General features: G+C 45.3%; 1 protein-coding gene and 2 non-coding genes across 3 annotated transcripts; 1 reads left to right on the top strand and 2 right to left on the bottom strand.

Annotated features, from left to right (window-relative positions):
* Window positions 1–11,968: 11,968 nt before the first annotated feature.
* On the bottom strand, window positions 11,969–12,106 carry LOC119932711. Its single transcript, XR_005452451.1, has one exon. It is a non-coding gene; the product is annotated as a small nucleolar RNA SNORA7 (small nucleolar RNA).
* Window positions 12,107–15,535: 3,429 nt separating this feature from the next.
* Window positions 15,536–72,615, top strand: TNFRSF21 (TNF receptor superfamily member 21). Its single transcript, XM_038751450.1, has 6 exons — window positions 15,536–15,961; window positions 30,435–31,080; window positions 33,946–34,449; window positions 52,449–52,714; window positions 70,560–70,788; window positions 71,350–72,615. The coding sequence occupies exons 1-6, from the start codon at window positions 15,821–15,823 to the stop codon at window positions 71,577–71,579; spliced, it is 2,016 nt and encodes a 671-aa protein (XP_038607378.1). The 5' UTR covers window positions 15,536–15,820; the 3' UTR covers window positions 71,580–72,615.
* Window positions 59,831–59,968, bottom strand: LOC119932772. Its single transcript, XR_005452506.1, has one exon. It is a non-coding gene; the product is annotated as a small nucleolar RNA SNORA7 (small nucleolar RNA).
* Window positions 72,616–124,606: the final 51,991 nt, after the last annotated feature.

Raw genomic sequence — 124,606 nt, 5'->3', positions numbered from 1 at the left:
GCCCTGCTCTCATCTGCAATTGTTCTGGTAGTGTATCCATAGAGTTTTCTTGGCAAAAATATGGAAGTGGTTTACCATTGCCTCCTGCGCAGTAAACATGAGTCTCCACCCTCGACTCTCTCCCACGCTGCTGCTGCCCAGCATGAGTGAGTTTTCACTTGTAGCAGACTGCTTTCCACTTGCTAGCCACTGCCCAAACTAGGAATGGAGTGGGTATGCCTCTGCCTGACTCTCCCTCCTGTAGCCGAGACTGGTAAAGTACTGGAAACTCTCCAGGGAAAGAGTACATGGGTGGAAATTAAACACAGACACTGTCCCTTGAGGGCTGTATGATCTATGCATTCAAAGCTTCCCTAGTCTCTCTCCAGCTAAAGCTGACTAAAAGGGACTGAGAGAAAGAAAAGTTTTCCAACCACTTGGTATTTGTTAAGCAATTCCCGTGTGCCAGTCACTGTACTAAACGCTGGGGTAGCTATGAGTAATCAGGTTTGGTCACAGTACTTGTCCCACATAGGAGTCATAGTCTTAACCCCTGTTTTACAGATGAGGTAACTGAAGCACAGAGAAGTTGAGTAAATCACCCAAGATCACACAGCAGACAAGTGGTAGAGCCAGGATTAGAACCCAGGTGTTTCAGACTCCCATGCCAGTACTCTATCCCCGAGGCCACTTTTTCTCAACCAGTTGATAAAGAGCTTTGTCTAACACACCAAGTTCAGCAAACAGCAGCTGGAGGAAAATGCCATAAATACCATGATTGATTGACTTTCGCAGATGATTTTTAGACTGTGAGCCCACTGTTGGGTAGGGACTGTCTCTATATGTTGCCAATTTGTACTTCCCAAGCGCTTAGTACAGTGCTCTGCACGTAGTAAGCGCTCAATAAATACGATTGATGATGATGATGATGATTGACTTTCGAGACTGTAAGTAGTTGTGGGCAGGGAATGTGTCTGTTATCTTGTTATATTGTCCTCTGAGGAGTTCTTGATACAGTGCACCACACACAGTAAGTGCTCAATAAATACGACTGACTGTCTGATTCTTGGCCAGTCAGGATCCAAACAGAGGCTTTCCTTGCCTCTCCCCGCCACCCACCCCAGCAAGACATGAACACCGCCTTTTAAAGCTATCCAGAGTTGTCCATGGCCTAAAGCTTCTGAGTCAGTTACATTTTATTGCTTGTAGGACTATTGACTGAGGCTGTTAGTTTTCAGCTGCCAATTCCTTCTGCCTTTCCCCTTCTGACGTTATCCTGGGAGCCTGGTTTACTGTTCAGGACAGAGAGCAGGCAGACAAATAATAAACAAGGGATAGAACCTACTATTAACAGGGTAAATTACAGGGGCCCTTACAGAAACTCCAGTTTTGATGTGTGGCCAAATTACCCTCCTCCACTTTCCTATCTTTCCATTTCCCATCTAACTCATTGTCGGAGGTGGAGCAGGGGACAGACATGGTCTTTGGAAGATCTTCCGCTCTGCTCAGGAGTATTCCATGTGGGCCCCGAATGATAACGATAATAATAATAATAGTAATGGCAATAATAATAATACTTAGTAAAACCCAGTCGTATATTCAGCATCTAAATAACTTGCATGACCGCAGTACTGTTTTCATTTAGTTATCCCTCCCCACAGTACTGTGACGCAGGATCTCTTCATTTGAAAGATAAGAATAGCGAGGTTCAGAGAGACTAAGTGCCTTACCCAAAGTCACACAGCAAAAAAGACTGCAATGCAGAGGTATGAAAGGTTAAGTCCAAGGATTTAGGGAGTTGATCAAAATGCAACAGATCAATCAATCAATCAATCAATCAATCGTATTTATTGAGCGCTTACTGTGTACAGAGCACCGTACTAAGCGCTTGGTAGCTACCCTGTTGTATTGACATTTATTCACTTTTAAAATAAATCCACTGCAAGCTGAGCTACAGCTCTTAATAATTATTGCAGTATTTGATTAAGATTACTGTGTACCAAGCACTATATTAAGTGCAGGGGTAGGTACAAGATAGGTCAGAGAAGGACATGATCATAATTTATTAAGCACTTGCTATGTGACAAGCATGCTGTGGTAAACACTCTGGAACAAACAAGGTATTTAGGTCGCTCTCCATCCCACATGGGACTCACAATTTGAGGGAGTGAGAACACTTATTTAATCTTTAGTTTACAGATAAAGAAATTGAGGTGCAGAGAAGTTAAGTGACTTGCCTGAGGGCACACAGCAGGCAAGCAGCAGAGTCAGGATTAGAACCCAGTTCCCCTGACTTCCAGGCCCGTGCTCCTCAGTTTCTAGTAGCTCTTCCCTGTGAGCTTGTCAAAATGAGGAACAACAGGCAAGAAATGGAAAATAATTTATATTTCCAGTAGCAACAAGACAATAAATGTCAGACAAAATCACTGATCAATAGAGTGAGTTAGTGGTATGGTAGAAACACAAGTCAAATAGGAAAATATAACCAGTACCATTATAACGCCTTCTCAGGATGGGTCAGAAATGACTCAACAGCGTAAGACAAGACCATTGTAACACAGGCTCTCCTTGCATAATGTGGCTAAAATACAATGGAAAAACTAGGGAATGTTCTTCCTTTAACACAAATCTGTTCTGGTATAACACGATCCACAAGTTATTACAAAGAGATTTGGTGCAGGAAGAAAAAGCTATATGTATGAATATGCTGCCAGTCAAGAAGTGATGTTGAGAGGCTTCACAGACTCTGCCTTACCTTTATTCTACTAAACCGTAGAGTACTTTGTGTTTTTTGCAACCTTATATTATTTGATACAATAAAATGATAAGGGGTGAAAATGTAAAGCAATCAGTGAGTCTGGAGGGCACAGCAATAACAGAAAAAATTACAGCACAAAACGTCCTTGTCATATCCCAGCTTGACTATGGAATGAATCATCTTCCTCACCGGTCTCCCCTCTTCCATTCTCTCCCCTATCTAGTCTCCACCTTTCTTTGCTTCTTGGATCATTTTTCTAAAGTGTCATACTATGCACTGCTTTCTGGTTGTCAGAAACCTTCTATGCTTACGTATTTGCTTCTGTGCAGTCTCTAGACTCTGAGCTCCTTGTGGGCAGGGAGCATTTCTATCAATCAATCAATCAATCGTATTTATTGAGCGCTTACTGTGTGCAGAGCACTGTACTAAGCGCTTGGGATGTACAAGTTGGCAACATATAGAGACAGTCCCTACCCAACAGTGGGCTCACAGTCTAGAAACTAGACTACCAACTGTTACACTGTAATAATAATAATTATGGCATTTGTCAGGTAGTCAATCATATTTATTGAGTGCTGACTGTGTGCAGAGCACTGTACAAAGCACTTGGGAAAGTACAATATAACAATAAACACATTCCCTGACCACAGTGAGCTTACAGTCTATAGGGAGAGACAGACATGAATATAGATAAATTACAGTTATGTACTTAAGCGCTGTGGGGCTGGGAGGGGGAATGAATAAAGGGAGCAAAGTCAGGGTGATGCAGAGAGAGTGGCAGAGGAGGAGAGGAGGGCTTAGTAGAGAAGGCCTCTTGGAGGAGATGTGCCTTTGGTAAGGTTTTGAAGGGGGGAAAGTAATAGTAATAGTAGTAATAGTAATAGTAACAGAGAAGTAGCAGCAGTAGTAGTAGTAATAGTCGAAATAATAATATTCACTGAGCACCTAGTGAGGGCAATGCACTATACTAAGTGCTTGGGAAAATACAATAGAAGCATAAGAAACATTCCCTGCCCCCAGGAGTTTATACAATAATGGGAGACAAACAGGAAATATTTACAAGCTGTGGAATCTGGGAAGCCTGCAGGGAATAGTGAAGGGGCTAAGAATTTGGTCTTTTTAGGTTCATGTCTACCCCTCCAAGAAGTTTGCTAGACATCCTGTATCCCCCCCAGCACTTAGAACAGTGCTTCACACATAGTAAGCACTTAACAAATGCCATCATTATTATGAGAAACAGCGTGGCTCAGTGGAAAGAGCAAGGGCTTTGGAGTCAGAGATCATGAGTTCAAATTCTGGATCTGCCAATTGTCAGCCATGTGACTTTGGGCAAGTCATTTAATTTCTCTGTGCCTCAGTTACCTCATCTGTAAAATGGGGATTAAGACTGTGAGCCCCCCATGAGACAACCTGATCACCTCGTAACCTCCCCAGCGCTTTGAACAATGTTTTGTACATAGTAAGCACTTAATAAATGCCAGCCCTTGGTAGTTCCTGGTGATTTTTCTAGTCCCCTGCTCACCCAGTTAATCTACATAAGGGGTGTCATGGCCCCACTACTGAAAGCCACAGAAATGTCATTCCATTTCATTACCTGGTGTCTGCCTAACCCGAAACAGTCCACAGAGGAAGTGGAAAGTATTATTTGATGATCTCTCTGCCGAAAGGCCAGGCGCCTCTCACCTAACATTCAGGCACAGATTGATATCAAATGAGGAAAACCCACATGGGAAAAGAAGAAAACCAAGATGGCCACCAGTGGTGGTGAGTCACTCACTCACTGAATCTTCTTTTCTCTCTGTGGGGCAGGGCTACTCCGGGCCCCGATCCCAGAACTGTTGACTGGCCAGGGAATGGGGTGACCAATTGCCACTGGAGTTAGAACTGAACTTCCATGTTCCCTAACATGGAAGGCCTCCCTCAGGTATGCCATCAGGGAGAAGTCTCAGTTAACCTACTGAGCCTTTTGGAGCCTCCACATCATGGCCTAGGGAGTCAGAAATCAGTCAATCAGCCAGTCAGTCAATCATATTTATTGAGCACTTACTGTGTGCAGAGCATTGTGTTAAACTCTTGGGAGAGTACAATCTAACAATGAGCAGCTCATTCCCTGTTCACAGTGAGCTTACAGTCTAGAAGGGGAGCCAAACATTACTATAAATAAACCCAAAAGGACCTGGCTTCTAATCCCGGCTCCACCACTTGTCTACTGTGTGACCTTGGGCAAGTCACTTAGCTTCTCTGTGCCTCAGTTCCTTCATCTGTAAAATGGGGATTAAGACTGGGAGCGTCACATGGGACAGACTGTAAACTCCTTATGGGCAGGGATGTGTCTGTTTATTGTTGTATTGTACTCTCCCAAGTGCTTAGTACAGTGCTCTGCACACAGTAAGTGCTCAATAAATATGAATGAATGAATGAATGAATGACAGGGACTATGTCCAACCCAATTTGCTTGTATCTGCCCCAGCACTTGGTATAGTGCCTGGCACTTAGTAAGAGCTAAACAAATACAATTATCCTTATCATCTTTATAATAATAATAATAATGATAATGGCATTTTTAAAGCACTTACTATGTGCAAAGCACTGTTCAAAGCACTTTATCACAGAAATAGTCCAGAGGACTAAAGGGGAAAAAAATAGGGAATTTGCCCAACTCCAATTTCAGATGACTGTGTTCCTGGGTTCCTGTAAAACCAAAATAAAGTGTCAGCACATGTGCTTCTAGTCAAGATGATTCTGCTCTGGGTATAACATTTTCTTCCTTTTAATAGAAAATTTTCTTTCCAATTTATTCTCTATTGAATTTGGGTGCTTGTCTAATTTCTGTCAGAAGGGGCAGCTCTGAATCAGATACTGTTGTCTTGGCTGGAATTCACTGTATTTTCAATCAATCATATTTATCAAGCACTAACTGTATGCAGAGCATTGTAATAATAATAATAATGATGGTATTTGTTAAGCACTTATTATGTGCCAAGCACTGTTCTAAGCACTAGGGTAGATCAAGGTAATCAGGTTGCCCCACATGGGCTCACAGACTTAATCCTCATTTTACAGATGAGGTAATTTAGGCACAGAGAAGTTAAGTGGCTTACCCAAGGTCACAAAGTAGACAAGTGGCAGAGGTGGGATTATAACCCACATCGTCTGTACTAAGCGCTTTGGGAGAGAACAAATAACAGAGTTGGTAGTCACAGTCCCTGCTCATAACGAGCTTACAAGCTAGAGGTCCTTTGATTCCCAGTCCTGTGCTCTTCCCACTGGACCTATTTACCACTACTTTACCACTGGGGCATTCTGGGAGGAAAGTGGCTCCTCTGTTAGTCAATAATAGAAAAACCCCACTTCTTTGGGGACAGACCAAGTTTAAGGGAGAGGGTAGGGTTTAGATGGGGATATTGGGGACGGGTGGTTGTCACTGTGGGACTGCTGAGGGAATTGTTCCCTGTTCCAGTGGACATTGTGGGCTGAGAATCTAGGGAGATGGGCTCTTCTCCCCACCTTATTTCCTTCCTGCTATTGTAACACCTAGGCACGTAGGGCCTTACCCTCTAAGTGCCTCCACCCCTCATAACACCTAAGCATGCATTTGTAAACTCAGTTGCTTCCCCCTACCTGTAATTTATTTTTGCATCTATCTTCCTCCTTAGCTTGCAAAGTAGCATGTCCTAGTGGGAAGAGCTCAGGTGTGGGAGTCGGAGGAACTGGATTCTAATTCTAGCCCTGCCAATTACTTGCTACATGCCCTTAGGCAAGTCACTTAACTTCTCTGTGCCTCAATTTCCTCAACTCTAAAATGGGGATTAAATACCTGTTCAACTTTCTATGGAGATAGTTAGCCCCATGTGGGACAGGGACCGTATCTGACATGATTAATTTGGATCTACTCCAGTGCTTAGAATGGTGCTTAACACATACTAAATGCCTAACAAATTAATAATAATAATAATTGTAAGCACCTTGAGGGTAGGAATTGTGTCTCTAATTCTGTTGTACTCTTCCACACTCTAGGTACAGTGCTCTGCACAGGGTAAGTGTTCAATAAATGACAGTGATTCATAGATTGATTCTCTGCTCCAGGCTTGATGTGATCTTGAGCTGATCTATCCTTAGGGCTTCAGTTCTTTCATTACAACAAGCTAATGTTTGTCCCTCTCCCAACTGCTGGGTTATAACAATAGCAAGATAAATATTTGGAAAGCAATGAAAGGCTTCCAGAGGAGAGGAGCAAACTGAAAACCAAAGTAAAGTGGCCCCACAACGTCATTAAAAAAAGGTATGAAGTCCTCTTCTGGTGTGTGAGGACAGAGAGATCAGAGGGACAAAGGAAAAGTGATAGCTCAGTGAGGTGAGCACGCAAATTCATGAAGCCAATTTTCTTATGCATTGCATCCAGGAAAAAGAAATCAAACAACCAGAACATAGTCAATAGACTTTGAAAAGAAGCCAAACTGCTTTTATTGGAGGTTGTCAACCGGTTCTGAGGTTGTAAATATACAGTTTCAGAGCAAGGTTGAAAATCTCTGGTTTACATCATGGAGGGGAATAAAGGAGCTAGCTAATTCACATGCTGGGGTCTTCCAAGATCCTCGGGTCAGGAGCATTCGTCCCCTGAAAGCTGCTGAAAACCTCTCTTAGTTGTGCTGGATATACAGTGTTCTAAGCGGACTGATTTTCCAAGGCATATGTGGTCATCTCTCTTGCTCCACAACACCCAGAATGGAACATTACATGTGGTTAGGACAGATCCTGAAATCTCAGAATTAAAGACTTCTCCCCCAGCAACTTGCTCCCACTTCTCCTGGTGGCAACGGGCTTAGTAATGAGGAGTAAGAACAGGGTTGACTTTCAGAAGAACCTTATCCTTGTTCTCCTAGAAGGACCGAATACCCTAAGAACTCGAATTAGGTGTTGGGATCCAATAAATGCCAGCGGGAAAAGACCTGGCCATGAGTGGTATGAAAAACTCTTTCAGAAGGAAGTGGAATGGAAAGCAGGATGTAAGGACATGGGATGAATTGAGTGTTTGTGCTTGCTCAGGGATCCTCTCCAAAATTAATATTGCATGGAGAGCTAGGATATAAATCCGAGGGCTCTGAGTAAGATAGTGGTCTAGAAGAGTATTGTGATTCCTATATTCCTCTATCCCAGACAGAGACCCTGGAAAGTTCCCTGTGTCAAGGACGCCAGCCATTTCTGAAAATGAGACATAACCTTCATTTCCTGTGGCCAGGGACCGCATCAACCGCCACTGGGACCCAGGGCTAATTCATTTTGCGAAGCCTCTGGGACATCATCACATCACATGGAATATGACATTATGGGGCACAAAGCCAGAAAGAACAAGAGAGCTATGGAGAGAAAGAGAGAAAGAGAGAGAGAGAGATTGGACACAGGCCCTGTCCCACTTGATGCTCACAGTCTTGACTCCCATTTTACAGATGAGGTAACTGAGGCACAAAGAAATTAAGTGACTTCCCCAAGGTCACACAGCAGACATGTGGCAGAGCCTGGTTTAGAACCCATGACTTTCTGACTCCATGCTCTATCCACTACTCCATGCTGCTTGAGTCAAGGAAAAAGGAAACAGTTTCTTTCTCAACTTGCTCTTGTTTGCTTTTCCCCTAGTGAGGAATTTTGAGACCTTCCCTGAGAAAGAGGAGCTGAGTGAGCAGAAGCTGGTGCCTCAGATGTCAGATGGTCAGGATGACCCTGGCTGGATTTAGCCTCAAACGACCCTGTTTGGGGCCCTGGATTCCTCAGTTGCTCCTTCCATCAAAATGCTTCCCCCGTCTCCTCCCAAACCCATCGTTTCCCTCCCTTCCATCTTCCCTTCTGACCTCTAAGCTCCTTGTGGGCAATGTGTCTATCACATCTGTTACACTCTACTCTCCCAAGTGCTTAGAGAGCACTCAATAAATATGATTTATTGATTGATTCTCTCTCTCCTTCTCTTCCTCTCTCCTATATATTGCTTCCTGTCTCCTCTTAAATAAGCACTCAACAAATGATTGCCTCTCTCTCCCCTCTTTTTCCTTCTCTCTCTCTCTCTCCTATATCTCCTTCTCTCCTATCTCTCTCTTTCTCTTCTTAAAACCCTGGGGGGTTCAAATAGGAAGCCAATTGTGCCTGATTGGGCTCCCATACTCTCTTACTCACCCTGCATCATCAAAAATATTTTGTACATTAAGTACTTTGCAGTGAGCCAGCTAGCCCCATCCATTTAGCTGAGCTGCGTTGTTCAACTGCCCTTACATTAGAGACAAAGCAAATTAAAGATGGTTTCCCCTCCACAACCCTAGGGTTGAGTCCCAGACCCATGAGTTCACTTCCTTTTGCTGGCCAAACCTATGGCATTTTTCTTTTTGCTACCAGCAGTCACCCAGGTGGCTCTTGCCAATTTTCCCACCCTTTTCTCACCTCCTCTCACACCACTTCCACTCACCCCACCCTCTCTGTTTGTCCCCATGACTTCTGGAAACCCTCCCCAACACACTCCCCTTGCCCCCCACCATGCCAGCCTTGCCTGACAATACTGGCTTAGGTCAGGGGTCCACTAGTCTGTTCCCACAGGTGGCTATGGGACATTTGGAGGAAGTGGGGGGACAATAGGCTTCTTAATCACAGGCCGATGACCACTGTAATTGTTCCTCATGGGTTCTCCTTCTCCCCTCTCCACACTATTAATAATAATAATAATGATGGTATTTGTTAAGCTCTTACTCTGTGCCAAGCACTGTTCTAAGAGCTGGGATAGATGCAAGGTATTCAAGTTGTCCCATGTGGGGCTCACAGTCTTAATCCCCATTTTACAGATGATGTAACTGAGGCACAGAGAAGTGACTTGTCTCTGACTCCCAAGCCCATGCTCTTTCCATGCATCTTCTCTGCTATACACTATATATACTTTACACTACTATGCTACGATATATACTGTACACTATATACACTATATATACTTTGCTTCTAGACCTTTTTACTATGTTGTTCTGCACACATCTCCCTACTCCTCAAGAACCATCAGGGGTTACCTAGTTTTCTTCATATCAAGCAGAAACTCCTGATCACTGGTTTACCGCTGGACTGTAAACTCCTTATGGGTAAGGAATGTCTACTGTCTCTATTGTATTGTACTCTCCTAAGAGCTTAGTACAGTGCTCTGCACACAGTAAGCACAGATAAGTCAAGTCACTTGCCCAAGGTCACACAGCAGACAAGTGGTGGCACTGGGATTAGAACCCAGGGCTTTCTGACTTTCAGGATTGTGCTTTATCCACTAGACCACATGGCTTCTTTTTTCAAATCACTTCTCTCATTACCAAGGAGGGCAACAGAAAGGCCTGAAGTGGGGTTTTCTTGCAATCTGATCCCAGTTTGGTCTTATCTGAGACAGAGTTCCCTTATACACTGTCACCATAGAGACTCCATCAACTCATACTTCTGTGCTTAATCTTGCAATCTGGTGCTGCTATTACTGATCTTACATCCTAGATGTAGGGCAGCAAATTAAACTGCTTTTTCTTAAGGAAGCATTCAAGCTGGAGACAGATCCTTTAATCTAAGACAGAGGCAGGGAGAGTACTAAACATCTGACCAAGTGGGGTATTGATTACTTTTGCTGAATTTCTGGTGCGAGTGGAGAAGAGAAAAACTGGATGGATTTCAGAACTTTCAGGATCGCTGAAGGGAAACGTTATGGATGTTGGAAGGTTTGAAAGAGGTTTAAGTTAGCTCCATAGATATGGGTTTTGGAAGGCCGATAGGAGGGGTAGATGGTACATTCATCAATCAACCAAGACTGCAAGCTTGTTGTGGACAGGGAATGTGCTTATTGCTGCAATACGCTCTCTCTAGCGCTTAGTACAGTGCTCTGCACACAGTTAGCACTCGAGAATACGGTGGGGTGTAGAGAGGTTAGTTAAGGAAGCCTACCTAGAGTGGAAGAAAACAATGAAGGTGTAATGCAAGGAGGGCTGGGTGTCAGAAAACCTGGGTTCTATTCAGGCCTTGTCAATTGTCTGCCATGTGACCTTGTGCGAGTCACTCAACTATTCTGGGCCTCTGAGGACATCTGTAAAATAAGGATTCAATACCTGTTTTCCTTCCTATTTAGACTGTGAGCTCCATGTGGGACAGAAACTGAATCCTCCCTGATTAGCCTGTATTTTCTAAGGTGCTTGGCGCATAGTGAAAAGTTAATAATATCTTAATTATTATCAAGTTGGAGGCAAGCTAGAAGTGGAGGGGGCTAGCCTATCAGGCAGAAGAAAGGAACTGGTTCTGGAGTCAGAAGCTAGAGGCTGCTACTGGAAACTAGTTAGGTTGTGGCCTAAGTTCTATTGCATTCTTGGCTGCCGGGGTTCTCTAGGCATAATTGAGCCCTTAGTATCCAATAATAATAATAATTATTATTAAGAATTATGTCCCTTGTTAAGTGCTTACTATGTGTGATGCACTAAGCTCTGGGGTAAATACAAGCTAATTAGGCAGGACACACTCCTTTTCCCACATGGGGCTCACCCTCATCCCCATTTTACAGATGAAGTGACTGAGGCACAGAGAAGTTAAGTCCCGTGCCCAAGGTCACACCGCTATCTAGCTGTTCTAGACTTCAAAGGTGTTGTAACTGATGGTGACATTTTATCAATGTGGGTGGGTGTGGCTGATAAAACCAATGTACAACTGACAATTTCTTTTACACTGTGTACATGGCCTTTTGCTCAGCTGAAATGATAGTTGGAGGATGTGGCCTGAGGAGAAGAAAGATTAATTGGGGAAAGCTTCCTGGAGAAGGTGAGATTTCAGAAGGGCTTTGTTGAAGCAGCTTGGCCTAGTGGAAAGAGCACGTGCCTGGGGGTCAGAGGACCTGGGTTCTAATCCCAGTTCCTCCACTTGTCTGCTTTGTGACCTTAATTTATCTGTGCTTCAATTCCCTCATCTGTAAGATGGACATTCAATACCTGTTCTCCCTCCTGTGTAGACTGAGAGCCCCACGTCCTGTCTTGTCTTATGCTGTGGAATGATTTCTGACCCATAACGATGCCATGGACACATCTCTCCCAGAATGCTCCACCTCCACCTGCAATCGTTCTGGTAGTGTATCCATAGAGTTTTCTTGGTAAAAATATGGAAGTGGTTTACCATTGTCTCCTTCCACACAGTAAACTTGAATCTCCGCCCTTGACTCACTCTCACGCTGCTGCTGTCCAGCACAGATGAGTTTTGACTTGTAGCAGATTGCCTTCCACTTGCTAGCCACTGCACAAGCTAGGAATAGAATGGCTTTGCCTCTGCTTGCCTCTCCCTCCCATAGTTGAGACTGGTAGAGGACTGGAAACTCTCCAGGTGTGACCCTGAGAGGGGGAGCCCCATGTGGGATCTGATTATTTTGAATCTACCCCAGTGTTTAGTATTCATTCATTCATACGTGTTTACTGAGCGTTTACTGTGTGCAGAGCACTATATTAAGCACTTGGGAAAGTACAGTAAAACAATAAAAAGACACATTCCCTGGATGGAGAGGGAAAGGTGGATTTTAGCAGTGTTGTGAAGGTGGAACCAATAGGATTTAGTGATGGAATGAATATGTGAGTTGAGTGAGAGAGTGGAGTCAAGGATAACATCAATGTTATGGGCTTGTGAGACGGGAAGGATGGTGATGCCATCTACATTGATGGGGAAGTCATGGGGTGGACAGCATTTGGGAGGGAAGATAAGGAGCTCTGTTTGGGACACATTAAGCTTGAGGTGATGAGAGGACATTTAAGTAGGGACGTCTTGCAGTCAAAGAGGAAATGTGAAACTGCAGAGAGGGAGAGAGATTAGGGCTGGAGATATAGATTTGGGTATCATCCAGAGCTGGTAGTTGGAGCCATGGGAGTGAATGAGTTCTCCAAGGGAGTGGATGTAGACAGAGAATAGGAGGAGACCCAGAACGGAACCTTGAGGGACACCGGAGTGGGAGGCAGAGGAGAGCCTGCGAAGGAGACTGAGTGGCCAGAGAGATGAAGAGAACCAGGTGAGGGCAGTGTCAGTGAAGCCAAGGTTGGATAATGTTTCCAGGAGAAGCGGGTGGTGCCAGTGTCCAAAGCAGCTGAGAGGTTGAGGAGGATTAGGATGGAGTAGAGGCTGTTGGATATGGCAAGAAGGAGATCATTAGTTACCTTTGCGGGGGTCATTTCTGTGGTGTGTTTGATACATAGTAAGCACTTAAATGTCACAATTATCATTACTATGGAGAGAGCTGAGGTCTGATGGATTTGAAGGGAGAAGGAATTTCTACTGGATCAGAAATATATTCAGGTTCAATGAAGATGGCACTTCTGACAGTGAGATTTTATCTCTGTGTGTGTGTGTGTGTGTGTGTGTGTGTGTTTGTGCCTGCTTCAGAACAGTGCCTATCCCATCCTCACTTGAAAGTAAACATTGTCCTTTGCTGCAATGGTGCATTTGTTAACCAGTGCTTGGCATTGTTTTCAGTTTTCTGCTTCTTGTGGTAAGTGTTCCAAAGGTTCTGTGCCAAGGCATGTCTCCATTTCTGATTGCTGCATGCCAGACTGACTTATCTTGCGCCCCACACCCAATGCCTCTCTGTTATCTTCTATTTTATCCCAGCACTTAGTAAAGTGCTTAGCATATAGTAACTGCTTAAATACCCTTGCAGTCACCCTAGCACCTCATCACCTATGTTCCTGAAGGCTCATCTTTACTCTCCCTCCACTTCTCCCTTATAACACTTATGGATAAATAGGTGGCTTCCCCCCACCTGTAGTAGTCACAATAATATTTAAGTGTTTAGTTATGGTATTTGTTAAGCTCTTACTATGTGCCAAGCACTGCATTAAGCGCTGGGGTAGATACAAGGTAATCAGGTTGGATAGAGTCCCTGTCCCACATGGGGCTCACAGGTTTCATCCCCATTTGACAAATGAGGGAACTGAGGCCCAGAGAAGTGAAGTGATTTGTCCAAGGTCACACAGCAGACAAGTAGCAGACAAGCAGGATTAGAACCTATGACCTCTGACTACCAAGCCCGGGCTCTTGTCACTAGGCCATGCTGCTTTTTGTACTAAGCACAAGGAAAAATATAGTCGAACCAGTAATTTATCTTAGTGTCCATCTCCCACCTTAGATCGTAAAATCCTTCAGGATCCGGCTCCTACCATTATTGTATCCTTCCCAGCTTTTAGTACAGTGCTTTGCACACTCAATACATACTATCGATTGACCTCACATCTACCAGGGCTCTGCCATGTGGCTAGGACCAATTTGCTTCCTTATGTCTTCGGAGCTTCCATTTCTTCCTCCCTGTTCATCATTTGCGACTTGTCACAGCTTGACCAAGGAACATTTTGTGTAGAAAAAAATCTGCGAGGTGTGAGGTAGGATTGCAGGAAAGGGTGTCGAAAACAAATCTTTATAAAGTATATCCTATTGTAGTTCCCACAGAGGACACTGAGAGGCAACATTTCCCTCTCCCTCTGCTACTCCTAGCAAGAGAGGAGAGACAGAAGAGAGAAGAGAACAGGGGGAGAGAGAGGAAGAGAGAGGGGGGAAGGAGAAGGAAGAGAAAGAGGGGAAAGAAAAGGAAGAGAGAGAGGAAAGAGAAAAGCCTTCTAGACTGTGAGCTCGTTGCTGGGTAGGGATTGTCTGTATACGTTGCCGAATTGTAATTTCCAAGTGCTTAGTACAGTGCTCTGCACACAGTAAGCGCTCAATAAATATGATTGAATGAATGAATGAAGAGAGAGAGGGGAGAGAAAAGGAAGAGAGAGATAGGAGAGAAAGGAGAGATGGATGAAAGAGAAGAGAGAGAAGGAAGAGGGGGGAGAGAGGGGCAAGAGAGAGAAGGAAAAGAAGGGAGAGAGATAGGAGAGAAAGGAGAGAGGGATGATAGAGGATAGAGGGAGAAGAAAGAGGGGAGAGAGAAGCAAGAGAGAGAGAAGGAAGATAAGGGAGAGAGATAGGAGAGAAAGGAGAGGGGGATGAGAGAGGTGAGAGAGAAGGAAGAGAAAGAAAAGGGATAGAGAAGGAAAAGAGAGATAGGAGAGAAAGGAGAGGGGGATGAGAGAGAGAAGAAAGAGGGGGAAGAAAGGTGCAAGAGAGAGAAGGAAGAGAAAGAGAAGGGAGGGAGAAGGGAGGGAGAAGGAAGAGAGGGAGATAGGAGAGAAAGGAGAGAGGGATGAGGGAGAAGGAAAAGAAAGAAGGGAGAGAGAAGGAAGAGATAGGAGAGAGGGATGAGAGAGAAAGAAAAGAGGGAGAAGGAAGAGAAAGAGAAGGGAGGGAGAATGGGGAGAGATATAGGAAAGGACAGAGGGATGAGAGAGAGGAGAGAGAAGGAAGATCAAGAGAAGGGAGGGAGAAGGAAGAGAGAGAAGGGAGGGAGAAGGAAGAGAAAGAGAAGGGAGGGAGAATGAAGAGAGAGATAGGACAGAAAGGACAGAAGGATGAGAGGAGAGAGAGAAGGAAAGGGGGAGAGGGGAAAGGAAGAGAAACAGATGGGAGAGAGGGATGAAAGGGGGGGAGAGAGAGACGGTGAAGGAAGAGGGGGGAGAGAGGGGAAAGAAGGAGAGAGGGGGAGAGAAAGGAAGAGAGTCCTCCTCCTTTGTGGTTGCACAAAGGGATTTGTCCCCGCCTCTGTGTGTCATCAGAAAAGCCGGGGGGCGCCGCCCCTGCCCCTCGCGTGTATGTGAGCGGCCGAGGAGGAGGAGGAGGAGCAGAAGAAGGAGGGAGGAGGAGCGGGAGGAGGAGGAGGAGGAGGATCAGAGCGGGGTTGGGGTCCGCTATGGGAAGCCGGCGGCCCTGTGCGCCCCGGCCAGCCCCCGGCCGGCAGGGCAGGAGGCCGGCGCGGAGGAGGAGGCCGGCGCGGAGGCGGAGGCGGGTCCCGGGCGCCCCGGAGGGCTCCGCGCCGGGCAGGTGCTGACGGGCTCCGCAGGACCGACCGAGCGACCGGAGGACCGACCGAGCGACCGACCGGCGGACCCAAGCGTCCTCGGGCCCCCGGGCCCCGCAGGCCAAGGTGGATGCGGGGGCGGCCGGACCCGGGCCCGGGCCTCGCGGGGAGCCCCCGGAGCCGACATGGGGGCTTCTGCCGCCAGCGACCCCCGCCTCTCCTCCCCCACCTCCTCCTCCTCGTCCAGTACAGCCCCAGCAGCAGCAGAGTGCTGGCCGCCCCCCGCCCGGCCCAGACCCGCGGGGGTCGCCGTCGCCTTCCTCCTGGTGAGCGCGGGGAAGAAGGGGATGCCCGCATGAGGGGTGGGGGGCTCGGTGGGAGTCGGCCAGGGGGACCCTCTAGGCTGGGGAGGGGGTCTCCAGGCTAAAGAGCCCGGTAGGGGCTTTCTGCACCCCAGGAGCTAAGCCCGAGGGGAGGGCGGGGGGGGGGGGTGTCTCTGCAGAATGAGGGTGGGGGGCTTGGAGGGAGTCCAGGATGGGGAGGGGGTCTCCAAGATAAGGAGACCGGGAGGGGCTTTCTGCCCCCCAGGAGCAAAACCCAAGGTGAGGGCGGGGGTCTCTGCAGAATGAGGGGTGGGGGTTTGGAGGGTGTTGGTCAGGGAGGCCTGGGGGTCCTTCCAGGCTAGGGAGGGGGTCTCCAGGCTAAGGAGCTGGGAGTGAGGGCTTTCTGCACCCCAGGAGCTAAACAGAAGGGGAGGGCGGGGATCTCTGCAGAATAAGGGGTGGGGGGCTTGGAGGGAGTCGGCCAAGGAGGTCTAGGGGTTCCTCTGGGCTGGGGAGGGGGTCTCCAAGACAAGGAGCACGGGAGGGGCTTTCTGCCCCCCCCCAGGAGCTAAACAGAAGGGGGGGCGGGGATCTCTGCAGAATAAGGGGTGAGGGGCTCGGAGGGAGGTCTAGGGGTCCCTCCATGCTGGGGAGGGGATCTCCATGCTAAGGAACCCGGGAGGGGTTTTTTGGTGGGGGGCTCGGAGGGAGGTCTAGGGGTCCCTCCAGGCTGGGGAGGAGATCTCCATGCTAAGGAGCCCGGGAGGGGTTTTTTGGTGGGGGGCTCGGAGGGAGGTCTAGGGGTCCCTCCAGGCTGGGGAGGGGATCTCCATGCTAAGGAGCCCGGGAGGGGTTTTTTGGTGGGGGGCTCGGAGGGAGGTCTAGGGGTCCCTCCAGGCTGGGGAGGGGATCTCCATGCTAAGGAGCCCGGGAGGGGTTTTTTGCATGGCAGGAGCTAAAACCAAGGGGAGGGCGGGGGTCTCTGCGGGGAGGAAGGGAAGGCCGGTTACATCAAATCGACCCTCTCCCGCATCGCAGTGCAGTCCTGCCACCTAGTGCCAACCTCCCAGCCTCAGCCCCAGACCCCTTAGCCCACCGCCTGGGCTTCAGAACCAACGCACGCACTGGTCCCGGCCAGGAAAAGCCGCCCTCCTGAAAGATGCTCCTCCGGGAAGCGATTGTACGGGGGGGATTTTTCAGTTAATCGATCCCCTCCTCTCCATCTCTTTCCCTTGTATTCCCCGAAGGTGGGGGTGGCATCTTGCAGAGTCCCCTCCCCTTGTTGGCAAACTGGGGGCCGGCTGGCAGAGCTTCCCCCTGGGGATGAGAGAAGCAGCCTGGCTGTCTCCTATTTCCAGCAAGGCTTTGGTCCTGGAGGCTTGCGGTTGCCATGACACGGGGTATTCAGCCTTGCGCAGAGGAGGGGGGAAAAGAGAAGTTTGCTATCTATTAGCAGACCTAATCACCCATAACCTTCCTCTCCCCCTCCCCTCTCACAGCTGAGTGGTTGTGCCTTTAAACTGTTGCAATCCATCGATCGATCAACTGTCTCTAACGAGCACTTAATACATGCAGATCACTGTACCAAGCGCCTGGGAGCGTGCAATATAATCGAGTTGGTTCATTCATTCCACCGTGTTTATTGAGCGCTTACTGTGTGCAGCGTTCACTTGGTTCCCTGCGGTAAACGCTCGGAGGGGGTGAGCCTGAGAGGGTGGAGTTGCATTCACTTCCATCGAAGGGTCAGCTCCTTTGCGGTTGATAGGGGAACCCAGGCTCCCATCCTGATTTCCCAAAGATGTGGTAGGTGGAACTAACATCACCTGTTGGTGATTCCGAGGGTGTGGCTTTTAGTTGATCTGCGAAGAACATGAGAGGTGCAAATTAAGCCAGTCTTCAGAATAGTTCTCTGAATGAAGTGAGTCACCTGAGATAAGAGGCAGGAAAGTGAAGAAGGCTAAGTTTTTCCCAGGAAGTGCTTATCCACCCTGCATCCCAGACTTCTGAAGTGTCTCTCCCCGTGCCTCCACATTCTCTTCAAGAAAACAGCATTGGGATTTTTCCCCTTCCCTGAATCCGGGTTGGGAAAGGTGAGAAGCGATCTCAAGAGGTCGAGATGCGTAGAGTAGCGTTTCATCATTGCATGTTGAAGACCCTTTGTCGAATGTGGTTCAAGTATCATGTCTTTTTTCCTCTTCCATCTGATGTGTGACTAAGGCTGTAGCCTTAGTTGGGAAAATGGTTTTGAAATCCTGTTTTGTAGCTGAGCCAGAAGGTAGTGATGATCATGGTGGGGAAATCTCTTTTTCAGCCTTGCCTCCACAATTCCTGATTTTTTTTCCCCCAGAGTGCTTGGGTTTGGGGCAAGTCACTTTTTGTTAGCTGGTCTGTTATTTTACCATCTACATGCTTAACAAGGATGTTGTGTGGATTATCACATATTTAGGATTTAAATATTTAAACCCAGTGTCATGCTATTGAAAAATATAGCAATAACACATGAGAAGCTTTAAGTCAAATTGTTGCAAAATAGATCATTACACTCCTGTAAATGTGAAAGTTATCTGTTAATTTCGGGTATGCAGATTTGAGATTATCTACCCAGCTAAACTACATTATTTCAGCAATATACTGGTTTTGATCAGCAAGATTTTGCTGTTTCCCAACTATTAACTATTTAGAAAGGGAGGATACTTCAGGGTTTTTGTTTTTTACTCCTATTTTGGGTTTTGAGACGAGCTCACCTCTGGATTGAAGGGAGTGGTATTTTCGGGAAGGAAACTGAGACAGATTCAGTGTTGGACTTGCTGCTGAACGTAAGTGAGAATTACCTAAGTGTCTAAAAAGGAAACTCTTCAGTGTCTTTGCACCTGTTGTTTCTCTCTGTTGCAAAGATGTCTAACCAATACTGGAAATGCACAGCAAACAAGAAGGCAAAGAGCAGCTCTTTGTAGGTCCTGCCTTGGAGGTGCTGAATATGATTCAATGATTGATTCAAGGTCAGGCCTGTAATCGAGTATCAAAATAAAGGCTTTATGATATAATTGCCCACTTTGGGGCATCCAGCACTAGCTTCTATAGGGGAGCTGAGAGATCTGTTCTCCATTGTCCCTGAGCTGTGAATAGCTGCAGATTTTTATAAGGTGAAAACCAGGGATTTTTCCAGAAGACTTTCCTCAGAGCAGCAGTTCCTTGGAAAGAAACTTTAATGAAAAAAGCACTGGAAACCACTGCTTTGGAGCTGTTGTGTGTAATTTCAACTCTGCAAATTGACCTAGAAGGTCTTTAGGGGTCTGCCCGAAAGGAATTGGGCTGTGAGTAAGCTAGAGTTTTCTTTAAACTTTAAAAATGAAGTGCTTGGATCCATATCAGTATTCACTCTACCCTTTGGCCCCACAACACTTATGTAGAAATCCATAAATGATTTATTAATGTCTACCTTCCCCTCTCCACTGTAAACTCGCAGTGGGCAAGGACTGTCCCTACCAATTTTGTCACACTCTCCCAAGAGTGCTCTGCATGCAGTAAATGCTCAGTAAATACCAATAATTGATTAATTAATGTAACTTCTGCAGTGGGATTTACTAGTCTAAGCTTCTGCCTCTCCCTTTTTAGACTCATCGTGACCATGACATTTGTCAGCCAAACAATAGATTGCATTCATTCATTCATTCAATCATATTTATTGAGTGCTTACTGTGTGTAGAGCACTGTACTAAGCGCTTGGGAAGTATGAGTCAGCAACATATAGAGACGGTCCCTACCCAACAACGGGCTCACAGTCTAGAAGGGGGAGACAGACAACAAAACAAAACATGGAGACAGGTGTCAAAATAATCAGAACAAAAATAATTAGAGCTATATGTACATCATTAACAAAATAAATAGAATAGTAAATATGTACAAGTAAAATAAATAGAATAATAAATCTGTACAAATATATACAAGTGCTGTGGGGAGGGGAAAGCAGTAGGGCACAGGGGATGGGGAGGAGGAGGGGAAAAGGGGGGCTCAGTCTGGGAAGGTCTTCTGGAGGAGGTGAGCTCTCAGTAGGGCTTTGAAGGGAGGAAGAGAGCTAGCGTGGTGCATGTGTGGAGGGAGGGCATTCCAGGCCAGGGGAAGGCCCGGGTTCGACAACAGGACAGGCGAGAACGAGGTACAGGGAGGAGGTTAGCAGCGGAGGAGTGGAGGGTGCAGGTTGGGCTGTACAAGGAGAGAAGGGAAGTGAGGTAGGAGGGGGCGAGGTGATGGAAAGCCTTGAAGCCGAGATTCATGTATTGAACCCTGCCAAAAAGCTAAAGCTCTACCTGGGTTTAGGATTGGAAAGAAGAATTGGGTCATTGTTGGGAAGTGCTGGAGGGTGGCAGTTGCTAATAACCATTCGGTATCTTTACTGAAAAAAATTATTGTACAAATATGTATATGGTCACCTTCTGGGTCAACTGTGAGATTTATCCAAATACCTATAGATGACCAAGGAGAAAACATCCCCCTTCATGTTGTGTGTGGGTAAAGTTAGTCCCTTATTTTTTCAACTGGTCAGTTGTATTGAGCACTTAATGTGTGCAGAGCACTGTACCAAACACTTGGGAGAGCACAACATAACAGTTGGTAGATGAGTTCCCTGCCCACAATGAGCTTCCAATCTAGAGGAGACAGACAGTTACATAAATTATGGATATTAAATGGTATTTAAGTGCTTACTAGGTGCCAGACACTGTTCTAAGTGCTGGGACAAGGTAATTAGGTTGGACACAGTCCATGTCCCACATGGGGCTCACAGCCTTAATTCCCATTTTACAGATGAGGGAACTGAGGCACAGAAAAGAGAAGTTACTTGCCCAAGGTCATGCAGTAGACAGGTGGTGGGGCCGGGATTAGAACCCAGGTCCTTCTGGCTCCCAGGTCCGTGCTTTTTCCACTAGGCTAGGCTGCTTCCCCTGTGCAAAAGTTCAGTGGGGCTGAGTGAGGGGTGAATAAAACATGCAAATCCAAGTGCAAGTGTGACACAGAAGTGAGTGGGAGAAAAGGATATAAGGACCCAGTTGGGGAAAGCCACTTGGAGGAGGTATGCCTTCAATAAGGCCTTGAAGGTGGGGATCTGATCGTCAGTCAGATATGAAGAGGGAGGACATTCCAGGGCAGAGACAGGACATGGGCTGAACTGAACCGTATTGAACTGTAACATTCCTTGGGACCCGTCACCATCTGTATGGGTGTCTTTTGGACATGATCTTCACAAACAGTTATAGCGGGTGGTCTCACACTCATGAGGAATTGCATGCATACAGTGTGCGGGGGGCAGGGTAAGCACAAATCCCACCCAGGCTAGTCGGGGGAACTGGCCGGAACCAATTGGGCTGGGCAGTGACTAGCATTGTCATGACTGGCTTTTCTCAGTGTCAGCTGCCCTGCAGATACCTGCCCACAAGAATGAAGCTCAGCAAATGAGGACTGTGAAATGGAAAGGAAACATCTAGTATCCCACTAGCCTTTTGGAACAGCTAGGGACAATGGGTGCCAAAAGTGGCAGATACTTCCCTTTCTCATAAAAACAAAGTTTGCAAGATGCTCCATAGGTACTAAGCACAAAAAATATATCCTCTACCAACTTGCTAGCAGCAGCCAAGCTGTTTTAGGAGTGGTGGAGGAGTGAATACTCTCTTCTTATCAAGCCCATGGACCGACTCTGGCTTTTTGGCAGGGATTCCATTTGTGAATCAGACATATTGCAGTGTCAGAGTGCAGCTGCCTGTACACTCGTTGAGGGCAGGGAATAAGTCTGTTATATTAGAGTGTACTCTCCCAAGTGCTTAGTACAGTTCTCTGTACATAGTAAGCTCTCAGTAAATACCATTGAATGGCTGGCTCCTTCCCATCACCTTCCTTATCTGTCTGGACCTATTTCTGAGAGGAGAGTCCCGAGCTTGGTGGGAGGAGGAGATAGAGAAGGAATCAGGAGGGATGTGTGACCTGCTGATGAATGTGGGCTGGCGGTTCTTAAGCCAAAAGTATTCTTAAGCTGCTGTGCCCCAGGGGATGTATGCAACTGTCCTCCGGGATTGACTGGGAGATTTATCCACATGGATAAACGTGGCCAAGGAGAGAACATCCTCTTTCATGATATGTGTGTGGGTAAAAATTGTCCTTTCCTGAACTGTAGCATTGCATGGGACCCCTCTCCCACTATGTGGGTTTCTCTTTTGGACGTGATGGCCCAGTGGACAGAGCATCGGCCTCTGAGTCAGCAGGACCTGGGCTCTAATGCCCAGCTCTGCCCTGGTCTGGCGTGTGATATTGGGCAAGGCCTTTCACTTTTTTGAGCCTCAGTTACCTCATCTGGAAAATGGAGGTTAAGACTGTGAGCCCCATATGGGATAGGGACTGTGTGCTACCTGATTAGAGAAACAGCTTGGCTTAATGGAAAGAGCACGGGCTTGGGAGTCAGAGGTCATAGGTTCTAATCCCAGCCCTGCCATTTGTCAGCTGTGTGATTTTGGACAAGTCACTTAACTTCTCTGTGCCTCAGTTACCTCATCTGTAAAATGGGGATTAAGACCGTGAGCCCCACGTGGGACAACCTGATTACCTTGTATCTACCCCAGTACTTAGAACAGTGCTTGGCACATAGTAAGTGCTTAACAAATACCATCATTATTATTATTAGCTTGTATTTACCCCACTGCTTAGAACAGTGCTTAACATATTCTAAATGCTTAACAAATGCCATCATTATTATTATTAATGCCAACACGCTACAATCATGTGTCATCACTGTGACATAGGGAGCCCTGATTTGGCTCCATTTCTGACAAACCTTGGGAGTTGGGTCTCAGTCTGCTAGAGTAGGACAAGATAGACTCAATTGATCAATTCATGGTATTGAGTGCTTATCGTGTGCAGAGCAGACATGTTCCCTGCCCATAATGATAGTTACAGCCGCAGGAGTGGTGGAGGCAGTCTTGGCAGCTCTTCCTCCCGCAGATCACTGTGGCCTAGAGCAGAGAGCCTGGGTTCTAATCCTAATTTTCCCCACTTACCTGCTGTGTGATCTTGATCAAGTCTCTTCTTCCTTTATCTTATCTTTAAAATGGGGATTCAAAACCTACTTAGGCTGTGAGGCTCATGAAGGACCTGACTCTCTTGTATCTACCTCAACACTCAGAACAGTGCTTGGCATATAGTAAGTACTTAACAAATACCACAGTTGTTATTACTATTATTTTTATCAGAGTGGCGGGCCTGCCCCCAACAACCCTCCAGAGGAACACTGGGAGTCACATGCTGCTCCATCTGAGTGGGGTTGGGCAATGGGGCATGATGGGAAGGGCAAGGAGATCACTGGCAGTTAGGAAGCTGGGAGAGCTGGAGTTTTGGGGACTGTTAGGATCTGGATGGCCTAGCCAGGGTGGTGAAGAAAGAGTCTTCTTGAGCTGTGATGTACTCCAAATCTTGTTGTTTCTGCTATTGTCTTTGTCTTCCTACTGTTTATCCTGTATTTAGTGTTTTAGCCTTAACACATGTGTCGGTAATTTCTCTCACCAGCCTTTTAGATTGCCAGCCACTTGGGAATTCTCTTTTTTACTCCATTCCCCAGGCCTTGGCATGTTACTCCACCCTCATAATAATAATGGCATTTATTAAGCACTTACTATGTGCAAAGCACTGTTCTAAGCGCTGGGGAGGTTACAGAGTGATCAGGTTGTTCCATGGGGGGCTCACAGTCTTAATCCCCATTTTACAGATGAGGGAACTGAGGCACGGAGAAGTGAAGTGACTTGCCCAAAGTCACACAGCTGACTAGTGGAGGAGCTGGGATTTGAACCCATGACCTCTGACTCCAAAGCCCGGGCTCTTTCCACTGAGCCACGCTGCTTCTCTGGTGATCGTTATTCACCTCAATAAGTAAGATGGGAAAAAAAAGTTTAGCAATATTAGGATGACTGATTTTTTTCACTGGGGGCGTGAGGGGGGAGGTGAAAAATGGGAGGATTGGATGAATTATTATTTAGTGGTGATACTGGGTAGTTCTCATTAGCATATAGTCTAGTTAGAATTGTTCTGTCCTGAAGCTCTCAACATGCTCTTGAGTCCTTGCTATCTCAGATCGCTTTTTCCAATGGTCTTTTGCTCTATTGGGACTGTTTCCCCCTTTCTGTTTTTCTTACATGAAAAGCCAAATGAGAAGAAAACAATAATAATCCTGAAAAACTCTGGGCTTTGTTTCAGAGTTCTTGATGTTTCAAAATTCTAAAATGGGGCTTAAAGTTAGGAAATTCAGATGATTGCTAGGACTCTATTCTGCCTGTCATTTTATTTTATTTGTTGAGGTGGATGTTTGTGCTTTGGGAGGAAGCAAGGTGTATAATTGACCTTCTGCCCTTAACTTTTTTCCCTTTAATCTCAATTGTTAACTCTTCTTGTTTTGGGAAACAAAGGCATTGTAAATTTTCTAATCTAGTAACAACAAACAAAATTTATTTGTAGCCAGTAGAGAGAAACTTAACACTATCACTTCCTCTCCCTCTTGACCATTTAAAAAAAACAAACAAACCAGGTGTCTTTCATGTCTTTTTAATTAATCTAAACTTTATTTATTTGTAGCCAGTAGAGAAAAAGTTAACATTGTCTCCTCCTTTGCTTGAGCATTTAAAAAACCAAACTTTATGTCTTTCATGTTTTTTATTAATGGTTTTTATTGAGTGCTTAATGTATGCCGAGGGCTGTACTCAGTACTTGGGAAAGTACAATACAGTAGAGGTGGTAAACACAATCCCTACCTACAGGGAGTTTACAGAGAGGAGACACACATTAAAATAAATTACCAAAAGGGGAAATGGTAAACTGTAAGGTTATTTGCATAAGAGCTGTGGGGAAGTGGGGCAGGGGAAAGGGGACTGGCAAGCTCTTGGCATGAGAAGCAGCATGACCTAGTGGGTAGCGCATGGGCCTGGAAATCAGAAGGACCTGAATTCTAATCCTGACTCCACCACTAGTCTGCTATGACCTTGGGCCAGTAACAACTTCTCTGTGCCTCAGTTACCTGTAAAATGGGGATTAAGAGTGTGAGCCCCATATGGGGCATGGATTGTGTCCAACATGATTAGCTTGTGTCTACACCAGCGCTTAGTACAGGGCCTGGCACGAAGTAAGCGCATAACAAATGCCATAAAAAAAAAGTGCTCAAGCGGTACAGATCATAAAAACTGTCCCTCTCACCCGTTCTAAGTATCAGAGGGTCATCAACCCCATCACAGCCAAAATAAGCAGCCTCCAGATGGAGATGATGTAACCTGTGAATTTGAGAGCTCTGTGGGGTGGTAAACTCTAGGGGTGCAAAGTAAAATCAGATGGATAGGTTCAACCAAAGTTTATATTATATACTCCCACACCCAAAACCTCTGGGTTGTAAATTCGCTGTGAGTAGGGGACATGTCTACTAATGCTGTTGTATTGAACTCTTCAAAGTGCTTAGTACAGTGCTCTGCACAGAATGTTCAGTAAATACCATTCACTGATTGGTCAGAAGTATGGCCAGTCTTCAGATTGGTTCTGAGATCCTCAGGGAGCGATTGGTAGGCTTCTTGTGTTTTCCCCTAATGTTTCCAGCATAATTCAAGGAGAATCAGGACTGACTAAATTCCAGCTGACAAAGACTGTAAGCTCGTTGTTTGTTGTTGCGTTTTACTCTCCCAAGTGCTTAGTACAGTGATCTATGATTGAATGAATGAAAGTGACTTCCCCCTCTTCAAACCACCACCACCTATCCAGCCAGTGGTTGGATAAACCCTGGCAAGTTTCTTAACCTTGCTGTGCCTTAGGTTTCTCATCTCTAGAATGAGAATATCAATGCCTGTCTTTTAGGGATGTTGGAAGACTACAGTGTGATAATGGAGGATAAAGCATTTTGAGAAAAATAAAAGTTTTTAATATTCTAAGTGGAAGTGGTATTAGAAGCTGGGTCACTATCTACCCTGTTTCTCTTGAGTAAAAATTATTGTTGGCTATCTAGTAGTAAATGTGTACTTGTGTAGCGTTGTATGCTCTCAGTACATGTTTTTGATTGTTTATAAACACACAGAGCAAAAGCCATTTAAAAAAAAAACATAGCATTTAGACTCCATGCCCTCTTTAATGGAAAGCCTTAGTTGGGGTGGCAATTAGCCTGATTTTAGGTTAACAATTCGGAGTAGAGACAAGTGGAGCAATGTGGCCTAGCAGAAAGAGCATGGGCCTGGGAGTTAGAGGGGTGATCAAACAACCAATTAATGGGATGTATTGTGTGCTTACTGTATGCAGAGCACTGTGCTAACTACTGGAGATACAGGATAGGGAAGTAGCATGGCCTAACAGAAATAGCATGGACCTGGGTTCTAATCCCAGCTCTGCCCCTTACCTGCTGTGTGACCTTGGGCAAGTCACTTAACTCCTCCGTGCCTCAGTTTCCTCATCAATAAAATGATGATTCAATTCCTGTTCTCCCTTTTCCTTTGGGCCGTGAGCCCCACGTGGGACCTGATTGTCTTGCATCTGCCCCAGTGCTTAGTAAGTGCTTGGCATATAGTAAGCACTTCACAAATACCACAGTTATTATTTGTAGTACTAGTATTATTGAAACCTCTGGTCATGGAGTCAGGAGACCCGTATCTTCAGCTGACCTGCTTAGTTAAGGACAAATTCTGATCCTCTCTCCAGCCCCAGTAGTCAACCTCTGAAATGTTCAGATAAAGCACCCTCTGGCCCTCTTTCCTTCCTTCCACATACACTGGTGGGATAACTGAGAGAAGCGCTTATTAAGTGCCCTTGTGCTTCTTGGAACAAATGGACAGTAGAGTGTTAAATTATTCATATATTTTTCAAGCTCCAATCTAAAAGCCGCATTACTTTAAAGGGGAGATGCTGTAAACACATCCTGTGTACAATACAATAATAGTTAAAAGAAAACACCATAAAGCATTGGTCAGAAATCCAAATCAATCAATAGTAGTGATGGTATAATAATTAAGCACTTACTATGTGTCAAACACTGTTCTAAGAATTGGAATGGATACAAGATAATCAGGTTGGACTAAGACCCTATCCCACATGGGGCTCACAATCTTAATAGGAGGGAGTAGGATTTAATCCCCACTTTACAGATGAGGTAACCAAGGCACAGAGAAGTGAATAATAATAATAGTGATATTTAAGTGCTTATTATGTGCCAAGCACTGTTCTAAGCATGGGGGTAGATACAAGGTAATCAGGTCCCACATGGGCTTACAGTCTTAGTCCCTATTTTACAGATGAGGTAACCGAGACATTGAGAATTGAAGTGACTTGCCCAAGGTCATGAAGTGGAGCCGGGATTAGAAGCCGGTTCTCCTGACTGCCAGACTTGTGCCCTATCCATGAGGCCAGTCGGCTTCCCAGTATGTATGGAGAGTTGAGAGAGTGGAAAAGAGAGAAGGAAGGTGGATGTAGTGGGGCTTAGTCTCCTGTCAGAGCAGCCTTGTGAAATACAGTAGTCAGCAGTACTGCTGAAGCATCTCTTATCTTCTGGACCTCCTGAAACTGCCGCAACATGCGGGGCGTTCGAAAGGGGCTTGTGTTCTTTTATCTTTGATGACTTGGCGGAAATGTCAGAGAGCCGCAGACCAGTCTTGCCCAGGACCGGCGAGGACTGCGCCATGAACCCAGTGGTTCCCAGCCTCTGTTTCTGCATAGTCATGCTGTGGTGGAGGCTTTAATCTCTCCTGCCTGGCACTCTCCCAGCCTGGAGCTGTAACTGACGTTCCTTGGGGATCTGGAAGTGATGCATGACCATCCCACCCCCTCCTCCAACCTCCACATCCAAATACCCTGGGTCCGATCCTAGGCTACCATCTTGCCAATTACTCTATAGCAGTGTTAGAACATGGCTGGCTTAATTTAAAAACAAAATAAAAACAATTGCCGAGTCCCCTTAGGTATTTATACATCTTTCCGTCTTCGATTCTGCAGCAAACTAACCCAACCTTTTGGTCAAGAGAGCAGGCAGCAAATTATACCTTGGCAATTTATTCCTTCATTCTAAAGTATTTATTGAGTGCTTACTGTGTGCAGAGCATTGTACTAAGCGCTTGGGAGAGTACAGTACAGCAGTAAACATTCACATTCCCTCCCCACAGTGGGCTTACAGTCTAGAGTGGGGGAGGCAGACATCAAGATGAATAAATAAAATGATAGACATGTACGTAAGTGCTGTGAGGCTGGGGGGGCGGGGAATAGCAAAGGGAGCAAGTCAGGATGATGCAGAAGGGAGTGGAAGATGGAAAAAAAGTGGGGCTTAGTCTGAGAAGACCATTCCAGGTGGGCAGTGGAACATTTGTCCCCCTCCCATCAGTTCTTTTGCACCTGGCTAATTAGGACTAATAATAAAAATAATAATTATGGCATTTGTTAAGCACTTACTATATGCCAAGCACTGTTCCAAGAGCTTACCTGTTTTAAGGTAATCAGATTGTCCCAAGTGGGACTCAGTCTTAATCCCCATTTTCCAAATGAGGGAACTGAGGCCCAGAGAAGTGAAGTGACTTGCCCGAGGTCACACAGCAGACAAGTGGCAGACCCAGGTTAGAACCCTCCTCCTCTGACTCCCAAGCCTGGGCTCTTTCGACTAAGCCATGCTGTTTCTCCATCTTCCTATTGATGCCTCTGGCACTGGCAGCTCGCTTTCTGTAGGAGACAAAGCTGTGAGTCGGTGTCTTTGTATTCGGTGTGCACGACTGTGCTAGGAAGGAAGGGCAGGGCTGGCCCTGACAAGACAGATAGGAAATCCTAGCTGGCAGCAAGAAGGGAAGACCGCTCTCCCAATTAATATTGAAACCAAGTGTTACCACAATTCTTATTATTCCTCTACTGTTATTTCAGTGCTTACTGAAAGTACTGGGACAGACACTCTGAATCCAGTAAGTGCTCAGTAATAGTAATTGTGGCGTTTGTTAAGCGTATATTGTGTGCTAAGCATGGTACTGAGCACTGAGGTAGATACAAGTTCACCGGATTGGGGAATGTGCCTATTTATTGCAATATTGTACTCTCCCAAGCGCTTAGTGCAGTGCTTTGCACACAGTAAAAGCTCAATAAATACAATTGAGAGAATGAAGATCAGAAACAATCCCTGTTCTACGTGGGGCTCACAGTCTGAGAAGGAGGGAGGACATGCATTGAATCCCCATTTGACAGATGAGGAAACAGGCCCAGAGAAGTAAAATGATTTGCTTAGTCAGTCAATAGGATATATTGAACGCTTGGGAGACCACAATAAAACAATACAACAAACACATTCCGTGCCCATAGCAAACTTACAGTCTGGGAGGGAGACAGACATGAATATAAAAGTCACCAGGGTAACAAGTGACACAAGCTTCCATGGTGAGGTGTAATTTGGGTAGTACCTTCGTGGGAGGAACTCACCTGGGGTGGTTCTGGAGCATCTGCTGGGTCCCCTAGGCTCAGGGAGAAGGGTCATGGTTAAGCAGAGTCCAGGAGACCCCTTCCTCAGGAGACCGACCATTGGGCTGTGCCTCTGACCTGGAAAATGCATAGGAAGCAGCTTGGTTTAGTGGGAAGAGCCCGGGTCTGGGTGTCAGAAGACACACGTTTTAATCCCAGCCCTGCCAATTGTCTGCTGTGCAACCTTGGGCAAGTCACTTCACTTCTCTGTGCCTCAGTTATATTAAATGGGGATTCAGTACCTGTTCTCCCTGCTAATTTGGCTGTGAACTCCTTGTGGGAAGGAATCGTGTCCTATCTGATCATCTTGTATGTACCTCAGTGATTTAAAAAGTGCTTGACACAGAGTAAGCTTCTTGTGGGCAGGGAACGTGTCTACTGACTGTTGTATTTTACTTTCCTAAGAGCTTAGTGCTTTGCATACAGTGCTCCGAATACAGTAAGCCTTCAATAAATTCCATTGATTGATAGTGTTTAACCAATACCATAATTATTATTTTATTATATGGCCCTGGGAATGCCAGAACACTTCCTCTACTTCTGCCCTCTCTGAAAAGCAACATGGCCTAGTGAAAAGAACCTGGGCCTGAAAGTCATAAGGACCCAGGTTCTAATCCTGATTCTGCCACTTATCTGCTTTGTGACCCTAGGCAAGTCACTTCACTTCTCTCAGCCTCAGTTACCTCATCTGTAAAATGGGGATTAAGACTTTGAGCCCCACATGGGACAGGGACTGTGTCCAACCCAATTTGCTGTATCCACCCCAGTGCTTAGTACAGTGCCTAGCACATAGTAAGTTCTTAACATGTGAGCTCATTGTGGTCATGGAATGGGTCTGTTTACTGTACGGCACTCTCCCAAGCGCTTAGTGCAGTGCTTTGCACACAGAAAGATAAATACTATTGAATGAATAAATGAAATACCACAATTCGTATTATTATTTCCTAACCTGTCACTGGGTTTCTATTTCCCCATTTTTTTTCCATTCTGTTTCCTTCAGCTCTTCTTCCTTGGCACCACTAAGGCCCAGCTGGACCAGCAGACTCCCGAACTGGACAACATGAATCTCATCGGCACCTACCAGCACGTGGACCGTGCCACTGGCTATGTGCTGACCTGTGACAAGTGCCCCGCGGGCACCTTCGTGTCCGAGCACTGTACCAACTCCTCCCTGCGGGTCTGCAGCAGCTGCCCACCGGGGACCTTCACCCGGCATGAGAACGGCATAGAGAAGTGTCACGACTGCACTAAGCCCTGCGAGCCGCCCATGGCGGAGAAATCCTCCTGCACTGCCTTGAATGACCGTGTGTGCGCTTGCCCACCGGGCATGTTCCTGGCCAATGACACCTGTGTCCCCCACTCGGTGTGTCCCACCGGCTGGGGCGTCCGGAAGAAAGGGACGGAGACCGAGGACGTGAGGTGCAGGCCGTGCGGGCGAGGGACCTTTTCCGACGTGCCTTCCAGCGTGATGAGGTGCAGGGCCCACACGGACTGCCGGGGCCAGAACCTAACTGTGGTTGCTGCGGGGACAAAGGAGAAGGATAGCATCTGCGGCCCCCCTCTGGTCCTCCCCGGGGCAGCTGCCTCTGCCGGCTCCAAGCTGGTGGAAGATTGGAATGGCCCTTCTCCCACTTCCATTCCCCAAGGTAATGAATTAACCAGGGCTCGGGACCTGGTGACAGAGCAGTGGTTGGGTGGAGGACATTGTGAACAGGGAATGTGTCTGTATTGTCTCCCAAGCGCTTTGTACAGTACTCCACACACAGCGCTCGATAAATACCTCTGAATGAATGATGGTTGAGTCCTGATGTGTTTTCTGGGCCTCATTGGTTGGACTCGTGTGACCTGGGGGCTGCTCACCTTGAGGGGTGTTGGATTAAGCCTCCTCTCAATCGCTGATGAAGCTTGGGCAGCCAAGAAAGTTGGATTTTTTTTTTTCCTTCAAATGCCCTTCGGCTACATGTATTGTGAGCCCCGTAGTCATTCATTCATTCAGTTGTATTTATTGAGTGCTTACTGTGTGCATAGCACTGTACTAAGTGCTTGGAAAGTACAGTTCGGCAACAGATAGAGACAATCCCTACCCAACAACAGGCTCACAGTCTAGAAGGGGGAGACAGACAACAAAACAAGTAGACAGGCATCACTGGCATCAAAATGGTCAGTCAGAGATGGGAAGTTCGGCCTCTACTTTGCATTCTTCAAACAGAAAGGACCAGTGCAAACACCAACTCCGGCTCCTTTACTTGACCCCCATATGGGACAAGGACTGCATCCGACCTCATTAGTGCATATCTACTTCAGTGCTTAGAATGATGATGATGGTATTTGTTAAGCGCATACTATGTGCCAAGCACTGTTCTAAGCTCTGGGGTAGATACAAAGTAATCAGGTTGTTCCATGTGGGGTTCACAGTCTTAATCCCCATTTTACAGATAAGGGAACTGAGACACAGAGAAGTTAAGTGACTTGCCCAAAGTCACACAGCTGATAAGTGGTGGAGCTGGGATTAGAACCCATGACCTGTGATTCACAAGCCCGTGCTCTTTCCACTAAGCCATGCTACTCCCAGGACAGTGCTTGGCACCTAAATGCTTAAGAAATGTCATTTTTAAAAAGTCACAATCAGTCATCAGTGGTATTTATGTAGTGCTTACTATGTGCAGAGCACTGTACTAAGCACTTTGGGAGAGTACAGTGAAATTAGCAGACAGGTTCCCTACTCCTAATGAGCAATTTTTAGACTCAGAAACCTGGACATGTGAGTGCCACTGGATAGTGAGTTATCTAAATTGGTGTGGGGGTTGGAGTGTCACATATCATTTAGGGGCAGAGTGGGGTAAACTGAGGAAAGCAGGATCAGGGAGAGTGAAGGCACTGCAGGGCTGGAAGGGGAAGGCTTAGAAGGGAGGATGATAGATTTGCGAACAGAATTGCTAATGAGAGGGAGGACTAAACTCCAGGGAAGGGTTAGTGCAGATGGGCCAGTAGGAGGAGATATCTGGAAGATGGGTATCCCCCTCTTCCCCCTCCAGTGTGACCACTGACCTTGAAGCCAGGACAAATGGACATGTTTAATTTAGAGGGCGAGAGGGGCACAGGATTTTTAACGTTTGGGGAAGTGACCGCTCAGAATTGTCTTTTATTTCCCCGCCTTCAGAAATCCTACAGTCTCTTTACTCTGAAGCAATAGAGGTGATGGGCAAGACCTGCCTGGCCCATTTAGACTGGCCCACCATAGTTTTATGGTTAAAGGACTCCAATCATGCTCCTTCTGGGAGGGCATTGCTTAATGACTTCTTCAAGTCTCTGACCAGTTCAGCTCAGACATGATTTTGGAGTTCGTAGGGAACCTAGGGAAACATAATCCACGATCTTGTTTTGCCATTCATTCCCACACTCCTGGACTCTTTTGAAAGCTGTTAAAGAAGACAAAAATCAATTGAATTTTAATTTTCTTAGCCCTTTTTCCTTTGTCAGGTGCTAATGAAATGGTATAAAGATGTGGGAAGGAGAGTTGGTTATCAAAGTAGCCACTATTGCTTGAAGTTTCCTGGTGAAGCTTATAACTGTAATTGAGCATGTTAAGGGACACATTTATTTTAATGTCTGTTTCCCTTAGACTCTAAACTCCTTGAGGGCAGGAATTTTGTCTGCCAACTGTATTGGATGGTGTCTTCTCAAGGGCTTAGCACAGTGCTCTGCACACAGTAGCACTAAATAATTCCCTTGATTGTGGTTAAAAAAATACACCAACCCCGCCCCCCCCTCAAAACAAAGTACTGTTGGATACTACTCTTGCCTGGATTAAATTCTCTGTCAGTTCTCTTTCCAGAAGCTTGTGGAGTCCTAGCTTCCCTTTCATTGAACTCATAATTTAGAGAAGTGCCAACCTTCTCACTAACATGGTTGTTATATTGTACTCTTCCAGTCGCTGTGCTTTGCACAGAGTAAGCACTCAATAAATACGATCGATGGATTGATAGTGATTAGAGCATGATCCTCAGAGTCAGAATGATTTGGGTTCTAATCCCCGACTCCGCCACTTATCTGCTGTATGACCTTGGGCAAGTCACTTTACTTCTCTGTGCCTCAGTTTCCTCATCTATAAAATGGGGATTAAGACTGGGTCCCATGTGGTATGGGGACAGTGTACAACCCGATTTGCTTATATCCACCCCAGCGCTTAGTAGAGTGCCTGTCACATAGTGCTTAACAAATATTCCATTATTATTATTTTTATTATTAACTGGATCACTAATAGGCCATTTAAAGAGAATGAACCATAGTTCTGTGGCCCACAGGCTAGTGGTCTTAGTTCAATAACATTCTTGGTTGCTAAGCCCGTCAGCCTGTCTGAAAGTACCAAAGCGCTCGTTACGGGCAAGGACCGTGTTTGCTAACTCTGTTGTATTGTACTCTCCCAAGTGCTTAGTACAGTGGTCTGCACATAGGAAGCGCTCAATAAATACCACTGATTGGTAGATTGAAAGCATTGTCCCTTACTGCAGGTGTGAATAGGACAGAAGCCACACTTCCCGCCCCCACCAGACCAAAGGTGTTAAGCGCCGTCTCCCAGCCGCCAACCTCCCCCAACGTCACCTCAGGCCCCGCAACCAGGGAGGAGGACCGGACCATCACCGGCCCCGGGGCCAGTGGCCACCAGCAAAACCATCACCACAGCCACATCCAGACGGGCCCGAGGCCGCTGCCCCCGCAGGAGGCCATGGGCGGCGAGAGGTCCAACGTGCCAGCCAAAGTCCCCAAGAGAGGGTCCCCCCGGCAGACCGCGCACAGACATTTCGACATCAACGATCACCTGCCCTGGATGATCGTGCTTTTCCTCCTGCTGGTGCTCGTGGTGATCGTGGTGTGCAGTGTACGCAAGAGCTCCCGCGCGCTCAAGAAGGGGCCCCGGCAAGATCCCAGTGCCATTGTGGAGAAAGCTGGGCTCAAGAAGGCCACCGCCCCATCTCAGAATCGCGAGAAATGGGTCTATTACTGCAATGGACACGGTGAGTGCCCTCCCTTTGCCGCCGCCCCTTGTAGGCCTCATTACTCTCCTAATACATTTTGCTCCTCTAATAATAATAATAATAATGGCATTTATTAAGCACTTACTATGTGCAAAGCACTGTTCTAAGTGCGGGAGAAGTTACAAGGTGATTAGGTTGTCCCACGGGGGGCTCACAGTCTTAATCTCCATTTTACAGATGAGGTAACTGAGGCCCAGAGAAGTTAAGTGACTTGCCCAAAGTCACACAGCTGACAATTGGTGGTCGGGATTTGAACCCATGACCTCTGACTCCAAAGCCTGTGCTCTTTTCACTGAGCTAATGCCAACCTTCTCACTGTACCTCAATCCCATCTATCTTGCCACCGCCCCCTCTCCCAAGGCCTGTCTGTGGCCTGGAATGCCCTCCCTCCTCATATCTGACAGACAGTGATTCTCCCCCCACTTCAAAACCTTATTGAAGGTACATCTCCTCCAAGAGGCCTTCCCTGACTAAGCCCTCCGTTCCTCTTTTCCCAATCTGTTCTGCATTGCCCTGACTTGTTCCCTCTATTCATCCCCCCTCCTAGCCCTGCAACACTTATGTACATATCTGTAATTTATTTACATTAATGTCTGTCTCCTCCTCTAGACTGTAAGATCATTGTGGGCATAGAATGTTTCTGCTTATATTGTAGTCTCCCAAGCACTTAGTACAGTGCTCTGCATGCAGTAAGTGCTCAATAAATACGATGGAATGTATGTTCTGGGATCAGGGACTCAGAGGGTCCATAATCAGACTTAGAAGGGTTCAGTTTGGAGGAACTCCTGGCTGAGGAGGGCTCTGATGAGCATTCATCTGGGAAGGGAGATTTTGCAGCCTCCTTTGAACCCTCTGACATCCCCATGTGGCCAGAAGTTCCAGTTGGTCTGAGACAAGCTGCTTTCTGTCTTAGTCATGCCACATTTATTGTTGGCCACCTAGACAACAGATAAGGGTCCACTGAGAAATCCACCCTAAGGGACTATGGAATTGATTTCAGGTAGTCTGCATGAGTCTGAACTGCGCTTCAGATTCATGCCCCTTTCCACAGTTGCCCCCTCATTCCTCATCTTCAGAACATCCATTTAGGTGGGCCTTTGCCCATCAACAGTGGGTTAAAACACATTTTTTTAAAAATGGTATTTGTTAATTTCTTACTATGTTCCAGGCACTGTTCTATGCACTGGGGCAGATATAAGGTATTCAGGTTGGACACAGTCCATGTCCCACATGGGGTTCACAGTCTTCACCCCCAGTTTACAGATGAGGAAACTGAGGCACAGAGAAGTGCCTTGTCCAAAGTCATACAGCAGACATAGTGGAGCCAGGACTAGAACCCAGATCCTTCATACTCCCAGGCCTATGCTCCATTCATTAGGCCACACTGCTCTGTTGGATCAGTTGGGAGGGTCAGTCCATGGAGCCTGTGGTGCCCCCGTGGTGTGCTGAGCAGGTACTGGCTAGGCTGGGACAACATTCAATCAATAGTATTTATTGTACGGAAAGCACTGAACTAAGCGCTTGGGAGAGAATGGTATAACAAGAGTTTTTGCAGGAGACAGATGAGGTCATGGTCGTGAAATGGTGAAATCACTCTATGTCATTAGGTCATCAAGCATTTGCAGTCATCTCTTGTTGAACTGGCAATTTTTTTTCCAATTATTCCGCTAGTCTCTAAGCTAAACTGTGGCACAGAGAAGTGAAGTGACTTACCCAAGGTCACAGCAGGCAAGTGGCAGAGGCAGATGAGAATCCAGATCTCCTACCTCCCAGGCCTGGGCTGTTTCTACCAGGCTGGCTGGACCTTGTCTAATAAAGCTATTCAACTGTACTGGCCACCCAAGGCCAAGCAGGAGGGCATTTCATTCAGTCATTGAGTCGTATTTCTTGAGCTCTTACTGTGTGCAATGTATTAAGCACTTGGGAGAGTACAGTACGATAAACACATTCCCTGCCTACAGTGAATGGCATTTATCAATCAATCCTGTTTATTGAGTGCTTATTTTGTGCAGAGCACTGTTAAATGCTTGGGAGAAGACAGTGTAACAGAGTTGGTAGACACTTTTCCTGCCCATGGAGAGTTTACAGTCTAGAGGAGAATCAGATTTAAGTGCGTGAGTTCACAGTTTCAGGCTGCTGTAAGCTGAGACTGGGCCATTATACTGGTTCTGTATAATCCTCCTAATTCACCCAAGTTAATACGTTTAGCCTTTGGCTACGGCGGAGGCCTCTTTCACTTTAATGTATTCTTATTAAGGTTCATTAGAGGGAATATTACTCCCTTTATAGAGGGAAGGCTTTAGGACACAAAACGTTTTACGGATCACTTGCACCTAAATGACTCGTCGTCACATGTAGGATTTTCAAAACATGTAAAAAGTCATTTAAAGCACTTCTGTATCTCCTCTGGAGATTCTTGGTGGGGAGGTTGGGGGAAACTGAACTAGTGCTCTACAGATAGTTTATCTAGGTCTAGGAATTCATCCAAGTTTTATTACATTTAGATGGATGGCAAAGCAGTTTCTATATTTAGCAGTGAACAAGTGGAAGGCTCTGTGCTTCAAAGGGACATGAGAGAAGGAAAGAGGGGTGTTTTCTCAGGGCATATGGGACTATCTTGGGCCAAGCGACGGACAGCCACATCAGGTAAGACACTTCACTTCTCTGTGCCACAGTTTAGCTTAGAGACTAGCGGAATAAATTGGAAAAAAATTGCCAGATTCAACAAGAGACGACTGCAAATGCTTGCTGCCCTAATGAGGAAGAGTGACTTCACCATCTCACCATACCTACTCCTCGACAGGGTAAAGTGAGAAAGAGAAAGGGTCTCAAACACAGGCTGCCGGGATTCATTTGACTTGGACGTTTTCTTTCCTATTGCAAACCAGAATGTTACTCTCCCATCAAAGGGGGCAAGAGCCTTGAGGAGGGAGTTGTGCCCAGGAAATGATCAGAGTGTTAGTTTGTGCAGTACCTCTCCCATTCTCTCGGTTGTGCCAGCTTGTTCCCACTGGGCATGGAGTGTGCCCAGAAAGACTTGGGTTCTAAGCCCAGCTCTGCCACTGGTCTGCTGTGGGACCATGGGCAAGTCACTTCACTTTTTGAGTCTGTTACCTCAGGGATGCAGGGCAAAGTGCACTTTAAGGGTTTTTTTCCATGTGATTCCCAAAGGCAAGCCCTCTCTACTGACCAGATGGTGGACATTCACTACCTGAGCTGCACATATCCTGACCCAGAGTGAATGGTCAATCAACCCCTTCTAGACTGTAAGCTTGTTGTGGGCAGGGAATGTTTGTTATATCGTACTCTCCCCCCCCACCCCCCCGCAAAAAAAGATGGCATTTGTGAAGCGCTTACTATGTGCCAAGCATTGTTCTAAGCGCTGGGGTAGATACAGGGTAATCAGGTTGTCCCCATGGGGCTCACAGTCTTTATCCCCATTTTACAGATGAGATAACTGAGGCCCAGAGAAGTGAAGTGACTTGCTCAAAGTCATGCAGCAGACAAGTGGCGGAGCTGGGATTAGAACCCATGACATCTGACTTCCAAGCCCGGGCTCTTATCACTGAGCCATGCTGCTTCTAAGTGTTCTGCACACAATCAGTGCCCAGTGAATACTATCGAATCAATTAATGGCATTTATTGAGCACTGACTGTTTGCGGTCCACTGTAGTGAGCGCTTGGGAGAGTACAATAGAGCAGAGTTGGTAGACATGCTCCCTGCCCACAAGGAGTTTACAGTCTAGAGGAGCAGAGGCCTAAAGCTGGACGTGGAGCAGCAGGTGTGGTGAGGGCAGTTCTTTGGCTGGTGACTGATATGACTGAACTCCTTGTCTTCTCTCCCAAACCCTGCCCTCTCCCTGACTTTCCCATCTCTGTTGATGGCACTACCATCCTTCCCGTCTCACAAAGCCCGCAACCTTGGTGTCATCCTCGACTCCGCTCTCTCATTCACCCCTCACATCCAAGCCGTCACCAAAACCTGCCGGTCTCAGCTCCGCAACATTGCCAAGATCCGCCCTTTCCTCTCCATCCAAACCGCTACCCTGCTAATTCAAGCTCTCATCCTATCCCATCTGGACTACTGCACTAGCCTTCTCTCTGATCTCCCATCCTCGTGTCTCTCTCCACTTCAATCCATACTTCATGCTGCTGCCCGGATTATCTTTGTCCAGAAACGCTCTGGACATATCACTCCCCTCCTCAAAAACCTCCAATGGCTACCGATCAATCTGCGCATCAGGCAGAAACTCCTCACCCTGGGCTTCAAGGCTCTCCATCACCTCGCCCCCTCCTACCTCACCTCCCTTCTCTCCTTCTACTGCCCAGCCCGCACCCTCCGCTCCTCCACCACTACTCTCCTCACTGTACCTCGCTCTCGCCTGTCCCGCCATCGACCCCCCGGCCCACGTCATCCCCCGGGCCTGGAATGCCCTCCCTCTGCCCATCCGCCAAGCTAGCTCTCTTCCTCCCTTCAAGGCCCTCCTGAGAGCTCACCTCCTCCAGGAGGCCTTCCCAGATTGAGCCCCTTCTTTCCTCTCCCCCTCGTCCCCCTCTCCATCCCCCCGCCTTACCGCCTTCCCCTCCCCACAGCACCTGTATATATGTATATATGGTTGTACATATTTATTACTCTGTTTATTTATTTATTTATTTATTTTACTTGTACATTTCTATCCTACTTATTTTATTTTGTTGGTATGTTTGGTTCTGTTCTCTGTCTCCCCCTTTTAGACTGTGAGCCCACTGTCGGGTAGGGACTGTCTCTATGTGATGCCAATTTGTACTTCCCAAGCGCTTAGTACAGTGCTCTGCACATAGTAAGCGCTCAATAAATACGATTGATTGATTGATTGATTGATACAGCCCACCCTGCACCCTCCGCTCCTCTGCTGCTAATCTCCTCACCGTACCTCGTTCTTGCCTGTCCCGCCATCAACCCCCGGCCCACGTCATCCCCCGGTCCTGGAATGCCCTCCCTCTGCCCATCTGCCAAGCTAGCTCTCTTCCTCCCTTCAAGGCCCTACTAAGAGCTCACCTCCTCCAGGAGGCCTTTCCAGACTGAGCCCCTTCCTTCCTCTCCCCCTCATCCCCCTCTCCATCCCCCCCATCTTACCTCCTTCCCTTCCCCACAGCACCTGTATATATGTATATATGTTTGTACATATTCATTACTTTATTTATTTATTTATTTATTTATTATTTATTTATTTATTTATCTTGTATATATCTATTCTGTTTATTTTGTTTTGTTAGTATGTTTGGTTTTGTTCTCTGTCTCCCCCTTCTAGACTGTGAGCCCACTGTTGGGTAGGGACTGTCTCTATGTGTTGCCGACTTGTACTTCCCAAGTGCTTAGTACAGTGCTTTGCACACTGTAAGCGCTCAATAAATACGACTGATTGATTGATTGATATGGCCCCCTGTCCCACCCACCCACAATCCCCTTGGGGTTTAACCAGCCATCCCGCTCTTGCAGGAAGTGCCAATAGGCAGAGATCAGAGGGAAATGGAGGAGGAAGAGGAAGGCAAATGACCACTACTGGGATCCATTTCACCACAGCCCCGGCCCCCCCAGCAGGTGGGGGCTTCAGCAGGTGGGAGGAAGTAACCATTGGGAACGAGGGGACAACTCAGCCAATCACTGCTGGCTCCGAATATCCAGACTCAGAGGGCTCCATGGCTGTGAACTCGTTGGTGAGGAGTTCAGGTGAGAGTGCTTACCACCCCCACCTCGACGCCCGGGAGTTTAGCCTTAGTCATTGAAAATAGCAGCTGCATCTGGATAAGAGGGAAAGTGGCCACTGCCCTTCTTAGCCTGTGGCTTTGTCGAGTGTGACTGAGATTTGTCAGCTATCACTTGGCCATTATTTTGTTTTAATGGTATTTCTAAAGCACTTACTACGGGCCCAGCACTGTATTAGCACTCAGGTAGATACCAGGAAATCAAGTTGCACACAGTCCATGTCCCACGTAGAGCTCACGGTCTTAATCCTCATTTTACAGAGGAGAGCACTGAGGCCTAGAGAAGTGAAACGATTATGCCCAAGGCCGCATAACAGACAATTGGCAGAGCCTAGATTAGAACCCAGCTCCTTCGGACTCCCAGGCCCGTGCTCTTTCCATTAGGCCATGTTGTTTTGCCATTGACCGTCTCTATATGTTGCCAACTTGTACTTCTCAGGCGCTTAGTACAGTGCTCTGCACACAGTAAGCGCTCAGTAAATATGATTGAATTAATGAATGAATGAAAGAAAGAAAGAATAAACATCTCTTCCTAATTTGCTGGATTGCTGGATGTCAGTTTAGCCAAAAAGGGATACCTGAATTTGAGAAATAAGCATTTTCCTTCCACGTTAATGCCACTAGTAGCTAAGCGTTCTTTTCCGGGGCACAGATAAGCTACCCCCAACCCCCAGTGGGCTATTGAGAATGAGGGAAAGAGGACTGAGGTGCACAGCAGGGAAAGAACTTGAACTTAACACTGTTATTGGGTCAGATCAATAGTCCCCCTAGACCAATTTTCCGTCTCTGCCGGTGACCTGTAGACGAAATTCCTTTTCAGCAGGGATTGTGTCTACCAATTCTGTTGTATAGTACTTTCTCAATCACATAGTATAACGCTCTGTACCCAGTAAGAGCTCACTAAATACCATTGATTGGCAATAGGGAGCTTAGGGGAACTATGGAGTAGTTGCCCCCTTTTAGACTGTATGCTTCATGTGAGCTCAGAATGTGTCTACTAACTCTGTTGTACTCTCCCAAGTGCTTAGTACAGTGATCTGTACATAGTAAGCACTCAATAAATAGCACTGATTGATAGTTCTGCACCAAGTACTCAATAAGAAGCAGTGTGGCCTAGTGGAAAGAGCATGGGTTTGGGAGTCAGAGGACCTAGGTTCTAATCCCAGATCTTTCAATGGCTTACTTTGTGACCTTGGGCAAATCATGTAACTTCTCTGTACCTCACTTCTCCTGTACTCCTTCCTACTTAGACCATAAGCCCCATGAGGGACAGGGACAGGGCAAGTAGCAGAGCCTGGGATCAGAACCAAGGTCCTTGGCCTCAGAGATATTTGTTGTTAGCAGACTAGCAAGTGAGAGAGCAGGACAGGTCTGGGGAAGATGTTTTTTTCTTGCTCCATTAGTAACATGAAACCAGAGCAGTTGGGATCCACAAGGTAAAGAATGTGTAAAATAAGCAACCCAAAGATGTAATAACTCGCCTAGAGGTCTTAGTGATGACGCTTATTAAGTCCTCTGGGTACAAAGCCCTGTGCTGGTAATGGGGAGAGAGAGATCAGGTTGTTGATTCAGCAGTGTTCCTGGCCCAACGGGGCTTGTAATCTCTAGGGTGCAGCAAGAGGAGGACAGAAAGGTGAAAACTAACCATAAATTCAGCAAAAAACAATAATAATGATAGTGCATTATTGATCATCTTGTACTGTCCCCAGTCTTTTGTACAATGCTCTGCACTTAAATACTTAATACTGGTCACGGTAATAAGAATTTACTGCAGGATATCCACCAGCTCCTCACTAGCTTAAGCCTTTGAAGCAGTTCTTTTCATCTGGTAAGTTGTGGGCAGAGAATGTGTCTGTTAATTATTATATTGTACTGTACCAAGCACTTAGACCAATGATCTGCACATAGTAAGCACTAAATAAATGCTACTGATTTTTAAAAAATGGTATTTAAGCACTTACTATATGCCAGTCAGTGTACAAAGCACTGGTCCCACATGGGCCTCATAGTATTAATCCCCATTTTACAGATGAGTTAACTGAGGCATAGAGAAATGAAGTGTCTTGCCCAAGGTCACCCAGCAGATAAGAGGCAGAACTGAGGTTAGAACCCAGGTCCTTCTGACTCCCAGGATTGTGCTCTGTCCACTAGACTATATTGGTTCTCAGGAGTTCAGGCTGTTTCCAGCTGATCCAAACAAAACAACCTTTACATGACAGTTTACAGAGGTTCTGGGCACCTTAGAGTTGGGTCACTGCCTTGCATCTTTTTATGTGTTTGTTTTGATTCTAGAACCTCGCCATCATCTCCTCCTTCTCCCACACCCTCACAGTCTACCATACTGGTGGCCCATTTAAGAGGCAGCTGATGGGAGCAGACATCGAGGACCTGCAGAAGCCTCCTGCTTAGAGCCCTTTTCTTAATTTGAAAAATGAGTAGCTATTATATTTATTGCCCCCTGATTTTCATATTTTTAGTGTCAGGCACTGTGCCCATGGTTTAGGTTGGTATTTGCACAGCTCTGCTCCCTTGATGTTTCTTTATGAGTGGGTTCTTTTCCCCTCCCTTTCCTCCCCAACTCTGACTTTTCCTTGCCATCCTCCCTTGCCTAGCAAGTTTCTGTTCTTGCAGACTAATGGAAAGTAGAATTCTTGAGGGAATTCTCTTTCAGTTAAGGAGATTTTGTAGAGCAGGGTCTCTATTACAGAGCCTGATGCTCTGACCCAGGGTGGGAGAGCCCTGGCTTTGGCTGAAGGGAGCACAACACTTCTAGCAGAGGGTGGGGGCAAGGTGCTGCTTATCTGCCACTCCAGTATGTAAGCATCCCAAAAGGAACATGGTGGGAGGGGGATGGTGGTAGGCCTTAGGGATGTGGAATATTGTAGATCTGGGCTGCCCTCTTACTCATCATGCCAAGGGGTGAGCATGGCACTTCTTTAAAGCTCTCACCTTGCTCCCTCCTACTCACCTCATGAGTCTCCTACTACAACATAGCGCACGCACTTCACTCCAACACCAACCTTCTCACTGTACCTCAATCTCGCCCATATCTCCACTGGCCTTTCTTCATTGTCCTACCTCTGGCCCGGAATGCCCTCCCTCCTCATATCTGACAGACAATGACTCTCCCCACTTTCAAAGTCTTATTGAAGGTACATCTCCAAGAGGCCTTCTCTGACTAAGCCCTCCTTTCCTCTTCTCCCATTCCCTTTTGTCTCCCTGACTTGCTTCCTTTATTCACTCCCAGCCCCACAGCACTTATATTCATATCTGTAATTTAATTATTTATATTAATGTTGCCTCCCCCTGTATACTGTAAGCTCACTGTGTGTAGGGAATGTCTGTTTATTGTTATATTGTACTCTCCCAAGAACTTAGTACAGTTCTCTGCACACAGTAGGTACTCAATAAATATGATTAACTGACAATATCAATCAGTGCTATTTATGTGCTTACGCTTACTATGTGCAGAGCACTCTATTAATCCCTTGGGAGAGTAGAATAAAATAGTTGGTGGAAGTGTTCCCTCTCTGCAATGAGCTTACGGTCTAGAAGAGGAGACAAATATTAATATAAATAAATAATTTGTAATATAAAATTTAAAAATATGTATATAAATGCTATGGGGTTGAGGGTGGGGTGAATATCAAATGCCCAAAGGTCACAGATCCAAGTGCATAGCTGTGACTGTGAACCTGTTGTTGGATAGGGATTGCCTCATTTGTTGCTGAATTGCACTTTCCAAGAATTTAGTACGTTGTTCTGCACACAGTAAAGCGCTCAATAAATACTATTGAATTAATGTGGAAGGAAGAGGAAACAGCAGAGAAGAGGACTTAATAGGGGAAGGCCTCTTGGAAGAGATGCAACCTTAATAATGCTTTGAAGGTGCAGAGGGTCATAGTCTGCCATCTATGGAGGGGAAGGGAGTTTCAAGCTAGGGGGAGAATGTGGGAAAGGGGTCAGTAGTGAGATACATGTGTTCTGGCACAGTGAGTAAACTGGCACTAGAGGAGCAGAGTGGGTGGGCTGGGCTTTAATAGGAGATCAGCAAGGTGAGGTAGGAGGGGGCAAGCTGATTGAGGGTTTTAAAGCTGATGGTAAGGAATTTTTGTTTGTGGAAGTGGATGGGCAGCCATTAGAGGTTCTTGAAGAGTGGGAAGACATGGACTAAACTTTTTTTTTTAAATGATCCATGCTGCAGAGTGAAGTATGGACTGGGGTGGGGAGAGACAGGAATTAGATGTAATAGTCAAGGTGGGGTAGGATAAGGTTAGGATAGCGTGGTAGCAGTTTGGATGGAGAGGAAAGGGTGGATTTTAGCAAGGAGAGTGCATCTACCCAACGCTTAATACAGTGCTTGGCACATAATAAGTGCTTAACAAATACCGCAATAATTATTATTACAACATGCTCTGTCCTATTTTTGAGTCTTGTAGCCCTCTTATCCCACATATTTCCTGGAGTGCCAAACTTCTAGGATCCTGGGACTGAGTCAGTCGGTCCACAAAGAAAAGAAAAGTGTCAGCTCTGTTGGAGTGACAACAGGATTTTTCTTTGGTAGTAGAGTTCTCATTAAATTTTTCTTGGAGCATAACTGTTTCTTTCCAGTTACATCCACTTGTTGCTGGGCTCTAGGGGAAGCCAGTTCCCACAGCAGAGAGGCTGGAATCTCAGAGCGGTCTTTCTTTAGTAGGAGGCCGGTGGCTGTCCAGTAGCAAAGCGAGGGGATAGCAGGCGGGCTTCGTGTTTACTTACACTTCCCAGACTTTCAACAGGCGTGGCCTTAAGTGGTAATGGAAAGTGGAAATTCTTGACTGCATAGATTCCTTGACTTCTGCAGGTTCCAGAAGACTCCCTCAGTGAAACACACAGGAGGCTTCTTAGGCAGCTCAGATGTTTCGGAAAGGAAATAGGCTTGAAGTGTAAACAGAAGAGAAGGGCCACTTGGGGTGAGAAGTTGCCTTAGTGAACTTGACTAGTGTGCCACTGTTGTCTTGCAGGGTACTTTTGTACAAAGGAGCATGGTTTTAATAATAATAATATTAATAATTGTGTTATTCATTCAATCGTATTTATTGAGCGCTTACTGTGTGCAGAGCACTGTACTAAGTGCTTGGGAAGTACAAATCGGCAACATATAGAGATGGTCCCTACCCAGCAACGGGCTCACAGTCTAGAAGGGGGAAACAGACAACAAAATAAAACATATGTTATATGTTTAGTGCTTACTATGTGCCAGGCACTGTACTAAGCACTGGGAGGGTTACAAGCAAATTAAGTCAGACACAGTCCCTTGTTCCACATGGGGCTTGCAGCCTTAATCCTCATTTTACAGTTGGGGTAACTGAGGCACAGAGAAGTCAGTCAATCTTATTTATTGAATGTTTACTGTGTGCAGAGCACTGTACTAAGCGCTTGGGAGAGTACATTATAATAATATGACAGTCACATTCCCTGCCCACAACGAGCTTACAGCCTAGAGTGAAGTGAAGGTGACAACAGTGGACAAGTGGCGGATCCGGGATTAGAATCCAGGTTTTGAATTTTCAGTACCCTCTTCTCCACTGCTTACAGGACAACCGCGGGCTTGGTGGAGAGGACTTCAGCTCCTAATTAAGCTTTCAGAAGCACTTTGAGCTTTTAGGAAAGAGACACAGCATCTGTCATCTCCACCCAAATGCACTGAAGCTAAGTACAAACTGGTGGGTTTGAGGTTAACTTTGTTAATTATTGAAGGTGGCATTAATTATTGCAGTGGTGACTGGAAATCTGTGCACACCTCCCAATTAGTGTCTCCCAGGTGCTAGGTAGCCCAATGCTGAGAATTCATTGCCACCTGCCATAATTAAAGGGAAAGTGCGTTCATTCTTTCAACTAACCCTGGTTGTCTGTGAACACAAGGCAAATCCTTCTGCAATACAATTAAGAGAGATGAAAGATGACTTTCAAGAGTTGATGTCTTTGAATCCATGTGGGTGTTTTTTTTTTTTTTTTTCCCTGATGGGGCCAGAGTTCTGGAAACAGCACAGACTTTGGATTCAGGAGACCCAGGTTCTAATTCCGCCTCCGCCATCTGCTTGCTGTGTGGCCTTGAGCAAGCCATTTAATTTCTCTGGGCTTCAGTTTCTCCATCTGCAAAATGAGGATTCAGTACGTGTTCTCCCTCCCCTTTAGGCTATGAGCCCCATGTGGGACAGGGCTCAGGTCTGATCTGATTTACTGATTTACAGCGATTAGCACAGTGCTTGGCACATACTAAGAATGTAATAAATACTACTTCTTCTCTTTTACTTCTTTATTTTTTATGGTATTTAAGCCCTTACTATGTGGCAGGCATTGTAAAAGAACTGGGGTAGATACAAGTTAATCAGGTTGGACACAGTCCCTGTCCCACATCAGGCTCACGGCCTTAATCTCCATTTTAAGTTAAGCGATACCACAGTTCACTGCCCTGAATTGTTGCTTTGTGAGAACCAGAGAATGCTTGGATAATATTGGTTTGGAGATTTTTACGAGCTTGCAATGAGGCCCAATCCAACCGGGTCAAGTTTGGATGGGTTTTTCTCATGGGAGCTGACCTTGACATCGAGGCTTAAGCCCTGGGCCTGGTGTTTTAGCTGTCTTGTTGTGGCCCATTCCATCTCTTCCTGCTCTGTGACCTTGGGCAAATCACTTAACCTTTTTGAGCCTCAGGTTCCCCATCTGTAAAATGGGGATAAGATAGATTGTGAGCCCTGTGTGTGACTGGAACCTTGTCCAGATCCGATAGTCATGTACCTATGGCTATAGCTTGGTACAGAGGACACGATGAGTAAAAGCCATAATAATAAACCTCGGTGTTCTGCCTCAATGCTTGCCTTTCAGAAATACCAGTTGTGATGGGTGTAAAATGCAAATATATCCATGCAATGGACAGGAACAGAGGTACAGAGATTGATTTGCTCAAGGTGACATTGGAGGAAAATGGTGTCAAAACCAAAATTAGAATCCACAAACATTTTGTGAGCTGAAATGCAGATCTTGACTTTCTCCCTTTACCAAGTAAATGCTACCTCCTTAAGATAGATGCTCTAGAGACATTGTGTTGGGTTGTGGTGCTGTTTCCAGGCAAGACTTGTTCCTCTCTGATGGAATTGCCTTTTATAAGACTGAAGGTGTAATGTTTCTGAGGTGATAAACACATTTTTCACCCCTGCCAGTTGCCATTCAGCAGTGGCCTTATCAGATTTCTGTTACTTAACCAAAACTCTAACAATGGGATCAGAATTATCCTAGAAGAAGACAGGGAGGCTCTCTTTTTTTGAAAGTCCTGGTTTTTCTGCAGCGGGTGCTGATAACGGTGAGGGGGAAGAGACTAGGACCCCCGAATGGATGCAGGCCTCCGATAAGAACTGGATCTTGAACTTCCTTTAAATTGAATTGGTCCCTAGAATTGGGCTGTTTCCATATTCAGAGGTGGGTTGTGCCTTTAAGTGGTGGTTTCCTTGCTGAGGGGTTTCAGAGAAATGCTTGCTTTGTCCCTTCCTTCATTTAGTGATGCATATGTATACTAGCAGCCCTGCCTCACTTGGTGTCATGGCAACCCTAAGCTCATTTGTGAGCAGGGAATGTCACTGTTTATTTTCATATTGTACTTTCCCAAGCGCTTAGTACAGTGCTCTGCACACAGTAAGTGCTCAATAAATTGGATTGAATGAATGAATGGGTGAAGGGGAACCTCAGCCTCTGGAGAAAAGGCCGTTTTGCAGAATGGGTCAGGCATAACCACACCATCAAAGGGGCTTTATTTTACTTGGAGGAAAGGATGAGGTGGGGTAAATACAGAATGATCTTGCTGAAAAGAAGATAGTCACTTATTTGTGAATAAGATATTTGCAAGGCGACAGAGAGAAAATGTTCCACACCCCCACCTGGGTGGATTATATGTTTGAGTCTTTCTAGACAGTGTTGAGGGAGGACTTATCAAAGCAGAGAAAAATGAGAGCCAGGCCTTGGTCATCAGAATTGACAGAAAAGCTCTTCAGCCACCGGTATAGTATCAGTCATAGTCCTTCAAGGGACACCAGGTGGTTTTGGTAAAACCTGTTATAGTGTTTGCTGTTCTAGGTAAAGATGAGGGGGTCTGGCTAGGTGGTTTGTTTGCCCTAGAAAACTGTAAGCTCTCTTGAATGTTGTAGAGGAACTGTTCACTGCTCTATTTTGCGCTGTCCCTCTTAAAACTGTTTTACTTCTCCATTCTGAACCTACCATTTGTCAGTCAGTTGTATTTGAGTGCTTATGGTGCACAGAGCACTGTACTAAGCGCTTGGGAGAGTACAATATAACAGGTATATTCCTTGCCCTTAACGAGTTTACAAGATCGGGTTAGACACAGTCCATGTCCTACATGAGGCTCACAGTCTTAATCCCCATTTTACAGATGAGGTAACTGAGGTCCACAGAAGTGAAGTGACTTGCCCACGGTCGCTCAGCAGAAAAGTGGTAGAGCCAGAGTTAGAAACCACGACTTTCTGATTCCCAGACCCATGGTCTCCTTGGGCAAGTCACTTCACTTCTCTGTGCCTCAGCTACCTCATCCAGAAAATGGGGATTGAGCCAGAGCCCTGTGTGGGACAAGGACTGTGTCCAACCTGATTAGCTTGTGCTTACAGTTTCTGGCACCTAGTAAGCACTTAATAAATACCATTTAAAAAAAATGCAATTCTGGAAAGGAAGCTGAGCCTCCAAAGAAGTTTTAATCTTTAGTGTCTCCATGATGCGAGTCAGCACTTCCACGAATTACGTTGCCATTGCAGTCATTTGTGCGTACTTTCAGTTGACTTAATTTCAAGATGAGATTTGACTTTAGAATTCAAATTGAGCTCAGGAGCTGTATTGCCCGAGGGCTGTTTCATTGTATACATGTTTTTCAACATAGCTTTTGTAAGAAAGTAAGTTCCTTTCAAAGGAGGAACACATAGAGAACTGGGTACTTAAGAGAATTATTATTGCTGAACTTCAAGCTTTAAATTTCTGTAACTACTCTATGAAGTCTCTGTTTAAAATTCAGTGCTCATTACAATTTAGTGCTAAAAAGTAATCTGTGTGTGTGTGTGTGTGTGTGTGTGTGTGTGTAAATTGAGTGCCATTGGGTTATGTTTGTGGTGCAAATGAGGCAATGAACAATTTGATCAGTTTGCTTCTAGACATAAGGTAATTTGCCACTCTAGTTGAACTCCATAAGTAGCATGGCCTAGTGGAAAGATCATGGGCCTGGAAATCAGAGGACCTGGGTTCTAATCCTGCTTGGTCACTTGTCTGCTATGAGACCTTAAGCAAGTCACCTTAATTCTCTAGACATCGGCTCTTTGTGGGCAGTATACTAACAAGTATAATCAATCAATCAATCGTATTTATTGAGTGCTTACTGTGTGCAGAGCACTGTACTAAGCGCTTGGGAAGTACAAGTTGGCAACATATAGAGACAGTCCCTACCCAACAGTGGGCTCACAGTCTAGAAGGGGGAGACAGAGAACAAAACCAAACATATTAACAAAATAAAATAAGTAGAATAGATATGTACAAGTAAAATAAATAAATAAATTAATAGAGTAATAAATATGTACAAATATATATACATATATACAGGTGCTGTGGGGAAGGGAAGGAGGTAAGACAGAGGGATGAAGGGGGGACGAGGGGGAGAGGAAGGAGGGGGCTCAGTCTGGGAAGGCCTCCTGGAGGAGTTGAGCTCTCAGTAGGGCCTTGAAGGGAGGAAGAGAGCTAGCTTGGCAGATGGGCAGAGGGAGGGCATTCCAGGCCGGGGGGATGACGTGGGCTGGGGGTCGACAGCGATACAGGCAAGAAGGAGGCACGGTGAGGAGATTAGCGGCAGATGAGCAGAGGATGTGGGCTGGGCTGTAGAAGGAGAGAAGGGAGGTGAGGTAGGAGGGGGCGAGGTGATGGAGAGCCTTGAAGCCGAGGGTGAGGAGTATATGCCTGATGCGCAGATTGATTTGTAGCCACTGGAGATTTACAATATTATACTCTCCCACGCACTTTGTACAGTGCTCTGCATAGAGTAACTGCTCAATAAAAGCAACTTATTGATTCTCTGGGCCTCAGTTCTCACCCATAAAATGGGGATTAAATCCTACTCCCTCCTACTTAAACTGTGAATCCCATGTGAGACAGGGGACCTGATTATCTTGTATCTACCCCAGCTCCTAGTACAGTGCTTGGCTCATAGAAAGTAATTAACAAACACCATTATCATTATTCCTGCACTGGTCTATAAGAAAGCTCCAACTCAATATTTTAGGTTGGAAATCTTCTGGAACTTACTAAAATTGAACTTAAATTTTCATTCCAGCTAAATGACTCACCCAAACATACCCTAAACACCTGCTCAATTCCCAAAGTTGCCTGACTTGGGATAAGGCCCAAGACTTTGAGAAGTCAGTTTTCTGGAACTCCTACCTTCTTCAGAGGTGAAACTGTAGAGGACATAAAATTATGTACACGAAAACCAACGAGGAGCCAGTTTAGAAGTGATTTTATACAGGCAGTCAGTTTGTGGTGGTGAATTATTAATTGCTGCTTTCAACTCTACATTGCTGTAAGCGTCTGAGGTGCATCCCGACGTCACGTACAAAAGCTGGCCACGTTTCAACAGATTCCATTCAAAACTGCGAGCCTTTTTTATTTTCCTAATAGGCCGCCCTGTACTTCAGCAAAATACCAGTTTGAACATCAGCTTTTCCATCCTAGATCTCCCAGGCAGCTAATGTGCTTGTAAACCCTATTCATTCATTGATTCAATTGTATTTATTGAGCACTTACTGTGTGCAGAGCACATACTAAGTGCTTGGGAAAGTAAATACAGCAATAAACAGTAACATTCCTTGCCCACAATGAGCTTGCAGTCTAGGGGGGCAGACAAACATTGATATAAATAATAAAATTATAGATATGTACCTAAGTGCTGCCGGGCTGGGAGGGGGGAAGAGCAAAAAGAGCAAGTCAGGGGGATGCAGAAGGGAGTAAGAGAAGAGGAAAAGTGGGGTTTAGTTTGGGAAGGCCTCTTGGAGGAGATGTGCCTTCAATAAGGCTTTGAAAGTGGGGAGAGTAGTTGTCTGTCAGATTTGAGGAGGGAGGGCATTCCAGGCCAGAGGCAGGACCTAAGCTAGGGGTCAGAGGGAGAGACAGGCCAGATGGAGGCAAAGTGATAAGGTTAGCACTAGAGGAGCGAAGTATGCGGGCTGGGTCATAGAAGAGAAGCGAGGAGAGGTAGGAGGTGGCAAGGTGATGTAGTACTTTGAAGCCAATGGTGAAGAGTTGGGTTTTTTGTTTTTTTTTTGATACAGAGGTGGATGGGCAACCGCTGGAGTTTTTTGAGGAATGGGGGTGGCATGTCCTGAATGTTTTTGTAGAAAATGAGCCAGGCAGCAGGGTGAAGTATGGACTGGAATGTGGGGAGAGACAGGAGGCTGGGTCCTTGAGAAGCAGGGTGGCCCAGTGGAAAGAGTACGGGCCTGGGAGTTAGAAAGCCCTGACTCTACCACTTGTCTGCTGTGTGACCTTGGGAAAATCACTTCACTGTACGTCAGTTACCTCATCTGTAAAATGATGATTAAAATTGTTAGACCTATGTGGGACAGGGACTGTGTCCAACCCAATTACTTTTTATCTACCCCAGCACTTAGTACAGTGTGTGGCTCATAGTAAGTGCTTAATAAATACCACAATTATTATTATTATTATTATGGGCAGGGAGCATGTCTACCAACTCTGTTTTATTCTCCTAAGTGCTTAGTATGGTGCTCTGCACAGTAAGTGCTTGACAAGCTTGTGGGCAGGGACTGTTTATTGTGGTGTCATACTCTCCCAAGCATTTAGTACAGTGCTCTGCACAGAGTAAGTGCTCAATAAATGCAATTGAAAGAATGAACAAATACCACTGATTTTTTTTCAAAAGGCAGTAAATGTTAGGCTAAATCCCATTCTTCCTCCTATTTAGACTGTGAGACCTGATTATCTTATTATTGTTATTATTGTTACGAGGTTCAGCTCTTATCAAGATGAAGCCACCCCCAAAGAAACCCAGTCCTCAGAACCGTCCTAGGGAACGGCTTTCTTTCTGCAAGTCAATGAAGGGGACAGGAAGCATTCCTTCAGGAAATGGTTGATCCTCAGGAACTGTCTCCAAGGCCTCTTTTTGAAAAAAGTCATCTTCTTTGGTCTCTGATTAGGTATCGACATCCTGAAGCTCGTGGCAGCCCAGGTAGGGAGCCAGTGGCAGGATATCTATCAGTTCCTGTGCAATGCCAGTGAGCGGGAGGTGGCGGCTTTTTCCAACGGATACACGGCAGATCACGAGAGGGCCTACGCGGCCCTGAGGCACTGGACCATCCGGGGGCCAGAAGCCAGCCTCGCTCAGCTGATTAGCGCTCTTCGCCAGCACCGGCGCAACGATGTCGTGGAAAAGATCCGCGGGCTCATGGAAGACACAGCTCAGGTAAAGCAGCCCTCACTCCCACTCTTCCCCTCTCCCCACTTTCGTTTAGTTCATTAAATTGCATCCATTGACCAATTACTGTGTGCAGACGCTTATCGCTCAATCGGTTGTGTAAATTTATTTCAGTAATTTATTTCTGTTAATGTCTGCCTTGCCCTCTAAACTGCAAGCTCGTTGTGGGCAGGGAATGTCTGTTGTTATATTGTACTCTCCCAAGCGGTTAGTACAGGGTTGTACACACAGCAAGAGCTCAATAAATACCATTGAAGGAGTCAATGATATTTGAGTGCTCACTGTGTGGAGCGCACTTTACTAGGTGCTTGGGAGAGTACACTATAATAGAGTTGATGGACACATTTTCTGTCCAAATACAGTGGATTGATTCAAATTGACAAATTGACTGTTGCAGGATTTGGGAGTTTAGGATCATGTCTTGGAGACTTGAGCATGGTTGCTAGGTAACCCCGGCGGTAAGAACCACTCCAGGAATCGGATATCGTCTTGGTTGTTGCTCTAGGTTGTCTCTGGCATAGACAGCTGTACAGCACTCCTGGACTGTGGACTTTTATTTGAACCTGGTGCCACATTGCAGCCACCCTCTGACATTCTTCAACGAGACACCATGACCTATTTGATTTGATTTTTCTTCTTCCTTGTTTATCGTTGCATCATTAGACAGTGGGGTTGCTTATGAACCAAATTCAGTTGCATGTTATCAATGAAGATCTTTGTTTCCCAGAGTGAGCTGATGGATTGCCTCAGATTTCATCAGTCTTCTTGTCTGCTTATGGTGCTCGAGCCGACTCTACAGAGCAGCTTACAATTATTTGCATGATTTCTTGAGCATGGTCATCTCTGTAGAACAACTCTAGAACATTCTACGAGACTAGTAGGCTTTTGAGTCAGAAAAGCATCAGATCATACAATAAAGTAATACAATAGAGTTTGTAGGCCTGATCCCTGCCCCTGAGGAATTTACAAACTAGGGTGGGGAGAGCTCTCAGAGCGATTTCAGTTTCTTAGGACAAAGCCAGCGTAGATCAACAAGAAGTGAGGCCTAGTGGATAGAACACAGGCTTAGGACTTAAAAGGATGTGGGTTCTAATCCCGGCTCTGCCACTTGTCTGCTGTTTGACTGCGAGCAAGTCACTTCTCTGTGCTTCAGTTCCCTAATTTGCAAAAATGAAGATTCATTACTTGTGCTCCCTCTTGCTTAGAATGTAAGCCCATGTGGGACCTGATTACCTTGTATTCTCTAGCGCTTATTACAGTGCTTGGCACACAGTAAGCACTTAACAAATACAGTGGTTGTTATTACTATCATCCCAGCATTCAGCTTGTTAACATCCAGCTTGGGCAGTATATAATAAATCGAATGCTTCTGGATGTGCCACAAAACACGTTCTCATTGGCATTGGAAAATCAAGCAGATACAAGGCACTCCAACCCTGTCATGACAGACTACGATGTCAGTCAGTGGATCGATGGCATTTGAGAGCTTACTGTGTGTAGAGCACTGTACACGAAGGAGAGTGTAATAGAGTTTAAAGATAATAATAATAATAATAATTTTGGTATTTAAGCACTTACTACGTGCCAAGCACTGTTCTAAGCACTGTGGAGATACAAGGTAATCAGGTTGTCTCACATGGGGCTCACAGTCTTAATCCCTATTTTCCAGATGAGGTAACTGAGGCATAGAGACGTTAAGTGACTTGCCCAAAGTCACATGGCTGATAAGTGGCAGAGGTGGGATTAGAACCCGTGACCTCTGACTCCCAAGCCTGCACTCTTTCCACTGAACCACGCTGCTTCACAGCATGAAGATCTGATCCTTGCCCTCAGAGAGTTTATAAGTTAGTGTGGGGAGAGCTCTCAGAGCAATTTTAGTTCCTTATGTCATAACCAAGTCACTTCACTTCATTGAGCCTCAGATACCTCATCAGTAAAATGGGGATTAAGACTGTGAGCCCTGTTTGTCACAGGAATTGTGTCCAACCTGATTTGCTTGTATTTACCCCGGTGCCTGGCACATAGTAAATGCTTAAATACCATTATTATTATTATTATTGTCATCAATAACTGCTTGTCTGCATGGGACAGGGACTGAGTTCAACCTGATGATCTTGTACCTGGCACATAGTAAGTGCTGAACAAATACCATATTATTATTACTTTCATTTTCTCCTTACAGATAGGTAAAATGTGCACCAATCTGTAGAAGTAGCCATTCCAATCAGGGTTTACTGGGGGATGCAGCAGACTGAGCATTTCTAAAACTGTCCTAGTTGTCTTCACTGAGGAACTGTCAGGAGGAAAGAAGCACACCCTTTGACTTGCAGAGGAGCCAAAATCCAGGATGAAGGGATTCCACTGAGTGGACAAAGCATGCTATGTCTGTTTCCTTCTTATGGACCCATAATGCTTTTCACTTTTTAATTAAAGCTTTAGGATTCCTGGGTGTAAGTGATGAAGGGGGAAATGCAACAGACTTGGCTCTTTGTTTCTCACAGACAGTTGAAATGTCTTGCCAGCAGCAGTTTAAGGCTTACCAATTCCAAACAGGAGTGGGGCATTTGCTGTCTTAAATCTACCTGAGGTTGAAAGGACAGGAAAATCCCTCCTGAGAGTGGTAATAACCTTGACAAGAAGCAGCATGACCTAGTGGAAAGAGCATGGTCCTTGGAATCAGAGGACCCTGATTCTAATCCTGGCTCCACCACTTGTCTGCTGTGCGACCTTGGGCAAATCATTTTACTTCTCTGTGCCTCAGTTCCCTCATCTGTAAAATAGGGATTAAATCCTACTCTTTCCTATTTAGACTGTGAGCCCTATGAGGGATAGGGACTGTATCTAATCTGATAAACTTGTATCTACCACAGTGCATGACACATAGTAATCACTTAACAAATACAATAAAAAAAAATCCAGGGAGATGCAAGAATTCATTTACAGTCTCCCTGCATTAAATATCCCTGCATCATTCAAGAAGGAGTTCCATGAAAGATGTAAAGAAGGGTACTAGGGTGGAAATGGAATTGTTGGATGCTAATCTAGCCAAGAGGCATAGAAAATTAGCAGCTTGATTTTGGGTAACCATATCCACAAACGTCCAGTTTCAAAACCCTTTTCCAACAGAAATTTGAGAAATTTGTGGTATGTGCTAATCGTGGTAGTATTTATTAAGTGATTACTGTGTGTACAACACTGTACTAAGCCCTGGGAGAGAATACACAGGTGGGAATTAGACCCAGTCCCGATCACCTGGGAGGCTCGCTAGGCAAGAGACCTATTCATGTGGAAAAGGCCAGTGGATATTTGTACATCTTTCTTTGCCTTCTCTTCCTGAAGACACTTGGCCCTATTCTGGAATGATACTCCCAGGGGACACCCACCATGTTGCAGGGAGACATATTAAATCCGGAAGAAGCAGTGTGGCCTAGTGGAAAGAGCATTGGCCTGGAAGTCAGAGGCCCGTGGTTTCAATCCCAGCTTCACCACTGCCTCCTGTGTGACCTTGGGCAAGTCACGTCACTTCTTTCTGCCTCAGTTCCTTGATAATAATTATTGTATTTGTTAAACACATACTATGTGCCAGGCACTGTACTAAGTGCTGGGGTGGATACAAGTAAATTAGGTTGGACACAGTCCCTGTCCCATTTGGAGTTCACAATCTCAATCCCCATTTTCCAGATGAGGTAACTGAGGCTGAGAAGTGAAGTGATTCGCCCAGGGTCACAGAGCAGACAAGTGGCAGAGCCGGGATTAGAACCCATGACCTTCTGACTCTTAGGCCCGTGCTCTACCCACTACACCATGCTGCTACATCTGTAAAACGAAGAAGATGATGGTGAGCCCTATGTGGTACTGGGACTGTCCAACCTGATTAACTAGTTTCTACTCTAGCGCTTAGTTCAGTGCGTGACAAATAGGAAGCACTTAACAAATAGCATTTTAAGAAAAAAAAAGTCACAAGGTTCCTTGAGTTCTAGGTGAGCTAAATGAGGCCCAGTGAGGTGGAGAGGCTTTTTCTGGGCTCTTCAGCCAGCCAGTTGTTCCTCTAAGAAGTTGCTTAACCAGGACTTAATCTTAGAGCTGCCCCACTCATCATAATAATTGTGGTATGTTTTAAGTGCTTACTATGTACCAGGCACTGGACTGAGCACTGGGGTAGATACAAGCAAAGTGGGCTGGGGACAGTCCCTGTCCCATATGGGGATCACAGTCTTAATCCCCATTTTACAGATGAGGGAACGGAGGCACAGAGAAGTGATGTGCCTTGCCCAAGGTCACACCACAGACAAGTGGTGGAGCTGGGATTAGAACTCAGGTCCTTCTGTTGCCCAAGCTCATGCTCTGTCTATTAGGCCGTACTGCCATGTGCTCATGGCTAGTAGCCAATGGCAGTTACAGCCTCTGTACTCTCTGTCTCTGAACATGTTTCTCCTCAGCTATCTCACCACTGCATCCCTTGTAACAGAGCAAAATAAAACTCTCACTATTTCTTCACCTCTTCTGGAGATGTTCCAATTCCTTGATTCTTCTGTGTATGCAGCTTCATCAACTCCTCTTCTTTTACATCAAAAATGATTATTGAATACTGTTTTTTAGTAGTATTTGTTAAGTGCTTGTTCTGTGTCAAACACTGTTCTAAGCACTGGGGTAGGTACAAGCTAATTAGGTCAGACAGAGTCCCTCTCCCACACGGGGCTCACAGTCTCAGTAGGTGGGAGAACAGGCATTAATCCCCATTTTACAGTTGAGGAAACTGAGGCAAAAAGAAGTTAAGTGACTTGTCCAACGTCACAATTGCTGGGATTAGAATCCAGGTCCTCTGGCTCCCAGGCCCGTGCTGTTTCCGCTAGACGACGCTGGTTCCACTTTCGCTCTCTTTCAAAGCCAATTCTCATTTCTCAGTTAAAAATACTTCCTCCATGTTGTGACATCTCCCCTTTGAGAAAGGAGGAAGTAGACAGTCACAGACTGTCTAAGGGGAAATCTGTGAGAATCAGAACTGAAAGTCCATCTGTCATTTACAAGTACATTTCAAAGTCAGAAACTCAATTCCCTTAAAACTCAGTCTCCAAAAAAGACTGTATCTGAGTTAGGGTTTGCTTATTGATTTGGTCAACCCTTGGCCTTCCAGTTAATGTTCACTGATTGGAGTGTGGACCGTTCAACATCAGGATATCAGTGATTGGTTTTCTAGTCTGAGAAGTGGTTTGTTCTAATGTCATGGAGGATGAAGACTGAGAAGGAGCCGTGGTTAGAGCTGGCTATAGTGATGCTTTGGAAACACAGCCAACTGAGAGAAGTTTTCTTAGAGGGGAGAGTTGGGAGACCAAAGTAACCTGGAGTAGAGGTCAGAGAGATCAAGAAGCAGCATGGCCTAATGGAAAGAGCAAGGGCACGGGAGTCAAAGGACCTGGGTTCTAATCTTGTCTGCCAATTGCTTGGGTGACAGTGAGCAAGTCACTTAACTTCTCTATGCCTCCATTTTTCTCATCTGTGGAAAGGGGATTCCACCTATGTTCTGTGAGCCCCAGATGGGACAAGGACTGTGTCTGACCTGATTAAGTAGTATCTACCTCAGTGCTTAGAACAGGGCTTGCCACATAGTAAGCGCTTAACAGATACCATAATAATAAGGTCAAAGAGAGAATAGGTAGCACAGCACCTGGGCCTCATAAATGGTTTTAAGGATTTTATATTTTTACAATGATTAGAAGTCAAATGCAGCCACCCACTTAATCACACAGCCCCATTGGCAGGCCAATGAAAGCTCCTGGTATTTGGGCTCAGAAGCAGCTCACAACACTTTTCATCACAGCACCAATTGGGCCCAGACTTCTTGAGATTTAATAATTTGTTCATTTTGGATGGTTTTGTAGAAATGGGAACTGCGCCATATGGGATCTTTTGTGTGATTGCATCGATTTTATTCATCGTAATTTATTCTAAACAAGTGGCTCAGGTAGGTAGAAATTGTTGCCTGCCTCTGTGGAACTTTCTCCAGTTCTTTCTAAGGCAGTAGCCATGAAGCATCATTTTTTTTTTAAGTTAATTTTCTAAAAGAAAGATGGTATCCAGCTGTTCTCACTTTGGCAAAAACCCTCATGCATTACATTGTGAATATGATGGCAAGCCTCTTGTTCCATGCTTATATAACAAACAGCTTTTTCATTCTGGCCAAAAACTCTGACTGTAATTTAATTTAAATAGCCAAGCAACCTGCATTTTTCTCTGCCAGTTATTGCTAATTGCCCAGTATGCTGCAGTCTGCCTGTGGTCTAATCTCAGAGGTTTGCTAGGTCAGAGAAGAGAATCAGAAAACACGATATGTAATTACACCTAAACCAAATCCTGCAGGATGAGGTAGATTCTGGTCCCAATGCGGGCCTGGGCGCTCTCTAAATTGTGGGAGGTAAATGCATCCATTATATGAAAATGGCTTTCAAAAAATAGAAAAAAGACAATTCTGGGGTCATTAGTTAATGGTGGGTGTTTTCCTCTGCTGGACATTGTTGTTAAATTGAGTCAAAATGCTCCTATCTGCTCAGCCTCAGGACTGTTCCGCAGATGTCCTTAACAACTCGTAGCTGGTCCATTGTGGAGGATTTGTGGGGACACTGACTGTCCTACTAGGCATCAAGAGCCTGTCCTTTCTTACCTGGGACCTGATTATCTTGTCTCTACCACAACACTTAGTTCAGTGCTTGGCATATAGTAAGCCCTCAATGCCGCAGTTATTACTATCATCTATGTTCAATCATATTTGTTGTACTCTCTTAAGCACTTAGTATAGTGCTCTGCACACAGTAAGTGCTCAATTAAAACCACTGATTGATCGATTAACCCTAGCCTCAGCTTTAAGGAAGGAACTAGTCTTGTCTTATGCTTGTCTTAGTCTTGTCTAGTCATTTCCGAACCATAGCGACACCACAGACACATCTCTCCCAGAACGCCCCACTCTCCATCTGCAATGGTAGTGTATCCATAGAGTTTTCTTGGTAAAAATTCGGAATTGGTTTACCATTGCCATCTTCTGCACAGAAACTCAAGCCTCAGCCCTCGACTCTCTCCCATGACGCTGCTGCCCAGCATGGGTGAGTTTTGACTTGTAGCAGATTGCCTTCCACTCGCTAGCCACTGCCCAAGCTAGGAATAGAATGGGTAGACCTCTGTTTGACTCTCCCTCTCATAGCCGAGACTGGTTGAGTACTGGAAACTCTCCAGGTGCGACCCTGAGAGGCCTAAGGAAGTAACTACTAGAGTCAAGATCAGAATTGCCAACACGCTTTCCCCACTGTCAAATGAGAGAATGAGATTCCCAAGAACCAGGAAACTTGCTCTGCCTTATTTCCCTGCTCCAGTGTCGGGCCCGTGCTTCTGAGTAGTTTTTTCAATAAAGCTGCCCCCCTGCACCCCACAGGCTGACATCATCAAAAAAACGTTCCTTATTTACATTCTACCCTTATGGGGGTGCTCAGATGACATTTAACAGTGGTTTTTAGGTTGCCGTTCAGAACTTGGAATTAGACAAGGACTGCCCAGTAGAATCATGGGATGAATTCAAGCAAGATTCTCCCAGGGGAATAAAAGCAAAGAAATGGATTCACTTTGGTCTGGTTAATAGGAGGTTCAAGGGCCCCTTAGGGGAGGAACTAGATTTAGGGGACCCTCTCATTGCCAGTGAGAAATGGCAATTCTCTGTATATTCTTTCTCAGCATGTACCCAATTCTGTGCCAGGCATGGGGAATGCCAGGCCACGTTCACAAATGCCTTGTTGCCTCTGGATATACTGAAAGTCCCCTGGCACCATCCTCTACACCATCTGACTAATGGGAATTTGTCCAAGTAAGATATGGTAATTCTACCCAGAACCGCATTGTAAGCCCAACATCCAAAGAGACAAGAGCCGAATTTTCTTACAGTTCCCCTCGTCTCTCTGGTGCCAACTTCTCAACTTATTTCCTGGTGACATATTCGAGTAATCCCCTAGAGTGGAAGAAACAATATATCTTCTATTTTGACGAGTGTAGTTCCATGCAGTTTTGCTGCATAGCAAGCGGCTGCTCAGCAGCTGCCCGAAGCAGCGGTCCAGGTCTACCAGTCTCACTGACACTTGCTGTGTTAGCTGATTTCATCTAGTGTCTGGTGGCAAATGCCAGCTGTACATTTAGCTGCTCCGGCTTTTTGAGGCCTATTTTTTACCTCTCGGAATACACCGAATTACAGTAGGCTCTTTGTAAAGATTATCATTGCTTAAGTGTTGGATGTGTACTGTGAGGTAACTACTCAAGCTCAAGTTACCATTTCCCAGGATTCATTCATTCATTTAATCGTATTGAGCACTTAGTGCGTGCAGAGCACTGTACTGAGCACTTGGGAGTACAAATCGGCAACATATAGATATGGTCCCTACCCAACAACGGGCTCACAGTCTAGAAGTTGGGGTGAGGACCAGCATCATAGGATACAAGCAATGACTATAAGTTCTAATTCCGGCTCTGCCACTTGTCTGCTGTGTGACCTTGGGCAAGTCATTTCACTTATCTGAGCATTAGTTACCTCATCTGTAAAATGGGGACTGAGACTGTGAGCCCCATGTGGGACAGGGATTGTGTCCAACCTGATTACCTTGTATCTAACTCCAGAGCTTAGAACAGTACCTGGCACATAGTAAGCGCCTAACAAGTGCCATTAAAAAAAAAAGGCAACTGTGTCCAATCTGATTATCCCATGTCTGCCCCAGCCCTGTAAGTACACAGTAAGTGGCACGCAGTAAGTGGTTAATAACTGCTGTTATTATTAGATGCAATAATGCAAAGTGTGAGTATAATTTGTTTATATTCATCTTTAGGGAGATGAGTGACCTTGAAAAATCATTCTTTTGGGAGTCTAGCATTTTCTCTACATTGCCTGAAAAAAAGGAGAACTTTACATTGGAGAGAAACCTGTATCCTGTGCTTAGCTCCCTGAAATGTAGTCTGTTACTTCCTATGGCTCAGATCCTGGAAACAAGTTTTCCGTTAGTCTACTTGGGGCCAAATCTACCTCTGCATAAGCCTGCAAATATCTTACAGACATTGGACTGCGATGACTTGCCGGCTTCCTAAGAGGATAAAAAACAGTAATGGCTTTCTCTGTGCTCCTTAATGAACATGCTAAGACAAAAGCAAGTCGGGAAGAAATCAAAGGTCAGGAGGATCACTCCCCAATGGAAATTCAGCCACCTTCAGTTATGAAAGGAATATGTTCCTTTAATATCTTTTCTGTGCCAGGAGCCGCATAACTATTCATTCATTCAATCATATTTATTGAGCACTTACTGTGTGCAGAGCACTGTACTAAGCACTTGGGAAGTACAAGTTGGCAATATATAGAGACGGTCCCTACCCAACAACGGGCTCACAATCAATCAATCAATCGTATTGAGCGCTTACTGTGTGCAGAGCACTGTACTAAGCGCTTGGGAAGTACAAGTTGGCAACATAGAGAGACAGTTCCTACCCAACAGTGGGCTTACAGTCTAGAAGGGGGAGACAGAGAACAAAACCAAACATATTAACAAAATAAAATAAATAGAATAGATATGTACAAGTAAAATAAATAGAGTAATAAATATGTACAAACATATATATATACAGGTGCTGTGGGGAAGGGAAGGAGGTAAGACGGGGGATGGAGAGGGGGATGAGGGGGAGAGGAAGGAGGGGGCTCAGTCTGGGAAGGCTTCCTGGAGGAGGTGAGCTCTCAGTAGGGCCTTGAAGGGAGGAAGAGAGCTAGCTTGGCAGAAGGGCAGAGGGAGGGCATTCCAGGCCAGGGGGATGACGTGGGCCAGGGGTCGACTGCGGGACAGGCGAGAACAAGGCACGGTGAGGAGATTAGCGGCAGAGGAGCGGAGGGTGCGGGGTGGGCTGTAGAAGGAGAGAAGGGAGGTGAGGTAGGAGGGGTGAGGTGATGGACAGCCTTGAAGCCCAGGGTGAGGAGTTTCTGCCTGATGCAGAAACCCCTTTGCAACCCCTCAGAGGGGTCTGAGGTTTCTGAAATCAGAGAGATGGCTTTCTCTGCCACGGATCCTGAAATCAGAGAGCCGGCTTTCTCCGCCCTGGTCAGACTTCCCTGTTTTGAGTAAGCTATTTGGTGAGTCAGCACCACCCGGGCTCTGCCTTCGATGTAAGCAGTCTGAGCTGTCTGCTGACATATCAGCAGCCTTAGAGGTGTTCTCCTTGTACTGGAACCGGCTGGTTTGTGCCGGCTGAAGCTGCTTTAGCCAGAGTCCGGGGGGGGGGGGGGGCGGTGTGTGTGTGTTGGTGGGGGGTGGGGGTGTTTCCTGGGAATCCTATTGAAACAAGGCCTCCTGCCTTGGTGGCTATAGCTTTGGGCACCATAATTTGAAATCAGCAGCCTCTTCTGTTCAGCTGGCTTTCTCTTTAGCATCTTATGACATTTGGGGCCAAATAAGAAAGGACATATCTGATCGAGAATTGGAGCGGAGAGGAGAAGATGGCTGAGGCACTGAGCCTTTCTGGGTAATAAATGGGCAACCTTACTCTGGAGTCCTGAAAGTCGAACCCAAGAGACTTTTCCCCCATCATCATCAATCGTATTTATTGAGCGCTTACTATGTGCAGAGCAGTGTACTAAGCGCTTGGGAAGTGCAAACCCATGCTCTGACAAACAAATTGAAACCTCTTCTCCAGTTACTTTGTGCCTTGAGAAGCAGTGTGGCTCAGTGGAAAGAGCACGGGCTTTGGAGTCAGAGATCACGGGTTCAAATCCCAGCTCCGCCAATTGTCAGCTGTGTGACTTTGGGAAAGTCACTTAACTTCTCTGTGCCTCAGTTATCTCATCTGTAAAATGAGGATTAAGACTGTGAGCCCCCCATGAGACAATCTGATCACCTCGTAACCTCCCCAGCGCTTAGAACAATGCTTTGAACATAGTAAGCACTTAATAAATGCCATTATTATAATTAATAAACATTTTTGCAGGTTCCCTTATTGATCCACTGCCTGCAGTCAGTTCTTCTTCCCGCCTGTTCTCAGGAAGTACTTGAGTCCCCCAACTTGCCCCTGGCCACCCAGCCCTCAGTTTCCCCTCCTTCTCACTGCCCCTCCACTCCCTTCGATCTCCACCTCCTCTCTCTTGGCTCCAGGAGACCTTCTGTGGCCCCTCTCAGAAAAACCCAATAGCAACAGCATCTAGCAGCAAATCAGTCTATGCCCCTGCATTCAGCGGTGCTGTTTCAACTTAAATAGCTATTATCTCCTGCAGCTTCAGCACGACCTCTTCAGAGAAATTCTAGCTGAATGAAAAAGTTTGGAAAGATGTTTTAGGGTCCGTTTGGCCAGTAGCTTTATCTTTAAAGGTTTGGGAGGAACGGTCTCTTTCTCCACAACCTGGGAGATTCTCCCCTGGTGGAAAAGACCAATCTTATTCTTTTCAACTGAGGAAATGCCATTCTGGACAGAGGAGAGAGAGCCCGGCAGTTTCCCTCGTTCACTCCGAGTTCTGAAGGAGCTTTGTGGATGGTGGTGGGTGTGTTGAATCAAAACCGGCAACCAAGGGGTTAAGTCCAAGGCCAGAGCCCCCATTCCTGGCAGTCTGTCAGCTCCAGCAGACTGCCAAACTTCCCATTAGACAGACCCCGCCTGCTGCTGTAGAGGCAGGTTCAAAGTTCATTTTTAATAGCCCTTTGTGATGCACTTAATATTTGAAAAATTGCACGGGCAGCTCCAGATGAAATGGCTAAGAGATTTGTCTCCCTCGTATTGATCTGGGCTAGCCATGCCTGGCTACCCAGGGCTAACCTTGGGGATGAGGTGCTTTTGGGAGCCAGGGGGTCTTGGAGACAGCCCTGGGCTTTCCATTCAGAGATGGGACTCAGGCAGTTTTGCAGCATTATCGGCGTTCTTTATTACATTTGTTTTGGCTTTTGCTTGTGGTCCGGGGAAAGTTTCAGAGATATTGAATCTGGCACGATCCTGGCTCACTGGGGGCTCACAGGCTAAGGGCAGGGTTGGGGGACAACTAAGAGACACACATAAGGAAAGAACGTGACATAGCAAAACCTATCAAGTACCACAACTCTAACGAGAGCCGCAGAGGGCTACTGATAAAGGAGTGGCTCTAGACTCCCAGCTGCTCAGGCAGAGACCAAAAGTCATAAATTCCTCAGTTCCAGCAGTTTTTTTTCTAATTGCATTTAAGTGTTTACTATGGGCCAAGCACTGTACTAAGTGCTGGCATAGATACAGGGCAATGAGGATAATAATAATAATAATAATGATGGCATTTGTTAAGCACTTACTATGTGCGAAACAGGGTTCTAAGCGCAAGGTGATCGGGTTGTCCCATGTAGGGCTCACAGTCTTAATCCCCATTTTACAGATGAGGTAACTGAGGCTCAGAGAAGTTAAGTGACTTACCCAAAGTCACACAGCTGACAAGTGGCAGAGCCAGGATTTTGTTAATATGTTTTGTTTTGTTGTCTGTCTCCCCCTTCTAGACTGTGAGCCTGTTGTTGGGTAGGGACCGTCTCTATATGTTGCCAACTTGTACTTCCCAAGCGCTTAGTACAGTGCTCTGCACACAGTAAGTGCTCAATAAATATGATTGAATGAATGAATGAAGTGGCAGAGCCAGGATTAGAACCTGTGTGGCTCCGTGGAAAGAGCACAACTTGGGAGTCAGAGGTTATTGAGCGCCTTCTGTGCACAGAGCATGTATTAAGTGTTTGGGAAAGTGCAGTACAACAGAGCTGGTAGGCCTGATCCCTGCAGATGAGGGAGCTTAGGAGCTGATCAGACGCAGATGGAAGAGGAGTCACAAGCCTTGTGGCTGCAGCTTTAATGTCTCCCTATCTCCCTGGTACCTGGTACAAGATGGCATTTATCTTTACAGTTTCCAAGCCCTGCCAGTTGGGTGAGCGCTTCTGTCCTTAAAGCACCTCCTTCTGTTCTCAATTTCGTCTGAGTGACACATCAAGCCAGATGGGTAACCCACTGGCCTCATCTGAACCAGGAGTAGACTGAAAATAGTTCCGCAATTTCACTGTGGTTCGTCAAACGGCAAACAGCGCCACTCCTCTTCCCTATCCATCAGGCCTTCATATGTTTTGAGCGCTGTGTGTTGAGCACTGTACTAAACGCTTGGGAGAGTACAAGTTGATAGATGCATATTCCCTGTCCACACCGTGTTTACAGTCAGGAGGGGGAGGCAGACACTTGTCAGTTGTGTGACTTTGGGCAAGTCACTTAACTTCTCTGGGCCTCAGTTACCTCATCTGTAAAATGGGGATTAAGACAGTGAGCCCCATGTGGTACAAACTGATTACCTTGTGTCCACCCCAGCACTTAAAACTGTGCTTCGCACATAGCAAGTGCTTAACAAATGCCATCATTATTATTATTACCACTGTAAATAAATGATTTATAATATAATTTAAAGATAAGTACTGTATCTAAGTGCTGTGGAGTTGAGGGTGAGGTGGATATCAAATGTCCAAAGGTAATACATCCAAGTGCATAGATGATGCAGAAGGGAGAGGGGGCTGGGGAAAAGAGGGCTTATTCGGAGAGGGCCTCTTGGAGGGGATGTGACTTTAATAAGGCTTTGAAAATGAGTAGAGTGTTGGTCTGGTATATATATATATATATATATTCCCTAATAGTAATAATAGTCATGGCATTTGTTAAGCATCTACTATGGGCCAAGCACCAAGGTAGATACAAGAAAATTAGGTTTGACACAGTTCCCGTCCCACACGGGGCTCTCAGACTAACTGGGAGGGCGAACAGGTATTGAATTCCCATTTCTCAGATGAGAGGACTAGGGCACAGAGCAGTTAAGTGAAGTTAAGAAGCAGCATGGCTTAATGGGTAGAGCCCGGGCCTGGAAGTTAGGAGGACCTGGGTTCTAGTCCTGGCTCTGCCACTTGTCTGCTGGGTGGCCTAGGACAAGTCACTTCACTTCTCTGTGCCTGTTACGTCATCTGTAAAATGGGGACTAAGACTGTAAGCCCCATGTGGGACAGGGATTGTGTCCAACCCAATTAGCTTAGAACAGTGCCTGTCATATAGTAAATGCTTAACCAATGCCATAAAAAAAAAGAATGACTGACCCAAGGTCACAGAGCCAGGATTAGAACCTAGGACCTCTGAATGTCAGGTGTGTGCTCTTTCCACTAGGCCACAGCGAGGCTCCTTTGTAGGATCCAACAGCTGAGTCAAAGACTGAGTAGGGGATAGTTTTCCTTCTAGTACCCTCCGGTGAAGGGAGGCGATGCTGAGGCCTAGTGATTCACAGCTGGCCTGTTCCAGGGCCCGGGGCTAAGGAGAAGATTCTGAGGAAAATCTAGAGGAGAGCCTCTAGCATAGATGAGTCATGTCTGATGGTGAGGGGTCCCTGAGTCAGCCAAGCTAGAAACTGGCTTGTCTGAAAACAGATCGTGTGGCCTTGTGGAGAGGTAAGTAGGTAATGCTATAATTGGAAAAGCACTCTGGGGTAAACCTTAGTGGCAGAGTCTGGTTGGGGGGAGGTTGTGGTGGGAAGGAAGGAGGAGGAGGAGGTTCATCAGGATACCAACATCTCTTAGTGAAGCATCGAGGTCTAGGGGAAAGCATACGGGCCTGGGGGTCAGAGGATAGGGGTTTGAATGCTGGCTCTGCCACATGTCTGCTGCGTGACCTGGGTTAAGTCACTTTACTTCCCTGGGCCTCAGCTGCCTCATCTGGAAAATGGGGATTAAGACTGTGAACCCCGTGTGGGACAGGACTTTGTCCAACCTGATTACCTGTATCTACACCAGTGCTTAGAACAGTGCTTGGCACATAGTAAGCACTTAACAAATGCCATTATTATTATTATTACTTCTAGAAGTTGGTCAAAAGGCAGGTCCTGGGGCTAAAAGCACTGGGTGGGGAGGGAGGGGGCTGTACAGATAATCAATCAATCAGTGGTATTTATTGAGCACTTTGTGAGGAGCATTGTACTAAGCTCTTGGGAGAGTACAGCAGAGCTGGTAGACACATTCCCTGATGCTGCCTGTTTGCATAGCAGGGTCCAATTTCTCGCTCCTGCTGCTGCAATTACTGGTCTTGAGTTCCTGCTGCCGGCTGGGGCCAGATTAGTATCTTGCCTCCGTCACTGGGGATTTCCAGTAAAGCGCTTGAGACAGTGCCCTTGGCTTCCAGCTCCTGTTTCCCCACTGTTGATCTCCAGGCAGTAGGGACCTTGTCTTCCCCAAAGCTTGTCTTCACCGAGCAGTCAGAGAGGCTTCTGGGAGAGATTCCTCCCCAGTGAGCTGCTGTGCCGTAGCCCATGGAAACTACCTGTCCCCTTTAATCCTAGAGGTTCTCCATTGACAGCCAGTAGAGGTAGGAATGGGAGCTGGAGAAGCGGAAGAAGCAGCGTGGCCTAGTGGATAGAGCAAGGGTCCGGAGAGTCGGAAGGACCAGGGTTCTAATGCCGGCTCCGCTACTTATCTGCTCTGTGACCGTGGACAAGTCATTTTACTTCTAGGCCTCAGTTACCTCATCTGTAAAAGTGGAAATTAAGGCTGTGAGCTCTATGTGGGTCATGGATGACTGTGTCCAGCCTGATTAACTTGTATCTACCATAGCACTTAGTATGGTGCCTGGTACATAGTAAATACTTAACAAATAACATTATTTAAAAGCAAACAACAACAACAAAAATAATACAGATTTAGCCAGTCATGGAGGAAAGCAGAGAGAGGAGAGAGAATTATTAGTATTCTTATTAGTTGGCTTGGATCTAACCACTCTTCTAATAACTAATACTAGTTGTATTTGTTAAGCTCTTCATTCATTCAGTCATATATATTGAGTGCTTACTGTGTGCAGAACACTGTACTAAGTGCTAGGAAAGTACAATTCAGCAACAGAGACAATCTCTACCTGACAATGGGCTCACAAGCTCTTACTGTGTGCCAAGCATAGAAGTAGATTGCAATCAATCAGGCACAGTCTTCATCTCATTTGGGGATGTACAGCGGATTCTCTCAGCCATGGAGGAGAGGGGCTGCCGGGTTTAGGGTGAGGATAGGTGCAGAGAAGAGCCATGAGGGTCTCCGTGGGAAGAAAGGACACGCCATTCTTGTTGTTTGGAGAACAGCACAAATCAATACTGCTGGTAGCTGTGACTCTTAGGGTAAAAATGTGTCCTGACTTTGGAGCGGGAGGGTTGAAATCCGTAGTCTGGGAAATTGCTGATCCTCATTTCTTTCTAATGTGGAGGTTCTGGAGAACATTGTTAGAATCACATGGCTTTTTTAGTAGGATGCTTATTGCTCAGTAACAAGGGAGGTGCCGGCTGTGTCTATGACTTCTCCTTTTGGTCTACCACTTTTGGCCAAAGTTCCCTGCATTCACTGAGGCATCTCACTGTCACTTGGGCTCTTGTTGGTGGCTGGGGAACACTGACTGGTTGGGATACTGCTGAACGTTCTAATCCACCTGGAAAGAAAACAGACCCTTTCCTCCTGAAATGTGCTGTTTTTGGTTTCTGTGTGTCATAAAAAAAAAAAAAGAAATGGAGGAAGAGTAAAAGTTTGAATTCGTGAACCAACAGGGGAAAATAAGGTGGGTGTTTGTCAATTGGCACGTGATTTGTGAGTGGTAAATTTTCTGTTTTTGTTTATTAAAAGTACAAGAACAGTGTCCTGTATTGAAGGTCTGAACTGAGTCTTATAATGTAAAGTTTCTGAGAACCCAAGTGCAGACAAATGACCCTTTGTGAATTGGGTGAATAACAAATGGGTATTGGCATGAATGACCATGTGTGTGTTTTGTGGAGGAAGGGCAAGCGCCTAAGATTTGAAAAAATCTTGCTTCTGTGGGGAAGCATTGGACTGACTGCAAACACCTTTTATCGGAGTCTAAATCAAATTAGAACCACAGGGAAGCAAACACAGGACTCGGTTCAGTGTGGGTGGTGGCAATAATAATAATAATTGTGGTAGTTAAGTGCTTACTAGGTGCCGGGCACTGTACCTGGCACTATCCACTACACCGTACTAAAACGCTTGGAAGCATACAGTACAACAATAAACAGACACATTCCCTGCCCACAATAAGCTTACAGTCTAGAGGGCCTTGGAGAAATGTTTTGGTAAGTTTGGGCTGTTGCTTGCCTGGGCGTGCTTAATGGCAGTGGGTTTCTGGGAGAATTCCAAGATAGAACAATCCCAAAGCTCAAATTCAATCATTTTTGAGTGCTTACTGTGTGCAGAGCACTGTACTAAGCGCTTGGGATAATATAATAAAACAATAAACAGAAACATCCCCTGCTCACAAGGAGCTCACAGTCTAAAGGGGGGTGAGACAGACATTCAAGCGCTTAGTACGGTGCTATGTACACAGTAAGCACTCAGTAAATACTATTGAATGGACATAAGTATAAATGAATTATATGTTCGCAAGCATTCAATAAATACGATTGACATTGGGCCCAGCTGCTTCCTCTGAACACGTTTCACATTCACAAACCAACGTCTGAAATGTCCTGGGCCACCTGAACTTTTCAAAAACCCAAAAGCCCACGCCCCAATACCCGAGTCTATTTTGGGTGAAGCGGACATCTGGTACGGGCCCACGGGGAACCCACTGCATCTGTGATCTCCAGCAGTTCAGGTGTGTTTGCTTTCCTGAGCTCAGTCAATTTCATAAGTTAACCTCAAACAAAGTCCAGCCCTCTCAGAGTAGAGCAGGCCACAGAAACTTTCCTCTGTCCCGTTTGATATTTCCACCCAAGAGGAGGAGGGAGGCGCTTCCCAGCTCCGCACTGATGTTTTCCTTTTTCTCTTTTCCCGAACAGCTGGAAGGGGACAAGCTGGCTCTGCCGACGAGCCCTGCTCCACTCAGCCCCAGCCCCATTCTCAGCCCCGGCCCGAAGGCCGACAACGTGGCGGCCCTAGCTGTGGACCCATCCCCTCTGGACAAAAACAAGGGCTTCTTCGTCGATGAGTCGGAACCCCTGCTACGCTGCGACTCCACCTCCAGTGGGTCATCGGCTCTGAGTCGGAACGGGTCCTTTATTACCAAAGGTATCAGGGACAAATGGCCATGTCCAGGAGGGTGGAGCGTCTGGGTGCTGGGGACTCAACGCAGGCTAATAATAATTAATAACGATAGTGGTATTTGTTAAACCCTTTACTATGTGCCAAGCACTGTTAAGCACTGGGGTAGAGACAAGGTAATCTGGTTGGACACGGTCCCTGTCCCACATGGGGCTCACAGTCTCAATCCCCATTTTCCAGATGAGATAAATAAGGCAAAGAGAAGTGAAGTGGCTTGCCCAAAGTCACACAGCAAACCTGTGGCAGTGCCAACATCCTTCGACTCCCAGGCCTGCGTTCTATCCACCGGACCATGGTGCTTCCCGAGTAGCATCCTTCAGAGTCCCCTCTGGGGTCTCCGCTTCCAGTTCTTCCCTGTGGCACAACTGGCAGTGCACAGAACATGCCTGAAATCAATATTGGGGGCACCACAGCCCCTGGTGTGATGAAATAGAATAAGACAGATGGAGAGAAATTCCTTAAAGGGGTCCCCCCGCCCTCCCCCGACCCCTCTGGGTGTCTTAATAAGGTGCTCTTCTCTCGCCACAGAAAAGAAAGACACGGTTTTGCGTCAGGTGCGCCTGGACCCCTGCGACCTGCAGCCCATCTTCGACGACATGCTCCACATCCTGAACCAGGATGAACTCCACGTGATCGAAGAGATCCCACAGGCAGAGGACAAGCTGGACAGGCTCTTTGAGATTATCGGAGTCAAGAGCCAGGAAGCCAGCCAGGCCCTCCTGGACTCAGTCTACAGCCACCTTCCTGATCTCTTGTAAGACACCAAGGACTCCAGGGTCCCTCCGGGTCCCTTGGGGCTGATGGCCCACGTAGTGGAGGCAGGGTGGGGTTTTTGAGAGAATGCGGCCAGTATTTCCTGCAATATTGGTTTCCCCTTTTCCTTGGACTGATTTGTGAGGAAAGGGATAAGTGTGCAAAGCCTTTCCCAGGTTTCACTTTTCTTTCTTGCAAAAATCAGAAACCCTGTCTTTATTTCCCTGGGCCCACTTTTTGCATTTCCCAATGTCCCTTGCACTTTAAATTCTCATGAACTGACCATAAATTCAGTGTGATTTCCTGCACTGGATTGGGATGTTCTGAAAAGGTTTTTTGTTTTTTTTTCAATTTAACATCATATATGTCATTCCCATTTCAAGTCTGGGACTCTTTTGACTCCCTCTTGCCCTTTCTTCCCTATTCCCCTTAATTTTCCAACATAGTTCTATTGTTTTATTTTTTTTAATTTTCCTCCCAGTGGAGAGATGCAAGACTCCACATTGGGTTGTACCCCCTACCTGCTTTTTCTTGAGTTACCTTTCTACAGCATCCTATTTGCATAATTCTCCTCCATGGCCAAAATCCGTCTGGCCCTGTGGTTTATCGTACGGATTTCACCTGGACGGTAACATCTAGAACCTTCGACATCACCCCTCCAGGCTTCACGACCTGAAAACGCCATCTTGGTAGGGGGCAGAGGAGTAATCAGAGATCTTTTGACCTCACCAAGCTCCAGAAAGTCAAGGCACAGTCTTAATATTCCGAAATGTTCCAGCTATGCTTCTCAAAGCCATCTTGGTTTTTCTACCTGCAAAAGCCGAGGGGTCAGCCGTTCCTTCTGTCGCACCTCACTTTTATTCAGATGGATGCAGCTTTTTGAACTCTCGTCTCCAATATATTTGCAATGATGATGCTCCCATTATGAACGCAGTCTGTCATGTGCAAAGGGGCTGCCCTGGGAGGGAGTGGGACTGATATGGGAAAAAAAGCCTTCACGTATACTAATTTATTAATAAATATTAGGTGTTTGTTACTTGACTCTTTTTGTGGGTTAATCCTTCATTTTTTTACCTGATGAAATCTCCCCCTGTCCGGGAGGTCTATCTATATTTTAACCCCCTTCCCCTCTCCCCCTCCCATTCTTTCATTCAATCATATTTATTGAAGGCTTACTCTGTGCAAAGCACTATACTAAGAGCTTGGAAGAGTACAATGTAACAGACACATTCCCTGCCCACAACAAGCTTACAGTCTACAGGGGGAGACAGATAATTACCGCCATCACTTATAAGTATAAAGGCCCTGTTCCTGAGTTTAGAATGGTGCTCAGTGCTTAGAATAGTGTTTCATACACAGTCAGTATTTAACATTCACCAGAATCATTAGAATGAGTGTGTTACTTTTTTAGGCTGGGGAATGCATGTAGAAACTGGAATTAAAGGCAGGCCAGGGCTCCAAGATGCCTAAATCTGGAACAAGGGAAGGGACAGGAGGCATACACATATGTACTCACATGCAGACATACAAAGAAAAATCCATTGTGAGTGAGGATGGAAAGAAGCAAAGTGACAAGAGATGTTAGAGATTCAAATCTCTCCCAAGAATTCTGTGCTCAGCAAGCAGTCAACACTCATACAATTGATTGATTCTCCATATATCTGTTGATCGGAGAATGAACTGATCTCTCTGGCCTCCTGCCCTAACTAAAGGACATTTTCCGTTCCCTAATCCCTTTTGACTTGCCCACCTAGTCGATGGGCTTGGGAGCCTCAAAGGAAATTAGCCCCCGCACCTTTTCCAGAAACGATTACTGTTATTGTCGATGAAAAACATAGTGTCGCTTACCATCAGCTTTAAAACACTCAATCAGCTTGTCCCCTCCTACCTCACCTCATTACTGCAGCCCAGCCCACACGCTTCACTCCTCTAACGCAGGTTTGATCACTGTGTCCCGATCTCATCTATCTCACCGCCGGCCCCTTTCCTATGTTTTCCCTCTGGCTTCGAGCTCCCTCCCCCTCACTATATGCCAGACCACCACACTCTCCACCTTCAAAGCATTATTAAGGTCATATCTCCTCCAAGAGGCCTTCTCTGTTTAAAACCCTTTTTTTCCCTAGTTCCCTCTCTCTTCTGTGTCATCTATGGATTTGGATCTGTGACCTTTGGGTACTTGGTATCTGCCCCACCCTCACAGCAACTATGTACAAATATATAAATTATATTAGTATCTGTCTCCCTCTCTAGTCTGTAAGATTGTTGGGAGTAGAGAACAATGTCTACTAAATCCGTTGTACTCTCCCAAGTGCTTAGTATGACAGTGCTTATGCTCACAGTAAGCACTCCATAAATGTCATTGATTGCTAGTCTCAGAGAAGGAACCATTAAAAGGTAAGCCCAAGGCCTCATAAAACAGCATCTTCTCCGTGCCCCCCACCCCCCACATCTCCCTCAAAAATAGGAGTTTGGCCAGTGGGGCTGGCTATAGATAACGGACATTCCGTTATGAAAAGCAGCTTAGCCGAGTGGACAGAGCACAGGCCTTGGAGTCAGAGGGATCTGGGTTCTAATCCTACATCCACCACTTGCCTGCTGAGTCACCTTGGGCAAACCACCCCTCTGTGCTTCATTTAACTTATCTGTAAAATGGGGATAAAGACTGTGAGCCCCATGGGGGACAGGGACCGTGTCCAACCTGATTAGCTTGTATCTACCTGAGTGCTCAGTACAGTGCCTGGCCTGTAGTAAGCACTTAACAAATAACATTAAAAGAAATCAATTCAGAACCCACGAGCCTCAATACCAAAGTTGCAGGCTAGTAGCATGTGCTTTGAAGTATTCAGCAATGGGCTGTCCACTTCTGCTGTCCAGATGAAGAAGGAAGTGGAAAGTGCTGAGGCATTTGGCGGTGAAATTCTGTGTCCTAGAGAGTGAAGTAGATGACTGTTTTGACCTGTGAGAAGCAACAAGATGAGTCAGGTCTGCTTTCTGCTGCCCCATTGGAGCAGGAGACAGCCTTGACCGAATGGCTTACTTCCCTCCCACCAAGCACTCCTGCTGACGGGTTTAATTTGGGATTCCTCCCTTGCTTCTTCAACCTTGAGAATTCACAGGCTCATGGCTCTACTTCTTTCATGTGACTTCAGACTTGAACAGGAGTTTTAAAAGTCTCTGTCGGGAGAAGATCTTTTCAGCCTACAGAAATGGTCCGTGCCCTGCCCTACATTATGCACGTATGTATTGTCCTTCATCTTAGAAGATGATGCTGCTGATGGTGAAATCTATCCATGAGTGCATGTGTGGTTGAATAGATCAGTGTGGGACTCCCAGGTCTGGCCGATTGGTGTACGCATAAAGGCTGTCTGTTTAGTGTTTGTGGCACCCGAAGGCCTTTCCTAATTCAATTTCTCAATGGTATTTGTGCACTTACAGGGTTTGGGAGAGTGCAAGACTATAATAGAGTTGGCAGACATGTTCCCTGCCCTCAAGAAGCTTACATTCCAGTGGAGGAGTTGACAATCCAGTGAGTTTATTGGATGTAAGTCTTACCCTCTAGACCGTAAGCTTGTCGTGTGCAGGAAATGTTTCCCTTACATGAATTGCACCTCCCAAGTGTTTAGTACAGTGCTCTGCACACAGTAAGTGCTCAATAAATACGATTGAATGAATGAATGCTCTGCAAATAGTAAGTGCTCAAAAAATACGATTGACTCACTGAAATATTCAAAATCTGTGTTGAACTCAGGTCTGGTATAAGAAGATGACCCAGTATGGGAGTAGGAAGGCTAGAGCAGTGGGAACAGTCATAAGCCACCTCCCCACCCAAGTGCTGTTCCCTATTAAGATGGCAGGGGCCAGAATTGTTCCATTTGGAAATTTTGTTTTTATTTCCAGCACAGCCCACAACTCCCTGCTCGCTTTTCACAGAAGTTTATCCTTCCATTATCCCCAGAGAGCCCTCTAACCTATTAACCCTGAGGTACCACAGTTTGGGCTCTCTGACTTGGACTGTGAGTCCCATGTGGGACAGGGACTGTGTCCAACCTGGTTATCGTCTGTCTACCCCAGCGCTTAGTACAGTGCTTGGCACACAGTAAGTCCTGACATATACCACAGTTGTTATTTTTATTATAAAGGTTCAATAGATTGATCAATCAATCAATAGTATTTATTGAGTACCTACTGCCTGCAGCCTCTGGAGAGTAACTGGATACTGGAGAGTTTAATAATTATTATTAAATTATTAATTTAATACAACTGGAGAGTTTCCAGTAATCTACCAGTCTTGGCTACAGGAGGGAGAGTCAAGCAGAGGAATATCCCTTCCATTCCTACCTTGGGCAGTGGCTAGTGAGTGGAAGGCAATCTACTACAAGTCAAAACTCACTTGTGCTGGGCAGCAGTGGCATGGGAGAGATTTGAGGGTGGAGACTCAAGTTCACAGTGTGGAAGAAGGCAATGGTAAGTCACTTGTGTATTTTTATCATGAAAACTTTTTGGATACACTACCAAAGTGATTGCAGATGGAGAGTGGGGTGTTCTGGGAGAGATAATAATAATAATGATGATGGCATTTGTTAAGTGCTTACTATGTGCAAACTGTTCTAAGTGCTGGAGAGGTTACAAGGTGATCAGGTTGTCCCATGGTGGGGCTCACAGTTTTAATCCCCATTTTACAGATGCGGGAACTGAGGCACAGAGAAGTTAAGTGACTTGCCCAAAGTCACACAGCTGATAAGTGGCAGAGCTGGGATTTGAACCCATAATCTCCGACTCCAAAGCCCGGGCTCTTTCCATTGAGCCACGCTGCTTCTCGATGTACCCATAGAGTCGCTATGGGTTGGAGACGACTTGACAGCATAAGACAAGACCACTGTTTGGCCTTCCTGAAGCCAAAGGGCTCTGACTCTCCAGTGGGGAAGGAATATCTGTTGTGAAGCTGAGGCAAAGCCCCTGCAATTCAACAGCAGGAGAGGCCAAACCAGCAGTGTCTACGTTATCTAATGCATCTGCCCCCAACAAAACCAGGCCCCTCTCTCCCCTTTCCATGCTCCCCCTCTCCCGGGAGGCAGGAGAGTGCCAGGGTGTGTGGTTTCCCAGTCTGCTTTCTGACTCAAAGTGGCTCTGCCACCTCCTGTTCCCAGTATGGAATGCACATATCTGCTTTGGCCAGGTGCCGTTGAAGATCTAAGTTTATTCCTTCCTGCTCCTTCTCTTTGGTTCACCTCTCCTGCCCCCTTGCTGACTGTCCTGCCCCATCCCCTTGATCTGGGGAGACAGAGCAATTCAGGAGGTGGAACTGCTACAATGACTAGTCGTCTAGTGGCTCAGTGGGAAGAGTACAGGCTTGGGAGTCTGAGGTCATGGGTTTGAATCCCGGCTCTGCTACTTGTCTGCTATGTGACTTTGGGCAAGTCACTTCACCTCTCTGTGCCTCAGTTACCTCATCTAGAAAATGGGGATTAAGACTGTGAGCCCCACGTGGGACAACCTATTCACCTTGTATCCCCCCAGCGCTTAGAACAGTGCTTTGCACATAGTAAGTGCTTAACAAATACCATTATTATTATTATTATTATTATTGTTGTTGTTGTTGTTATTATTATTGTTATTATTATTATTAGTCTCTCGCTTTAAATCACCCCCTTCCTCCCTCTCCCCTCTTCTCCCCACTAACCAAGGCCAGGGTTCCCTTATCCCCAGTACACATGATGCTCTGGGCATCCAAAAATCCTCAGCAACTGACAGGGAAATGCCTAGACACTCAGCAGAAGATTAATTCATAGAATCACTGTCACAGGGAATAGTGGAGGCTGAAGATACCAATAAATTCATTCATTCAAGTGTATTTATTGAGCACTTACTGTGTGCAGAGCACTGTACTAAGTACTTGGTAAGTGCTAAGTAAGTGCTAAGTACAATAGAACAATCAACAGACACATTCCCTGCCCACAACTAGTAGATGCAGTAGCAGCTGGGACCAATTCATGGTTGACCAGTTTCCCAGAGGGCCAATAATAATAATAAGAATTGTGATATTTCTTAAGCATGTGTATGTGCTCAGCACTGTACTAGGTGCTGGAGTAAATGCAAGATAGTAAAGTTGGACACAGTCTCTGTCCCACAAAGAGCTTCGGGTCTAAGTAGGAAGGGGAATAGCCATTGAATCCATACCATTTGAGCTGGGTCTGTTCTCTTTAAGCACTTGTTTATTGTTTGTTTTGTGGTATTTGTTAAATGCTTACTATGTGCCAGGCACTGCTTTAAGCGCTGGGGTAAGTGCAAGGTTTTCAGGATGGATACAGTCCATGTCCTCCATGGAGCCCACAATCTTAATCCCCATTTGGCAGATCAGGTAACTGAGGCCCAGAGAAGTTAAGTGACTTGCCCAAGTTCACACAGCACAAATTCACCCTTCCCTGATCCTCACAGAACTTACGAAAATATCTATTATAATCTATCAGTATTATCTCTCTCCCCCTCTAGGCTGCAAAATCTGAGCAGGGAATCTATTTACCTCTGCTTTATTGTACTCTCCCAAACACTTAGTGCTCTGCACATAATAAGTGCTCAAAAAATACCAATGATTGTTGATTGATGGATGGAATCCCCATTTTTACAGATGAGGAAACCAATAAGTGACTTGCCCAAGCAGGTGGCAGAGCTGGGGTAAGAACCCAGGTTCTCCAACTCCCAGGCCCATGATCTTTCTACTAGGCCGTGCTGGTTCTCCATGGGGAAGAGAGGGCAACGGATGGATGTTTGTAGGGGAACTCTCAGAGGGCTTCCCAAGCATTTCGTTGCCACAGTTGGAGGCAGAAGTCTAGGAAAAATGCCCTCCACAGGGTGGTTGGGGAGGGGAGAGTAGAATGTGTTGACTGAGTATTAACTATGGCTCACTCGAAAGTACATTAAAACACGGTTTCACAGGTCTTGGCAAGATCCCAGCAGAACTAATTTCTCCACCCCAGGGTGGTGGAGGTTGTTTCTACTCTAAAAATAATATTATGACGCCTTCTGTCAGGAAACTCACTGTGCCTCACCTCTGCTGGCTCCACTTTGCCCTGAAGGAAGATTTCTGGGAGAAGCTCTGAGCTCCTTCTTTCGGGGTTACGGTATGCTGCCTAGTAAATGATTTATATGTGGTGTAATCTCGTGAGGCCCGAAGGTGATAATTCCCCTGACAAAGTTGAGCAAAGGATTCCCTCCAGCCCTGGGACCCAGACATAGTCAAGGATAATAAATCTGGAAGGGAACTCCAAAGGGCATCAAGATTAGAAGCTCTTCCTTTAAACTGTAACCTTCTTGTGGTCAGGGAAAATGTCTACCACATCTGTTGTGTTATACTCTCCCAAGTGTGGCTGTGAAGCAGCATGGCCTTGTGGATAGAGTGCAGATAGAGCACTGGCCTGGGAGTCAGAAGGACCTGGGTTCTAATTCCAGCTCTGCCACTTGTCAGCTGTGTGACCTTGGATAAGTCACTTAACTTTCCTGGGCCTCAGTTACCTCAACTGTAAAATGGGGATTAAGACTGAGCCCCATGTGGGACAGGGACTGTGTCCAACCTAATCAACTTCTATCTACTTCAGCACTTAGTACAGTGCCTGGCACATAGTAAACATTAAACAAATACCATAAAAAACCCAAAAAACCAAAAAAGCATTCAGATCAGTGCCCTGCTTGCAGTAGGTGCTTAATAAATGCCATTGATTGATTGATTGATTTTTTTAAATGGTATTTGTCAAGCACTTACCATGTGCCAGACAATGTTCTAAGCGTTGGGGTAGATACAAGGTAATCGAGTCGGACAAAGCCCATGTCCCACATGAACTCACAGTCTTAATTCCCATTTTACAGATGAGGTAACTGAGGCCCAGAGAAGTTAAGTGACTTGCTCAAGGTCGCACAGAAGGCAAATGGCAGAGCCAGGATTTTGTTGTTTGAATGGTATTTGTTAAGCACTTACAATGTGCTAAGCACTGTTCTAAGCGTTGGGATAGGTACAAGTTAATTGCCAGACACAGTCCCTGTTCTGAATGGGGCTCCCAATCTACATAGGAGGGAGAGAGAGCAGGGATTCAATCTCCATTTATAATTTAGGACCTTTCAATCATATTTATTGAGTGTTTACTGTGTGCAGAGAACTGTATTGGGTAAAATCTAACAATAAATGGACATATTCCCTGCCCACAACAAGCTTACAGTCCAGAGAATTAGAGTTTATAATTTAGGTTTAGAACACAGTTCCTTCTGACTCCCGGGCCCATGCTTTATCCACTAGGCCACACTGCTTCCTTGCTCAGGGTCCTCTCTCTGGGGACAACTAGTGGGTCTCTTGTGGGAGTCAACACCCAAGTTACTTGGAGGAACAGGTCATGGGTTGCCCTCCATGACCTCTACCTTCACTTTAATGGCTCTGGGAACTTATACAATGTTCCTTAATTTTCCTTAGGTCTTAAACCCCAATCTTTCTGTCAATCAATGCAATTGAGCGCTTCATTTGTGCAGAGCACTGAACTAAGCACTTGGGAGAGTACAACACAATAGAGTTGGCAGGCACAATTCCTGTGCTTAAGGAGCTTATAGTCTAGAGGGCAAAGTGGAAAATAAAATACAATACAGATGGACATGTTTCTTTGTAATCCCCCATAGCAACTGATATATTGTGCTGAAAATGATAGGAGCTTGAAAATAATCCAGTCAATCAATGGTATTTATTGAGCGATTAAGTCTGTAGACTTGTAGCCCCACAACGTGATTCTGAGAAGTCCCGCAGCATGGCTTACTGGACAGAGCACAGGCCTGGAAGTCAGAAGGACCTGGGTTCTAATCCCGTCCTGCCACTTGTCTGCTGTGTAACCTTAAGCAAGTCACTTCACTTCTCTGTGCCTCAGTTACCTCATCTGTGAAATGGGGATTGAGACGGCAAGCCTTGTGTGGGACAGGGAATGTGTTCACCCCAATTGTCTTGTATCCACCCCAGGGCTTAATAGAGTGCCTGGCACATAGGAAGCGCTTACCAAATGCCACAATTATTATTATTATTCCACCTGCAGTTCTGGGTCACATGGTCAAATTTTGACTCAGCTCAGGTTCAGCATCAAAAAATCTCCACCCACCGCAGGCGCAAATTCAGTTATGAAAAGATCCTCCCAGTCCTGTTTTTCCTCCCGTCCAACTATGACGTTCTTCTGCTGCAATAAAAGCCTAATGAATGAACCCGGTCTTGAGAGTTAGAGGACCTGGGTTCTAATCCCAGCTCTGCCACTTGTCTGGTAGGTGACCTTGAGCAAGTCATTTCATTTCTCTGTGCCTCAGCCTCAATACCAGTTCTCCCGCCAACTTAGACTGTGAGCCCCATGAGGGACAGGCACTGTGTCAGACCTGATTATCTTATATCTACCACAATGCTTAGTACATATAGTAAGCACTTGGTAAATGCCAAAAGTATTATTATTGCTTTTGAGTTTGACCCTCAAATGCGGAGAACCTGAGGTTGCAACTCTCCCTCTAGAGGTTCAATTGTCCTAATTAATTTCATTTTCCCCACCTCGTCCTATTTCTTCAGTCTTTAATCACATGCTCATTTTCCATTGGTCTCTCTCCAAATCCCTCAAGTTGTGGACAGCAGGCTGGAAGCAGATTCTATTTCTTCTGACCAGCATCAGGTGGAGAAGACAGATTCCCTAGTCTCTTTGCTGTGCTTGTTCATTTTCTCTTTTGGCCATTCACCCTTGTGAATTAGGTAAGGTACCATTTTGACACAGCACAAAGTGCTGATACAGTTGGCACAAATGCATCGTCATGGAAGAATACTATGATGTAGAAACTTTAAGAATCTTGAGAAGGTTAGAGTCATTGGCCTAAGAACTACCACGTCTGCTGTGTGACCTTGGGCAAGTTACTTAACTTCTCTGTGCCTCAGTTACCTCATCTGTAAAATGGGGATGACGACTGTGAGCCCCAAGCGGGACAACCTGATCACCTTGTATCCCCCCCAGCGCTTAGAACAGTGCTTTGCACGTAGTAAGCGCTTAACAAATGCCATTATTATTATTATTATTATTATTATTATTATTACCAAGTGGAGAAGCATGAGAAAAGTCCCACCAGCAGTAGAGGACTGGAGTTTTTGTGATCTATTGTTGATACTCTGAATTTTTGCCTCATCTAAATTTACCCGGTTATTTCTTTCCCTGCCTATCTGTTACAGTTATACTGTATTTCATTGTGAGCCGGGAATAGTGTCTGAATTATAATTATCTTCCTTGTACCTTTCCTCAGCACCTAGTTCAGTCTTCTGCATAAGGTAAGCACTTAGATGAACATTTTGTTGTGATTGTCATTATTGTTATTATTGGATTTGATAAACACTTACTATGTTATAAGCATCATTTTAAGCTCTAGGGAAGATACAGGTGGGACACAGTCTCTGTTCCACATGGGGCTCACAATTTAAGTAATTATTATGATTATCATTCTGTAATTTATCTTAATGCCTACCTGACTCCTGCTCTAGACTGTAAACTTGTTGTGGGCAGGAAATGTGTCTGTTTATTGCTTTATCGAACTCTCCCAAGAGCTTAGTATATTGCTCTGAACACTAATAAGTGCACAATAAATATGATTGAATGGATGAATATTATTATCATTAATAATAAGAATAATTATGATGAGGATGGAGACTTCTGGCATGAACAATGTATGAGCTTGACTTGGGACTTTATGACAGAGAACTTGCACAAAGGAATAGATTATAGTGCCAGGAGTTTACGCAATGCCCCTCACACTGTTTTGTTCCTGCCAGTCTAAGACTTGGAGTGCAACAGTCAATCAATCAGTGGTATTTATTGAGCATTTACCATGTGCAGAGCACTGCATTAAGAGTTTGGGAGAGTACAACTGAATTGGTAAACACATTTCCTCCCCACATGGAGCTTACAGTCTAAACGGGGAGACAGACGTGAATATAAATAAATTACAGCTATATAAATAAGAACTGTGGGACTGAGGGTGGGGTGAGAATCAAGTGCCACAAGCGATACCACAGTGAATCAATTTTGGGAAATAATAATAATAATGATGATGACATTTGTTAAGCGCTTACTATGTGCAAAGCACTGTTCTAAGTGCTGTGGTAGATACAAGGTAATCAGATTGTCCCACATTGTCTCCCTCTCTAAACTATAAGCTCTTTGTTGGCAGGGATCATATCTACCACCTCTGCTGTATACTTTCTCAAACGCTTAGTACAGTGCTCTGCACAAAGTAAGCACTCCGTACATGCCATTGACTGCAAGTGTTTAACAAATGCCATTAAAAAAAAAAAGGTGATGGGTTCCCAAGATTTGTACTGCTTTGGAGGTTAAGGAGGTTTTTCCAGAAGCGGGCAAACTGCCTCACAAAATTTACCGGTGTTTGCTTAGAAATGGGCAGGGTGGGTGAAAAAGTCAAAAGACAGATTAGGGGCCCATCCCCTGAAGTATGTGGTTTAATCTCTTCAGGAACACTTCCTCTGATTACATCTCTAAAGATCTTATCCTCTAGTTTCCCAGTGGAGCTTGCAGGTCTGCTCATTGTTAGAGATCAGAATCTGCAGGGAGGAGAGGGTGGGACTCAGCTCTAGGTAATCCTTGAAGGATTCCTACAAGGTGAAGGGTGGCCTCCATCTGATCCATTTTAGGCAAACTGGAGAATGGCCTGGAGTCAGACAAGTCTAGACGTCCTTGCCATCTCCCCCAGCCAAGGGTACCACTGAGATCTGGATTGGGAAATAGGATCTTAGGGCCATGATAAGATACAGCTTCTTTCCCCCTGTGCCTGTCTCCCCTTCTCGGAATAATCCAACACTTGGAGTCAAACCTGCTTTTGTGTTTCTCCAGACCGCCGCCTCCTCCCCAAGCTCCCCCTCCTCCCCCAACCTGGATGCAGATGATTTTCTCATTTGCAAATAAATAACTCACTCTGTTGAGCCAATGGGTCCAAGAATTAATGGTAAGGTCTCAGAAGAGAGAAAGGGAAAAACTGGCCCTTGGTGATTCTGTACATCTACTATACCCAATGCCCACCCTCAGCTGGCAAAGCTGAGCCATAAATAAGAGTCTCAGGTCTCTCACTCCACAAGCCATTCCTAAGCAAGATATGTGAGTAACCTTGGCTTAGTAGCCTTGGCTTGTGTTTGGGGTTTGGAAGACATTCATTTCTGCAAAGAGTCACGGACGGGTGACTTCTCCCAGAGTCAGCCCTCAATAGCCTCCACACATCACTCAGAAATGCCGGTATCTTTAGAGAGAGCAGGGGGCTTCTCCTTCTGCAATAGTGAGATGCTACAAAGAGGGTTTCCAATGGAACACAAACTCCCTCCCCTTCATTGGAAACTGGTCATCCATTTGCCTGTGGAGAGAAGTGTTAAGCAGTCTGGTGGTCCAGATGCCACCTGCAGAGGCAGAAGGCCAAATTTATATTTACTGCCTCCGTATCCGGTAGCCTCTGCAGAATTTGGCTGGAGGGAGACAGGCGGCAGATCCAGTAGCGATATTAAGATTGCATTCCTGTAGCCCGGCTGTGCCTGGGAGGTGCTGAGATCCGGTTTTATCCTTCGCTTCCTACTGCAAGGTGGTGGAATCTCAAGAATGGCAGAAGACACAAGAGACAGTCTGCTCCTGAAACAATTAGTTGAGACCATGCAACCGTACATTTCAACCAGTAGTGAAGAAGGAAGATCTTTCTCAAACAGTACACTAGAAAATATTTTGCAGACATAAAGGACTGGGAGGTATAAGCATTGCATCAGAGTCTTTCCCCCATCAGTGCTTAGAACAGTGCTTGGCACATAGTAAGCGCTTAACAAATACCATCATTATTATTATTATTATTATTAACAAATACCATCATCATCATCATCTATGCCATCCTTCGTTTAGCACTTTTACTCTGGTTGCTCAAATCTATGGTATGGCTTTAGTTCACTTAGGTCACTGTTCACTAGGTCTGATTAACCTTTAAAGAATTCACTCAGTATTTACAACCAGAGCACGGAGGGAGACTCATTAATGGTGCTGGGTGGATAATTGACAGGCTTTCTCTTCCCAAGGACCAGCCAAGGGGTCGACTGGAAAATCAAACCAAATTCCTAAAGGGATATTGAACATCTGGGCTTGTTGGGTCAAACTGAGAGAAAGTAGTCGCTTCTATCCTGGGGGCCCTGATTATCAGTCAGATAATAATAATGATAATAATAATAATTGTGGTATTTGTTAAGTACTTACTATGTGCCAGGCACTGTACTAAGCTCTGGGGTAGATACAAGCAAATTGGGCTGGATACAGTCCTTGTCTCATGTGGGGTATATGGTTTCAATCCCCATTTTACAGATGAGATAACTGAGGCACAGACAAGTAAAATGACTTGCTCAAGGTCACACAGCAGACAAGTGGCAGAGCTGGGATTCTGACTTCCAGGCCTGGGTTCTATCCACTCCCTCCAACTTAAACTGTAAACCCCATGTGGGACAGGGACTATGTCTGACCTGATTATCCTCTATCCCAGTGATTAATAATAATAATAATAATAATAATAATAATGGTATTTGTTAAGCACTTACTATGTGCCAAACACTGTTCTAAGTGCTGGGGTAGATACAAGGCAGTCAGGTTGTCCCATGTGGGGCTCACAGTCTTAATCCCCATTTTACAGATGAGGTAACTGAGGCACAGTGAAGTTAAGTGACTTGCCCAAAGTCACACAGCTGCTCAGTGGCAGAGCCTGGATTAGAACCCATGACCTCTGACTCCCAAGCCCGTGCCCTTGCCACTAAACCACGCTGCTTTGCTTGGCACATAGTAAGCACTTTACAAATACAATAATAATATTATTTATTGCTATGGTAAGAACAAATGAGAATAAAGGAAAGTCCAGCTAGAAAAGTTGGGCTGAATCAGAATTGGAGAGATGGAGGCAGAAGAAAGTTAGATTTAGAATTTTCTTTCACTGGTTCAAAGTGGCAGTCATGCCCTTCTCCCCTCTGAGTCAAGGTCATCCATGGCTAAATTCTACTGGTGCAGAATAATGCATAGGAGAAGCAGCATGGAAAGAGCAGAGGCTTAAGAGTCAGAGGACCTGGGTTTGAATTCCTGCTCAGCCACTTGTGTGCTGTGTGACCTCGGGCAACCTTATTATCTTGTATCTATGCCAGTGCTTATAACACTGCCTGGCACACACTAAGTGCTTAACAAATACTGATTAAAAAAAAAGAAAGGTCAGATTTCTATGCTCTCTGAAGCATGAGTCCCCCACAGGACTGTGTAGGGACTAATGAAAGAAAGGCCACTGTTGATCAGTCAATTAATCAATTATATTTATTGAGGGATTACTGTGGTACAGAACACTGTACTGAGCGCTTGGGAAAGTACAATATAACAGTTAGTAGACACGCTCCCTGTCCACAGTGAGCTTACAGACTAGAGGGAGGTGAATAGGATGTTCCTTCCGTCTTTAGGCATGTTATCTCTGTCTCCCCCTAATATTCCCTTTACTTTCCTGTCCAGCTTAACTGTGCAGAGCTCAGTGAGAGTGGGAGGTGGTGGGAGAAGGAAGTCTAATGTTAACCTTCTCAAAGTACTTCAATCTCATCTATCTCGTCACCGACCTCTCTCCTGGAACACCCTTCCTGCTCATATCCAACAGACATATCCTCTCCTCCTCCCCATCCCCCCGTCCTACCTCCTTCCCCTCCCCACAGCACCTGTATACATGTTTGTACAGATTTATCACTCTATTTATTTTACTTGTACATATTTACTATTCCATTTATTTTGTTAATGATGTGCATCTAGCTTTAATTCTATTTGTTCTGATTATTTGACACCTGTCCACATGTTTTGTTTTGTTGTCTGTCTCCCCCTTCTAGACTGTGAGCCCATTGTTGGGTAGGGACTGTCTCTATATGTTGCCAACTTGTACTTCCCAAGTGCTTAGTATAGTACTCTGCACACAGTAAGCACTCAATAAATACGATTGAATGAATAAATGAACAACGACTCTACCCCTTTCTAAGCCTTCAAAAAGTCTTCACATCTCCAACAGACCTTCCCTAACTAAAGCCCTCCTTTCCTCATCTCCTACTCCCTTCTGTATTGTCACGACTTGCTCTTTTATTCATCCCCCTTCACAGTCCCACAGCACTTACGTACAAATCTGTCATTTATTTATTTGTATTAATTTTTGTCTCCCCCTCTAGACTGTAAGCTCACTGTGGACGGGGAATGTGTCTGCATATTGTTTTATAACTATATAGTTAAATAGACTATAAGTTATATAGTTACATAGACTTTAAGCCCTATGTGGGACAGGGACAGTAACCAACTTGATTTTCATGCTTGGCTTCTGGTAAGTGCTTAACAAATGCCACAGTTGTTATTAAGTCAATATGATTCCTGCCCTCTGGGAGCTTCTGATCTAGAGGGAGAGATAGGCCATAAAATATATCACAGGTAGGGAAAGCAAACAAGTAGCAGCATGGTACAGTAGACAGAGGCACAGTGAGAAGGTTAGCACCAGAGGAGCAAAATACGCAGGCTGGGTTGTAGACAGAGAGAAATGAGATGAGGTAGGAGAGGCCAAGGTACTGGCCAGCTCCGTCACTTGCCTGTTGTGTGATCTTAGGCAAATCACTTCACTTCTCTGTTGGTCTCAGTTACATCATCTGTAAAATGGGGATTAAGAGTGTGAGCCTCCTCTGGGACATAGACTGTGTCCAACCTGATTAGCTTGTATCTGTCCCATTGCATAGTACAGTGCCTGGCACATAGTAAGGACTTAACATATATTGAAAAAAAAGCTCTCAATAGGAGAATCGGTGAGTCTCCACCCTGCGGAAAGATGTGTTTCAAGAGGGCATAGGTTTCAATGCTACCTCAGTAGTAGTAGTAGTAGTAGTAGTAGTAGTAGTAATGGTGGTGGTATTTGTACTTACTATGTGCCAGGCACTGTACTAAGTGCTGGAGTGGTTACAAGCAAAGTGGGCTGAACACAGTCCCTGCCCCACATGGGGCTCACAATTTTAATCCTCATTTAACAGATAAGGGAACTGAGGCACAGAGAAATGAAGTGACTTGCCCAAAGTCACCCAGCAGACACGTGGAAGAGCTGCAATTAGAACCCAGGTCCTTCTGACTCCCAGGTGCATGCTCTCCTTATCTGCTAGGTCCAGTAGCTTCTTTTGCCTCTCTGCTGCCATTATCAAGACAGAGGCAACAATTCCAGGAGAGATTACACATTCCCAATTCCAGGAGAGATTACAGGCGGGTGAACAGAAAGAGAAGGAGTCACGAGTGTGAAAGGAATCAACCTTTAGATTGCTGGGGCAAATCGGGGACAAGCATGACTAACTCTGAGCAGAACAATCAATCCATCAATCGATTGTATTTATTGAGTGCTTACGGTGTGCAGAGCACTGTACTAAGTGCTTGGGGGGAGTACAGTATAACAGGGCTGGTAGAAATATTCCCTGCCCACAAGCTTACAGTCTAGAGGACCAAGAGAGGATGAGAGAAACCAGGCTGGTCAGGTGGCTAGTGCAGCCAGGGACCACTGTAATCCTGCTCTGACCCATCCACCCTCCTGGTTCTTTCCATATTTTGTGGGATTTCACACTGTGAAAAGCAGGCGGCACTTGGTAGAAGGATGGAGCTTGAATGAAGGCCATCCTGTGATTTGGGAGAGCTTCCTTAGGGTTTTGAGGAGCTTTTGCATTTTGCTATGAGGGAACACAATGAACAAAATAATAGTAAGTTCTGGCTGACAGTTCTGGAGTCCCGGGCCTTGGATGAAAAGTGGTGGAAACCACAGTTGCTGACTAGAGATGGCATGTGGAAGGAAAATGAAATAGATTCAGCAGAAGGGGGCATATCTGGGATCCAGCTTCTGGAAGACTGAGAGGGGGAATCACACATACACGCACACACAAACAAAGCATTAGCTCATTCAAATGGCGGTTTCAAACTCCTTCACTGGCTGGAAACTTCTGTTTACACAAAGGGAGACAACACTTGGCTTACTAAAAGCAGATGCATTGAATGTCAACACTACAAACTGGTTGAACCAGGAAATATTGGGCATAAAAACATAGGAACCATCCGGAAAGTACGGAATGAACACTAGGGGTAGGAGGGTTGGGCAATATGTGGGAATGCCATTTTTGGGCAGCTGCCTAAGGCTAGGTCAGAGAAGGGTGAAACAAGCAACATTTTTGTGGTGTCTTTGCGTCCCCGTCAAGAGCTCAAAATTTGTCCCGGGCTGTAGGTGTTCTTTCCCACCTCTGGACTCTCCCTGGGACTTCGTAGGAGGCTGTGATTGGAATAGGTTCTACTTCACAGTCAACCGATCACTGATGTTTCTGGAGTGCTTACTGCATGCAGAGCAGTATACTGAGTGCTTGGGAGAGTAACAGTCAGATGGTGTTTGTAGCCACGATCCCTGTCCTCAAGGAATTTACAGACTAGATGGAGAGACAGACATTATTGAAGGCACATCTCCTCTAAGTTCTCTTTTCCTTTTCTTCAACTCCATTCTGCAGTTACCCTGATCTGCTCCCTTTATCCACCCCCCTGAGCCCCAAACAGCAGCTATATGCACATCTGTAATTCATTTGCTTATATTGATATCTTTTTCCCCCTCTAGACTGTAAGCTCATTGTGGTAGAGATTGTGTCTAACAATTCTGTTATACTGTTATATTGTTCTCTCCCAAGTACTTAGCATGGTGCTCTGAACACAGTAAGTGCTTAATAAATACAATTGATTGATTGATTGATTAAAATAAATTACAGATAAGGCTGCATGGATTTTCATGGCTGCAGCAATGTGAGCCCCAACTCACTGTGTCAGAGGTTGCCAGATCTCGGGGTGGAGGAAGAGTAGGAAATGGTTAATCCATGCCTGGTCAAGAAAGCCTGATAAGATCCAGAACTTCCCTTCTTTTGCAATCAGGATAATTGGAGGGAAGAAAGGGGATTTTGTCTTCTGAATCATCCCCTCCTGCTGCTGACCTGGATATCACAAGGATCTGGGCTAGAGGAAACTCTGTCGCCTCTTGACTGAACATGGTACCGGCATGTTTGGACATGAGGGAGCACAGAAAAGGGTCAGAGAGAATGTCACGATGTTCTGGCCTGGTTTCACATGTCCTCAGTCAGTCAGTCATGGGGCTCTGGTTATCTGGATCAGTCATCATCAATGGTATTTACCAAGTACTAACTGGGTGCAGAGCACTCTACTAAATCCTTGAGAGAGTAGAATACAACAGAGTTGGTAGACAGATTCCCTGCCCATAAGCAGTTTATAGTCTAGAGGGAGTTTATAGTCTGAAGATATTTGATTCATGATGTTTATTAAGCACTTAGTATGTCTCAAACAACACTGTTCGAAGCACAGGCGTAGATACAAGGTAATCAGGTTGTCCCATGTGGGGCTCACAGTCTTAATCCCCATTTTACAGATGAGGGAACTGAGGCACAGAGAAATTAAGCGACTTGCCCAAAGTCACACAGCTGACAAGCGACGGAGCTGGGATTAGAACCCATGATCTCTGACTCCCAAGTCCATGCTCTTTCCACTGACACACTGCTTCCCAAATACAAAATAAATACAAAATAAATTAGGCTGAACAGTCCCTGTCCTGCATGGGGTTCCCAGTCTAAGCAGGAGGGAAATCAGGAGAACTGAGGCACAGAGAAGTTGTGACTTGCCTAAAGTCACAAAGCAAGCAATTGACAGGTTAGGAATTAGAACTCAGGTCCTCTGACTCCCAAGCCTGTGCTCATTCCACAAAGGAGGAGATTTAGAGAGCAGCTGTGAGGTCTCCTTAGAGATACCTGGAAACAGGAGGTGAGGAGGAGGGGATTATAGAGCAGGGAGAACCTGAGAGAGTGTCTCCAGAAGGTTCACATCTGATGATTTCTTTCTTATTGGCAAAGTCATCAAGGTTTAAGGAGGGAGGTGGTTAACATAGTAGTATTAGTATTTATTAAGCATTTACTGTGAACAAAGCAATGAATTAAGGGCTGGGAGAGAATCCATTAGAGGGACTTAGACATGTCCCTTTCTCTGGAGGGAATCAGAAGCTAAGTAAAAGGCAAAGATTGGGGGAAAGGAGTCGATGAGGGAGGAGTAGAAGACTTTTTGAGGAGAAAGGAGAACTGAAGTACAGCAGGGTGGAGTGGATTCAGAGTGTCAGAAGCCAGCCTGGCGCCTGGATTTTCTCCAACAGTGCTCAGCTGCCCGTGCCCAGGAGCGGACAAAGCCAGTTTTGGTGGTGATCCAGGGCTGAGGGCTGGTGGGGTGACCTAGTAGAAACAAAGGTGGAGAAGGCGGAAGAGTGGGCTTCACATCCACCCTATTTTAACTGTCTAAGATCTCCGAATGAACTGAATATCAATCCTCTTGACAAACAGAAGTCCAACATTGTCTGCCTTTCTCTCCACCAGGGCCCACTTCAAAAATAAAGGATGACTAGTTGGTATCCATAGCAGGCCTGGCAGGAAATCTGTTCTGCCACTCCACAAGGAAGATTCAATGACTTCAACAAGATGTAGAAGGAAAAAGTGGTTTTAGTTCTCTCAGCTACTGAATTTAATGGCAGTTCAGTGCAAGAAAACACAGCTGGTTGTCTTTAGGCATTAGTGCAATCCGAGGGACAGCCGACTTATAACTTCATAACCCTCTTGAGAACAACAGCATATACAATTTTGAAAGCTCCTACCTTCATTCCTCTGAGTCTAAAGGAAGCCTCCAAAACTGGCATTAATGGTGCCTGCTGGGAGCAGGTAGGGAAACATCTGTGCTTTTTTAAAAAATGGTATTTGTTAGGCACTAACTGTGTGCCAGGCACTGTACTAAGCGCTGGGGTAGATACAAGCTAATCAGGTTGGACCCAATCCATGCCCCACATGGGGCTCACAGCCTTAAACCCCATTTTACAGATGAGGTAACTGAAGCACAGAGAAGTTAAGTGGCTTGCCTTAGGTCACACAGCAGACAAGAGGTGGAGCTGAGAGTGGAAGCCAGGTCTTCCTGACTCCCAGGTTTGTGTCCTTTCCACTAGGCCATGCTACTTCCCTACCCTCACTCCTCTCATCCACTTCCGCCAGGGCTGCCCAAGTTATATTTCCCCTAGTAGATCTTGGAAACACAGGATTAGATATAGGCATGTACCAAATTAAGCACTAAGATTAGAACTGAATAAATGCTTAATAAATATCATAACTAACTTTGGGGCCCCACAAGTCAGAATAGGTCAACTGCGAGTTTTGTAGGTCCCTATTAGCAGAAAGGATGCCCGCCATGTATCTTCCCTCTGTCTCTTCTGCCCTACTGTCTTCTCCTTGGCCAAATGGTGGCCAAGCTAACTCTGAAGAAGCAGTGTGGCTAGTGGAAAGAACTCTAACCTGGGAATCAGAGGACTTGGGTTCTAATCCCAGCTCTGCCACTTGCCTGCCCTCAGTTCCCTCATCTACAAAATGGGGATTCAATAACTCTTCTTCCTCTTATTTAAACTGTGAGCCCCACCTGGGACCTGATTATTTTGGGTCTGCCCCAGCACTCCATAAAATGCTTGGCGTATAGTAAGTGTTCAACAAATACCACTGTTGCTATCATTAAACCTGGGGAGCTTCGGAAGCAGTATGATCTAGTGGATAGCTCATGAGTCTGGGAGTCAGAAGGACCTGGGTTCTAATCTCAGCTCTGCCACGTGTCTTCTGAGTGACCTTGGGCAAGTCATTTAACTTTTCTGTGCCTCAGTTCCCTCTTCTGCAAAATGGAGATTAAAACCATGTTCCCCATGTGAGACACGGACTGCGTCCAACCCACCAAGTTGCTTTTATCTGCTCCAGTGCTTAGAATAGTACCAGGTACATAGTAAGCAATTAACAAATGTCACAATGATTATTATTATCATTATTATCATTATCATTATCAGAGCTCAGTGCCAGCCATGGTTTATCTTGGCCATCCTGATGACCACAGCAGCTTACTAGCCTCCACGGTGAAACCTATGTGTTTCTGACTCACATTAACCTCCTACCACTAACTACCCAATACCACCAGATCCTTGGTTTCAAGTGTCTCTGGATCATAAGCTCCTTGAGGGCAGGAATTTCATCTACCAACTCTATTAAACTGTACTTTTCCAAGTGCTTAGTACAGTGCTCTATGCACAATAGGTGTGCAAACAGAAAGCACTCAATAAATTCCATTTATTGACATATACTGCAGAGAGTGCTTCTGTCCAAAGACACATAACTCAACTGTCACTTTTACTTGTGTGCCTGGCTGGTGAACCATTTTGAACAATGAGAGCCATTTTGTCCTTAGGACTGACCAGCTGCCTTTCCCAGAAAAGACATCACCTGGGTAAATCTGGGCTCTATAGGAAACACGGAAAGCAATTTGCCTCAACTAATGACCTCTGCACCATCTCTCCCTCCCTCCTCAAAGTTCTCCTTATTAGGTACCCAGCTTCTTATTGGATGAGTTACCAGGATCTGACATTTCTAACAGGAACTGTGGCCTCACGTGGTGTTTATTCTACTCACACAGAAAGTTCTCAGTCTGATACTGAAGGGATGACAGAATTGGAGTATCAGCTTTCCCAGTGATTAATATGAGATATCTGCATGAAGGGTAAGTCAACAGTTTCTCCCAGATGCCATAACCCCCATAGGAAAAATTAGCCAATTAACTCAATGTCTCAGCCCTCAGCTCCTACCCTCATAGGGTTCACTGCCTCTCCTGTCTCTGTAAGCTAGGAAAATCATTTGCATTTTTGCAGATTCCACTCATTCCCCAAAACATCTCACTTTACCTTTTCAACAGGGAAATGATAGAGTCGGGGCAATTAGCAGACAAAAGCTATTCCTTTTTTTTCTTTTGTATTACATAAGAAAAAGGCATTGAGAAAAAGGCACATTGTTTGAAATCATCCATTCAAAAGTCACACAAACTGGTTCTTGTCATCTTATTCATTCGATCAATTATACATTTTTTTCATTTTTGACTTTCTTTCCTCTACATGAACCCCTCCGACTTTATTCTGGCTGAAAAACTAACTTTAAACTTTTCTGTTTCAAATCTGTACATAAATTAGCTCTTTTATTCCCTCTGGAAGCAACTAAAGAGTAGCAAGAATTTAATTCAGAAATTCAACATCTCTGCAGAGTGGCTTTTCCCAGACTAACCTAGTAGATTCTTGTGAAGAATAGGAACTCTCACATGGAATGGTGGTTGCTAAAATAGGCCAACCATGGTTGGGAAGTGACAGGTGAAATATTATAGGTAATTATACTTCTCTTTTCCTAGCTGGGAACTTACTGAGACAATCCTCTCTGAATATCAATCAATCACTTTTATTGAGCACTTACTGTATGCAGAGCACTATATTAACAGTTTTGGAAAGTACAGTATAACAGAGTTGGTAGGCACGTTCCCTGCCCACAGCGAGCTTACAGGCATCAAAAGCATGTATTGAGTACCTAAGCACTGTGCTTAGTGCTTGGGTGAGTACAACAGTAGCAAAACACATGGGTCCCTGACCTCAAGGAGCTTAACAATTTAATGTGGGACTAATTACAAACATTGTCTTACCAATGGTAAAAGCCAGAGGAGGAACAAGATTAAAGGAAGCAGTACAAACATACCAAGATGAAACAGGTGAACAAATCATTTAATATGTAGATAAAAATATAAATGATATATGAATATATGAAAGTACACATATTAGCATAAGGAATGTGGCTAAGAAGTTCACAAGTGCAAATGTTGTGGTTTGATGTACTATGACGGGTGCTTCTGTGAATTAATCAGGGAAGGCTTTCAGGAGGAGGTGGGATTTCATCATCATCTTCATCATTGGTATTTATTGAGCAGTTACTATGTGCAGAGCACTGTACTAAGAACTTGGGAGAGTATAGTATAACAGAGTTGGCAAACATATTCCCTGCCCACAATGAGATTACAGTCTAGTGAGGGAGGCACATACTACTAAAAATAATTGATACTATATAATTTAAAGATATGTACATAAAGTGCTAGGACAGGGCAAATATCAAATGCCCAAAGATTAGAGATTATTGGCTCAGTGGAAAAAGCACGGGTTCAGGAATCAGAGGTCATGGGTCCTAATCCTGGCTCCGCCACGTTTGCTGTGTGACCTTGGACAAGCCATTGAACTTCTCTGTGCCTCAACTGCCTCATCTGTAATGGGGATTAAGACTGTGAGCCCCAAGTGGGACAACCTGATTGCCTTGTATCTCCCCCAGCACTTAGAACAGTGCTTGTGCTTAACAAATACCATTGTTATTATCATTATTATTATTATATGTCAGGAACTATACTAAGTACTGGCATGGATACAAGCAAATAGAGTTGGACACAATCCCTGTCCAACATGGGTTTAAGAGTTTCAACCCCCGTTTCACAGATGAAGTAATTGAGGCCCAGGGAAGTGAAGTGACTTGCCCAAGGTCAGACAGCAGAAAAGCGGCAGAGTCAGAATTAGAATCCATGACCTTCTGAATCCCAGCCTTATGCTCTATCCACTACACCATGCTACTTCCCAAGATCCAAATGCATTGGCAAGGAAGATTCAAGAGGATTTGAAGATGGGGATAGCTGTGGTTTAAGGAGCTAGGTTCGGGGGAGAATTGGGAAGAAGAGGCAGGAGATGGGTATAGTAAGAAGGTGAGCTTGGGAGAGGCAAAGAGGTTCAGCTGGGGAGTAGTGGGTGAATCAACCAATCAATCGTATTTATTGAGTGCTTACTGTTTGCAGAGCACTGTACTAAGCACTTGGGAAGTACAAGTTGGCAACTTGTACTAAGTGCTTGGGAAGAGACCTAACAGGAACAACAGGGAAAGCTGATGGAGTTTTCTACTTGATACAGAGGGAAATGGGAAGCCAATGCTTTCTTTTCAAGAACAGAGATCCCAGGAGACTTTGGAGAAGATGACAGCAGTGTGCCAGATCGGCTGAAGCAAGGACAGGTTGGAGACAAGGAGACCAGAAAGGAGGTAGATAGGGTAGTCCGACATGTGGCTAGCTTCTGAGAGGGGCAGAGTACAGCTACTTGAACGTGCAAGAGTCTAGAAAGGGGGACTCATGAAGTAGAATGAAAAGGTGCAGCTTTGTTCAGCCAAAGGGAGAGAGAAAAGGCTAGTGGGGGAGGCAGGGAAGATTTGGAGAACAGTATCCAGGTGGAGTTGACAAGTGGGTAAAACGTTTTTAGGTAGATAATGGTCACATTTTCTCTGGTTCTGGAGGAAAGGACAAGGGAAATGTGCCAGAGCAGTCTAGGGTAAACATTAGGACAGAAATCTACAAGCAGGTCAATGGAAGTGCTGGAACAATGTATCTAGGTGCCTTGTGCAATCTTCCTTTGGGGCTGTTTGGACTTTTAGTTTGAAAGTAGACAGTCACCCAAAAGGGAAGTTGCAGATTGAGCCTCTAGTATAAAACCGTAAAATAAATCTTTCCTGGAACCAAATCTCCTTGTCTGACTGACTTTGTCTATCAGTGGCTGAAACTTGCTGGAAAGACATTGGGCTTTAGCTGGCTTCCTCTAGACTGTAAGCTTGTTGTGGGCAGGGAATGTGTGTGTTTATTGTTATATTTTAGTTTCCAAGAACTTAGTACAGTGCTTTACACACAGTAAGTGCTCAATAAATATGATACAATGAATGAATGAATATGGGAACAGATAGTGTGGGATGAGGCAAGTGGGAGGCAGCTGTAAGATCTCTGGGAATACAGTGGGGATCCAGTTTTGGAGAGGGGAAACAGAGACATTAAGTAAGAAAGTCATCAAAGCTTAGCACAGTGCTCTGCACCCAGTAAGCGCTCAATAAATATGATTGACTGATTGATCAAAGTGGCTCTCAAAATTGGCATATGACTGGCTGCAGCTGAGAATTGAAGTGGGTGGTAGAGATGGGCGATGTGGGCTTTAAAGAAAGAGAAAGTGAGGAATGGAAGGGGGGATTCAATGTGGCATTGTGGGGAGGGGCAGACAGATTCCTCTTCCTGACCCTGTGAGTTGGGGGAGTGGGAGAAAGTGAAGTCCCCATGGGAGAGAGTAGTTGGGGAGACGGCATCATCAAGGGGAAGCCAGGTCCCAGAGACAGTGAGGGGCGGCAGGGACTGGGGGAGGGATAGATTGAGGCTGAAGGAATGCTTTCCCATGATGGAGCAGGGGTTCCACATGGCTATATTTAGTGAGGAACATGGGGTTGTGGATTTTGGCAGGACAGCATGAGGGGTGGGGATGGGCTGGTTGAGGAACCTTGAGAAGTAGTTTGGTCTAGTGGATTCAGCACTGGTTTGGGAGTCAGAAGGACCTGGATTATAATCCCAGCTCTGCCACTTGTATGCTGTGTGACCATGGGTAAGTCACTTCACTTCTCTGTGCCTCAGTTACCTCATTTGTAAAATGGGGATTAAGACTCTGAGCCCTTCATGGTACAGGGACTGTTTGCCACCTGATTAACTTCTATCTACCCCAGAGCTTAGAACAGTGCTTGACACATAGTAAGTGCTGAAAAAATATCATCATTATTTATTATTATTCTGAAAGACCATCTCCTCTAGGAGGTCTTCCCTGATTAATTTCTCTGCCTTACCCTCTGCCCTACAACTGTCACTTCACCACTTTCACATCATCTAAGCACTTAGCTAGCTACTCATACCCTCATAGCACTTATGTACATATATTTAAATCTATCAATTCTTCCTACCTGTAAAATATTTCTGTGTCTGCCTTCCAGTCCAGGTTGTAAGCTTCTCCTTGAGACCAAGAACCATGAATACTAACTCTATTGTCCTCACCCAAGTGCTTAATAGAGTGTTCTGCTCACAGCAGTCACTCAATAAATGCTATTGATTAAATGATAGAAAGAGAAGTGAGCTTCTATGAGCAGCCCGTGGGGATAAGAGGTGGTTGGAAAAGAAGTTAGAAGGGAAGGTGTAAGAGTGCTAAGCCTGTCAGAATTGTGACTGTCACATCACTGAATTCTGTTAGCTGGGAAGCACATTGGCCAGTGATGCAACCATGGACCAGGAGAAAGAAAACCAAAACAGGAAGGTTAATGAGTTCCTTTTAAAAAAAAATTGTATTTGTTAAGTGCTTTCTATGTGTCAGGTACTGTACTAAGCGATGGGGTTGACGTGAGATAATCAGGTTGAACCTAGTCCAGGTCCCACATGGGGCTCACAGTCTTAATCCACATTTTACAGATCAGGTAACTGAGGAACAGAGAAGTTAAGAGGCTTGCCCAGAGTCACACAGCAGACAAGTGGCGGAGGCTGGTTTAGAACCCAGGTCCTTCTGACTCCCAGGCCTGTGCTCTAATCCACTAGGCCTTGTTGCTTCTCACTATTATGGCTTCCCCCATTTCAGAGAAGATGAGATACAATTCTGGAATAAGCAGCTGGAAAGATCCCCCTCTCTCCTAATCCCTGCAGGCCTCAGGAAATGCCCGTCCAAATGCAGAGTGTTGTAATTCTCAACACACAATAAATAAGTGGGGAGGTGGATTACATTGGAATGAAAGAGGGCTACTTAATAGGGGGAAGTTTATTTCCGATGATGAAACGTTATTGAATCTTCCTTGCGAAATGGACTCCATTGGGTTTAGCAGTGAGCACGCCCATCCCAACTGAAACCTGGCCATCCTGTGAAAAACCAAGGGCTGTAATTAAATAAACAAAAGAGCCAGGGGTGGGGAGGGGCTCTCAGAGGGGGCTGTTATGTCTCTTCTCACTTCACTCTTCATTCCACGTTGGGACAAGAGAGACAAGCCAGCAACTAGGGTTTGGCATTTCACAGGGAAGTGATGCAAGTATCGGTGATGCAGAGGCCAAACAAATGAACACAGAGAGAGATCCGAAAGGAGGAAAAGAAAAAAGAGTTGTGCTGTGGGAAAAGACTGGTGGGGGCAGGGAGGGCAGAGAAGGAGCTTGAGAAGAAAAATTAAGTCCATCGTCTTAGCCGTGCATACAAAGCCTCCTACAAAGCACCACTGAAGGCATATCTCCTCCAAGAGGCCTTCCCTGACTAAGCCCTCCTTTACTCTTCTCCCACTCCCATCACCCTGACTGGCTCCCTTTATTCATTCCCTCTCCCGGCCCCACTGCACTTATGGACATATCAGTAATTTTAGTGTTTTCTATTAATATCTGTCTCCCCATTCTAGATTGTAAGCTCACTGTTGGCAGGGAATGTGTCTGGTATATTGTTCTATTGTATTCTCCCAAGGGCTTAGTACAGTGTTCTGCACACAGTAAGCACTCAATAAATACAATTGACTGACTGATATGGGACAGAGACTATGTCCGAACTGATGATCTTGTACCTACCTCAGTGCATAGTATACTGCTTGCCACATTGTAAATGCTTAATGAATATCACAGTTGCTATTATGACTCTCTCCCCACCCTCCTGCCATCTAGCATGGGAGGACCTAGTTTAGCTAGACATTGGAGCATGCCGTAGTGGCTAGAGCATGGGCCTCGGAATCAGAAGATCACGGGTTCTAATCCTGGCTCTGCTACTTGTCTGTATCTGACCCTGTGCAAGTCACTTCTCTGTGCCTCATTTACCTCATCTGTTAAACGGGAATTAAGACTGTGAGCCCCATGTGGGCCAGGGACTGTGTCCAACCCAATTAGTTTGTATCTACCACAGCACTTAGAACAGTGCTTGACACGTAGTATGTGCATAACAAATACCATTTTTATTAATACTATGATTATATCCCTGACTTTCCCTGGTCTGGAAAGTTCAGTTCTTGTTCATGTCCGTGGCTCCTGTCCTCCACCTTGGCAGGGCTATGGGTTTCCCTGGATTGGGGAAGAAGACCAGAGAGTTGCTAGACACCATGGCTGCCCCCAAGGAGCTTACAATTTAGTGTAGTTTGTGAACAGAGACTCAAATGGCTGAAGCCTCCCTTGCCTGGCTTCTCCCTTAATTACTTCTGTCCTAAGTCATTCAATCATACTTATTGAGAGCTCACAGTGTGGAGAGCACTTTACTAAGTGCTTGGAGGAGTTTGTTGTCTTTTGCTGTAGAGTAGTGTCTGACATATAGTGACGCCATGGATACATCTCTCTCTTAATGCCCCACTTTCATCTGCAATCGTTCTGGTAGTGGATCCATAGAGGTTTCTTGGTAAAAAAATGTGGAAGTGGTTTACCACTGCCTCCTTCCACTTTGTAAACCTGAGTCTCTGCCCCTGACTTTCTCCTGTGCCACTGCTGCCCAGCACAGGTGAGTTTTGACTTAAGCAGATTGCCTTCCATTTGCTAGCCACTGGCCAAGCCAGGAATGGGATAGATACACCTCTGCTTGACTCTCCCTTCCATAGTTGAGACTGGTAGATTACTGGAAACTCTCCAGGAGCGACCCTGTGAGGTGGCTTGGGAGAATACATTACAACAAAATAATAGACACCTTTGAGGGAGGACAAGACTCCTCATGGGCAGGAGTTGGGTCTACTAATTCTGTTGTACTCTACCAAAAAGTTAGTACAGTGCTCTGCATACAGTAAATACCATTTATTGATTGATTTTTGGACATACATAATAATAATAATGATGGTATTTGTTAAGCGCTTACTATGTGCCAAGTACTGTTCTAAGCATTGGGGGGATCCCTCCTATTCAGACTGCATCCATTGTGGTACCTGATTATCTTGTATCCATCCCAGTATTGGCACATAGGAAGCGCTTAACAAATATTCTTCTTCTTATTATTATTATTACATGTATCTTTGCCTCTTTCTCCATCACCACCACCACAGTCATCACCTTGAGTGGCAGATAACTTCATTCAGCTGAGTCACATTAATTCATTCATTCAATCCTATTTATTGAGCGCTTACTGTATGCACAGTACTGTACTAGGTGTTTGGGAGAGTCCAATATAACAATAAACAGAAACATTCCCGAGCCACAACGGGCTTACAGACTAGAGGGGGAACGTGCATGACCCACATGTTTTCTTTTTCCTCTAGCAGTGAGATTCTCTCACTGCTGAAAGGTGAGATGGGTGAGTTTTGTGTTTTTGAATGAAGGATTTGACAAGTCATATGAATGTGTTTAATGACTACTCTGTGGGTGCTGGGTGGAGAGATGAATAATGGAGGCGAGGAGAGACCTGTCGGCAACAAGAATTAATTAGAGAGGCTTGGTTATTGAACAGCAATTCCCTGGTTTTACTAATCCTAGCCACACTGTGGTTACTACCCTTTCATTGCACGCACTGTTGACTCCTAAGTTACAATGCAGTCCAGAGACTGGAACTTGGGTTTGGATGGGGTATTTAAGGAGGGAAAGAGACCTCACATTCTTTAATGGTTAAACCCTCCCCTAACTAATCTCCATTTACTCCGCCTCAATCCCCTTATCCCACCTTTCCCCTTCTTCACCTATCTAGGATCTGAGCTCCCAAAGACATCCTTTCCAAAGACATAGTGATGAAAATTTGTAAAACAGTAAGACTTGGAAATAATAGGATTCTTGAATCCAAAGACCGGAAGAAACCTTGAAAGGTCATATCACTCATCCCCCTGTTTGCAGGAAGGACTATAACTAAGTCAATCCAGGCAGGAGAGGATCCAGATTGATTTTGGAGGCTTACATGGAAATTATTGCACAACCACCCTTATTGCCAAGTTCCTTCTTCTGTCAACTTTAAACCTCTTCTGCTGATAAAGTTTCAGTGGAGAAAGTGACCATCTTCTGCAAAATCACCCATTGTTTATTGGAAGATACTAAGCGTCTTTTCTCAACCTTCAGGGCAGTCTTTCCTTTTTCGATTTTAAGCCATTCTAATGTATTTATACCAGTACTTCCTGACCTTATTTGGCTTGGGGAAAACCCAGGGCAACCTGACACTTTTGCACTCAGAGCTTCTGGGGTGGTGGGCAGGGACCTTGACTGTGCTCTTTCTATGCTATTTGGAGAGCGCCCCCTCTTTAATTTTGTGGATGAGCTCTCCAGCCAGAGGGTGCACCTGTGCGTATGGAAATCAAATATAGTGGCACACCAAAATTATTGGATCACAGATCAGCCTGGAACATTGAAACAAACGGAGTGAACCTTACTTGCACATCATAGTACTTAGGACTTATTTGTTACTCTCTTCAGAAAAGCTACAAGGTCACCTTATCTTTCTAAAGTTCATAGAGTTGATGATGATCGTTTTTGGTAAGTGCTTACTATGTGCCAGGCACTTCACTAAGTGCTGGAGAGGATACAAACAAATTGAGTTGGGCACAATTCCTGTTTCATGTGGAGCTCACGGTCTCAATCCTCATTTTACAGATGAGGTAACTGAGGCACAGAGAATAATAATAATAATGATGGCATTTATTAAGCATTTACTATGTGCAAGACACTGTTCTAAGCACTGGGGAGGTTACAAGGTGATCAGGTTGTCCCTCAGGGGGTTCACAGTCTTAATTCCCATTTTACAGATGAGGTAACAGGCACAGAGAAGTTAAGTGACTTGCCCAAAGTCACACAGCTGACAAGTGGCAGAGATGGGATTTGAACCCATGACCTCTGACTCCAAAGCCTGTGTTCTTTTCACTGAGCCACGCTGCTTCTCAGAGAAGAGAAGTGACTTGCCCAAGGTCACTTGGCAGACATGTGGCAGAGCTGGAATTAGAATCCATGACCTTATGACTCCCAGGCCTGTGCTCTCTCCACTATGGCATGCTGCTTGGACATCTATTTGCCGAGAAATGATATTGGGAAATGGACAAACCATTGGCTTGCTGATGTCCTCCCTGTGTTGTAAGGTTCAGTGTAGTTCCCTCTCTTTCATAACCAGGCTGTGTTTGGAGTGGACTTGGGAAACCCTTGGAACTGAATCCTCTAGACTGTGAGCTCGTTGTGAGCAGGGAATGTGTCTGTTTGGTATTGTATTGTACTCTCTCAAGCGCTTAGTACAGTGCTTTGCACACAGTAAGCACTCAATAAATACCACTGAATTGAACTGAAGAGCTGAGAGGGGACTGTTCCCTGAAGTTTATCTTGTTTAGCTGCATCTTGCTACGTTGAGTTTTGTTTTAGTGGGGCTATTTTCCTAGGGCTTTGGAGACCTTTATTGATACGAACAGAACTTGTCTCTCCAAATCCCATCTGGGATTGAGAAACTGACTCTCTTCCACCCTCCTCCCTCTCCTTCCCCAGCAAATTGGGCATGGACAGAGCGAGGTTTAAGATTAGAGTTGCATGCATTTTTCTAGATGAAAATGCCTTACTAAAGGCCTTTATGGGTTATTCAAGGGATGGGAAAGAGAGGCTACTCCTGGTAAAGAAGAGAGAAAATACAGAGTAGCCAGATAAAATACTCATCACTGGGTCTGGCTTATTTGTTTGTGTTGCTCTTGAGCAAATATTGGGGAAATAAATATTGAGATTAGATTAAAAACTCCTTTAGGTCAAGGATGCTGTCTACTCTGTGCTCTCTATTGTTTTGGAAAAATGCCCAGTGGGTTCTCAATACAAACAGAAAATAATGGGAATTTTAACAATGCCAGTCCTGCAATTTCATTTTGGTTTTTAATTTTAGTTCAGCTTACTTAATTTTAGTTTTTAATGTTAGTTTTTAACAACAGCTAATGTAACATTGTTCCCACCTGTGTATTCTCTCCCTGCACTTAGTACAGTTCTCTGCATACAGCAAGCACTTAACAAATGCTACTACTGCTACTTCTACTAATACTATGCTATACTACAGAGAAGCAGCATGGTGTATTGGATAGAACATGGACCAGAAGGTCCTGGGTTCTAATCCCAGCTCTGCCACCTGTCTGTTGTGTGACCTTGGGTAAGACACTTCATTTCTCTAACCCTCAGTTGCCCAATCTGTAAAATGTGGATTGATGGTGTAAGCCCCACATGGGACTGGGACTGTGTCCATCCCCATTTGCTTGTATCCACCCCAGAGCTCAGTACAGTGCCTGGCACATAGTAAGTGCTTAAAAAATACCATAATTATTATTATTACCATTACTATTTTATGCTACTACTTTACCCCTTTCCTAAAACAATGTGGATCATGACATAAGCCTTGGGGACCAATCACTGAAGCCTGCAGCAAGGAAACACTTCTTCAAACTTTTCTTGGTTTGGAATTTGCAATCAAAGGAAATCGTGCATACTGAAAATATCAACAGTTTAGTAGGATTTGGATATTTTTTAAATGGATAAGATGGATCCTAAATGGAATGTTATAGGTATTAGGTGATGTTCTTTCAGCCATTCCATTTCCACCGCCAGGCCCAGGATTCTGCACTGAATGGGTGGTATATTATTCTGACCCACTGAGATGGTGTTGCTTATGTTCTTAGATCTTTTGAAGAAATTTGGATACCCACCTCTTTGTTGCTGTATTGGTGTGAAACCTTGACTTATAGATGATTTTAGCATTTTGAGATCAATTGATCCATTATATTTATTAAGCAACTAATGTGTGCTGAGCATTGTGCTAAGCTGTGGTGAGTGTTCAGTGGAATTAGAAGCCATGACACTGGTCCTCAAGGATTTAACAATTGAGTGGCCCAGAATGCATAAGAAATTAATACAGTATTGATGAAATGGAATATTATTAAATGAACACAATACCATACAGCATTCATAACACCAATACTACATGAAACTTCTCTTTTCAGGCCAAGTATAAGTGATAGTAAAGATACTGAAAACATCACTAAATTAAAACATTAATTTTCCCCAGGAAACACATCAGGAAAAAACTATAAACGATTTGCAGCTCTAAAATCACATTGTCTTTTGGAAGAAATAACTCCCTAATTCTGGAAGACTTTTCTATGGTTTCACTGGGAGAAGTTCACCTGATCAGATGATTGCTAAATTTCTTCATCAGGAAGAGTCTAAAGATTGAAGGGAAGGAGAAAAACATGTCTATTTTCATGGCATTGACCCAATATGTGAAAAATAAAAATGGAAGATCATTTCTAGCTTTTTCATGTAAAATCATTTCTGAATAGGGTTGTAATTCTGGATCCAGGGAAAATAATTTTCAGTCAGCAGCAGGAGTTGATTAGAATCATCTCAAGAATTCCATCAATCAATCAATCAATTGTATTTTTGAGCACTGCAGAGCACTGTACTAAGCGCTTGGGAGCATACAAAATGACAGTATAACAGAATTGATAGGCACAGTCCCAGCCCACAACAAGCTTACAGTCTAGAGGAGGAGAGGGACATTAATAAAAATCAGTAAATTCTGGTTATGTACATAAGTGCTGTGGGGCTGAAGGAGAGGTGAATAAAGTGAGAAAATCCAATGCCAAGGGTAACACAGAGGGAGTGGGAGGAGGGGAAATGAGGGTTTAGTCAGGGAAGGCCCCTTGGAGGAGATGTGTCTTCAATAAGACTTTGAAGGTGGGGAGAGTAATGAAGAGGAAGGGTGTTCCAGGCTAGAGGCAGGATGTGGGTGAGAGGTCGGTTGCGAGATAAACAAGACCGAGGTACAGTGAGTAGGTTAGTATTAGAGGAGCAAAGTGTGTGTGGGATGGATTGTAGTAGGAGAGCAGTGGAGTGAGGCAGGAGGGGATAAGGTGATTGAATGCTTTAAAGCTGATGGTAAGGAGTTTCTGTTTGATGCCGAGGTGGTTGAGCAACCCCTGGAAGTTCAGCATGGATGTTTACTACCTCAATTTTATTTTGAGAACAATTTTGGGCCTTCCACTGGTGGGATCGTCAGATGGTGGTCCACTCAGAATAAAAGCCCAGCCAAGGAGCCCAGTGCTGAAGGTTAGCAAAGGAACCTGGTCCAATAGAGGAAACCATTCACTGCCCCCACACAAGACAGCTTCAGAGCAGCAGCAATGGCCCAGGAGGAGGAGGACGATGGGTTGAGTGAGACTTAATAGGGCATGGGCCTGGGAGTCAGAAGGTCATGGATTTTAATTCCATCTCCACCACTTGCCTGCTCTGTGACCTTGGACAAGTCGCTTCACTTCTCTGGGCCTCAATTACCTCATCTGTAAAATGGGGACTGAAACTGTGAGCCCCATGTGGGACAGCCCAATTTGCTTGTATCCACCCCAGAGCTTAGTACAGTGCCTGGCACATAGTAAGTGCTTAACAAATAATAATAATAATAATAATAATAATAATAATAATGGCATTTATTAAGTGCTTACTATGTGCAAAGCACTGTTCTAAGCTCTGGGGAGGTTACAAGGTGATCAGGTTGTCCCACGTGGGGCTCACAGTCTTAATCCCCATTTTACAGATGAGGTAACTGAGGCACAGAGAAGTTAAGTGACTTGCTCAAAGTCAAACAGCTGACAAGTGGCGGAGCAGGGATTTGAACCCATGACCTCTGATTCCAAAGCCCAGGCTCTTTTCCATTGAGCCATGCTGCTTCTCTAAGTGCTTAACAAATACCATTATTATTATCATTATTATTATTAAGCCTTTTGTTTCCACTATCTAACCTCCCCTCTGCATCATTTATGCACTTGGCTTTGTGCCTCTTAAGCACTTTATACTCACCCCACCCCACAGCACTGAAGTACAAATCCTTAGACTCTACTATTTTCCCTGTTTGAAACTGATTTGAAAATCCCTCTCTTACAGTAGATTGTAAGCTGCTTGTGGGCAGGGATTGTTGTGGGTAGGAGGGCATCAGCACTTAAAACAGTACTTTACACACAGTAAGTGCTAAATAAATGTCATTATTATTATCTACCAACTCTATTCTATTGCACTTTCCCAAGAGTAGAGTGCTTTGCACACAATAAACACTCAATACATGCCATTGACTGTCTGATTGATTGAGATTCAAAAACAGCAGGCACAGTGTTTTGATGATGATGATGGTGCTTTTTAAGTGTTTACTATGTATCAAACACTGTTCTTGGAACTGGGGTAGATATAAGCTAATCAGGTTGGGCACAGTCCTTGTCCCACATGGGGTTCACAGTCTTAATCCCCATTTTACAGATGAGGTAACTGAGGCAAGGAGAAGTGGTGGAGCAGGGATTAGAACCAGGTCCTTCTGACACCCAGGCCCGTGTTCTATCCACGAGGCCATGTTGCTTGCCACTCTGCTACCTACCTAACCCCCTTTGTGAATGAATCAGGAATAAGCTTGTTTTCTCTCTCTCCCTCCCTCCATCTCTTTCCCTCCTTCCATTTCTTCCTCATTCCCTCTCTTCCTCTCTCTCTTTTCACTCCCCCTTTACTCTGTCATCTTCTCTCCCCCCAAGCCCCCACAATTCTTCTGTTTAAATTGAGTGACTGAATACCATCTGCTTGAAGCTTTCAGTTAATCTGGCTCTTCGGCCTGAAAAGACTTCTCACCCCTCTCGGGTGGCACCAAGCAAGCTCTGACCCTCCCTGATTTCGTCTAATGATTTTCAGTTGCCCCGGTGCTTCCTGTTCTGATTTTGGCTTAGACAACACCATGATTCGCAATCTTCCAAAGGGTGTGCAAATGATAAATGAGTTCACTGTGATCAGATGGCTCAGGGATCAATAGTCTAAATGGAGAACGCCCCTAATCCCTACTCCACTTTCGACTTCCTTAGCAACCAAACTTAAAGTTCATGCTTTGTTGTGCTTGCGAATTAGGACATAAAGATTCCTTAAATATGGGGCAATAAGGCATCCCATCAGACCTACCCAAGACAATGGGCTAAAGCAATGGAGCATGAGAAAATTCTATGTATATTGTTCTGTTGGCAACAACCCGAAGGAGAGCTGCCAAAGGCAAAATATTGTCACTGAGAACTTCCTAACCACAGACGTTTTGAATCTTGATCATGTTTACATTTATGAGTCAGTCAGCATTATTTATTTTTTGAGCATCTTCTGTGTGCTCTGTACTAAAGGGCACGGGAGAGTCCAAAACACCCCTCGGCAGCAAGAGAGAGTATCCTGAATTTCAGTGCCAGATCTGTGGAGTGAATTTTTAGTTTCCATTGAGATTATTATGCCAAATCATGGTTTCAGGGTGATCCTGTCAGATTCATTTCGGGGGCCAGGCTCGTGGGAAGAAGCATGGCAGAGAAGGAGCATGGCTTAGTGGACAGAGCATGAGTTTGGGAGTCAGAAGGACCTGGGTTCTAATCCTGGCTCTGCCATGTGTTGTTATATGACCTTGGGCAAGATACTTCACTTCTCTGTGCCTCAGTTGCCTCATCTGTAAAATGGGGATAAGACTGTGACCCTTATGAGGGGCAGGAATTGTGTCCAACCTGATTAACTTTAGCTACTCCAGCACTTAGAACAGTGCGTGGCACATAGTAAATGCTTAACCAGTACCATTATTATTATTAGTGGAGACTAAGGTACTTTAAAAAGAGCAACAAAGTAGGATAAGATGATACAATTTCTGTCATGTCAAGGGGAAAGAATGAGAATCCTTAGAGGCCTGGGCTGGTAATGGCCAACAGTGGTAAAAGCTCTCTGACCAAGTTTCTGGCTATTTGGCAAGCATTATTAGGGTTGATTCTCCTGGAGACAAGCACGCAGGAGTCCAGAATGTCAACACACCCCAACAACAGAGAACCAAGAGACTCACAGTCCACCTGCTTAAATAAGCTGCTCTGCCCTAAGCAGAAAAAGCAGCCAAATCACAATGTATAATTAGAACTGAGAACCAGAAGGGCCCCTGCATAAAACTCTCAGGCAGGAGACCATGATCCTGCTTGCTTTAGAAGTAATTACTCTTATTAGACACTTCCAGTGGAAGAGACACTTAACTAGACTGTGAGCCTGTTGTTGGGTAGGGACCATCTCTATATGTTGCCAACTTGTACTTCCCAAGTGCTTAGTACAGTGCTCTGCACACAGTAAGCGCTCAATAAATACGATTGAATGAATGAATGAATGAACTAAGCAATAGGGAGAGGGAATGTGGGGGGGAAGTGACTCAGGAATTGGAAGAAGGCAAGCACAGTAGGCTACCACAACAGGGAGAATAACTCTTTTTCCCTGTTTACATTGCTCCCAGGAAGGGCTGGACAAAGTCTAAATTGCGACAACTTTTCCGGGGAATTAGTAAATCAATCAATCGATCAATCTATCATATTTATTGAGTACTTACTGTGTGCAAAGCACTTACTAATCGCTTGGGTGAATACAATACAACAATAAACAGACACAGTCCCCACCCACAGTGAGCTTTTGGTCTAGAGGGGTGACAGACATTAATATAAGTAAAGAAATAAATAAATTACAGATATGCACATAAATGCTGCCAGGCTGTGATGGGGGATGAATGAAGGGAGCAAGTCAGGGTGATGCAAAAGGGAGTGGAAGAAGAGGAAAGGAGGGTTTAGTCAGGGAAGGACTTGGCGTAGATATAGGGGATCTATAGGGACTAGACTAAACCCTCCAGGCCTAGTGGATAGTGAACCGGCCTGAAAGTCGGAAGGATCTGTAATCTAATCCTAACTGTTAATCCTAACTGTGGCGCTTCTCTGCTGTGTGACCTGGGCCAAGTCACTTCACTTCTCTGTGCTTCAGTTGCCTCATCTGTAAAATGGGGATTAGGACTTTGAGCTCCATGTGGGACAGGGACTGTGTCCAACTTGATTTGCTTGTATCTCCCCCAGTGCTTAGTACAGTGCCTGACACTTATTAAGCACTCAGATACCATAAAAAAATTAAAATACCTCTTCTCCCTTCCACTTAGACTATGAACCCAGTGAAGGAGAGGGACTGTATTGAACTTGATTACCTCAGTGCCTAATTCAATGCTTGGCACATAGTAAGTGCTTAACAAATATTATTGTTATTAACAACAATGATAATAATAATCATAATTCATTTTTGCTGCCTCACCTTCCCTATCCCAAGGCCCCAGGCTGCAATTCCTTAGCCCTTCTTGTAATAATCTGGCCAAAGTCCTGTCTCATAAAGTTCCCAGACAGATTCAGTAAGGATAGTCTCCACCACCCTGTTTTATTGTGCTCAGTACAGTGCTTTGCACACAGTAAGTGATAAATAAATATGATTGAATGAATGACTGAATCTCCAAGGGGAAAGAAGTGATTGAAGTTAGGCCTGCTTTCGAACTTCCAGCACACTGGAGGGAGGAGGAAAAAGAAAATGGAAGCTGTTGATATTAAACTTCACTTTTCTTATAGCTGCTTGCATGTGATACCAACCCTACTGAGCCAACTTGCTGATAAGCCCATTGTGGGCAGGGAATGTGTCCTTTATATTATTATACTGTACTCTCCCTAGCTCTTAGAACAGAGCTTTGCACACAGAAAGGGTTCAATAAATACAATCAACTGACTGACCATTGCAGTTTGCACTGGGTAAACTTGGGATACGAGACAGGCTGGTGATGGGAAGGTAAGGACTGAAAAGTCTGCCCGAATAGCAGTGGATGTCCCTGGTGAGTTTTCACAGAAAGGGTGATTGATTGATTGATTCATTCATTCATTCAATTATATTTATTGAGCTCTTCTTGTTTGCAAAGCACTGTACTAAGCACTTGGGACAGTACAATATGAGAATAAACAAAAACATTCCCTGTCCACAAGGAGCTTACAGTCTAGAAGGGGGAAAACAGATATCAATACAAATAAATAAACTACAGATATGTACAAAAGTGCTTTGGGTGATGGGTTACTTCCATCCTGCAGGCTAAGCAAATACCCACAATGCCAGATCACTGGGAGAGGCTTCCAGAAGTGAGCTTTCTGAGGATACAATGTCATTCTAAGGTGAGTTATAGGCAGCCCCAAACTGCTGCCAATCTCCACTCTGAAAAGTGGGAAAATAGCCTTCTTCCACTAAAGGGGAAATCTCCAAATGCCCATTTGAGGTGTCCAAAATTCATGGGACAGGACCTGTAAGGGAGTAATTGGGGGTGATAGGAAAAGTATGTCTCCTATTATCTATCAATCAATGGTATTTATTGATGGTTTATTTTGTGCAGAATACTTTATTAAGTGCTTGAGAAAGTATGCTACAACAGAGTTGGTAGAAACATTCCTTGCCCACAACAAACTTACAGTCTAGATGGGAGATGAATGATATAAATTGTCTAGAATGTTATTTTTGTTTCCCTTCCTATAAATGATCTCTGTATTTCTTCCTTTGCCCATTCCTCCCCCTCTCCTTTCCCTCCTTCTCTCTTTCTCTCTCTCATTTTCTTAATATTATTATTGGCAATAATAGCAATAATGATAATAGTGGATTTAAGCACCTAGTATGTACCAAGAGCTGAGGTAGATGCCATTCTATCAAACACAGTTTCTTTCCCACTCTAGGCTCAAAGTCAAAGTCACTTAACTTCTCTATGCTTCATTTTCCTCATCTGTTCTCCCTCCTATTTAGACTGTGATCCTCACGCGGAGCAGGGAATGCATCCAACCTAATTCACTTGTACCTACCTCAGAGCTTAAAACAGTGTTTGACACATAGTGAGCGCTTAACAAATACCATAAAATAAGAACATCCTAATTTTACAGATGAGGAAACTGAGAAGTCAAATGACTTAAGCCATCACTCAGCAGGTAAGCGACATTGCTGGAATTAGAATTCGGGTCTTTTGACTCCCAGGCTGTGCACTTTCTGCTAGACCACACTGCCCTCTTTCCTTTTCCCCTTTTCTTCCTTCTCCCCTTTGTCTCCCTCTCCTCCCTTCTCCTTTGTCTTTCTTCTTTCTCAACATCCTTATCCCAGTCCCTGTCCACCTATAATGATTGGGTTTCAGGAAGCTTTATGTTTACCCGTCCTGGGCTAGGATGAAAAAACAGAGCTAATCCCTCCCACGGTCAGAATCATTGGCTACGAATTGTTTTTGGTCATTGTTATTCTTCCCCCGGAATGAACAATGACCTGGTGAAATCCTTCTTCTCAGTTGAGCTCCGGTGGGGTAAATAGCTGGCCTGGTGCAGGGTGGCCTAATTTTTGGAGATCATTGCCCTCTAGGGGCTAGAGCCACAAAAACCAGGGCAGCAGAATGAGTTCTATTTAAGAGCTCTGGGATGCTAAGTGCCATTCCCCCCAGTTATCAATCAGTCAATCGTGTTTATTGAGAGCCTGGGATGCTAAGTGCCATTCCCCCCAGTTATCAATCAGTCAATCGTGTTAATTGAGAGCTTACTAGGTGCAGAGCACTGGACTGAGCGCTTGATGGATCAAATATCCACTCAGGTGTGGAGGGATCACCCGGGGAAGATTTTTCTCTTCTGAGAAACAGGACCTAAATTGCAAGACACACTGAGGAGCCACATGGCCTAGTGGATAGAGCATGGGCCTGAGAGTCAGAGGACCTGAGTTCTACCCAGGATGTTTCCCTTCCTATAAATGATCTCTGTATTTCTTCCTTTGCCTATTCCTCCCCCTCTTCTTTCCCTTGCTCCGCCACTTGCCTTCTGTGTGGCCTTGAGCAAGTTACTTAACTTTTCTGGGCCTCGGTTCCCTCATCTGCAAAATGGGGCTTCAATAACTGTTCTCCCTCGTTCTTAGACTGTGAGCTCCACATGGGACCTGATAATCTTGTATCCATCCTAGTCCTTGGCAGAGAGTAAACGCTGAACAGATACCACAATTATTAGTGGAAAGAGCAAGAGCCTGGGAGTCAGAGGACCTGGGTTCTAAGCTCAGCTCTGCCACTTGTCCGCTGTGTGACCTTGGGCAAGTCACTCAATTTCCCTGAGCCTCAGTTTGCTCATTTGTAAAAAGGGGACTCAATCCCTGTTCTCCTTCCTATCTAGACTGTGAACCCCATGTGAGACCTGATTAAACTGTATCTATCCCAGCACTTAAGAACGATGCTTGAAAAACAGTAAATGCTTAACAAATGCCATGATTATTATTGTTAATATGAATAGTGATAATAATAATATATTGTAGATGCAGTAACCCCTCAGGGCCACACCTGCAGAGTTTCCAGTACTCTACCAGTCTCGACCACGGGAGGAAGCGTCAAGCAGAGGCATAACCATTCCATTCCTAGCTTGGGCAGTGGCTAGCAAGTGAAAGGCAATCTGCTACAAGTCAAAATTCCCCCATCCTGGGCAGCAGCGGCATGGGAGAGAGTAGAGGGTGGAGATTCAAATTACTGCACGGAAGGAGGCAATGGTAAACCGATTCCATAATGTTACCAAGGAAACTCTATGGATCCACTACCAGAATGATTGCAGATGGAGGTGGGGCATTCTGGGAGAGATGTATTCATGGTGTCCCTATGGGTTGGAGATGACTTGACAGCATAAGACAAGACAGTAGGGTTTGTGGTGGAGGAAACCAATTATGTGATTAATTAGGTGTTCTCCTGGGGCTACTACTGCTGCTGATGAGATTTACTAAGAGCATACTATATGAGAAGCACTATTCTAAGCGCTGGGGTAGATTCAAATTAATCAGATTGAATGCAGTTTCTAGCCTACATGGGGCTCACGGTCTCGGTAGATGGGAAAACAGGAATCGAATCTCCATTTTACAGTTGAGGGAACTGAGGCACAGAGAAGTGAAGTGACTTGCCCAAGGTCACACAACAGAAAGGTAGCTGATTCAGGATTAGAACCCAGATCCTCCAAGTCCCAAAACCTTTCTCTTCCACCCCTGACATGTGATGTCTTGGGTGCTTTGTTTGTCTGAAAGTTTCCAGAGAATGGTGGCTTCTGCCCTTCCACAGAAGAGAAGATCCGTTGTGCCAAGCGATGGAGAGTTTATTCAAGGGTAGAGGGAAAACTTTTCCAGGAATAGAGGAATTGCACAGCTACGGCAAAAAGCAGATTATCCACACTAATAAGGCCTGAGGCTAGGCCACAGAATATAAAGTTCAACTGCCCGAACAACATTCCTGCTATTTTCTGTTGTAGGCCCAAGAGACAAGTACTTAGGTAGCCCCAAAGGAGGCCTAAAAGAAATTCAAGCACACAGAGGGTGAGGGGGACAGAGGTTTAGAGGATTTAGAAAAAAAATACTGGAATTTATCAGATGAGAGGAGAGAGGTTGCATCATCTAGCGAGCAAGGAAGAATTCGTGAGAGCAGAAGCAAGAGAAGGGAATGAATTATGGATGCGTTTACTGTCCCGTCATTCATGGGAACACCCTCCCGGAAAGCACTCTGGCAAAACCCCAGAGAAACTTGGACTTCACTCTGAAACTTGGCCCATCGAAGAGTGGGTCAATCCTCCACTCAGACAATGGGGAGTCAGTTCTGGCATGGCTGGCCTGGCTCCAGAATGCTCTGACTCCCGGAGCCTTGAAATCCCTTTCTCTCTAGGGATTTGGGTTGGCATCTCGACTCCAGCAGGGCCGTCCCGGAGTCCGAGAGTCAAGTCCCGGCAGAGCTGTCCCTCTCTGGTCCCGGCATTCCACACAGAAGGAATTTCAGAACTCTGCAGGCTAAGCCCTGCATCTGTTCGAGCACTTTATTTTTATGGAATTTGTTAAGCACTTACTATGTGCCGGGTACTGTTCTAAGTGTTGGGGTAGATACAAGGTAATCAGGTCGGACACAGTTCCTGTCCACATGGGGTTCACAGTTGTAATCCTCATTTTACAGATTGTTTACATTTTTCTGAGGCACAGAGAAGTTAAGTGACTTGCTCAAGGTCACACATCTGACAAATGATGGATCTGGGTCCAGAACCCAGGTCCTTCCGACTCCCAGGCCCACACTCTATCGACTAGTCCATGCTGCTCCTTCAGGCAGGGAGTTCCCAGATTCAAGAACCCAGAAGTCCTGATGAGATCTCAATCCTGTGCAATAAATCAGTCAATCACATTTATTGAGCACTTACAGTGTGCAGAGCACTATACTAAGTGCCTGGGAGAGTACAATACAACATACAGAAGCCGCCAGGTCTTTCTTGAACAGTGCGTCCATGATTTTGGAACTGGAGATACTGCAGACATTTTTTTTAATGTTATTTGTTAAGCCCTTACTATGTGTCAGGCACTGTACTAAGTGCTGGGGTAGGTATATGATAATCAGATAAGACACAGTCCATGTTCCACATAGGTCTCACAGTCTTAATCCCCATTTTACAGATGAGGTAACTGAGATTCAGAGAAGTAAAATGACTTGTCCAAGGCCATATAGAATACAGGTGGTGGAGCTGGATTTGGAAACCAGGTTTTTCTGAATCCCAGGCCCATGGTCTATCCATTAGGCCATGCTGCTTCCCTTTATCAGTGGCAGGCACAGGCCAGTGCATTTAAGATGTTCCATTTATTAATTAGTTAAGCTCCAATTCCCAAATCCTGTGTTTCCACAGCAGAATCTAGAGGGAGCAGAATGGATCATGGTCAGTCAATCAATCAACCATTGTAAGATCTCTGTGGGCAGAGAACATGTCTACCTACTCTGTTATACTGTACTCTCCCAAACGCTTATTATGGTGCTCTGCACATCTTAAGCCCTCGATAAATACCATTGATTGAGAGATTTATTGAGCATCTTACTAAGAACTTTGGGAAAGGACAAAGCAAAAAACTTGGTAGACACAATCCTTTCCAATAAGGAGCTTACAGAGTGAAATTCCTGCTTAGTAGCCACGAGTACTGAAGGGGGAAGCTAAGGCAGAAAGAGAATAAAGAATGTGCTCCAGGGTTAGAAACTGCGTCTTCTGAACTCCATATGTTTGCTTTTCCCACCAAATCACACGGGCTATTTAAACCCTGTTAGTACACATTTTAGTCGGCTTTCACTAAGTAACCCTTGATCATTGTGGGCAGGGAATGTGTCTCTTATATTGCTGTATTGCACTCTTTCAAGTGCTTAGTACAGTGTTCTGCACACAGTAAGTGCTCAATAAATACAATTGATTTATTGGTTATTGAACTGGATCTAAGCATCTAGTATTACGTCCTCCTCCCTCAATTCAGTTTGAATGGGTCTATTGGCCATTTTGGGTTCAAATGCTTTAAAATCAAACTGGGGAGAGGGAGGAAAAGGAGCTTGCATGCAGAGTGAGGGTCGGACATCTGGTTTCAATCAATCAGTCTATCATATTTAATTAGTCAATCAATCATATTTATTGAGCACTTCCTGTGTGCAGAGAGCACCTTATAGAGTTTACAGTCTAAAGGGGGTTTAGCACAGAATGGTTGGTTGGAGGGAGTAAGTCTGAGAGTCAGAAGGATCTAGGAGTCAGAAGGTCATGGGTTCTAATCCCAGCTATGCAACTTGTCTGCTGTGTGGCCTTGGGCAAGTCACGTCACTTCTTCGGGCCTCAGTTACCTCATCTGTAAAATGGGGATTAAGACTGTGAGCCCTACATGGGACAGGGACTGTGTCCAACCCGATTAACTCCTATCTGTCCCACCACTTAGAAGAGTGCCTGGCACATAGTAAGTGCTTAATAAATGCCATTTGAAAAAAGGCTGGGGAAAGCTACCCAGTAAAATAGCATCCACACCTGCAAGGAAATCAGAACCCTGAGGGGATATTCATGAATGAGGGGTGTGAGCAATGCTAGGCAGGCTTCCTGGAAGTGTCAGAAGGAGCATTATGAAAGCAGCCTAACACGTGACCCATTGAAAGTGCTGACTCCAGTCTGCTGAATTCATTCACATTTACTGAGTACTCACTGTGGGGAGAGCACTGTACTAAGCACACCCACCGCTGGGGTGTAATGAAGCTGGGTATGCCTGAGAGCCAACCTTTGCCAGAGCTTCTGGCTAATTCCAATTAGCAAGTAGCTGAAGTTTGTTGTTTACAATATTTTCAACATATACAGATGGAGAGAAATACCATGAAGAGACAACCGTGTTTGTTAGTATGTTACCCTCAGACTAAATATCATAAAACGGATGACATGACATCATCTTCTTCATCTCTTCCTTTTCATTCCCATAATTCTCAGACCAGGTGGGGCCAATCAGAGCTGGACATTTGTTTGGTGCCTCACAATGCCTTAATAATAATAATTAAGGTATTTGCTAAGCTATGTGCTGAGCACTGTTCTAAACACTGGGGGGGATACAAGTTAATCAGGTTCCACATGGGGCTCACATTCTAAGCTGGAGGGAGAACAGGTATTGAATCTCCATTTTGCAGATGAGGTAACTGAGGTCTAGAGAGTAGAAGTGACTTGCACAAAGTCACACAGCAGACCAGTGGTAGAGCCAGGATTAGAACCCAGGTTCCTCTGACTCCCAGTCCCATGCTCTATCCACTAGACCATGCTGGTTCTCATCCATCTGTTGCCTTATTTCTTCCTCTCTGTTGCCTTCTGTTGCAGAGGAAAGAGGGTGAGGAGGAAGAGGGAGGCACAGAGGCTAGAGCATGGGCCTAGGAGTCAGAAGGTCATGGGTTCTAATCCCGGCTCCGCCACTCATTTGCTGTGTGGCCTTGGGCAAGTCACTTGGCTTCTCTGTGCTTCAGTTACCTCATCTGTCAAATGGGGCTTAAGACTGTGAGCCCCACATGGGACAACCTCATTACCTTGTATCTACCCCAGTACTTAGAAAAGTGCTTGGCACATAGTGAGCACTGAACAAATACCAACATTATTATTATTATTATTAAGGAAAAGATCCAAGAATAAAAATCCCTAAGATGAAATGAACATAGTGGTCACAGTGTGTGCTCCAAGTGCAGGGCAAAAAATAGGCTACTGCTATAGTAATTCATTTATGACCATTTTCAGGTGGTCCTGTTGATGTCACAGTTCTCAGGTTGGGGTCTGGGTTGGCCTACGATATCACCCTCATCATCACCATTACCGTCATTATCATCTTAACTTTTCTGGGTCTCAGTTTCCTCAACTGGTAAATTGGGGATTTAATGCCTGTTCGCCCTCCTACTTAGACTGGAGCCCCATGAGGGACTGGGACTGGGTTCAAACAGATTAACTTTTATCTACCCCAGTGTTTAGAATAGGGGTTGACACATAGTAAGCCCTTGACAAATACTGTAATAATAAATATTATCACCATCATTGTCCTCTTTAGACTGTAGGCTTACTGTGGGACGGGTACATATCTACCAACTCTGTTTCATTGTACTCTCCCAAGCGCTTAGTACAGTCTCTGCCCACAATAAGAACTCTTTAAATACAATTGATTAACTGCCATCCTCATCATCATCATCACCATCACCATCACAATCATCAGTATTTGTCTTGTCTTATGCTGTGGAGTCTTCTCAAAGCCATAGCGACTCCATGGATACATCTCTCCCAGAATGCCCCATCTCCATCTGCAATCGTTCTGGTAGTGTATCCATAGAGTTTTCTTGGTAAAAATACAGAAGTGGTTTACCACTGCCTCCTTCCACTCAGTATACCTGAGTCCCCGCCATTGACTCTCTCCCGTGCCACTGCTGCCCAGCACAGGTGAGTTTTAATTTGTAGCAGATTGCCTTCCACTTGCTAGTCACTGCCCTAGCTAGGAATGGAATGGATATGTCTCTGCTTGACTCTCCCTCCCATAACCGAGATTGGTAGGATACTTCCAGGTGTGACCCTGAGAGGGGTCATCAGTATTTACTGAGCACCTAATGTGGCACTAGGCTAGGTGCTTGGAAACATAATATTACCAATGTCATTTTTCCAAAGTGCTTCTGCATCAATTCTCTCATTTTAGACTCACAAAAATCCCCATCAAGTAAGGAGAGGCAGGTATTATCCCATTTTACACATGAGGAAACTGAAGCACAGCAGAATTAAGGGATTTAGAGGACACGGTCCCTGCCCTTGCCAAGGTGGTATCACCCTTTAGAAGATTTTCCAGATTGCGGGAGGCTTCTTCTCACAAACATTGACCTGATACCAAGTATGAGATCTATCACGTGCAGATAAATTCACCTGAAGAATAGTTCCCTGTGGGCAGGGAATGTGTCTACCAACTCTGTCATATTGTAAAAAAAAGTGATAATAATAATTATGGAATTTATTAAGCACTTACTATGTGTCATGCACTGTTCTAAGCACTGGGGTAGATACAAGGTAATCAGGTTGTCCCACATGGGGCTCACAGTCTTGATCCCCATTTTACAGATGAGGTAACTGAGGCACAGGGAAGTGAAGTGACTTGCTTAGGGTAACAGCAGAAAAGTGGCAGAGCTGGGATTAGAACTCACATCCTCTGACTCCCAAGCCTATGATCTTGCCACTCTCTTAAGCGGTTAGGACAGTGCTCTGCACACAGTAATTGCTCAGTAAATATGATTGATTGACTGATTGAATGATTAAAAAATACTTTTAAATGAACAATCCTTGTGTCTGGTGATCTGGCAACTGAGTCAGCAAAGTAATAATAATAATTGTGATGTTTGTTAAGCTCTTACTTTATGCCAGGCACTAAGCACTGGAATAGGCAGGATGAGACTTAGCAGCCCTGTCATCTCTGGCACTCAGTGCTTGATACATAGTAAGCACTTAACAAATATCACATCATCACCAGGTCCTGGGTTCCTCTGTGCCTCAGTTTTTTCATCTGTAAAATGGGGATTCAAATACCTGTTCTCCCTCCAGCTGATACTGTGAGCCCCATGTGGAACAGGGACTGTGTCCACTCTGACTAACTTGTATCTACCCCAGTGTTTAGAACAATGCGTGACATACAGTAAGAATTTTAAACTGCAAGTATTATTGTTATTATAATTATTACTATTATTAAGTTAGCTCCCTTAGGGCCAGCAGAAGGCTGGATAAAAATAATTGAATCGAAATGAATGGGTTGTACAGGCTTCTTTTCTGACTTCCCCTCCTGACCACCCACCCACCCCTCTCCTGCAGCCCCCAGGCCAAAGACTTTCCAGTTGAACACTGGTTTCAGTGTGGAGGGGATCAAATGGAAATATGAAGGTGGGAGCTGGAATGTCAGACCCTGGGAAACCAGTCGGCCAAGATCATTATCTATTCCCTGCAGGAGTCCCCAGAACTCTTAGTTCATATCCCCCAGCGGAAAACCATAATTGGCTCCCCCAGCAATGAGCTCTTGTGATGGAGAAGAAGTTCACCAGGAAACTGGCAGGTGGGGTCGTGATTGGATGGGTTTATGTCAGAGACTGATGTCTTGTCTGGATTAAGGCCCCGGGACCAGATGTCCTCTATTCGACCTTGTGGGAATAGGATCCAGTCATCTGCAGGGAGTGTACTAACCACAGTTACACCCGAGAGGGGAAGTCTGTGGGATGAGGGGAATGTCTGAGGAGGAGGGAGCTTTTTTTGACAGGGCCCCTCTGGAGGTTATTTCTGGGGAGTGGGGGAGGGAATAAGGACCACCTGGCTGCCCCCAGTGCAATTTATGGGGGTGGGAGGAGGCCAAACCAGTTAGGAAATGGAACCCAGTCCTGACATTCACCTGCTGGGGTTCAGTCTGGTTCCAGGGACAGGTCTGGAATGCCCTTCCTCTTCAAAGACTGAAAGGAACTGAAAGGGGGGATCCAAGAGTATGGAGGGGAGGGAAGTCTGCCAAAAGCAACTCTGAAAATAATAATAATGATGACAGCATTTATTAAGCACTTACTATGTGCAAAGCACTGTTCTAAGCACTGGATGGCGGTATTTGTTAAGTACTTACTGTGTGCCAAGCACTGTACTAAGCACTGGAGTAGATACAAGCTGATCAGGTCCCACTTGAGGCTCGTAATCTAAGTAGAAGGAAGAACAGGCATTGAATCCCCATTTTGCAGATGAGAGAACTGAGGCACATAGAAGTGAAGTGATTTGCCCAAGGTCACAGAGCAAACAAGGGGTGCAGCCAGGATTAGAACCCAGGTTCTCTGATTCCCAGGCCTGTGATCTTTCCACTAGGTCATGTTGCTTCCCTATAGCAAGGGAAGAGATGGAAATGGAGAAGGAAAAAAAAACTTAATAGGCACAGAGAGAGGAAGTTTTTGTTGTGTATTTTATCTATTTAGCTGCGTAAAGTAAAATAAAAAAGAAGGCGAACCCTTGCCCCCTCAAATACACTGTTCTCTTTCCTTCTTAGCCTGAGAGCCCTGTAGAACAGGAACTGTGTCTGGCCTGGTTATGTCCTATCTACCTTAGCACTTAGTACAGTGCTTGTCACATGATAAGTGCTTGAACAAATGCTACCATTATCCTTATTGTAATTAGGACCTTTTAAGCTCTGAAAGGAGTTCTTATTTTGAACTCAGAGTCAAGTGATGTGATGCAATACAGTATAGTCTATTTGTCCTGTGATATTTTGCAACTCATTACATCACCGAAAGTTCTGATCAAAACCAGCCTAGTACTTTCCCTCAGGTTTGGCAGGGGTAAGGAAAGTTGTAGCGCCAGATGAAACAGTCAATCCTTGGTACTTATTAAATGCTTACTGTTTGCAGAGCTAAGTGCTTGAGAATTGTACGCATACAGTGAGAAGCATCGTGATCTAGTGGATAGAGCAGAGGCCTGCTCAGAAGGACCTAGGCTCTAATCCCATTTATCTGTTATGTGAACTTGGGCAAATCATTTCACTTCCCTGTGCCTCAGTTCCCACCTCTGTAAAATGGGGATTAAGATTGTGAGTCCCATGTGGGTCCTGGACCGCGACCAGCCTGATTCGCTTGTATCTGCCCAAGCACTTAGTGCAGGGTTTGGCACATAGAAAGCATGTAACAAATACCATTAAAGAAAGTTGGTAAACATCATCCCTGCCCTTAAGGAGCTTAAAATTTTCTTTTGCTCCAACTGCTGTTTCTGTAAAAAGCATTAAGCCAGAGGATGAAAGGAAAATGACTCCTTATCCTCCTTTGCCTCTTCTGTCCAGGGCTGGTCACTTTTTGGGGCATCTAAAGGATGTGGGTGTGCTGGCTGCTCTCCAGTCTCCGTGGCCTCTTTCTGGAAGTCCTCATTGACGGACTTTGCCCCTCTAAGCCTTCCCCCTCTCCCACATTACTGGAAGGGTCCATAGGTGCTGTTGGTCTGCTCCTTTCCCTTGCTTGCTCTGAAACACCCAAAAGGACAGAGCAGTCATTGTCACTGGCTCGGCACATAAGGCTCTTGGGGATTTTGGCAGGAAATGGAGTCTCATGGGGCTGTAGGAGCTCAGTGTTAATCTTGCCCATAAGTGTTTATACCAAAGAGTCCAAGTCCTTGCATTACTAGAAGCCTGTAGTTCCATGTGCTCTGACACAAGACTGTTCTCACTGATTGACTAAATACCTGTTCTCCTTCCTACTTAAACTGTGAGGCTCATATGGGTTGAGGATTGGGTCTGACCTGACTTTCTTGTATCTACCCCAGCAATTTGCATAATGCTTGACTCATAGTAAGAGCCCGACAAATGCCATAAATATTATTATTGTTGCAGTTGTTATTGTTGCTGTTATTGTCATTTTTACGCAGATGCCCACAATGAGCTAACATGGGTAAAATCCCCTTCCACCTCCTTCTGATGCTGGATGTCTGAAGCATCCACTTCTATTTCATTTTCTCAGTGATCCTCCCTCCTTGGCACCCCTTCTGCTCTTCCCTGAAATGCAACTGTCTCTGTTGGCAGATTTGTTTTTAAAATCAGGTTATTTCTGTGCCATCAGGTCTGGGTAAGGATAAGGGAGATTATGTGGTGCCAGCTGGGTGTGTGTGTGGATGCAGTGGGTGGCAAAGGGGTGAGGTGGAGGGGAGCAGCTGGGAGGGAGCCCAGCCCCAGCCCAGCCCCAGGAGTCGGGCATGGAGTGGGCATTCATTCATTCATTCATTCATTCATTCATTCAATTGTATTTATTGAGCACTTACTGTGTGCAGAGCACTGTACTAAGCACTTGGGAAATACAAGTTGGCAACATATAGAGACGGTCCCTACCCAACGGGCTCACAGTCTAGAAGGGGGAGACAGACAACAAAACAAAACATGTGGACAGGTGTCAAGTCATCAGACTAAATAGAAATAAAGCTAGATGCACATCATTAACAAAATAAATAGACTAGTAAACATGTACAAGTAAAATAGTGTAATAAATCTGTACAAACATATATACAGGTGCTGTGGGGAGGGGAAGGAGGTAGGGCAGGGGGGATGGGGAGGAAGAGAGGAAAAAGGGGGCTCAGTCTGGGAAGGCCTCCTGGAGGAGGTGAGCTCTCAATAGGGCTTTGAAGGGAGGAAGAGAGCTAGCTTGGCAGATAAGCGGAGGGCATGGATCATGGACCCAAATCTGTCCACTGCTATCACTCTGCTCTCTTTATCGCCCCATCTCACCATCACCCCACTCTCTCCATAATAAAAATAACAATAATAATAATAATAATAATAATAATAATTGGTATTTGTTAAGTGCTTACTATGTGCCAGCCACTGTACTAAGCACTGGGGTGGATACAAGGAAATAGGGTTCCTAGCCCACTTGGGATTCACAGTCTCAATCCCCATTTTACAGATGAGGTAACTGAGGCACAGAGAAGGGAAGTGACTTACTCAAGGTCACACAGCAGACATCCGCAGAGCCAAATTAGAACCCATGACCTCCTGACTCCCAAGCCCGTGCTCTATCCACTATGCCATGCTGCTTCCATCTCCATGCCCTCTCTCCATCATCACACTCTCTCTATTGCTGTGCTCTCCCCACTCCTGATGCTGAGGGAACTTCTGGGGAAGGATCAGCAGGTGAGGGGACTCAGTGCTGAACCCTCTGAGCTCAGAGAGCCCTTCTCCCCAAAATATGCCCCCCATCATCTACTCCTTAGCAATTCAGAAAGTGAGGATGGAGCTTTTCCGCCTCCTACATTGGCTCAGTCAGGGAGCAGGGGAAGACTGAAGGAAGAAATAAAGGGCTAGTCAGACCTGGGGAGCGGTGCCCCATCCACAGGGAATCTGCAGCCACCACGGGTAGGTTGGCCACTCCTCTGGTTTATACTGAAGAGTCCAGTTCTTGGCTGATAATTTAAGCAGTTTAGTTAACGGATAGAACATGGTCCTGGGAGTCAGAAGATTCTGGGTTCTAATCCCAGCTACACCACATCTCTGCTGTGTGACCTTGGGCAAGTTACTTCATTTCTCTGCACCACAGTTCTCTCATCTGTAAAATGGGGATTAAGACTGTGAGCCCCATGTGGGACAGGGACTGTGTCCAACCCAATTTGCTTGTCTCCACTCCAGCATTTAAAACAGTGCTTGGCACATAGTAAGTGCTTAACAGATACCACAATTGTCATTATTATTTTTATTTTTATTAGGCTCCTAGCCTCCCTTCACCTTGGCTCCTGCCACTGAGTCCCATGGTCTGGAAGTGATGCCCCTATTCGCAAGGTCCTGGGTTCAGGGGCAAAATGACCCCAAACTAAGGGAATGGGAGAAGTGATAGGTCTTCCTTTAATGCCCGTGGCTGGGGCAGACTTCCTCTGAATGTTCTGTGCAACCTGATTCTGCTACGCTGGGTGCCCTGTGTAACACCATAACATCACCTACATGCCACTGGGCACCTGGTGGCAGCCTTGACCACCCTCACCATGGGACCCCTTGCAGGGACACAGTCCAGTTGGGCACATCTCCCTGAGGAAGCAGGAAATTGCCCTGGCAAATCCCCCTCCCCGCCCTGTTCTGGGAACAGATATAGGATTCACAAAAATCAATGCAAATGGAGAAGCTGGGTGACTCAGTGAGGGGATCAGTGAGGTTTCCAGCTCTACTAAATCTTACTTCTTGTTTTCTATGGGCATGACATACGAGCTCCCTGGAAGCTTGCCCTAGAGGGACTAATCTAGAAAGCTGATGGAATCACTGCTGCCTCTCTCTCTCTTTCTCTCTCTCTCTCTATCTCTTTTTTAATGGTATTTGTTAAGCATTTACACTTAACCAATCAGGTTGGACACAGTCCATGTCCCACATGAGGCTCTTAATCCCCATTTTACAGATGAGCTAACTGAGGCCCAGAGAAGTGAAGTGACTTGCTCAAGGTTGCACAGCAGACAAGTGGCAAAACTGGGATTAGAAGCCAGGCCCTTCTGACTCCCGGGCCTGTGCTCCATTCACTAGGCCACACGGCTTCTCCATTTCCCATAGATGGCCCAAAACAGTTTGACTCAAGAAGGTGTGGATTTTGCTCCCTGGCTTTACCTGTGCTTCTC

The sequence above is a fragment of the Tachyglossus aculeatus genome, chromosome 9 (assembly GCF_015852505.1).
Source record: "Tachyglossus aculeatus isolate mTacAcu1 chromosome 9, mTacAcu1.pri, whole genome shotgun sequence".
In the NCBI taxonomy this organism is placed as follows: Eukaryota; Metazoa; Chordata; class Mammalia; order Monotremata; family Tachyglossidae; genus Tachyglossus; species Tachyglossus aculeatus.
Note: the sequence above shows the minus strand (reverse complement) of the source record. Positions and strands in the feature narration are given on the sequence as shown.

Coding starts and splice junctions, on each gene's coding strand:
- TNFRSF21 (XM_038751450.1), top strand. CDS start 15,821: ATGGGGGCTTCTGCCGCCAGCGACCCCCGCCTCTCCTCCCCCACCTCC. Junction 31,081..33,945: donor TCCCACTTCCATTCCCCAAG/GTAATGAATTAA, acceptor CCCTTACTGCAG/GTGTGAATAGGACAGAAGCC. Junction 34,450..52,448: donor CTATTACTGCAATGGACACG/GTGAGTGCCCTC, acceptor GTCTCTGATTAG/GTATCGACATCCTGAAGCTC.